Source organism: Macaca thibetana, chromosome 17 (genome assembly GCF_024542745.1).
Source record: "Macaca thibetana thibetana isolate TM-01 chromosome 17, ASM2454274v1, whole genome shotgun sequence".
Lineage (NCBI taxonomy): Eukaryota > Metazoa > Chordata > Mammalia > Primates > Cercopithecidae > Macaca > Macaca thibetana.
In genome coordinates, this window is record NC_065594.1 from 26442774 (window position 1) to 26566843 (window position 124070).

At 40.5% G+C, this 124070-nt stretch overlaps 2 protein-coding genes across 3 annotated transcripts; one reads left to right on the plus strand and one right to left on the minus strand.

The window, feature by feature from the left end:
• Positions 1–13615: 13615 nt before the first annotated feature.
• Positions 13616–83819, minus strand: SUCLA2 (succinate-CoA ligase ADP-forming subunit beta). Of its 2 annotated transcripts, XM_050766327.1 has the most exons (12): positions 83651–83800; positions 77596–77776; positions 69385–69484; positions 69049–69211; positions 53222–53350; positions 46793–46931; positions 33315–33476; positions 33059–33201; positions 28040–28160; positions 27496–27584; positions 21473–21573; positions 13616–13890 (listed from the first exon to the last, which is right to left on the minus strand). In XM_050766327.1, exons 1-11 carry the CDS (start codon positions 83738–83740, stop codon positions 21499–21501), a joined length of 1392 nt encoding a protein of 463 aa, XP_050622284.1. In that variant the 5' UTR covers positions 83741–83800; the 3' UTR covers positions 13616–13890; positions 21473–21498. The 2 variants fall into 2 exon arrangements, with proteins under 2 accessions (XP_050622284.1, XP_050622282.1); XM_050766325.1 differs by lacking the exon at positions 13616–13890 and having other exon boundaries at positions 20794–21573; positions 83651–83819.
• A 15756-nt stretch (positions 83820–99575) lies between these two features.
• NUDT15 (nudix hydrolase 15) lies at positions 99576–109472 on the plus strand. Its single transcript, XM_050766383.1, has 3 exons — positions 99576–99908; positions 102369–102565; positions 108018–109472. Exons 1-3 carry the CDS (start codon positions 99751–99753, stop codon positions 108155–108157), a joined length of 495 nt encoding a protein of 164 aa, XP_050622340.1. The 5' UTR covers positions 99576–99750; the 3' UTR covers positions 108158–109472.
• The last annotated feature ends 14598 nt before the right edge of the window (positions 109473–124070 follow it).

A 124070-nucleotide genomic window follows, 5' to 3' on the forward strand; every position in this document is an offset into this window, starting at 1 on the left:
ACCCACAGCCAACATAATACTGAATGCGGAAAAGTTGAAAGCATTGCTCCTGAGAACTGGAACAAGACAAGGATACCTACTTTCATCACTTCTATTAAACATAATACTGGAAGTCCTAGTCACAGCAATCAGATAAAAGAAAGAAAGAAAGGGCATTCAAATTAGAAAAGAGGAAGTCAAACTGTCACTCTTCACCAACATGATTGTATACCTAGAAAACTCTAAAGACTCATCCAAAAACCTCCTAGAACTGGGCTGGGCACAGTGGCTCACGCCTGTAATCCTAGCACTTTGGAAGGCCAAGGCAGGCAGATCGCTGGAGATCAGGAGTTCGAGACCAGCCTGGCCAACACAGCAAAACCCTGTGTCTACTAAAAATTCAAAAATTAGCCGGGTGCAGTGGCACATGCCTGCAATCCAGGCTAATCGGAAGGCTGAGGGAGGAGAATCGCTGGAACCCACGAGATGGGGGCTGCAGTGAGCTGGGATCATACCACTGTATTCCAGCCTGGGCAACAGAGGAAGACTCCATCTAAAAAAAAAACAAAATCTCCTAGAACTGATAAATGAGTTCAGTATACAAAATTAATATACAAATCAGTAGCACTGCTATACACCAACAGCAACCAAGCTGACAATCAAATTGAGAACTCAACCCCTTTTACTATAGCTGCAAAGAAAAATAAAATAGTTAGAAATATACCTAACCAAGGAGGTAAAAGACCTCTACAAGGAAAACTACAAAAACACTGCTGAAAGAAATTATAAATGACAAAAACAAATGGAAACACATCCCATGCTCATGGATGGGTAGAATCCACACTGTGAAAATGACCACACTGCCAAAAGCAGTCTACAAATTCAATACAGTTCCCATCAAAATATCACTGTTATTCTTCACAGAACTAGAAAAAATAATCCTAAAATTCATATGGAACCAAAAAAAAAAACAAAACAAAACAAACAAAAAAAAAACCTGCGTAGCCAAAGCAAGACTAAGCAAAAAGAACAAATCTGGAGGCAGGCATCACATTACCCAACTTCAAACTAGACTATAAGGCTATAGTCACCAAAAGAGCATGGTACTGGTATTTTAAAAAGGCACATAGACCAACAGAACAGAATAGAGAACCCAGAAATAAAGCCAAATAGTTACAGACAACTCATCTTTGACAAAGCAAACAAAAACATATTCAACAAATGGTGCTGGCATAATTCACCAGCCACATATAGAATAAAACTGGATCCCCATCTCTCACCTTATACAAAAATCAACTCAAGATAGAACAAAGGCTTAAATGTAAGACCTGAAACCCTAAAAATTCTAGAAGATAACACTGGAAAAATCCTTCTAGATATTGGCGTAGGCAAAGACTTCATGACCAAGAACCCAAAAGCAAATGCAACAAAAACAAGGATAAATAAGTGGGACTTAATTAAACTAAAAAGCTTCTGCACAACAAAAGAAATAATCAGCAGACTAAACAGACAACTCACGGAGTGGGAGAAAATATTCACAAAGTATGCATCCAACAAAGGACTACACTGGCCAACATGGCGAAACCCGGTCTCTACTAAAAATACAGAAAAAAAAAAAAAATTAGCCAGGCATAGTGGCGCATGCCTGTAATCTCAGCTACTGGGCACGCTGAAGCAGGAGAATCACCTGAACTCAGGAGGCGGAGGTTGCAGTGAGCCAAGATCGCACCACTGCACTCCAGCCTGGGTGACAGAGTGAGACTCAAAAAAACAAAGAATCATATCCAGAATCAACAAGGAACTCAAATCAGCAAGAAAAAAGAACAGTTCCATCAAAAACTGGGCTAAGGACATGAGCAGACAGTTCTCAACAGAGGATATACAAATGACCAACAAACATTATGAAAAAATGCTCAACATCACTAATTATCAGGGAAATGCAAATCAAAACCTCAAGGTGATACCACCTTACTCCTGCAAGAAAGGCCTTAATCAAAAAATCCAAAATTAATAGATGGTGGTGTGGACGTTGTGAAAGGGGAACATTTTTACATTGTTGGTTGGTATGTAAACTAGTACAACCACTGTGGAAAACAGTTTGGAGATTCCTTAAAGAACTAAAAGGAGATCTACCATTTGAGCCAGCAGTCCCACTCCCAGGTGCCTACCCAAAGGAAAAGAAGTCATTATACGAAAAAGATACTTGCACACGCATGTTTTACACGCACAATTTTCATCAAACCAGCCCAAATGCCCATCAATCAATGAGTGGATAAAGAAAATGTGGTATAAATATACCATGGAACACTACTCAGCCATAAACGAATGAAATAATGGCATTCGCAGCAACCTGGATGGAGCTGGAGACCGTTATTCTAAGTGAAGGAACTCAGGAATGGGAACCCAAACATCGTATGTTCTGACTCATATGTGGGAGCTAAGCTATGAGGACACAAAGACCTAAGAATGATACAATGAACTTTGGAGACTCAGCGGAAAGGTTGGGAGGGGAGTGAGGGATAAAGGACTGCATGTTGGGTACAGTGTACACTGCTTGGGTGATGGGTGCACCAAAACCTCAGAAATCACCACTAAACAACTTATCCATGTAACCAAACACCACCTGTTCCCCTCCACAAAAAAAATAAATATTTAAAAATCAAAATTAAAAAAAAAAAATTAAGACAGATGGGGAAAACCAAAACAGTAAAAAATAAAATAGTAGTAAATTGTAAACCATTGAAAAACAGGAATTCATGAGTCCAAGCAAGAGATGGCTCCTGCTTGTAGGATTAGGTTGGTGCAAAAGTAATTGCGGTTTTTGCTATTGAAAGTAATGGCAAAAACCGCAATTACTTTTGCACCAACCTAATAGAATGCTGAGGGGTGACTATTCAACGCACAACAAATTGGAAAAAATCATCATCTGGGGGCTATCACTGTGACGTCTGGATAAAGCAAGAAACATCAATGGATGCTAAAACCAAGGGGGAATTTTTAATGAAGAGCACAATATTTGGCTGATCTTAAAAGTGTCTCCCTACAGAATGCATATTAATTACAAGGAAAAAAGAAGAGTGGTAATTGTAATGTGTAATTGTAAGTGTAAATGTATTACAGTGGAGAAATGGAGGAAAACTTTGACAAAGTAATTGAAATGATCACCAGTGAGGGCCAGATGGACACCATGCACTTGTCAATACACTAAGAGCACAAAATCAATGATGCAGTGTTCTTTCAAGCCAAGAATGCAGAATCCGCATCTAATCATAAGAAAAAGCTCGATCAATATAAAATAAAAAACACTAACTTTTGTTAAAGACTGTGGAAATGTTTCAGGTTAAAAAAAGGCTGAGACACGACAACTACATGCAATACCTAACCCTCGACTGAATCCTGCACTGGAGGGAGAAATGCTATAAAAGACATTATGAGATCAACTGACAAAATTGGAATATAGATGGTAAGGAATCAATTCTATCAATGCACATGTATCACACCGACAACAGTACTAATGGTATATAAATGAATATTCTATTTTTTAGCAGTTTATAAATAGTTTGTTCTATTCACATTATGCAGAATTTCAGTATCATCCACAATGTGAGTACAGTAACTGAAACACAAAGGAAAAAGCAAGGCAGTGGGGTCAGGGTAAGGTTCAACATGTGGCCTGACAAAGCCCGAGTCCTCTCCTTCAGTACACATTTCGCACAGGCAAATAATATCAGTTCATTGTTCGAAGGAGAGTAGCCTATGCAGGATTCGTTTATTGTTCAGGTGTCTTTTCCAAAGTATGATAGAACAGGAGTAAGTTCAATAATGAATATCTGCAATCCAAACCAATTTAGCTATAATCAAGGATATCTTTCTTATCTATTACCACAAACATCCCTGTTGCCTCCATCTGTCTTAAAAGTTTTTCAAAAGTAAAGACACAATTTATTATACCTTATTAAATTCCTCAAACGCAAACAAAAAAATGTGTGTACCACTCAGCATACAAAAGTTACACATTAAATGTGCAGATAGATGATAGATATCTTTCTTAATTGGCTCAGTCATGAAATTTACATTATTTACATTTGGCCATCCTTACTTTTAACATGTCTAGAATTCTTCATTTAAATGTAGATGACTATACTTTAAAAAAAAAAAAAATTACTTCCATACAGTACATGCTTCCTTCATGAAATGTTAACCTCAGTTCTCAATATTGTAAACTTGGATAAACCCACAGTTTGTTGGACAGCTAACATACAAACATCACAAATTTTACTAAAAATTTGGGCCAACTCCTTGTACATTTGCCCCCTGAAATGAAAAATACACTAGAATTGAGGCAGTATATTGCCATAACTGACCTTAAGGGTAAGGAGATTCTCCTATATTTATAGACTAAGACTGGAGACATGACTGGTAATCTCTAATACAAGTGCTTTTAAAGAGAATCTAATTTTAAGCTTTGAGGTAGCATAGGACAAGCCCTATAAAATTCATTTTTCTTTTCTCAAAATAATGGAAGAACCTTTTGAAACCTAATATCTCATCAATATTACCACATTATAGAGCTAATGCAATCCTGATAGCTTGGTCAAAAGGACAAAATACAATAAAAAAATTAAGGTGTTATATGAAGGAGAGAAGACAATGAAGATAATTTAAGGCCTTGAAGTGAATTAATCAGTTTAATTTAAAGCTGAAGAATAAACCATCCACCTGAAATGCAAGCAGTATGCTTTTTCAGCTTCTGTTCTATGGACAGAACAAAAGAATATTCTTATCCTTAAGAAATACTCAAAGCATTTAGGGGGAAAGAGCCATGATATATGTAGCTTACTCTCAATTGGTTCAAAGAACATCATGAAGAAAGGAAGAGAAAGAGCAAAAGATTAAGCAAATGGAGTGAAATGTTAAGAATAGGCAAATTTAGGTAAAGTGTACAGGACTATTCCTTGTACTATTTTTATTTTAGCAACTTCTAGTAAGTATGGAATTATTTCAAAATAAAAGTTTAAGTCTTTTAATGCTAATATTCCAGGTCAGATAAAACAAAAGATTCAACTTATGAAATACTAACCAATAATTCCTTTGTGCTGTCAAATTGAAGACATACCATTTGTTGGGCCACTTGTGGTTTTCATAGGTCATTTCCCATCTATTTGGCAGCTAGTGGGTTTATTTGCCACCACTACATATAGAAAATCTAAAGTACCTTTGAAAGACAAGGCTGAAGCTCGGAAGAAATGATTAAGACTCCAAGTCCCACAACAAGTCGTTACAAAACAAATTTAAATTCACCTTACAGGTGTGAAGTGTAGAAGTAAGTGTCCTTTCTCTATCATTCAAGAATAACTACTCATAAAGATCCTTTGAGCCCTGGGCCCTACTGGCTGCCTGGAAGCTCAGAAATGAATGGAGGAACACCACTACCTTCATATTTCATCACCTAGGGGCTCCTCCTCCCTGCTTCTATCCTAATGTTCCGTTTCTAGGCTAGTTAGTGTCCCTGGGCACATAGTACCTGCTCACAAGCCAGTGTCTCACTTCTCCACATGTGCTCAGTCCCTCCAGCCTACCTGTCCCAATGTGGTGGATTCCTACTCCTGCTTCAAGATCTGGCTTTGAAAGCCTTCCCTCTCTCCACAGCATCTCTTCTCCCTCAGCACCCTGAGCATGTCGTTGTGAAAGCCACAGTCTAGTAAAAGGGCGGATGTTTTTCCTGTATTTCCCTCGAAGCTCCTTGAAGGGCAGAAATCATGCCTCGGTCATCTTTGCACTCCCCATTTCCTACTAAGTGTCTACTTTGTTTAACCAAATGGAACTGCAAGTTTTTTGCTGTAGCCACCAAAAGTCCTTTTGTTGAAAGAAGAATATAAATAAAACTGAAATATGAAATAGAGTGAGTTACAGAGGTAAGTAGTAGCTCTGCGTCTCAGGGAAAGAAATGATCCCTCCTGCAAACGCCCTTTTGCTGGATCTTAGGTATCACCATAGAAAATAAGGAAAGAACCTTTAACCCATAAAGAACTATTTAGTTTAAGTTGAGGAAAATAAATCTCTGATGCTGTCTTTCAGGGTGATAAGAGATTTCCATATGAGGAAAGGCAGCTAATTCCTGGACACTTAATGATAGCACTATCTTGTCCAAAAATGGCAAAAGCAGTATCCTAGGCAATGCTGACCTAAGGTGATGGCTTATAGTAAAATGAAAGCAAATTGTAAGCACAAATCTTGCTCTGCATAAGTTATTTACTACCCAGACATGTATTCTTTGCTGATTAAAGGTACAGTATCAGTGAACTACTGGAGTTATTTTTAGCCAGAGACAGAAGAGATTTTTTAATCCTTGAAAATTAAGGGGTAAGATGTTCCTTACCCTATGCCGCCTCATGTCTCATTCCTTCTCACAAGGTCTGGTATTCTTTCTACTCCCATGCAACATTAACAGCTTTTCTGGAATATGATTATAACAGCACTATCTTAGTCCATATATGTCGCTATAAAGGAATACCTGAGGCTGGGTGATTTATAAAGAAAAGAGGTTTATTTGGCTCATGGTCCTGCAGGCTGTACAAGAAGCATGGAGCCAGCATCTGCTTCTGGTGAGGGCCTCAGGCTGCTTCCACTCATGCTGGAAGGTGAATAGGGGCCGTATGTGCAGAAAGCACATGGCAAGAATGAAACCGAAAGAGAGAAGCGAGGTGCCAGACATTTTTTAACAACCAACTCTCAGGCTCTCACAGGAACTAATAGAGTGAGAACTCACTCATTACTTCAAGGATAGTACCAAGGCATTCATGAGAGATTCCTCCAAGACCCAAATACTTCCCACTAGGCCCCACCTCCAACTCTGGAGATCAAATTTCAACTTGAGGTTTAGAGGGTCAGATATCCAAGCTATAGCAGCACCATCCCATGATACATTTGGTATCTATGTCCTTAACCAAAGCTCCCTCCGACTTTGCTGTCGTTTACTAAGCTGTAAATTATACTTTGTGTGGGATTTTCTCACTGCCCCCTAACATGGAGCATAGAATCTATTGCTGGAGCAATTTCCTCTGAATACTTTTCAGTTTGGTGGCTTAACAGATATGCTTACTGCACCTCCTCTGCAGACCCAGAGGTTCTTGGAGTCTGGCCACTGCTTGTGCCAATGACAAAGAATGCTTTAGCTCTGAAGTCAGAGCTCAGACCATGAGAGTAAAGCCTATGTATTAGCAGAAGAGAAAAGAAAAAAGAAAAACAAAGAATACAGAGGACAAGCAGGGAAATGAAGGGAAGCGGGGAAGAGGAATAAGTCAAACGAATCCCAGGAGTGGTAAGGCACAGCGGGCGCCACTAGGAACTGCCCTCTGATCTAGTTCTCCTAACAGGCAGAAAAGGATCCTTTGTAGATTGAGTTCACTATTCTTCCAGCAACCACTATCAGATGACAGAAACTCTAAAGCCTAACATCACTTCCACTTTACGACCAGCAAGGTATGAAGGAGGTGGGTAGTAATAGATTACGAAGAACATGAGGCTGGGCATTGTGGCTTACACCTGTAATCCCAGCACTTTGGGACGCTGAGACAGGAGGATGACTTGAACTCAGGAGTTCTAGAGCAGACTGGGCAATAAAGCAAGATCCCGTCTCTACATAAAAAAAAAAGAAGAAGAAGAAACGAAAAACATAAAATTTGAAGGCAGAAGGCCTGGTTCAGGTCATAGGCTATGAGACACAGGGTAACCACTTCTTAACCTTTTCATCTCAGCATTCTTATCTGTTAAATGGGGATAATAACACCTGCCACACAGGATTGTTGTGAGCATCAAATGACTGCACATGAAAGGGTAAGTTCCTATTTCAACCGTGGATGAAGAGATGGTTAACATCCCTGCACTTCACAGATTCTGAGAACTAAAGGACAAATAAACCCAACAAGCAAAATTCAAGGTGCAATTGCTTTATTAGATTATATCCAAATACTCATGTATCTACACATATTTCTCTATATCAACTAATAAAATGGGGAGGCTTAAAAGAAACACAAGTATTTTTTTCAAATATTTGAAGGGTTCCCAGAAAGGATTAGCTATTTCCAAACTGGTTCAAAGATAGAACCTTAGTCAGACTATCAGGTAAAAGCTACAGGGAAAGGATTTGGGATCAATATAATAAAGAGCTTTCCAATATTTCAAACTGTTTGAAAATGAGACAACTCCCCATAAGGAAATGAGCTCCCTGACAGTGAAGATGTTTACATTGAAAGGAATGACCGACTGTCAGGATATGTTAGATGTTGGGTGAGGTGCAAGTTGCATGAGGGCAGGGGGTGTGTGTCTGTTTTGTTCACTGCTATCACCCTGTGCCTAGTAGAGTGCCTAGCATGTGGAAGGTACCCAGATATGAGAAATAAATGAGCAAGCTGGGCATGGTGGTGCATGCCTGTAGTCCCAGCTACTTCAGAGGCTGAGACAGGGGCATTGCTTGAGTCCAGAGGTTTGAGTCTAGCCTGGGCAACATAGGGAGACCCTGAGAAAGGAAGGAAGGAAAGATGGAAGGAAGGAAGGAAGGAAGGAAGGAAGGAAGGAAGGAAGGAAGGAAGGAAGGAAGGAAGGAAGGGAAGGGAGGGAGGGAGGGAGGGAGGGAGGGAAAGAAAGAGCATATTCTGTGATCACTTTGAATCTAAGACTCTAATTTTATGATAGATGTTCAACAGTTCTTAGTTCTGCTGAGCCTGTGTCACCTCAGCGGCTCAGCTGGGCATCTCAAAGGCCAAATCATTTAAAGATTTTCTCCGAGTCAAATTCACAAACACAAGGGTTGATTCTACATTTGCAGACAAACAGGTACCAGAAAGCCCTACTTCACTGTTACACACGAAGAGTGTGGAATGAACAGCAGGTGAAATAGCCAAACCTACACAAATCAACCAACAAAATCAAATGGGAGTTGAGGAAAGGGGTAGGTGTTACTCAGGTATAGTGCCAAGTGGATCTGCGGACAAGAATGTTCTCGTATGGATCTCTATATCCGTAATACCGAGCACAGTGCCTGGCACAGAATAGATGCTCAAAAACCGTTTGCTGAATTCAATTGAACTGAAATTTATGTCTGACAATTATTAAACTATTTGCCTTTTCATTTCATATTAGGTTCACAATTCACTGTTATATATTTATTCACACACTGACTTGGATTTAATTGCTTGTATCTCCCCCACTACATTACAAACACCATAAGGGACCATGTATCCTATTGATCATTGTATACCATGTAGCCCTGGTACATTGTGTGGCACATAGGAGGTGTGCACTTAATATTTGTTGAATGAAGTGAATAAATACTGGAAGTGGATCTCTAAAATAACTGTGTACTTGAAAGAATTCTAGAATCATAGAATCTTTCTAATCCTTTTAGTTATTATTTATTATCAAGTCTGCCCATTTAGACTGAACCATTTAAGAAATGAAGCAATTTAATCTAGATAAAATAATGGTAATGCAATAGTAATATCAGAATATTTCTTCTAAATTGATGGTCAAAAATACTAATGAGAGTCCCCAGAAAGACTCTGTGCTTCAAGTTTTTTAGGGAAACATTTTACTGGCCAACATTCCCAGTTTCAAACAGACTTCACAGTCAATCCAGAGGCTGCAGATAACTAAGTTAATCCTCTTCTTTGGGCTATATAATTGGGTTTGTCTTTTCTTTGGCACTTCTACTGAAGGGCATACTAAGCAGAGAAAAGAAATCCAGTCAAACCATAAGCATGAATTTTGGCAACTTTTATAACTGCCAAGCCTAGTGAACAGTTAGTATTTGGTGACTCCAGTGTTGTCTTTCTGGACCTCTTCCCACCCAGTCATGGAGATATCCCTCCACCCAGAGCTGCTCCATTCATACCTAAGGCTCAAATGTCTGTAAAGACAGTGTTTGTTACCAGTCTGCAATAAGATAACATACATCAGAACATAAATGAAAGCACTGAAGCTTCCTCCATTGGAAAAGTCTTGCTACCTTGCTACCAAGATAAAAATATATTTCAGACAAACTAAATAGTGCACTTCATGACATAATTGACTTAAATCCTGGCAAAAGATCCTTACCTGGTTGCAAATCAGGAACAAATAGCTTCAGAGACTGGCTCTTTGAGTAGCACTGTGCTAACCAATAAAATGATATCTGCTCCTGGGTATCAGCATTTTAAAGGACAATAAGAAGCTTCAAACCGAAGGAATCATTCCCTAAGCACAGGTTCTCACAAACATAGGGATATTATGTCTCGAACAGGTGGACACGGTATTTGGGGTTTAGAAGGGAACCACTGAAATGAGGCATCCTGCCATAACCAGATCTAGTACATAATACGTGCATCAAACAGTATCAATTCCTTTTCTCCTGCATCCTGACCCAATCCAATTTTTTTTCCAAAGGAACACATGCATTAGAATCACCTAAGAAATTTATTAGACATGCCTGCTGCCAGGCCAGCTGAATTACAATAGCTGGGTATGGGCCTAGGAATCTGTATGCTTAGCAGGCATCCAAAAGATTTATGTACACTGAAATCTGGGAACCACTGGATTAGATAAGCTGAGGCTACAGAAAAGATCTTTGCAACTGCAAAGGAAACAAAAATAAAAGTACAAAGTGAGCACCAAATAGGAACTTTTGTCCCTGCCACAGGTATTTCAGAAAGCACATGAATACAGCACAGCCAATCAACTGATGCAAGCACCTCCTACACCATAAATAGGCTTTGCCCTATAGCGTTTGCCATTTGCTGTTTAAGCAAAAAATTGTTTAACTGCCATTAACCTCATAGGATTATTGATGCTGGATATCCATTTCTCAGAGATATCAGATATTTGACCAGTTTAAATTAAGAAACACTGGATTCTTTAGCTTGGTTTGGTTTTGTGAATGGAACTTCCTCACCTCAGAAACAGCTTGTAAGTCAATTAGCCTTTTTCTCACTAAGGAAACAATGGATTTTATTCACATGGTATTTCACTCACAAGTCCCCCAAATTACTGGCTTGCCAAACCCTGCTCAAGTAAGAAGGCTGAGTGACAGTAACAGAAGCTAAATCATTTGGCATTTCAGTGACAATGTATAACAGTGTATAAATTTTTAAAATCCCCTTACTGTTGTGCCTTCTCAGCAATGACACATCTACAAAATGGGCAGTAGGCCAAGTACCCTACCACAAAACAAAATCGTTGCCTGTTGTGGTATTAATGCTCAGTGAAGCCACTGGTCTCAGTACACAGTCAAGTACACCAGAACAGGCCTCAAAGGGTAGACCCGAACCGTTAACCCAAAGTATCTGAGACGGGTCTCAGTCAATTTAGAAAGTTTTTTTTTGTTTTTTGGGTTTTTTTTGCCAAGATTAAGGAGGCACCCGTGACACAGCCTCAGGAGGCCCTGATGACATGTGCCCAAGGTGGTTGGGGTACAGCTTGCTTTTATACATTTTAGGGAGACATGAGTCATTAATCAACATGTGTGAGATGTACATTGGTTCAGTCTGGTAAGGCGGGACAACTCAACGTGGGGGCTTCCAGGTTAGAAGTAGATAAAAGACATAAGGGTGCATTCTTTTGAGTCCTAGTCAGCCTTCCACTCAATACACAACTTAGTCTGGCTCAGTGAATCTGCATTTTTACATAAACAATAGGGCAAAGGAAGCAATCAGATATGCATTTGTCTCAGGTGAGTCTCACAGGGATGACTTTGAGTTCTGTCTGTCCTTTGTCCACAGAGAATTTCCTTGTGGACAAGGATCTGTGGCAAATTGTGAGGGAGGCATGTAGCTATGTTATTTACGAATAAAATGGGAGGCAGGTTTGCCTGACATAGCTCCCAGTTTGACTTTTCCCTTGGCTTAGTGATTTATTTTCCTTTCACATAACCACAGACGAGAATGCCATGGAGAGGGGCCATAATAGGCACTGAATGTCAGGAAAGCTGGCAGGGGAGTCAGATATGGCTCCAAGTCTGTTCAGTGGTCTCCACAAGGCTTCCACAAAGACCAAAGGTTTCACACTGACTTATGATACCCAACACAAGAGAACCAACAGTGTGGGCAAATTAAGTCTATGGTTTTTTATGAGTTAGCCCATAATGAAAAGTCTCTCACAGACTGAAAAAATGGTCCATATCAATCAAATCACAATATTTAAGAAAGCCATAACCAATTTGTTTAAGACTGCTCCTTCAGCTGCCCCTCTTCAGCATCCCTCGCAGAGAAAGAAAAAGCATTAGTCAAAAAGATTCAGATGAACACTGCCCCCCTTCAAGAGAGTCATGGCACACCAGACACAAAGCAGTGAATCACCTGTCATTTGTTTCCAGTTCTTCCTTATCAGCTCACACACTGTCATACATCTGGAATCAAATAGTATAGCTTTTTTTTTTTCCTTAGTAGAATCAGAGTCATTCAATTGAAAGTTCAATGTTAGGAAAATGGAAAGTTCAAATTTTCTACAAATAAACAGGGATAACTTTGACAGGTGAATGAGTGAAGGAGAAAACAATGCTTTATCTGCAACACTCTCTGTCGTGGTTGCAACAGATCTCTTTCCTACCTCCTACTTTAAGTAAAAATTAAATAGTCTCCCTGTATGTGCCAGTTTCCTATACACACAAGAACATACAGGAAGTTAATATATGATAAAGATGACATTTTAAAATTAGTGGGAAATGGATCAAATAGAGAAAAGTAAATCCCTTAAGGGATAAGCAAATGGTGTTTGGGAAACAGATTAGCCATTTGAGAGGGGAAATTTGCATTCATAACTCAAGTTCAGAGTTTATAACAAAACAATTAAGCCTTTCAAAACATATCATGAAAACTAGAAACCTCAAAGACTATACATTTCATTATATTTAAAATGACATACGACATATATATAAAATACATAATAGGCAAAAATGGTTAATCTCAAATATACAAAAAGTTATTAATACTAGGAAGAATGAACAGTCAATAGAAAAACAGTCAAAGAACACGAAAAGGAAGTCACACGCTGACACACACAAACACACACACACACATACACTTCCACAAATGCCCAGTAAACAGATGAAAGCTCAATCAACATCAAACAGGACATGGTTTTTGCCCATTGGAATTAGCAATACAGTGTTATCAAGTATGGAAATATTATTGTGCATTGTGAATGGAAGAGTAACCAAAAGAGACCTTCCAGAAAGCAGTTCATGCTTTTACACAGCTATTCCACTTACAGGTTTTTACCCTAAGGATAAATTACCCATGTGCTGAAAGACATATGCACCAGAGTGTTAGCCTGTTATATTTATAATGTTAAAGACATATAAACCAAATGTCAATAAATGCAAGACTAGGTTAAATAAACCATGATATATACATTCTCTTGTATGTACAGCTATTAAAAATTATGTAGAACTATATTTGATGCCATGGAAAGATCCTTAGTTGATCGAAGAAATGCAATTATAGAACATTATGTATATGATCCTATTTACGTAAAAGTGTATTCATATCTATGCACATATACTCATATGTAGAGACGACCAGAAGATTGTTTACAAAACTGTTAACATTAGTTATCTCTGGGTTCTGGCATTGCAGGTGATTTTTACTTGTCTGCACTTTTTTGTATCATTCCAGTTTTGAAGGGGTTTATTTTTTCAATGAGTATGTGTCATTTTTACTAAAACAAAGATCTTTTTTCTAGAATGATGCTAGTTTCATCAAACAAGGATATCAAAAACAAAAAGAGGCTTCTCTGCTTTAAGAACAAATCATAGGAATAATCGTAAAGTAGTTGAGGTTCTTCTCCAGTTTCCTTCTTATTACATGCTCAGCTGGTCACTCTGGAATTGTCACTCTCAACTGATGAACTGCAGGGTCTCAACTGGTGGTCAATCAACTCCTATTGAAGACATTAATAGATGTTAGTGTTTCATTGGTGATATGGTTTGACTGTGTTCCCACTCAAATCTCATCTTGAATTATAGTTCCCACAATTTCCATGTGTTGTGAGAGGAACCTGGTGGGAGGTAATTGAATCATGGAGCTGGGTCTTTCCTGTGCTGTTCTCATGATAGTGAATAAGTCTTGTGACAGCTGATGGTTTTTGGTTTTTTGGTTTTGGTTTTTTTTTTTTTTTTTGAGATGCAGTCTCGCTCTGTCACCAGGCTGGAGTGCAGTGGTGCAATCTTGGCTCAGTGCAACCTCCACCTCCGGGGTTCAAGCAATTCTCCTACCTCAGCCTCCAGAGTAGCTGGGATTACAGGCACACACCACCATGCCTGGCTAATTTTTGTAATTTTTTTTTTAGTAGAGACAGAGTTTCGCCATGTTGGCCAGGCTGGTCTTGAGCTCCTGACATCAGGTGATCTGCCCGCGTCGGCCTCCCAAAGTGCTAGGATTACAGCTCGTGAGCCACTGGTTTTATAAGGGGGAGTTTCCCTGCACAAGCTCTCTGCTTGCTGCCATCCATGTAAAACATGACTTGCTCCTTCTTGCCTTCCACCATGATTTTGAGGTCTCCCCAGCCATGTGGAACTGTGAGTCCATTAAAACTCTTTCCTGTATAAATTACCCAGTCTCAGGTATGTCTTTATTAGCAGTGTGAAAATGGACTAATACATTGGCAACAAATGAACCAGGAAGCTTAGGCCACTCCTGGCCGTTTCAATACTTCTCCCAACCTGCTAAACTTAGTGATTTCTGTGTTACTGTATTACCACTGATTAGACTCTAGGACATGCAACAGTCATGACTTCTTTAGTTAATGGCAATTTCACAGATTTACATAGCTGTGAGTACCATAATGTTAACCACAACTATTCAATGTTGAGTCTCTTATCCCTAGATATTTGTTTACAGCCTACTTCCAATTTGTGTTTATAAACTGGATGTGATGGAGTGTTTTTTCAGTCCTACCTACTCAAAATGTTATCTGTGGACTGATGCCAGTCCATAAACAGATCACAAATCTGCAAGCGATAAACAGATATTTAAAAGTATTTAGAAACTTTTATAGCAGTTTGAAAGAGCAATTTTATCCTGTAGAATCAAAAATAAATGAATAAAAGAATTGAGGCTTAGCACTTTGAAAGAGCCATTTTATCCTGTAAAACCAAAAATAAATGAATAAAAGAAATGAGGCTTTTCTATGCTTTTTGAAAATTTCACTCTTCTAGTAATTGTTTTTTATAAAAGAATCAGTCCATTATAGAATTTTAATTTCCAATTTTTAAAAAATGGCCCTTATTTTTAAACTCATCTTTCCTCTAAGAGCTGGCTTATTATAACTTATGCACAGAGGCGTAAATATGGTAGTGTATTAAATTTCCTATCTCTGCCATCACAAATTAGCAGCAATTTCACAGTCTAAAACAACACAAACTTACTATCTCACAGTTCTGCAGGTCAAGCACCTGGATGGGCTTGGCTGGTTTCTCTGCTTAATTTCACAATACCAAAATCAGGGAGTCAGTGAGCTGTGCTCTCGTCAGGAGGCTGTGAGAAGAACCTACCTCAGAATGCATTCAGATGGCTGGCAAAATCCAGCTCCTTACACTTGTAGGACTAAGACGCCCACATCCTTGCTTGCTGTCAGCTAACAGCCACACTCAGCCAAAGGTCTCTCTCCAGTCCTTGCACACAAACCCTACATCTCAGAGGCAGCAATGGGGCATTGAATCATTGCCTCCAGCTGTAGATTATTCTCTGCTTTTAAGGGCTCATGTGATTAGATTGGGCCTGCAGGGAAATCCAGAATAAGCTCCCATATTTGAAGGTCCACAGCTGAATGACATCTGCAAATTTCCTTTACCATGGAAAGTAATGTATACACATGTTTCAGGGATTAGAGCATTAATTAATATCTGTGGAGGTCCAAAAGTCCTCATGTATTTGCTTCTTCACCTGGGAACCTGAAAGCTAAAGCCAAAAGAATGAAGGCTACAATGACAGAATGAGACAGAAGTGATGGGGAGGGCAAATCAAACTCCTACAGGCAGCTGCCTGACTGGGCCCTGGGAAGGTCAGTACTGTCGGTCTCATTTGTCCTCACAGTGGGATTGACTGCTTACTGAGTCAGAGCTTCCTGCTGACTGCACAACCAATGAGAACGCCTGGTGAAGACAGGCAGGTTGGGATGGCATGCATGGGAAGGCTACCTCCCACTAACCATGGAAGGCAGGCAAGACACAGGACAAGGATGTACACACAAGACTGAAAGAAATGAAAAACAGAAGCTGGTACTTGTGAAGAAAAAGATGAAGAAACAAAAAGCTGCCTATAGTCTTAATCCACAGGAGGCAAAGTCATGAATAACTAAGGTCCTTAAATTTCTTCCGAATAGAAGAGGAAGGTTGGAGCTCCTAGAAAAGGAGAACAAAGACTGCCACAGCCTCAATCCAAAATGCACTCCAACAGTGGGTCCAATCCTGGCGTTCAAGAATGCTGGTTATTATTGCTTCTCTTCTACGTCATCACAGATCTCCCTCCTTCATTTCCCAATGTTCTCCGCTTCAGGCTGTCACTTTGAAGACCAACTTTGAAAGCAACAAGATCTTATCCCTTGACTTTCACCTGATTTTAAATCAAACTTTAAATTTAAACAAAAATGTATTTACCAACCTTTTTTTTTCTTTTTTTTTAAGACCATAGTCTTGGTCTGTTTCCCAGTCTGGAGTGCAGTGGCACAATCTTGGCTTACTGCAACCTCCACCTGCTGGGTTCAAGCGATTCTCCTGCCTCAGCCTCCAGAGTAGCTGGGATTACAGGCGCCGCCACCACGCCTGGGGTTGTGTATTTTTAGTAGAGATGGGGTTTCACCATGCTGGCCAGGCTGGTCTTGAACTCCTGACCTCAGGTGATCCACCTGCCTCAGCCTCCCAAAGTGCTGGGTTTACAGGCGTGAGCCACTGCGCCCAGCTTACTTTTTTCCTCATTTTATACTGCAAACCTCTAAATCTTTTACCACTACTTATTAAATTATAGAAATCTAAAAATTGATTTTACCATAGGACTTTCCTCAACCCTTTACATCGACAGGACAAAAGAGCACGACTAACTACAGAACTCTACCCTTGACCACCATCCAACATTTACATCCATCATTTTGCAACTTTTTTTTTTTTTTTTTTTGAGACGGAGTCTCGCTCTGTCGCCCAGGCTGGTGTACAGTGGCGCAATCTCAGCTCACTGCAACCTCCACCTCCCGGATTCATGCCATTCTCCTGCCTCAGCGTCCCGAGTAGCTGGGACTACAGGCGCCTGCCACCACGCCCAGCTAATTTTTTGTATTTTTAGTAGAGACAGGGTTTCACCATGTTAACCAGGATGGTCTCAATCTCCTGACCTCATGATCCGCCCACCTCGGCCTCCCAAAGTGCTGGGATTACAGGCATGAGCCACTGCACCCGGCCTTGCAACTTCTTTAAATAGAATTCTTTGCCAGACAGGAAAACTCACCAAAATATTAACAGCTTCATTGCCCTGCTGGAGTTTTGAGAGTTGGTTTTTTTTTGGTTTTGTTTTTGCCTGCTTATTTTCCCCCTTCATGTGCATCTGCCACCAAGTGCCAGAATCAAGCCGGCTTAGTCTAGGCTTTGTAACTGCAAGGTTAATAGTCAAAACTGGTTGTACTCGGTACAAACCACAGTAGTCTAGGATCTACTCAACTATACCTTAGATGTATGGGTAGCGGGTATATGAAGCGGGTAGGGCCCACAAGGAAGCAAGTTATCAGCCCTGCATAAATACTCAAGGTTGTATGTGTTTTAGGAAACGGAGGTGTGAGGGTGTATAAGCAGCTACCAGCTGGTTGCTTCATGTCTCCATTCTCCACATTCTCCATAATCATTCTTGCCAAGACTAGTTATAGTTTCAATTCCACTGGTTACTTTTTAGTCCTTACCATACTTAACTTCTGAGCTGCAGTAGACACCAATGATCACTTTGTCCTTGAAATATTTCCTCCTTGCCTTACCTAATACTTTGTTGCAGTTTTCCCCTTCAGCCACTTAAGAAACACTTGAAGCCAATGCACTCCTTTTTGCATTCCAAGCATCAGAACGCTTCCAAACTAGCAGATTCCAAGTACCACCTCTGACCTAGCAGCTACTAAACTGAGTTAACTCAACATCCACTGTTTGTTCTTTCAGTCTTCAAGCACGAATTGTGATGCTTTTGAAAAAGGTTAATAAATTCTTTGGTGGTTCTCCCTTCAAAAAGTGGAGCTTAATTTCCCTCCCCTTGTGGGCTGAATTTAGAGACTGATTTCTAATAAATAGCAGAAGTGACAATGAGACTAGAACACAAAAGCACTGTGGCTTGGGGGGCAGGGGGCAGGGAGCAAAGATCCAGCTGCCATGTCACAAGGACACAAGCAGCCCTGTGGATAGGTCCACATGAGAAACTGAGGCCTCGGGCCAAAAGCCATACAAGTTAGCCACCTTGGAAGTAGGTCGTCCAGGCTCAGTGACACCTTTGAATAACTGTAGCACCAGAACCAATCCCAGCTACACTGATCCCAAACCCACAGACATGAGATATAAATGAGATAGGAAATGTTTGAAACTCACTGTTTGTGGTGATGTTATGCAAGAATAGGTAACTAAAACACTAGTATTACCAATAATCTGTATTGTGTCCTCTCTAACAAGCATTGTTTTTAACTCCTAAGTAGACCTCGAATAATACAAATAATACAAATAATGCCAATCTTAGTTAATCACTGACTGGTATTCTTTGGAATGAATCTTTAAAAAGCAAAAACTAAATGACTGGACTTTTAATTATAACTTTATCACATTTTATTTTTTTTAAGATGGAGTTTCGCTCTCTGTTGCCCAGGCTGGAGTGCAGTGGCGTGATCTTGGCGCACTTGAACCTCAGTCTGCCTCCCAGGTTCAAGCGATTCTCCTGTCTCAGCCTCCCGAGTAGCTGGGATTACAGGCGCCCGCCACCATGTCTGGCTAATTTTTGTATTTTTAGTAGAGACAGGGTTACACCATGTTGGCCAGGCTGGTCTCAAACTCCTGACGTCAGGTGATCCACCCACCTTGGCCTCCCAAAGTGCCGGGATTACAGGCATGAGCCACCGCACCCGGCTATAATTTTAAATGGTTTATGGCTCTGATACTCTGGGTCATATATATGTAAACTACCCAATATATATTTGGCTAAAAATACATATTTTATGTTTTCTAAATATAAATTCTCTCACATATTTTTGTTCTCTTCCCTTACTAAACTTCACTGATAAGAAAAGAGCTAAGGAATCTGAGGGACACGAGCATCAAAACTTATTCTAAAGCAGAAAGACTACTTGATGCCAGCCTAGGCAATGTAGCAGGACCCCATCTCTATAAAAAATAAATTAGCTGGGCATGGTGGCATGCACATGTAGTCATAGCTACAAAAGGAGGCTGAGGCAGGAGGATCACTTGAACCCAGGAGATTGAAGCTGCAGTGAGTCATGATTGTGCCACTGCGCTCCAGCCTGGTTGACAGACTGAGGTCCTGTCTCAAAAAAACAAAAAACAAAAGAAGCCCTCACATAGCTAGTAAGTAGTGGATCCAGATTCAAAGCAGTCTACTTTCAAAGTCTGTGCTCATAATCACTACGTTATGCTGCCTCTCATAGTATATACATCTGATCACACTTTAAGAACATCACAATAGGTAGAAGTTCTCAAATCCATCAGTATGGTTAAATAGTCTACTGCTTGGTCAATATTTCCTTCCACGGCATTAGTTAACTAGCAAGTTTTATGCAGTGAGCAAAAGGTCAATATGTATACACACACACACACATACACATATATGGACAGAAAGAACAATGTGACTACAATCTGTCTAAAAATATCCACCTGTTACCATATAAAACTTCATACACACTTTGGGAGGCCAAAGCGGGCGGATCCCGAGGTCAGGAGATCAAGATCATCCTGGCTAACAAGATGAAACCCCGTCTCCACTAAAAACACAAAAAATTAGCTGGGCGTGGTGGCAGGCGCCTGTAGTCCCAGCTACTTGAGAGGTTGAGGCAAGAGAATGATGTGAACCCAGGAGGCGGGGCTTGCAGTGAGCCGAAATCGCGCCAGGGCACTCCAGCCTGGGCAAAAGAATGAGACTCCGTCTCAAAAAACAAACACAAAAACATCATACAAATTTAGACATGCCCAGGACCAAAATACAAACTCAGCTTCTCTCTTCCCCAGTAAAATAGTTAAGAAAAGGCTTTGAAGTTAGGCATCTTGGATTCAATTCTCCCCCGTTTCCTTTAGAGGATATACTAGATGGCATATACATAAATAGCAGACTTCCAGTGAACTATCTATCTATAAGTAGCTCTATAATATGTATGGCTGGCTGGGTGCAGTGGTTCATACATGTAATCTCAACATTTTGGGAGGCAAAGGCAGGAGGATTACTTGAGCCCCGGAGTAAGAGACCAGCCTAAGCAACATAGTGATATCCTGTCTCTACCCCCAAAAAACAAAAAACAAACAACAACAACAAAACATGGCAAGTGCCTGTAGTCCCTGCTACTTAGGAGGCTCAGGTGAGAGGATCCCTTGAGCCTAGGAGGCAGAGGTTGCAGTGAGCATGATCATATCACTGCACTCCAGTTTGGGCGACAGAGTGAGACCCTGAGTCAAAACAAAACAAAACAAAACAAAACAAAAAACACACCATCATGGCAAGTGTATGATTTACAAATTGGTGCTTAGACCTCTATACTGCAATAATGAACACATCAACTTCTACTGTGTTAACTTCAAAACAAGCAAACAAAAGTCATTAATCCAAATCATATTGGGAGATTTTTATTAACTTAAATTGACATTCTTAATTTTGTCTGCAAGTCCTTGCTAATATGCCTTTATTTGCAACACACCTACAGGTGTTTCATAATATGACAGAATCATGAAGACTTGCAGTTCATCAGTGTTTCCTAATGATTAAAACAATGTTCAAAGAATTACAAAGTTACTTCATCAAAATACTTAGAAGAATATTCTGAGGAGTGTTTGAAAGCTCTGTTTATAAATAGTGACTGATACATTTATGTATTTGGTGCTGAGGATAAACACTTTTTACATAAAACAATTTTAATATACTGCTCTACTAATGAGGCTAGTTATTAAATATACTGTATTTTAACACTAAAGAATAAAGCTTTGTCTTCACATTTATCTTATTTATAGGACTCTTATCAATGAAGAACTTTGTATCCAACAATAATAAACTGGCAAATTGCAAGTTATGTTTTGTAGGAGAAGCAAAAAAGACTGACTGCAACAAAAGAAGATAACTGCATTATACATGCTTCGTACAAACAGTCCATTCTGAATGGTACAATTGAATGCAGACCAAATCCTTTTAAATGTCTGTGTGCCTAGATGGCAATTACAGTCTCCACACACTAAAAAGAAAAAGAACAATAACACAGAACACAGTATTCTTAATGATTATAGCGCATTTAACACCTTCAGTCATCCACTGGGTTTTCAGATCATATTGGCAACTGAAATTTCACATCCACATGCGCTTGCTTCGCTAAGGTCACTATTTCAGAGAGCTTTACAACCTAAAAGAAAAGAATGAAGAAGTTTCACAAAAAGGTTAATTCAGAACTACAGGGCAGTGCAAAATTAATGTACACTCAATCTTTTCCATTTAAAACATCTGGGCTCTTCTGACATCACTATAAATCACATTACATTCTTATAAGCAAATGACACTCTCAAAAGATAATCAAGTCTGACACTCTTCATAGCCCAAACTTCAATTAAATACTTTCTGATTAAGATGTTATACCACCTGATAGGATTATACATATGTATTATATCAGACTATATATGTGTGTATAAAATGTGTGTGTATATACATGTATTCCAAATTTTATCTTAAAGACAGAAACAGTATCTCTGTTGGATACTCCACAACTCAAAGCATATCGAAATAAAAATTTGTTTTGCTCTGTCTAAAAAAAGAAAAAAGGGAAAAAAAATTTTTTGTTTTGAAATACGTATACAATCTTAACTTAAAATATTGGGACAGAAGTTTGGGTCTAGTAGTTAGTACTTTACTTTTTGTCAGTAAGTTGATAATTGCTACCCTGAGTTCCAATTCCCTCTACAATCTGTCTAAAAATATCCACCTGTTACCACACAAATCATACAAATTTAGACAGGTCTAAGACTAAAAAAACAAACCCAGCTTCTCTCTTCCCCAGTAAAATAGTTAAGGCTTTGAAGTTAGATATCTCGGATTCAAATCCCCCCTCTGATGCTTATGACATATAACCTTGAATAAGTTAACTTATCTAGCCTGTTTTTTCATCTGTAAAAATGGAAATTTTATCACCAAACTCGTATTAAAAATGAGATAATCCTTGAAGAAAACAGCTTAACATTGCACGCATACTCAATAAATGGTAGTAACTGCTAATATCATCATCATCTCATCCAATATTATTGTTATGACTTCTATAATCTCCCAGTCAATAAAAACACTGTAGTCACAACTTAAATCAACTGTTCCACTTTTACCTCTCACGACCTATTTGATCAAGGTCCGGCTGGTTCTTCTCCTTCTTTTCCATGTCCTCCAAGCTTTCCTTGATTCAAGCTTTCATTCCAAAAAAGTGCACTTTCAGAGGCAAGTTATAACCTATTTATTACCTTTACCTTTTCTCATATCTAAGTATTGCACTAGATGGACTCCTACTATCTCTCCTTTCTTCCCTTCAATATATCCCACATCTCAAAGTCAAAACAGGCTTTCTGAAATATTTTCTCCTACTATTCCCTTGATTAAAATCTTTAATTTTAACTCAGATTTAAGTTTAAATTCTTCTGTCTCTAAACTGGAGTTAAATTTCATTTACTAGTAAGTACTTTCCCAAAGAAGGACATAAGACTTTTATTACTTTTGTGAAATGACATCACATTAACTCAGCAAATTCAAGAGTCTGGCTAAGTGTGGGGGCTCATGCTTGTAATCCCAGCACTTTGGAAGGCCAAGGTGGGTGGATCATATGAGGTCAGGAGTTCGAGACTAGCCTGGTCAACATGGCAAAACACTCTCTCTCTACTAAAAATACAAGGCCAGGTGCGGTAGCGCATACCTGTAATACCAGCACTTGGGGAGGCCAAGGCAGGTGGATCACAAAGTCAGGAGTTCGAGACCAGCCTGACCAACATGGTGAAACCCGGTCTCTATTAAAAATACAAAATTAGCCAGGTATGGTGGTACATCCTGTAATCCCAGCTACTTGGGAGGGTGAGGCAGGAGAATCGCTTGAACCTGGGAGATGAAGGTTGCAGTGAACCGAGATCGCACCACTGCACTCCAGCCTGGGCAACAAGACCGAAACTCCGTCTCAAAAAAAGAAAAAAAAATTAGCTGGGAATGGTGGCACACGCCTGTAGTCCCAGCTACTCAGGAGGCTGAGACACAAGAACCGCTTGAACCCAGGAGGCAAAGGTTACAGTGAACTGAGATCATGCCACTGTACTCTAGCCTAGGAAACAGAGCAAGACTGTCTCAAAAAAAAAAAAAAAATTCAAGAGTCTACTATTGATTAAGCTATAGAGCCCAAAGAGTGTTTGAGTGTTCAATGAAGTGTCTATAAACATAATGGAAGGGAAGACAATAAAAAACTCTCATCTCAGCCAGGCGCGGTGGCTCACACCTGTAATCCAAGCACTTTAGGAGGCCGAGGCGGGCGGATCACGAGGTCAGGAGATCGAGACCATCCTGGCTAACACGGTGAAACCCTGTCTCTACTAAAAATACAAAAAATTAGCCGGGCATGGTGGTGGGTGCCTGTAGTCCCAGCTACTCGGGAGGCTGAGGCAGGAGAATGGCGTGAACCCGGGAGGCGGAGCTTGCAGTGAGCTGAGATTATGGGAGACACAGCGAGACTCCATCACACACACAAAAAAAAGATAGGGAAAAAAAAATTCTCATCTCTCTGTATCTACTATGAAGTGTTCTCTGATACACATTATTGTTAAGTAAAAGAAACAAAGTATACATTACCATTAAAGTGGGAAAAGGGAGACACACACACAAAGTCTCCCCTTATCCACAATTTCACTTTCTACAGTTTCAGTTACCTGCAGTCAACTATGGTCCAAAAATTTTAAACGAGAAATTCCACAAATATAAAGTCATTAAGTTTTAAACTGTGTGTTGCTCTGAGAAGTGTGATGAAATCTTGCACCACCCTGCTCCGAGCAGAATGTGAACCATCTCTTTGCCCAGCGTATCCACGCTGTATAAACTACTCTTCCATTAGTCATCAACATTATCTGCTCTCGACATCCAACTATCAACATCATGGCTCAATGATCCAGGATGAACCAAAGCAGATGATTCTCCTTCTGCTACACCATTAGGTCAGTAGTAACCTAACACTATGTCACAATGCCTTCATCATTCACCTCACTTCATCTCACCAAGTAAGCATTTTATTATCTCATTATCACCACAAAGGTGAGTAGAGAACAGTAAGATATTCTGAGAGACCACATTCACATTTGTCACAGTATATTGTTATAACTGTTCTACTTTATTATTGTTAATCTGTCACTGTGTCTAATACATAAACTTTATCAAAGGTATGTATGTATAGGAAGAAGCATAGTATAAACAGGGTTTGGTACTGTCTTTCAGGCACCCCCTGGGGGTCTTGCAACACATTCCCTGCAGATAAGGGGGACTACTGTACACATACATAGAGTTATATACATATAATTAGCTTATGTTTTTAAAAAGTGGAAAGATAAACCAAAACTTTCTTAAAAAAAAAAAAAAGACAGGTAAAAAGGTTGCCTGTTGGGGAAGAAGGAAAGAGGGAAACATATAAAAGCTAGATTCCCTGATAATACCTTGTTCTATACTTTCGACTTCAGAATTATGTAAATATAAAATATAAAACAAAAGGGTTTTTTTTTAAAGCAATCCCTTTAAAAACAATGAAACTATATCAAACCAAGGCAAAACACACAGAGAATTATTTCACATGAATTTTAAAATCCAGTAAGTTGTGGGACATACCCAAAAGGACAGAAAGAAATGCAGATATAATTGCTTTCAGTAATCAGACTGTTGGTATTCTTATTATAAAACTGTCATATCTGTACTAAGGGACAAACCAAATGAATAATTATGATAGTATGGCATGAAAGAAGGCATAAACAGATGTCAGATAAGAAAAAAATCTAGCCGGGCACGGTGGCTCAAGCCTGTAATCCCAGCACTTTGGGAGGCCGAGATAGGTGGATCACGAGGTCAGGAGATCAAGACCATCCTGGCTAATATGGTGAAACCCCATCTCTACTAAAAAATACAAAAAAACTAGCCAAGCGAGGTGGCGGGTGCCTGTAGTCCCAGCTACTCGGGAGGCTGAGGCAGGAGAATGGCGTAAACCCAGGAGGCGGAGCTTGCAGTGAGCTGAGATCCAGCCACTGCACTCCAGCCTGGGTGACAGAGCGAGACTCTATTTCAAAAAAAAAAAAAGATAAAAAGCCATACTCCTGGACTTGCATTGAAAATACCAGTATGAAACTCAAATATCATCTCTTTAAAAAATACATGTTTTCTCAGACTTGCCACTTAAAAAGCTCAGAAACAATAATCAACCCAGTATCTATGAATACTCTTAAGGCCCAAATTGTGGTCTCTAAATACCATTTGGCCCATTCAAGTTCTGACTCAAGAAATGTAAAGATGAGCCTGAAACATTTTATCATACCAGATAGAGGGCGTGTCAGAAGGATGCAGTTCAGAAATTAACTTGAAGAGAGGTTCCCAAAGGCCAAAGGTTGGAGAATTTCAATCAATCACAACTTATATGAACTGAACTACATCAAATGTTTAAGTCAGAAGTTCAAAACAGTATGCCAGTGGAACACACACGTGCATGTATGTGTACGCGTGCACACACACACACACACACCCCTGAAAACAAAAAGTAAACAAGATACAAAAACAAAACAAAACAAAACAAAAGCCTAGGTCACCTTTATTGGACATAATAGAACAAACATTATTTTGAAAATTGGTCAATAAAGGCAAACAATCAGGTAATTATCCTACTTTTCCTATGCAAAATAAGTGAAGAATGACAGAATTACAATAGCACCGCTTTGCAACACAAACAAAATATTGGATCTAAGCTATGATGTCAATGGCTAGTAATACCACAAAAAGAAATGTTCTAACATTGTATATGTTTTGATGAAATTAAACAACACCTACTATGAAATATTCTTGTTCCCTGCTCCCCAAAATCAAATATGAATACGGTCAAGCCTATAGACTGAACTCCCGGTTTACAGGAAATACAGATGGCAGAGAACATAGAGAAGGCAGAGCTCACAGTAAATGAATGACACCCTAAAGATGCAACCATTAAAATCCAGACTATGAGAAACTTAACAGGACCATCAACCTGGATTTTTTAACAAATAAACCACAAAAAATGCTTTTCTTTTTAAAAGGGGAAACCAACAGATTAAGAAACTTAGTGACATATTAACCAACTGCAATGCAGAGACTTATTCTGATCCTAACAAAGAACTTAAACAAAAGATATGAGAGACTCAGAAATTTCAAAGACTGTATTATTTTTTATAAAACATAACCATAATACCATTACCCCACCTAAAACAAATACACCATTATCAATACCTGTATCTTTTATAGATGCATGATGAAATATAAGAAATGATACAACGTCTGGGATTTGCTTGAAAATAATCACACTTGACGTAAGAATACAGACAAAACAAGAAACAAGATTGGGCAGGAGCTGACCGTTGTTTAAGATGATCACAGGTATAAGACGTTCTGACAAAGATTCTCTCCTTGACCAAACTCTTTTGTTTTTTCAATATATATTTATCGAACATAGATAGATACACACATACATATACGTGTGTGTGTGTGTGTGTGTGTGTGTGAAGACAGGGTCTCCCTATGTTGCCCAGGCTAGTCTCAAACTCCTGGACTCAAGCAATCCTCCTGTCTCAGCCTCCCAAAGGCTACTCTGAACTCTCTTCTCAACTTGGTCCTAACTTTTGGACTTCTGTATTTGTCCCTGCATAGTCCAATTTTAGCAAGAATCTTGCTTAAGTCAGTTTAGCCAAGGTCCTCCCTTACCCATAATGCATCCTTTTAGTAACTTTTCATCCATTGCCCCCACCCTCTTCCTTGGTTATAAATTCCCACTTTTCCTTGTTGTATTTGGAGTTGGGCCCAATCTTTCTCCCCTACTGCAAAACTCCACTGCAGTAGTCTCTATGCTTATTGCAACAGTCCCTCTGAATAAAGTCTGCCTTAACATCTTTCAGCAAGAGTCATAAATAATCGTTTTCTTTAACCATTCATAACACACATAATATTTAGCTGAAGCACAAATTATTAGCTACATGAATAATTAGCTTTGTTTTAGAATCTGTGTTTATAAATTATCCTTAGATTAACATGGCCCATTTACCATTCTAGCAGCTTCATCCAAGTCATCACAAGCAAGTATTTTAAGTCCGCTTCCTGCTATCAGTGCCTTAGCATCATCGACTCGTGTACCTGTAAATGATTTATGCAAATATAAATGTTTTAAATGCACACACAAAAGCATTTTAAAATGTTTGCCAAAACATGGTACAAGAATGAAACCTCAACAGAGGAGACTTCCATTGTTTAGCATAAATGCTTCTAAACCAAAGAAAATACTGTAAAAACCCAGGTTATCTTATAAAATATTTTGCCTTACAATAATTCTGACTTGCTTAGTAATTCAGGCAAGTCAGACTTCAAGACAAATCACAACAAATAAAATGTGTATCAAATTATACCAAGCAAAAGTGTAAACATTTTTGCCCCAATGTTAACATTTTTTTAAAACTATAGTTTTAAATTTCGTATCGATAATGCTTTCAAAGACACAGCTATTCAAAAACTATGTTTTAATGAACCGAGCTCCATGGAAATGTGAACTTTTAAAGAATTAGGAACAATTGCAAGATACCTTTTACACTCACCTTGTAACCGTACCACAACAGGTATTTTAATTTCCAAATCTTTTAGTGCCGTGACTATACCCTGTGCAATAACATCACAGCGCATGATTCCTCCAAATATGTTGACCAGAATAGCCAGTACCTATGAATAAAGTGTTCTGATAGATTAAAATTTAAAAGAAATTTAAATTCTTTTCCCCCCAAAATACTAGTATATGTGCTTCATGATAAACATTAATTTGATAGAAAGATTTTCAGACCAAACCACCATACCCTCTTCTAGCTCTCTTTATTGAAGTCTGTGTAGTCCACTGCCCACCAGAACTTATTTCCACCTCCTTGGGTAATTTCAATACCCAGTTCACATTTCCTTCTCTACTATATCCCATATGAACAAGACCATCTAATTCCATTTACTTTCTCCTGTTAAACTTGGCCATTCACCAACATGACTACCCCCAGATCATATTATAAGATAGTCTCACGTGCAAGATCTCCAATTTAGTATTCATCACCTATCATTTCCTCATCTATTCCTGTAGGAAAGGGGCGTGTTGTATGGCAAGAGTAACACCATCTTGAAGCAAAACTGCCATAATGACCAATGTTTGACTCCTGCAGAGCAAGGCCTTCTACAGCAAGGTCAAGAAACACTGCGTGTAACATAGATAACCCTTAGAAAGAAAAAATGCCTGTAGCATAAATGACTCCTCATAAAGATGCTTACTCAACTTCCCCAAGGGTCACAAGTTTGACAAGAGGGTCTCAGACATGACCAGCTGTACACGTGTTACCAAGAAAAAAAGCTCACTATATAAAGGATACTTTCTGGAGGGTGAGTGTGGAGATCCACCATCTTGCAGCCACTCACCCTATAGTTTCTGTTTCTAAGTCTCCTATAAATTTTGTTTCTTTCTGAGAACTGGATTTGCCAGCCTCTTTCTTTGGCCTCTCAGATCCCCTGGCCTCTGGGGGTACACGTGCATAGACTTGCTCACTGCAAAACAATCCCCATCAATGTAATCAACTTTTCACACAAGCAAGGCCCTAACAATCACCCAACTTCTCCTGTATGGCCCTCTCTTGGCTACATTTCACATCCAAATCTCAGGACCTGTTTGGGTCAGCATTCTTTCAACATCACAATGATAGTTCTGAATCAGTGTTCTCCTATCATTTCCAAATAATCTCATCTTTTAAAAAAGAGGTTTAGTTCACTCAGCTACACCAAGGTTTCTCAAACAGTGAGATTAAAATGGGTTGTAGATACACCAAAACATTGTTTCCCTCAATTCCTGGGGCAGCTAGGAACGCTCTGGGGCAGCAGGAGCTTCAGGGCCAGTGGACTCTGACTACAAGCAATCTTCTCCATCTACCTCCAAGGCCTCATTGAAATATCTTCTGTGAATGCCATGACATGAAAAGGGTTGAGCTATACTATACATTCTTTACCTTACCACTATTATTAGCAGATCTTCAAGAAATGAAGCTCTGGAATTCATATAGACTAGAACTCATAGTAGCCTTTGGCATCTCCCATCTCTCTCCCTCTCACCTCATTCTGGATAGTTTCCATATTCACCACCGGGCACCATCTAGCACTCCAGCCTTAAAGTTCTTGGATCTTTACCAAGCCACTTTCACCTGTAGTCAATTTAAACAAATTACTACCATAGATAAATCCTGGGCTAGGCCAGAATGAGTGTCTCTAGAATATTAAATGTATAAATCTCATTCTCTGCTCAACCTCCTTCCCCTTTCACTTTAATGCCTTTTACCTCTAGCTCTATCAAACACTATCTTTTCCTCTTAAAAGCCTCTAGTTCCTCAATCAATCTCTAATCTTCAACTCTATCAGCTCTCAATGGATCTGACTTTCTTCACTATAGAGCCTGGAACATATGGCTGAGCAATTCAATGTCACTGCCACCTACATGCTCAATTCTGTCCTACCTATTCTTCTACCATCCTACTTCAAACTATGCCTCTTCGGATGATTCCAGCCATAGTTTATTCAAGGAAAAGTAAAAAAGTAAAAACTGAAAACAAAACTGGAAACACTAGCATAACCTGAAGAGCAATAACATAATGATTCATCAGCAATCCTCAACTTAGTAGTCTGCCTCATATCTCTAACTCTCTTCATAAGCCTCCTCTCCCATGCAAGTGCTCTAACTTTTAGCATACAACCTTCCTTTCTCTAGTAGCACCTCAGGAAAGGAGTAACCACCTTTCCAAAGCTAACTTGGCCAGATAATTATCTCCATCTATTTATTATATTGCATTTCCTCCAGGTCTTCACCCCTCTAGCTACATTCACTCTATTTTCAAATCTCTTCTCTTCTTCCAACTAGAAACAGCTCATCTTCTTGATCTTCTAAACAAGCAAGAAAACATACGCCACAAAACTCTCCTCAGTCCTACTGCCTTTGACTGATAGCACTACATCCCTTCCACACCTTTGTTTAAAAAAAAAAAAAAAAAAAAAAAAATCTTGGAAGAGTAATCTCTCCTGGATGTCTCTATTCCCTCAATTCCTCGTCAAATCATTCCATTACAATCTGGCCTATGCCCCCATGTCTTCTACTATTCTTACTAAGGTTCATACTCACCTCTTTCAGTTCTTACTCTGTCTGAATGGTCCTACAGCATTTGACATTATTTCCCAATGCCTTACTTCTCAAAACTCTTCACCTTGGTCCTTCGATGTAACCACTCTCTCCCGATCTGCTCCTATCTCTGTCATTTGTTCTCTGTTTTTCATTTGGGTTTTCCTTCTCTATTCAACCCTTCAACAAGAATGGAGGGGCCAGGTTCCGTTCTTGGTTTCTCATCTCACTTGCATGGATCACCTCACCAACTCCTAAGACTTTATTCTCCACTATAGGAAGTACAACACAATCTTTTCAACCCACTGTCTAGTAGATATAGTCACCACAATCCAAACTTGACATTCAGAAATACCTATTCTTCGACTTTGCCTCTGACAGCATGAAAGGCATCACCACCCAATGATTCTCCCCAGACCAAAGTCCTAACGTTAACTTAACCAACCCTTCTACGGGGTTCCCAGAAAAGAAGAAAAAAAAAAAGGATTTAATGACCCTATCTCCCCTATCTCAGAAATGCCTCTAAATTAGGTTTCTTTGTTTCTTTTCTTCATTCTTACTGGTATCGCCTTTATCAGGGATCTCTTCCATGACAAGAGAATTCATAATGAATGAATTCTCTTTGAAATTGATCTCTCCTGTCAGTCAGTGTTTCCCTACTCTTCATTTCACTCCCTACTAATCTTCTTTTAAAATTTTCTTTAAAATAAAAAACAAAAAGGCACGGGATAGATATATGCATTTGTGTATGTGCTGGGGTAGGGAGTTAAAATCCAAACTCCTTAACTATAGATAATAGGGATCTTCACAAATGTGGTCACAATTTGCCAACATTATCTCTTATCATTTATCTCAATAATGCCTTATTCTTACACATAAGCATCTTATCACCCCATGAACATAATGGCCCTCTCTGGATTCCATGTCTTTGTATATTTTCTTCCTCTTGCCTTCATTTAATTTTCAAGACAGCTCAAGGTATCATCCACTCAGTGAAGGCCACCCTAATTCTCCCAGTTTTTGCCTGTCTTCTGTTCTTCTGTGGTAGAACAGCACTACTTTTTGTCGATCACCACAGTAAAACTATAAGTAACTTAAGAGAAGGACTCATGTATTCCCAAGTCCAAGCATAGTGACCATCACAAAACATATAGTCACTTCAATGCTATCCACATTGACACCCTGGGTCTGCGTTCTGTTTCCAACTCTGATGCCCATCACGTCAGTCCCCTACAACTCTTCATATACTTTTCTCCATTCTTGCACCTGGGCCCTAAAAGCCATGCTTAGAAAAATAAACAACTAGAATTCTAATTCTAGTTGTAAGTACTCAATTCTAGTAGTAAGTACTCAACAGTTATATAATTAGATTGTCTTTAATACTCTGCTTCTCTGGTTTAAGTCAAAAGAAGCTATAGAAATATAGTTCCAATAAAATGTTTACTTGTGGCTGGGCGCGGTGGCTCAAGCCTGTAATCCCAGCACTTTGGGAGGCCGAGGCGGGTGGATCACGAGGTCAGGAGATCGAGACTATCCTGGCTAACATGGTGAAACCCCGTCTCTACTAAAAATACAAAAAACTAGCCGGGCGTGGTGGCGGGCGCCTGTAGTCTCAGCTACTTGGGAGGCTGAGGCGGGAGAATGGCGTGAACCCGGGAGGCGGAGCTTGCAGTGAGCCAAGATCAGGCCACTGCACTCCAGCCTGGGAGACACAGCGAGACTCCGTCTCAAAAAAAAAAAAAAAATGTTTACTTGTTTTAGTAATTACTAAACAAGGGAAATAATGCACATTTTACATCTCATTTTAGTTTAATCCTCTTTGCAAAATTAATAAATATGGAAAATAAGGCTGTAGGCTCAAAGGGAAAGGCAGTGAAGTAAATTTATATTTTAAACAATTCTACGGTCTAACACTACAAATAAAAATATACATTGTCAGCATCATCATCAATAATAAATATTGATTAATGACCTACATATGTACTAGGCATTATACCAGACACTAGGAGAAGCAAGAATTAGTAAGATATGATCCCTATCAATAAAGAATTCTCGGTCTAAATCCAGTAAGAATAGTTCCACAGAGATTATTATCTTTTTGTAAGCCTTACATTGGCCACACAATAGATACACTCCTTAACAAATATCTAGTGATTAATAATATATATGTCTTTTGAATTATGATACTTCACATCCCTTGTACTTTGATAATCATTAATAAACACGTAGTTCTAAATTATGGCACATCTATAATGACAGATTACACAAACATTAAAATGAGTGTTCAGAAGAATTGCAAAAAAGATATGATAGCAAAAAAAGACTCAAAATACATATAAGACATATATATGAATTCTAAAATATAAAAATATACATTTTTATGTTTTCATATATTTACATGATATAAAAATATATCAAGCCCTGCCCTTACCTTTTTATCTGAAGTGATAAGCTTAAATGCTTCTGTTACTTGATGGACTGTAGCACCACCACCAACATCAAGGAAGTTGGCTGGAGTCCCTCCATGAAGTTTTATTATATCCATTGTGGCCATAGCCAAACCAGCACCATTTACTATATAGGGGAAAATGATTTGTATAAGCAACAAACATAGAGAAAATAAATTAAACTTAGTAAATCCAAATTAAACTTAGTGAATCCAATTCTAACATAAAAACACATGGTACCTAGGCAGCCTATATTTCCATCGAGGCCAATGTAGTTGAGATTTGCCTGAGCAGCGTCTTTGTCCCTTTCATCTTCCTGGGTCCAGTCCTGTAGATCAAAGATTTTCTTTTGGCGATAGGCTGAATTAGAGTCAAAATTGATCTTTGCATCCATACACAATACTTTGAAGGGAAAAAGAGAAAATGACTTCAATTTCAAGACAGATACAATAAAGTATCAAATAATCAAATGGTCTTTCATTTAGGGAAAAGACACATTTTAACTTTGTTACTTAATGAAAGTATTTCAATTTATGTTCACCATGAATTCAAACTGTTCTTTAAAAAAGAGTATTTGGGAATTAAAACTGCCCCATCAAAGTTATTGGGTCTACATCCATACTATGCACTACATAAAGAAAAAGGAAACCTCAAAAATATTTTAAATTATTTAAAAATTATCAAAAATTAACTATCCTTGTTCCTAGCTAACCCCATCACTTGGGCCCCATATCCCATCCCCTCTCTTCTACTCAAAAATATTGTTCCAGCAATTCTGTCTCCCCTACATTATAAACCTGCCTCCCCCTTACCTTTCTATTGGCTAAATCTTGCCAACTTGCTAAAACTGTTTATTTCCTCACCTTAACAAAGAGGGAAAAAAATCTTTTAACTCCTATCTCCTCCTTACTCTCCACTACACAGCAACTCCTTGAAGATCTGTCTAATTAAAAGAGGAGTCTCAGAACAACGGTTTCTGGGGAAAAAAAGAAACAGAGGGGTAAGCAAACTATGGCCAAATTTGGCCTGTGCCTGTTTTTATTTTTATTTCTTTTTGAGACAGAGTCTCGCTCTTACACCCAGACTAGAGTGCAGTGGTGGCATGATCTCATCTCACTTCAACCTCCACCTCCCAGGTTCAAGCGATTCTCATGCCTCAGCCTTCAGAGCAGCTGGGAATACAGGTATGCACCACAATACCCAGCTAATTTTTGTAGTTTTAGTAGAGATAGGGTTTGCCATGTTTTTGCCAGGCTGGTCTCGAACTCCTGACCTCAAGTAATTCACCTGCCTCAGCCTCTCAAAATGCCAGGATTAAAAGTGTGAGCAAACGAGTCCAACCTGTGCCTGTTTTTCAAATGGCCTGTAAGATAAGAATGGGTTTTACACTTTTAAAGGATTATGAAGACAAAAGGGGAAAAGAAAGAATGAGAAGAACAAGAAGAAAAACAGCAGCACCAAAAACTATATGTGATCCATAAAGCCTAAATAAAATACTTATTAACTGCCAACCCCTGTGCTTAAACTCCTTGTATCAAATTTTTTTCCTGCCATTATCTCTTATGCCCACTCTAATCAGGCTTTTACTTCCAGCACTCTACCAAAATGGCTCTCAACAAAGGTCACCTCTCTGACTTCACCTTTTAGTACTCTACCCCTTCCTTACTCCAATCTAACCATAACATTCTCCTTGCAGTTCCTGAAAAGATACAGGGTTGAAAGAAACAGGCAATTTCAGCTGCTGCCCAACACAGGAGACAAAGTTTGGAGCCCAGCTAAGTTAAGTACCATTAATATCAAAAGTCAATATTCTTTCAGAGGAAGACAACAGAATTCAGTCTTTACACCTTATCTCCCAAAATGTACAGTATACGAGTCAAACTTACTAGATCCGTAATGAAACGGGGAAATGTGACCACTATTAAAGAGAAAAAGCAGTCAACTGAAACCAAACCCACAGTAACCCAGATTTAGAATAATCAGGAGACTACTATAAACTTTTTAAAACATGTTTAAGGATTTAAGAGAAAATATGGTCATAATAAATGAACACACAGGTAATATGAGCAGATAATAAAACAAGGGAACAAATGGAAAATAGAACTAAAAAGTATATCTGAAATAAAAAATTCACTGGATGAACTTAACAGCAGACTGGTGATGGGTCAGTGAACCTGAAGACAAACAGAAATGATCCAGCTGCAGAAGAAAAAAAAAAGAAAAAAGAAACTGCACCTCAGTGACCTCTTGGACGATATCAGTAAGTCTAACATGAAACTGGAAGAAAAGGAGAATGGGACAGGAAAAAAGTGATGAAAGAAAAATATATCAAGCCAAGATTCTATATTCAGTGAAAATATACTTCAAAACAAGGACAGAATAAAGACATTTGCAGAATAATGGCAACAATATTCATCACTAGCAGACCTGCGCTAAGAGAAATGCTAAAGAAAGTTCTTCAGGCTCAAGGCATATAACGTGGAAATCTGAATCTAAAGTGGTAAATTTCAAGAAGGGTCAGTTTTGTCCCAAAGGGGACATCACGAAATGTCTGGGGGCATTTTTGTTTGTCAAAATGGGGGATGCTACTGGCATCTGAATGCTATTGGATAAACATTGTTAAACGTCCAACCAAGCACAGGACAGCCTCCCATAACAACAAAAAAATCAACCTACCCTAAAATGTCAATAATGCCAATGTTGGTAAATCTTGATCTATGGGTAGGAAAGAACAACAAAAATACATGAACAAATTGAAACCAACCCAATAGTCCCACAGACTGTCCTTTTGGATAAACAGTGAAATTGACCTTTCTGGTCTTAAAGCTTGAAGCTTATACTTGTTTTATCTGAGTTCCTTCCTCAGGAAGGGACCTTCAGGGCTCTGGAAAAAAAATGTATCAAAGAACTTCAGTCCCATATACTTGGCCTGATTACCCACACACAGTGCAACAAGAATCATTGCCCATAGATTCTTCCAAATTGTCTTTGCTGGAACATCTCACAAGGTCATTTTAGTCAAAGTCCTAGGAAAATAGCCAGTTCCTCCAGCTGTGTGCCCTATTACAAAAGAAAACGTTTTTTTTTTTTTTTTTTTTTTGAGACGGAGTCTCGCTCTGTCACCCGGGCTGGAGTGCAGTGGCCGGATCTCAGCTCACTACAAGCTCCGCCTCCCGGGTTCACGCCATTCTCCGGCCTCAGCCTCCCGAGTAGCTGGGACTACAGGCGCCCGCCAACTCACCCAGCTAGTTTTTTGTATTTTTTAGTAGAGACGGGGTTTCACTGTGTTAGCCAGGATGGTCTCGATCTCCTGACCTCGTGATCCGCCCGTCTCGGCCTCCCAAAGTGCTGGGATTACAGGCTTGAGCCACCGCGCCCGGCCAGAAAACAGGTTTTTATTAAATGTATGCAAACACACACATTTCCATGAATTAAGAATATTCACAAATAGTTTCCAAATTCTGGAGAAATTAGGCAGAGAGAGAAATATGCCTCAAATTCTACTTACAAAAGTATCCTCTACTCAGTACACTTAAAGGATATATCAAGGCTATATATAGCTCAAAAGGAACATATTCTCCAGACTTTGAAAAACAAAAAACAAACAAGAATCAGCAATATTTCAAACAACAAAAGCCATAAAAATTATTTTAGTCTTCCATTATTTCAGTCCATGCAATCAACTCCTGCTGTACTTCATATTGGGTTAGCAATCTTTATAAACACATTAGCTCTTTAATTAGTGTCCTGGAAGGTCTCTCTAATCCAGGGGCACAAACTCCCAAAGTTTTTAGAAACCTGCATTAAAGAGTCCTTTTCATGAACTCCTCCAAAGAAGCAAGCCCTGGACCGTAGGTGATTATAAATCACTTTTTGAGGAGAATCAGAGTAATATATCAACTGTCATGTCAAAAGCCATAAGACAGTCATGAAGACACAGTTGATAAGGTAATTAGGTTACTTGTGTGGCATACAACAATTTAACATAATCATAATTACAACTGACAACATATATTAAGGCACATCAGAATTTCAGGAATGTCATACAATCCTGGAATACATATTAACAACATATCTATATAAATATAACCCTAAGACAGTTAAATACCACCTCACATATGAGAATGCTTCCTGTATAATTCTAACGTAACAAGCTTAATAAGCCTAATATAGCTCTCCTGGATGTCAGGGAACCTAATATCCAAAAAAAAATAGTTTGAGGTCAAAAAGACTGAATTTAGATCTTGAAATTTTGCTTATAGAAAGTTTGGCAAATATCAAAGTTTTAAGACACTTGTTATCACTGTAAAATGTCATTCATTTAGCCAAAGTTATACAAAACATTTACTCTTTGATAGAGAGGGACTCATTTTCCTAAACAATAAGATGTAATAAAGATAGCATGCCAACTAAACCTGTCTGGCCCTTCCCCCTCCATTTTCTCCCTGCAGCTTAATCAGAAGGTAAACAAAATCTTTCATCTCTTAATATTACACAAACATTTTGTTCAAAAGCAAAAACCAAAATTTTCCTTTATCTGATATGTTATTAATGTTAAAGTTAATTTTAATAGAACTGTATAAACCTAATTTTAATCAGCTTGTATATGAAGATCATGTATTAAGGTAAGGAAGGCTATAAAGCCAAGATAGTAATTTTGTATGTGAAAGGATCTTGTATGGTAAATTGCTGTCCTGGAGTAAAATGTTATTTAAAGAAAAAAGAAAGAAGAAGGGGGAGGCGAAGGGGGGAGGAGAAAAATCTGGGACTGATGGGAAAGTCCAAGAGGAGGAGGAAGAGGAAAAAAATCTGGGACTGATTGGAAAGCTCAGGTATGTCATGGATGGTCTGTGTAAGTCATATGTAGCTTTTCTGGTTTTCCAGTGTGTCTATCTTCATGCACATAAAGAGAAAACGGAACACAGAAAAGGTTTAGATAATAGATTCTTTAAAACCTGAGAACTAGAGAAATTTGGCTAATTAACATTTCATAGTTAAAGCTCTTAGTCTTGATGAAGGTAAAATTAGAAATACTGTAAAGAAATGCATCGGCAATTTAACAATTCTTAATAGTTAAGTATGAAGCCAGATTTAGCAAAGACCCAAATTTCACATACATACATACTTGCATTGCTTCACACTATGTTAGTTGTTTTGCATGGATAGTGCTGGCACTGAATTATTTACTGGTCATGTGCCTAGAATGAATTTCTTGATTGCACAGGATGTATGGTGATATTGGTGGACTTAAGATTACTGAATTGTATACCAGGAATAAAATATTCATCATGTGGTTTTTTGGGAGGCTATGGGAACACTGTAGCCTCCAGGGTAGACTGAGTAGGGGACAGATTGAAGGCTGGGTTTCCTGTTTGTTTTTGCTTCTAATTTTCATTTGTTTGCTGTTGTTCTTCTGTGGGTTTTGCTTGTATATGTATATATATAGAAAACCATAAACTTTTTCATTTCCTAATGGAAAGCTTTTATTTCCTTCTACAATTTGCCTTATTTATCTAAAGTTCCTAAGCTACTTTGGTCAAGCCTTTAAAAATTGATAGAGAACACCAGCCATTTAAACTATGGTGGGTTTTGCTTACCTCTAACGATCTAGAGAACTACAAGAGCTTTAAGGTTTCTGGCACACACACAAAAATAACAATAAAAGACAATTTCTGAACAGTACATTATATATTCTGTTATTTGGAAAAAGGTGAGAATAAAAATGTTTAAGTGTTCATATCCAAAATAGACTGAAGCCTATTTTGCATGTAGATTGGTAGAAGCTTATTTTGCAGGTAGATCCTGCTGTGATTTGTCTTTGGTGGAAGTGGCAGACCAGAGAGAGAAACATGTATCAGAAGAAACTCTCTATTAGATGAACCTTTGATTCCTTGGTGGCTACATGGTCACCTATGGTATGGAGAAGAAACTATGAGATGAACCTTTGATTCCTGGGTGACTACATGGTCACCTATGGTATGGAGCTGCCTATGACACCCCTCCTCAGCATGAAGCGCCAGAAAGATCAATGACCGGATTCCTCATGATTGAGGAATTGATAAATAGAAAGGGAAGACTGAAACTGACCCAACAGTCTCCCATAGACTATTCTTTTGGATAAACACAGAAATTGACCTTTCTGGTCTTAAAGCTTAAGACTTATGAGTTCTTTCCTCAGGAAGGGACCTTGGGACCTCTCAAACCAAACGTATCGAAGAACTGAAACTCACCAGATCACCACATGCAGACAATGAGACTCTGACCCCTCATTCATTATTACTGCTTCCTTGCCCCTCCCTAGGTTTTGTTTCTTACACATTGTTACCTTTCTTCCCTGCTATATAAACCCCTGGTTTTAGTCCCTCAGGGAGACAGATTTGAGAATGAGATCCCATCTCCTCAGCTGCAGCACCCAACTAAACCCTTCTTCTTTGGCAATACCTCTCAGTGATTGGCTTTCTGTGTGGGAAGCAGCAGGACCTAGACCAAAGCCCTGGTGTTTTGGTAACAAAATGAATAAATATATTGAAGCTAATAAAAGCCATTTATATAAATGTTGAATAAGAAAATTATAAATATAGAAAGTGGTAAAACTAGAATGAACCTTGAAGAACTCAAGTGGAATTAGAGTTATCAGTATACATTTGGAGATTTTTTTTAAATGGCAAAAACTGCAATTTTTGCACCAACCTAAATACTAAGAAACTGACCCCTTTGATAATGAGTATTCCTCACAATGAACACTACATTCCTTGCAGTTGTTCAGTTTGAAATATTTTCTCATTTCCATTATTATTTCTTCATTAATTCATAAAGTATTTTCTTTAAATTAAAAAATAAGCTGGGTGTAATGGCTCACACCTTTAATCTCAGCACTTCAGGAGGCTGAGGTGGGAGGATGGCTTGAGCACACGAGTTGGAGACGAGCCTAAGCAACAGACTGAGGGCCCATCTCTACAAAATTTTTTTTTTTTTTTTTTTTTTTTTTTTTGAGACGGAGTCGTGCTCTGTCGCCCAGGCTGGGGTGTAGTGGCCGGATCTCAGCTCACTGCAAGCTCCGCCTCTCGGGTTCCCGCCATTCTCCTGCCTCAGCCTCCCGAGTAGCTGGGACTACAGGCGCCCGCCACCACGCCCGGCTAGTTTTTTGTATTTTTTAGTAGAGACGGGGTTTCACCGTGTTAGCCAGGATGGTCTCAATCTCCTGACCTCGCGATCCGCCTGTCTCGGCCTCCCAAAGTGCTGGGATTACAGGCTTGAGCCACCGCGCCCGGCCTTACAAAAAAATTTTTTTAAAAAATACAGATAGAAGGCCAGGCGCGGTGGCTCACGCCTGTAATCCCAGCACTTTGGGAGGCTGAAGTGGGCAGATCACCTGATGTCAGGAGTTCAAGACCAGCCTGGCTAACATGGAGAAAACTCCATCTCTACTAAAAATACAAAAAAAGTAGCCAGGCATGGTAGCATGTGCCTGTAATCCCAGCTACTCGGGGGGCTGAGACAGGAGAATCTCTTGAACCGGGGGGATGGAGGTGAGCTGAGATCACACCACTGCACTCCAGCCTGGGCAACAGAACGAGACTTGGTCCCAAAACAAGCAAGCAAGCAAACAAACAAAAAAAAAACCAGACATAAACATAGGTGTGTTTTTATGTATGTGTACAAACATACACATACACATACACACACATACTTCTTGGCTGTGTTTGCTGAAAAGGCCTAGAAGCAATGACACAATATTAGCAATATGCATTAAGTAGTATGTCTATCTTGGTACCTATTAATAAATATCGTTTTCCACAAAAAGAAGCCAAGGTCCTTTGGAGAAACAGTGGATTGCCAAACTGTGACAAGGAAAACAGAAGACAATCCTGGAATATATTGTTGCACAAAATTTAAAGCCTTGCTCAAATAATAATATGGGCATATTAAAAGGACAAAGGGAGGACTTACAGTCACACAAACCTTGCAAATGTTTGTAGCAGCTTGTTGGTAACAGCAAACTACTAGAAATAACCCAAATATCCTTCAAAGTGTAAATAGTTGAATGAAATCAGGTACTATCTATACAGTGGAATGCTACTCAGCAATAAAAAAGAAACTATTGGTAGATGCAACAACCTGGATAGACCTCAAAGGCATTATGTATAGTAAAAAGGTCAACTTTAAAAGGTTATATATTATATGATTGCATGTATATAACATTCTCAAAATTAAAAAAAAAACAAAACTAGAGAGGATGGAGAATAGACTAGTGATTTCCAGGGCACAGGGACAGGGTAGGAAAGAATTGGTAGAGGTTGTGAATACAAAGAGGTCTCCTGTATTGATGGAACAGTCTGTATCTTGATTGTGGTGGTGGCTACCCAAATCTATGTAAGGAATAAATTATACATACACACACAAATGACTGCAGGTTTAAAACGTTTAAAAAAAATGGTGAAAACTAAATAAAATATTTAGTCTAGCTAACAGTAATGAGCCAATGTCAACTAACTATGTGGGTGTATACAGCTAAATAAGATGTCATCAATGGGTGAAGGGCATGCAAGACCGTATTATTTTAACAACTTCCTGAAAGTGTATTTGTTTCAATATTGTAAGTTAAATTATAATTTTATTTATAATTTTTCATTTATTTAAAAAAAAAAAAAGAGGCCACAGGAGCAAGCCTGAAAGTGGCCTGTACTGGCCAAATCTGGGACAGTCCGTCCAACAAAATAATGATTAAAATGGGTAACTCATTGATTAACGAATGGATAAGCCCATCCTAATACAAACGAATGGGGCAGAAGAGAAAGCTCTTCTTTTAATACAAAGTCAACTATTAAATATAGAAGTAATGATGTAGTTAGAAAATCATCAGTAGATGCCAAAACTAATGGGTAAAAGTTTGACAAGTAGTATAACATTTTCCCACAAATTTCATAGTAATTACAATGGGAAAAAATAATGATTCTATAATGAAAAAACCTTCTGGACACTACCTTAAACAAGTAAGCCAAGTTAACATTATCAATACTGGAACAAACCAACATAATGTACCTTCTGACAACGTGCACTATGAAGGAAAAAAACACCATGAGGGAACATCAAACAGAGAAACACAAACTGAAGGGCGTTCTACGAAATAAATGACCCCTTCTTTAAAAAAGAAAAAAAAAAAAAAAAGAACAACAAAAACATAAGGTCAAGAAACAAATCAAACTTCAAGATCTGTTCCAGGTCAAATGGACGTGACAACTCAATTCAATGTGTGATCCTGGTCCTAGGGGAAAATAGTATAAAGGACATTCCTAGGACACCTGGCTACATTTGAATATGTATTTTGAATTAGATAATATTTTCTCAGTGTTAAATTTCTTGGTTTTCATAAATGTAGTCAGGTTATATAAGAAAATGTTCTTGGGTCACGCCTGTAATCCCAGCACTTTGGGAGGCCAAGGCGGGCAGATCATGAGGTCAGGAGATCAAGACCATCCTGGCTAACATGGTGAAACCCCGTCTCTACTAAAAACACAGAAAATTAGCCGTGTTGGCGGGCGCCTGTAGTCCCAGCTACTCGGGAGGCTGAGGCAGAAGAAAGGTGAGAACCCAGGAGGCAGAGCTTGCAGTCAGCCAAGATTGCGCCACTGCACTCCAGCCTGGGCGACAGAGCGAGACTGTCTCAAAAAAAAAAAAAAAAAAAAGTTCTTGTTTTTAGACACTAGAAGAACAATGTCTCCAACTTACCCTTAATGGTTCCAAATATATTTTTATACACACAAATGCAAGTTTACGCAGACAGAAAGACAACAGAAAGAGAATAAAATAGAGTGAAATGTAAACAACTGGCAATGTTGAGGAAAGTGTATTTAGGAGTTCCCTATACTGTTTATTTTTGTATCAAAAATAAATTTAAAAGTAAGGGGAAAAAAGCCTACATGGTACCATATTCACAGTAAGGAATGATTTAGTTCAGCAAAATATCACCCATTAAATTAAATTAATGCTGTTGAATAGGAAAAAAATTGGCAATTCTTATGCTTTTGCTTTCCATATAAACTGGATAAGGATCCACTCTTGAATGGTTCTTGGACAGTTTTTAGTTAATCTTTAGATAACTACATTTAAGTTATACAGGCTGGTGCAAAAGTAATCACTTTTTTTTTTAAAAAAAATGGCAAAAACTGCAATTTTTGCACCAACCTAAATACTAAGAAACTGACCCCTTTGATAATGAGTACTCCACACAATGAACAATACATTCCTTGCAGTTGCTCAGTTTGAAATATTTTCTCATTTCCATTATTGTTTCTTCATTAATTCATAAAGTATTTTCTTTAAATTTAAAAAAAAATAAGCTGGGTGTGATGGCTCACACCTTTAATCCCAGCACTTTAGGAGGCTGAGGTGGGAGGATGGCTTTGAGCACACAAGCTGGAGACGAGCCTAGGCAACAGACTGAGGGCTCATCTCTACAAAAATATTTTTTAAAAATTAGCCAGGCATGGTGGCACGCACCTATAGTCCCAGCTACTCAAGAGGCTGAAAAGGGAGGATTGCATGAGCCCAGAAGACTGCAGTGAGCTGTGACTGTGTCACTGTACTCCGGTCTGGGCAACAGAGCAAGACTGTCTCAAAAAATTAAAAAATACAATATTTTATATTAATTTCCAATGTTATTGCTTTGTGTTTAAAGATCATTATCTGTGTTATGAATTCTTGGATATCTGCTAATACTTTTTAATTTGTGACTCAGTATTAAGGTTTTTTAAATCAGTATTTGGATTTTTAAAAAGTGTTTTTCTAAATACTGGGTAGCCCATTAAATTTTAAAAAGGAGGGGAGGGGCATGAGGAACACCTAGTGAAGGCAGTAGTCCTTGCTAGGCCTCTGGAGGACACTCCAGAAGATCAAGGTAGGTTTACTGAGGAAGCAGTTGAGGGCGATTCTCCAATGGAAAAATACTCAGGGTAAAATCCCTAGGAAAGAGATTTCTTAGGCAGAAGGTCTGTAACAGGCAGTAGAAGCAGCCACTGACAATACATGCTCACAAGTAAGTATGGGTAGAATATCAGTAGAGCCCATTCTCAGTTCACACTGAGGTGCCTATTTCATGGTACTCAACAGGGGAGATGACACATTGGTAGTTTTCCTCTCTAGAAATAACAAATGCATAGTACCAAAATCAATTTTTGCTTGGAGATTTCTCCTGAGTTTCAGTCCACAGGAAAATAATCAGGATGACTGGTATTCTGGTGAGACTAGTATCTGTCTACTCTTCTTCACTCAGATACCACTGAATTTCTGCCACAATCTTTGATAAAACTAAGGCCAAGGTTCTGGGAACATAGTAATACTTTGGATAATTGTTCCCAGTGAATGGCTAAGGTTTTGGGGTGCTATTATTTCCCCAAATTTGGTAACTGAGGAGTCAAAGCTGTGATAAACTTGTATATATTAATATGTTATATATCTTTAAATGTGAAACACATAAGAGACTTAAAATTCAAACAATAATAACTTCTGAGACCATGAAGAAACTCAACCCATTCCCATGAGAAACTGTCAAAATTGCCATGGTTGAAAGAATCCCACTCCACCTAGAATCCATAATTCCTCTAGATAATAGTCAATCAAACAACAAATTAGAGAGAACATCAATTTCCTTGAACTTCTACCTCAAATAAGAGAATTTGATGTAGGACTTCAGTTATGAAGGTCCTTTGGATCTTATCACATTTGGACTTTAAATTCCAAGTGTGTCTTCATGCAGTTTACTATTAGAGTTTTTTAGAATATCTTAATGCCATAATTTAATCTGACTGCAGAACTTTAGCTTTACTTGAAAGCTTAAAAAAAGAAAATAAAGTTCTCACTGCAGAACCTTTACTTTAGCTTTACTAAAAATAGAATAAGATACTCTAAAAAACTAAAAGTAAAGCTAAAGTAAAATATTAATTGATTAAACATTTAAAAGTAAAAAAGAAACAATTTAAAAAATAGAACATATCTGACTAAACTGACCCAAAAGAAAAAACAGAACACATTGAGGATATTTACTGATCTTAAGATGGAGAAGGCTGGGCGTGGTGGCTCACGCCTGTAATCCCAGCACTTTGGGAGGCCAAGGTGGGCGGATCATGAAGTCAGGAGATCGACACCATGGTGAAACCCTGTCTCTACTAAAAAAAATACAAAAAATTAGCCGGGCGTGGCAGCGGGCGTCTGTAGTCCCAGCTACTCGGGCGGCTGAGGCAGGAGAATGGTGTGAACCCGGGAGGCGGAATTTGCAGTGAGCCGAGATCGCGCCACTGTACTCCAGCCTAGGCGACACAGCAAGACTCCATCTCCAAAAAAAAAAAAAAAGTGTAAAAGATGGAGAAAAAAAAAAATCTCAGTATAAAAGTAATGGAACTTGGCTGGGCGCGGGGGCTCATGCCCGCAATTCCAGCACTTTGGGAGGCCGGGGCAGGCAGATCACCTAAGGTCAGGAGGTCAAGACCAGCCTGGCCAACATGGTGAAACCTCACCTCTACTAAAAACACAAAAAAAATTATCTAGGTGTGGTGGTGCATGTCTGTAGTCCAAGCTACTTGGGAGACTGAGGCAGAAGAATTACTTGAACCCAAGAGGCAGAGATGGCAGTGAATCCAGATCACGCCATTGCACTCTAGTGTGGGCAACAAAGCAAAGACTCAGTCTCAAAAAAAAAAAAGTAATGAGATTTGAGTACATGCAAAAACAAAAATATTTCCCCAAAAATCAAATAACATTAAACAATAAAGTACAATCTCAGAAAAAGATTCAGACCAAATGTCAGACAAAAGATTGACATCCTTAATATATAAAGACCCCATATACATAAAGAGTTCCCCAGGATATGTTACTAAGTGAATAAAGAAAGATGCAAAATGTATATAGTATGCAATCTATATATCCAGATAGCTAATTCCATAAAATTACAGCTCAATCACCACCACACTGGATACACTAACCCAGCACTGCCCAATAAAACCTTCTGCAATGATGGAAATGTTCTATATGTGTGCTCTCTTAATATGGTAACCACATTTGGCTATTGAGTATTTGAACCATGACTAGTGCAACTAAGTAAATGAATTTTTAAATCTTATGTAACTTTAATTAATTTTAATAACTACATGGGGCTGATTGTCACTGTATTGGACAGTGCAGTTCCGACCCCTTTGTGCATGTCTCTATAAGGTGTTTTATTTTTTTTGTTTTGTTTTAATGAGTTTAATATTTGTTCATATTCGGCCGGGCGCGGTGGCTCAAGCCTGTAATCCCAGCACTTTGGGAGGCCGAGACAGGCGGATCACGAGGTCAGGAGATCGAAACCATCCTGGCTAACACGGTGAAACCCCGTCTCTATTAAGAAATACAAAAAACTAGCCGGGCGAGGTGGCGGGCGCCTGTAGTCCCAGCTACTCGGGAGGCTGAGGCCGGAGAATGGCGTGAACCCGGGAGGCGGAGCTTGCAGTGAGCTGAGATCCGGCCACTGCACTCCAGCCTGGGCGACAGAGCGAGACTCCGTCTCAAAAAAAAAAAAAAAAAAAAAAAATTTGTTCATATTCGTTCTATTTGTTATTTTTTTAAAAAGCTTCTACATAGGTAGAAGTTTAATTTCTTTAACTTCTATGAGTTTAACTTCCTTAGGGAAGCATATAACAGAGAAATAAATGAATAATCATATTAGACAAAAGAAGATACTTTACCAGCTCCATCTGAATCTTCCACCATTGGATTTATTTCTATCATGGTTGCATCATATTTCAGAAAAAGGCTGTAAAGCTTGACCATGTTTTCTGCTGCTGATTCCACAATATTAGGTGGAAATCCCATCTTCTGTGCAAGCTGAAATCAATATTTCTTTTTATTATAGGTGGTTTGCATATGTCTAATCAACATTATTGTAAATAAAAAGCCTTGTAGTTTGTCACTTAAACGATAAATGAGTCATTTATAGTCAAACATTAATTACTGAAATAGCAGCTACCATTACTAAATGGTTAAACAAAACTTTTTACTCAAAATCTTCAAAGAGTAGATATTATGCCCATTTTATAGATGAGAAAGAGATTCAGAGAGATCAAGTAACTTGCCATTGGCCTAGATTCCAGTTCCAGGGTTTATTCCATAATGTCCATACTGCCTAAGCTTTATGGCCAACCTAAGCTGAAAGAAGAGGCTTATATCTTATTAAAACTACATATAAAATGTGGGCCAGGCACAGTGGCTCACGCCTGTAATCCCTGCACTTTGGAAGGCCGAGGGGGCCGGATCGCTTGAGGCCAGGAGTTAGGGACCAGCCTGGCCACCACAGTGAAACCCTGACTCTACTAAAAATATAGAATGTGGCAACCCCAATGGTCCAAATAAAAGCCAAAATATTAGAAGACCCTATTTTACCTTTTGTGTAATTTATAAAGAGTGTCTATCAAGCAATAAGAATGCATGTCATTCAGTCAAATGAGTGTTACCCCATTCATTCAAAAATGTACCGAGCACCTAATAAATTCCAGGCACTGTGCTAGGCCCAAAAGATAAAGATATTTAACTTTATAATATAATAAAGGAGTTTACAGTCTTGAGGGATTCCCAATTAGAGATACCCATAGAGCTTTTAAACAATACAATATCAAGGTCCCAACTCAGAAGTTCTGGTTGACAAGTTTTACACTGGATCAAGCATCTATCATTTTTCAAGTTTCACAAGCAATTCTGAACCACTGGTACAGAGGGTACATGTCTATATGTTTATTCTAACAGTGCTGCCACTGCTCAGGAACACTATAGAGAATTCTTTCCTATTTTTCATTTGCTATCTAAGGTTGTAACACATTCTTTTGATTTTCAAGAACAAAAAATTCTTAAATTCTTTGAAGATGAAGAAGATATTTACAAAGAGCCAAATGCCAATAAATAAATGATCAAGCTAAACAATGTAATCTGGGCGCAGTGGCTCATGTCTGTAATACCAGCACTTTGGGAGGACAAATGGATCACTTGAGGCCAGGAGTTTGAGACCAGCCTGGGCAACATGGTGAAACACTGTCTCTACTACAAATACAAAAATTAGCCAGGTGTGGTGGTGCATGCCTATAATCCCAGCTACTTGAGAAGCTGAGACACAAAAATTGCTTTGAACTCAAGAGGTGGAGGTTGCAGTGAGCCGAGATCACACCACTGCACTCCTGCCTAGGTGACAGAGTGAGACTCTGTCTCCAAAAAACAAACAAAAAGCACTAAGGAATGTAATCTTTTGTTATGACCTATTTCAAATAAAGAATAATATGAAAGTACCATTTTATTATGAAAGTTTTTCACTATGTCATAACTCACCTAAAAAACCAAAAACTAAAACCAAATGTTTAGGCTTAAACATTTGAAAACTACAAATTCTGATCAATTCATTATGACAGCAATTTGCTAATGCTAGGCACTATTTCCACTCATCACCATCAGGAAAAATGCTATATAATCTTAGATTATTTCTTCATGTATTCTTGTAAATCAAGTATTTTCTTCCTCATCTAAATTTCACTCTCATCATCTTCACATAACTACCTAATAAATCAAATCTGTGCCTTTTAAACATTTATATCATTCATCTGCCAAAATTATTTGCTTTACTCTCCATCAGAAACATTTCTCTATCTCCTTTAAACCTTTGTGCCGGTCAAAATTCTTGCACTTGGCTGGGCACAGTGGCTCACGCCTATAATCCCAGCACTTTGGGAGGCCGAGGTGGGCAGATCATGAGGTTAGGAGTTCGAAACCTGCCTGGCCAACATGGTGAAACCCCATCTCTACTAAAAATACAAAAATTAGCTGGGAATGGTGGCGGGTGCTTATAATCTCAGCTACTTGAGAGCTGAGGCAGGGAAATCGCTTGAACCCGGGAGGCAGAGGTTTCAGTGAGCCGAGATCATGCCACTGCACTCCAGTCTGGGTGACAGAGCAAGACTCCGACTCAAAAAAAAAAAAAAAAAAAAAAATTATTGCACTTGCTGTACTTCAATACCATAAACTTATTCTTTTTTTTTTTTTTTTTTTTTTGAGACGGAGTTTCACTCTTTTTGCCCAGGCTGGAGTGCAATGGTGTGATCTCAGCTCACCGCACCCTCCACCTCCCGGGTTCAAGCAATTCTCCTGCCTCAGCCTCCCGAGTAGCTGGGATTACAGGCATATGCCATCATGCCTGGCTAATTCTGGTTTTTTTTTTTTTTTTAGACAAAGTCTTGCTATGTCGCCCAGGCTGGAGTGCAGTGGCCAGATCTCAACTCACTGTAAGCTCCACCTCCCGGGTTCACGCCATTCTCCTACCTCAGCCTCCCCAATAGCTGGGACTACAGGCGCCCGCCACCTCGCCCGGCTAGTTTTTTGTATTTTTTTTTTTTTTTTTAGTAGAGACGGGGTTTCACCGCGTTAGCCAGGATAGTCTCGATCTCCTGACCTCGTGATCCGCCCGCCTCGGCCTCCCAAAGTGCTGGGATTACAGGTTTGAGCCACCGCGCCCGGCCGCTAATTTTGTATTTTTAGTAGAGACGGGGTTTCTCCATGTTGGTCAGGCTGGTCTTGAACTCCTGACCTCAGGTGATCCACCCACCTCGGCCTCCCAAAGTGCTGGGATTACAGGCGTGAGTCACCACGCCCAGCCATAAACTTATTCTGACATAGTTTCTCATGAAGAAATGTTTAAGGAGAATGGTGTGAACCCGGGAGGCGGAGCTTGCAGTGAGCCAGGATCGCGCCACTGCACTCCAGCCTGGGCAATAGAGCGACACTCCATCTCAAAAAAAAAAAAAAAGAAAATAAAAATAAAAATAAAAATGTTTAACTTCAAAGTTCAATATTCGAACTTTTCTTTTAAGATGAGTCACTAGGCCAGGTACAGCGGCTCACACCTGTAATCCTAGCACTTTGGGAGGCCCAGGCAGGCAGAACACTTGAGATCAGGAGTTCTGGAACCATCTGCCAATATGGTGAAACCCTGTCTCTACTAAAAATACCAAAAAAAAGTTAGCTGGGCATGGTGGTGCATGCCTGTAATCCTAGCTACTTGGGAGGCTGAGGTGGGAGGATTGCTTGAACCTGAGAGGTGGAGGTTGCAGTGAGCCGAGATCGTGCCACTGCACGCTCCACCCTGGGTGACAGAGCGAGACTCTCCATCTCAAAAACAAACAAACGAAAAGATGAGTCACTTATTTTTATATCCAAAACAAACAATTTAATTCAATAGCAGCATTACAAATACTACCAAGCAACTCTCACAGGCCATAATATTAAACTCAATGGGGACTTTTTTGTGTGAGGGGAAGAATGGAGGGGAAGGAGCACACAAGGACAATAGAGAAGACCAGTAAAACTGTAGGCAAAATTTTATTGTGAACATATACAAACTGAAAGAAGGACCACAGCATTCAATGAATTCTTAAAATCATTCATAAACCACAGCTCTATCATGGAGATATATAAGACAGTGTCCCATCCATTCTATACTTACAGAAAATAAAGGGGACACAGGAATATTTTAAATGTTCAACCACTTAAACCATGGAGATATAAAATCCAGACTACAAAAAATAATGAATGATAATCACCTCAGTTTCTTCAACAACTAAACTGGAAGAAAAAAGATGAAGACGGCAAAAAAGAGAAACCTGCAAGTTTTTGAAGACCTGTGAGACAAATCAGTCAGTAAATATGAAGGGGCCCGGCGCAGTGACTCACGCCTGTAATCCTAGCACTTTGGCAGGCCGATGAGGGCGGATCACCTGATGTCAGGAGTTCAAGACCAGCATGGCCAACATGGCAAAACCCCATCTCTACTTTTAAAAAAGTACAAAAATTAGCCAGGCATGGTGACGTGCACCTGTAGTCCCAGCTACTCAGTAGGCTGAGGCAGGAGAATAGCTTGAACCCAGGAGGGAGAGGTTGTGGATCACGAGGTCAGGAGATCGAGACTACCCTGGCTAAGGTGGTGAAACCCCGTCTCTACTAAAAAAAAAAAAAATACAAAAAACTAGCCCAGGCCGGGCGCGGTGGCTCAAGCCTGTAATCCCAGCACTTTGGGAGGCCGAGGCAGGTGGATCACGAGGTCAGGAGATCGAGACTATCCTGGCTAACATGGTGAAACCCCGTCTCTACTAAAAATACAAAAAAAAACTAGCCGGGCGTGGTGGCGGGCGCCTGTAGTCTCAGCTACTTGGGAGGCTGAGGCGGGAGAATGGCGTGAACCTGGGAGGCGGAGCTTGCAGTGAGCGAAGATCATGCCACTGCACTCCAGCCTGGGAGACACAGCGAGACTCCGTCTCAAAAAAAAAAAAAAAAAAAAAAAAAACACTAGCCGGGCGAGGTGGCGGGCGCCTGTAGTCCCAGATATTCGGGAGGCTGAGGTAGGAGAATGGCGCGAACCCGGGAGGCGGAGCTTGCAGTGAGTTGAGATCCGGCCACTGCACTCCAGCCTGGGCGACAGAGCAAGACTTCTCTCAAAAAAAAAAAAACACCAAATTAGCCAGGCATGGTGGCACATTTTGTTGGAGGCGGAGGTTGCGGTGAGCTGAGATCACACCATTGCACTCCAGCCTGGGCAAAAAGAGTGAAACTCCGTCTCAAAAAAAAAAAAAAAAAAAAAAAAGTTTATGGTATTGAAGTACAGCAAGTGCAATAATTTTTTTTTTTTTTTTTTTTGAGTCGGAGTCTTGCTCTGTCACCCAGACTGGAGTGCAGTGGCATGATCTCGGCTCACTGAAACCTCTGCCTCCCGGGTTCAAGCGATTTCCCTGCCTCAGCTCTCAAGTAGCTGAGATTATAAGCACCCGCCACCATTCCCAGCTAATTTTTGTATTTTTAGTAGAGATGGGGTTTCACCATGTTGGCCAGGCAGGTTTCGAACTCCTAACCTCATGATCTGCCCACCTCGGCCTCCCAAAGTGCTGGGATTATAGGCGTGAGCCACTGTGCCCAGCCAAGTGCAAGAATTTGACCGGCACAAAGGTTTAAAGGAGATAGAGAAATGTTTCTGATGGAGAGTAAAGCAAATAATTTTGGCAGATGAATGATATAAATGTTTAAAAGGCACAGATTTGATTTATTAGGTAGTTATGTGAAGATGATGAGAGTGAAATTTAGATGAGGAAGAAAATACTTGGTTTACAAGAATACATGAAGAAATAATCTAAGATTATATAGCATTTTTCCTGATGGTGATGAGTGGAAACAGTGCCTAGCATTATTATATTATAAGATCGTACCACTGCACTCCAGCCTAAGTGACAGAGCAAGACTCCATCTCAAAGAAAATAAATAAAATAACAATGAAGGACCTTATTTGGATCCTGAGTCAAACAAATTGTAGATGAAAAATTGCTTTGAAACAACTAGAGAAATGTGAATGACTAAGTAAGCGATGATACTAAGAAATCATTGTTGGCTGGGCGTGGTGGCTCACGCCTGTAATCCCAGCACTTTGGGAGGCCGAGGTGGGTGGGTCACCTGGAGTCAGGAGTTCAAGATCAGCCTGACCAACAAGGTGAAACCCTGTCTCTACTAAAAATACAAAAATCAGCCAGGTGTGGTAGCTGGCGCCTGTAATGCCAGCTACTTGGGAGGCTGAGACAGAAGAATTGCTTGATCCCAGGAGGCAGAGGCTGTGGTGAGCCAAGATGGTGCCACTATATTCCAGCCTGAGCAACGGAGCTAGACTCCGTCTAAAAAACAAAAAAAAAGAAAAAAAAAAAGAAATTATTGTTAATTTTACTAGACAGGGTAATGGTATAGTGACTTTTTTTTTTTTTTTTGAGACAGAGTCTCACTCTGTCACCCAGGCTGGAGTGCAGCGCCACAATCTGGGCTCACTGCAACCTCCGCTTCCTGGGTTCAAGCGATTCTTCTGCCTCAGCCTCCCGAGTAGCTGGGACTACAGGCATGCACCACCATGCCTGGCTAATTTTTTTTTTTATTTTTAGTAGAGATGGGGGTTTCACTATATTGGCCAGGCTGGTCTCAAACTCCTGACCTTATGATCCACCTGACACTCAAAATATTTAAATAAGTTTTGACAATACTTCAGTTGTATAGTTATCTTTAAATATCATAATTCTCTAATGATAAGGTAGAAATTTTTCAGGAATACAACATACCTGGAGAGCTTGTTCCTTTTTGATGCCTTCTTCAATATCAATAGGTTCTGTAATTATTGCTTCAGGAGTCTCAGCAGCAACATCTTCAATGTTGACACCACCCTGTGAACTTCCTATTAATACAGGACCCTGGCAAGGGTAGGAAACAACCAAAACTAGATTTATTTTAGACTCATCAATGAAACTTTAAAACCTACCCATGCATAATATCAGATGTAAGCATCTATTACTCTCTACCCATATTTTAAAATTTTCTTAAGAATTTATCCTCACATCTCCAGCATAGTGCCCTCTTATAAATATTCAATTAAAGCAATGAAAAAAAAGTAAAAAAAAAAAAAAAGAAGAAAATAATGGCTTGCCTGCAAGAAAAATAGATTTAAAATATACACAAAAACTTACACCACAATAGCAACAACTTGGAACCAACTCAAATGCCCATCAATGATACACTGGATAAAGAAAATATGGCACATATACCATGGGATACTATGCAGCCATTAAAAAAGAATGTGTTCATGTCCTTTGCAGTGACATGGATAAAGCTGAAAACTGTTATTCTGAACAAACTAACACAAGAACAGAAAACCAAACACCACATGTTCTCACTCATAAGTGGGAACTGAACAATGAGAACACATGGACACAGGGAGGGGAACATCACACACCGGGGCCTGTGGGGGTTTGGGGGCAAGGAGAGGGATAACATTAGGAGAAATACCTAATGTAGATGACAGGTTGATGGGTGCAGCAAATCACCATGGCACATGTACACCTATGTAACAAATCTGCACTTTATGTACATGTATCCCAGAACTTAAACTAAAAAGAAAAAAAAGAAAAAAACAAATTTACACCAAATATGTAAACATATACATGTGAAATATAACCTATGCATTTTTCATAAAAACTGAGGGGACATTAAAAGTATTGCCTAAAGCATCAACACTAGAAAATCCTGAAAACAGGTATTTGAAAGAAAAAGCCTAAGAAAACGTAAAGTCTAAGCTCTAATCCTACTGCAAGACAACGAAAAAGAAAGCTGGTAGCTGGGCGCTTTGGCTCTCACCTGTAATCCCAGCACTTTGGGAGGCTGAGGCGGGTGGATCACAAGGTCAGGAGATGGAGACTATCCTGGCTAACATGGTGAAATCCCATCTCTACTAAAAACACAAAAAACTAGCCGGGCGTAGTGGCAGGCGCCTGTAGTCCCAGCTACTGGCGAGGCTGAGGCAGAATGGCCTGAACCCAGGAGGTGGAGATTGCAGTGAGCCAAGATGGCGCCAATGCACTCCAACCTGGGCAACAGAGTCAGACTCCATCTCAAAAAAAAAAAGAAAGAAAGAAAGAAAGAAAGAAAGCTGGCCAGACCCAGTGGCTCACACCTGTAATCACAGCACTTTGGGAGGCCAAGGCAGGAGGACTGCTTGAGCTCAGGAGTGAAGAGCAGCCTGGGCAACATAGTAAGACTCCATTTCTACAAAAAATACAAAGAAATTAGCCAGGCATGCTGGCATGCCCCTTTAGTCCCAGCTACACAGCAGGCTGAAATGGGAGGATGACTTGAGACTGAGAGATCAAGGCTGCAGTGAGCTGTGATCACACCATGGCACTCCAGCATGGGGAAAGAGCAAGACCCTGTCTCAAAAAAAAAGTAAAATAAAATAAATAAAAGAGAAAGCTAACTAGTTTGAAAGAATAGCTCTGGGTATTATCATGAACAAGATGAGAAGGTAAGGTATCAATACCAATAATTATTAACCTTTAAGTTCTTGAATATCAATCAAGAAAAAATCATAAATTATCTAATATATCTACTAATTTATGCATTAAACTAGAAATAATGTTAACATGAAAAAAATAGAGAAACAATAAAACTGTATTTAAAGATTATTTACTGACATAGGAAAATACTGTAGTGTGTTATGTAGTGTATGTTTACATGTAGTGTTATGTATGAAAAAATGACACAAAACCCTAGGAAACGACCCTAGGTCATTTTCTCAATTGTATTATTTTTTTAACATAAAATGCGTTTCAATGTGCTCCATATTGACAGAAACAAAAGAAGAGTGGGGAATAAAACATTAAAAGACTTTTGTTATTTTAAATGCAACTCTTTTCCAAAAAAATTGTTTTAACAATGAACACATTACTTTTATACCCAGAAAAAAAAAAAAAACAGGCATGACAATTTTTTTTTTTAATCAAAAGACTAATTTCACTTTTCTTTGATATGGAATGTTGTTCTGTCACCCAGTCTGGAGTGAAATGGTGCGATCTCAGCTCACTGCAACCGCTGCCCCCCAGGTTCAAGGGGTTCTCCTGTCTCAGCCTTCCAAGTAGCTGGGAATACAGGCATGCGCCACCATGCCCAGTTATTTTTTGTATTTTTAGTAGAGACAGGGTTTCACCATCTTGGCCAAGTTGGTCTTGAACTCCTGACTTCATGTGATTCACCCGCCTCAGCCTCCCAAAGTGCTGGGATTATAGGCGTGAGCCACCACGTGAGCCTAATTCCACTTTTCTATCCTAGCACTTAGTGTTTTAGTAACATACTCATTTAAGGTATAAATTAGGCCGGGCGCAGTGGCTCAAGCCTGTAATCCCAGCACTTTGGAAGGCCGAGACGGACGGATCACGAGGTCAGGAGATCGAGACCATCCTGGCTAACACGGTGAAACCCCGTCTCTACTAAAAAATACAAAAAACTAGCCGGGCGAGGTGGCGGGCGCCTGTAGTCCCAGCTACTTGGGAGGCTGAGGCAGGAGAATGGCGTAAACCCGGGAGGCGGAGCTTGCAGTGAGCTGAGATCCGGCCACTGCACTCCAGCCCGGGCGACAGAGCGAGACTCTGTCTCAAAAAAAAAAAAAAAAAGGTATAAATTAAAGGAATAGTATTGCATTCGTTACTGTTTAGAGAACAAAACAGTCCTTCAAATAGTTTAAATACTGCAGTAACAAAAATTAAAAAGAAGAATCTATCACTTTTTTAAGAGTGTTAAACTTCTATTTAGGAAAAAATTATTTTGTATCGTGTGATTCGATTTCTATAAACATTTGTAACAAGGAATTTGGCTGACTTTTGTCCCCAGGGTCTTGGGAGTAACTTCTAAACCCTCCAACCACATCTGATAGTTGATGCTAACAAGGAGACTTATGGTGGGCTCCTAGACAGTTTACACTAAGGAGATGACTCAGGTGGGCAATGGCCACGCCAGAAAGATCGATGTGATTAGAGGTTTAGGGTTTTCAGCCAAATTATATCAACCCACTCTGCAGAGAAGAAATGGGCTAAGTCAACTGCATAGACAATGATTCAATCAATGATACCCAGGCTGGGTGTGGCGGCTCACATCTGTAATCCTAGCACTTCGGGAAGCCAAGGCAGGAGGATTGCTTGAGTCCAGGAGCTCGAGACCAGCCTGGGCATCATAGTGAGAACCTGTCTCTACAAAAATTTAAAATTAAAAAAAATTTTTTTTGTTTAATGCCTACACCATGGACCCCCAATGAAAACTCTGGACACCAAGGCCAGCAAGATGACAAAATAGAAAGCCCAAGACCATGCTCCCTGACAAAAACACTGACTTTAGCAACAATATATGATCCAAAAAGCTTTTATGACAATGACAGAAACCAATTAGGAAGTCACAGTACCCCAGGTAAGCTCAAAGCCAAGAACATCTGTATTGAAATTCAACATCAGCATCCTTCCCCCTACCACTCCAAACTAATAGTTTGGGATTAAAAGGCTTCTCCATTTGGAGAGAAAGAGAAGAGTAGAACACATGTTCAACATTCCAGCTGCTTGGAGGGCTGTCCAAGGGACTGTTTCCTGTCTCAACTGACATGGGTGCTGTTGGGGAACCAGCATACTCTGGATGCCTGTGGGGCATCGAGAACAAAGGCGAGTGCACAGGCTCATGGCAGCACCAGAAAATGTGTAACATCCCAGAGAGAAGTTGACACAGCTTACCACAACTAGAAAACACACTCAGCTCCTGATTTTTTTACAGGTTGAGTATTCCTCATCTGAAATGCTTAGGACCAGAAGATTTTGGATTTCTTTGAATATCAAAATATTAGCATTATACTTACCATTTGAGCATCCCAAATCTAAAAATCTGAAATCCAGAATGCTCCAATGAGCATTTCTTTTAAGTGTCATGTCAGTGCTGAAAAAGCTTAGGATTTTATAGCATTTTGGATTTCAGAATTTCAGATTTGGGATGCTCAAGCTATATTTATACCACAAGATACTAGAAAAAGAACAGCTAGGCCAGGCACAGTGGCTCACACCTGTAATCCCACCACTTTGGGAGGCCGAGGCAGGCGGATCACGAGGTCAGGAGATTGAGACCATCCTGACTAATACGGTGAAACTCCGTCTCTACTAAAAATGCAAAAAATTAGCCAGGCGTGGCAGCGGGCACCTGTAGTCCCAGCTACTCGGGAGGCTGAGGCGGGAGAATGGCGTGAACCCGGGAGGCGGAGCTTACAGTGAGCTGATATTGCACCACTGCACTCCAGCCTGGGCAACTGAGCGAGTCTCCGTCTCAAAAAAAAAAAAAAAAAGAAAAAGAACAGCTAAACCCAAAGTTGGCAGAAGGAAGAAAATCATAAAGATTAGAGCAGAAATAAAAGAAACAGGGAATAGAAAAAAAAAATCAACAAAACTGCAAATTGGCTCATTGAAAAAGTGGATAAAATTGACAATCCTTTAACTATAAAAAAAAAAAAAGACTGAAAAAACAAAAATCAGAAGTGAAAGGAGACATTACAACTGTAACAGAAATAGAAAAGAGCCTAAGAGACTGTTATGAAAAACTATATATCAACAAATTGAATAAACTAGAAGAAATGGATAACTTCCTAGAAACAGTCTTCAAAATCATAAAGAAATAAAACTACGAACAGACCTATAAGTAGTAATGATACTCAATCAGTAATCAAAAACGTCTAAGCAACAGGAAGCCCAGGACCAAAGGGCTTCACTGGAAAATTCTATCAAACATTTAAAGAACTGAACCAATCTTTCCCAAACTCTTTAAAAAATTGAAAAGGACAGAAAATTTCCATACTCACTCTATGAAGCCAGCATTACCATGATACCAAAATCACAGAAAGGTACTAAAAGAAAACTACAGGATAATACCTCTGATTAATAATGATAAAAAAAAAAATACCCTCAACAAAATACTAGCAAACTGAATTCAACAACACATTAAATGGACTTTACATCATGATCAAGTAAGACTTACTCCTAGAATGCAAGGATGGTTCAACATACAGAAATTCAGTATAATACATCCTATTAACAGAATGAAGGACAAAAACCACAATAATCTCAATTGACACATAAAAGGCATTTAACAAGCTTGAATACCCTTTCATGATAAAAACAAACAAAAAAAGACTGAAGGAAACAACTGCAATATAATAAAGGCCATATAAGAAAACTCATAGCCAACATCATACACAATAATGAGAAACTGAACATCAATGTGCAAAAATCACAAGCATTCCTATACACAAATAGACAACCAAATCATGAGTGAACTCCCATTCACAACTGCTACAAAGACAATACAATACCTAGAAATACAACTTACAAGAGATGTGAAGGACCTCTTCAAAGAGAACTACAAACCACTACTAAAGGAAATAAGAGAGGACACAAACAAATGGAAAACATTCCATGCTCATGGATCGGAAGAATCAATATCATGAAAATGGCCATACTGCCCAAAGTATTTTATGGTCAGTGCTATCCCCATCAAGCTACCATTGACTTTCTTCACAGAATAGGAAAAAAACTACTTTAAATTTCATATGGAACCCAAAAAGAGCCCACATAGACAAAATAATCCTAAGCAAAAAGAACAAAGCTGGAGGCATCACGCTACCTGACTTCAAACTATACTACAAGGCTACAGTAACCAAAACAGCATGGTACTGGTACCAAAACAGATATACAGAACAACGGAACAGAACAGAGGTCTCAGAAATAATGCCACACATCTACAACTATATGATCTTTGACAAATCTGGCAAAAACAAGCAATAAGAAAGGATTCCCTATTTAATAAATGGTGTTGGGAAAACTGATTAGCCATATGCAGAAAGCTGAAACTGGATCCCTTCCTTACACCTCATACAAAAATTAACAAGATTGATTAAAGGCTTAAACATAAGACCTAAAACCATAAAAATCCTAGAAGAAAACCTAGGCAATACCATTCAAGACATAGGCATGGGCATGAATAAACACCAAAGCATGAATAAAACACCAAACTTCATGAATAAAACACCAAAGCAATGGCAACAAAAGCCAAAATTGACAAATGGGATCTAATTAAATTAAAGAGCTTCTGGACAGCAAAAGAAACTATCATCAGAGTGAACAGGCAACATACACAATGGGAAAAAATTTTTGCAATCTATACATCTGATAATATCCAGAATCTACAAGGAACTTAAACAAATTTACAAGAAAAAAACAAACCCCATCAAAAAGTGGGAGAAGGATATGAACAGACACTTCTCAAAAGAAGACATTTATGCAGCCAACAAACATGAAAAAAAGCTCATCATCAATGTTCATTAGAGAAATGCGAATCAAAACCACAGTGAGATACCATCTCATGACAGTTAGAACGGTGATCATTAAAAAGTCAGGAAACAGGCCGGGCACGGTGCCGCATGCCTATAATCCCAGCACTTTGGGAGGCCGAAGTGGGCGGATCATGAAGTCAGGAGATCGAGACCATCCTGGTTAACACGGTGAAACCCTGTCTCTACTAAAAATACAGGAATTTAGCCAGTAGTGGAGGGTGCCTGTATTTCCAGCTACTCAGGAGTCTGAGGCAGGAGAATGGCATGAACCCGGGAGGTGAAGGCTACAGTGAGCTGAGATCATGCCACTGCACTCCAGCCTGGGTGACAGAGCGAGCTCCGTGTCAAAAAATAAAAAATAAAATAAAAATAAAAAGACACAAACAAATGGAAAGACATCTTGTGATCACAGACTGGAAGGCTTAATATTGTTAAAATGTGCATACTACCATAAGCAATCTACAGATTCAACGTAATCTCTATCAAAATCTCAATGGCATTTTTTTATAAAAATAGAAAAATATGGCCGGACACGGTAGCTGACGCCTGTAATCCCAGCACTTTGGGAGGCTGAGGTGGGCAGATCACGAGGTCAGGAGATTGAGACCATCCTGGCTAACATGGTGAAACCCTGTCTCTACTAAATATACAAAAAAAAAAAAAATTAGCCGGGTAAGGTGGCGGACACCTGTAGTCCCAGCTACTCGGGAGGCTGAGGCAGAATGGTGTGAACCCGGGAGGCAGAGCTTGCAGTGAGCTGAGATCACGCCACTGCACTCCAGCCTGGGCAACAGAGCCAGACTCTATCTTAAAAAAAAAAAAAAAAAAAAAGGCAAGAAAAATACACTAAAATGCATATATAACCTCAAAGGACCCAGAACAGTCAAAACAATCTTGAGAAAAAAAAAGAAAATGGAGATCTCACACTTCTTTTAAAATATATTATAAGGTTACAGTTATCAAAACAGCATGATAATGCATAAAAAACAGACATATAGATTAATGGAACAGAAAAGAGAACCCAGAAGTATTCCCTCAGGTATATGATTACATGATCTTCAACAATGGTGTGAAAGCTACACAAGAGGGCAAAAAGAACAGTCTCTTCAACAAACAGTGCTGGAAAAATTGGAAATCCACACGCAAATGAATGAAATTAGACCCTTACCATATACTATATGCTAAAATTTACTCAAAATAGATTAAAGACCTAAACATAAAACTTGAAACTATAAAACTCATAGAAGAAAACAGAGAGAAAACAGTTTATGACATTGGATTTAGCAAAGATTTCTTAAATATGATACCAAAGGCACAGGCAGAAAAAAAGCAAAAATTGACAAATGGAACTACATCAAACTTAAAAACTTCACAGCAAAGGAAATAATCAACAAAGTAAAAAGGCAATCTATATAATGAAAGAAAATATTTGCAATCCATATACATGGTTAACAGCTGAAATCCAGAATATGTAAGATCTTCTACAACTCAATAACCAAAAAATAAAAAATAAAAAACCCAAACAAAAAAATTTAAAGATGGGCAAAGGACTTAAATAGACATTTCTCCAAAGCAGATCTACAAATGGCCTGTAAGAACATGAAAAGATACTCAATATCACTAATCACTGCGGAAATGCAAATAAAAACCACAGTGAAATATAACCTCACACCCTTTAGGATGGCTACCACCAAAAAACAGGAAATGAATGTTGGCGAGGATGCAGAAAAATTGGAAGCTTTGTCTGCTGTTAGTTGGAATATAAAATGGTACGGCTCAGCCAGGTGTGAAGGCTCATGCCTATATTCCCAGCACTTTGGGAGGCCAAGGCAGGCAGAACACCTGAGGTCAGGAGTTCAAGACCAGCCTGGCCAACATGGTGAAACCCTGTCTCTACTAAAAATTAGCCGGGCATGGTGGTGCATGCCTGTAGTCCCAGCTACTCAGGAGGCTGAGGGAGGAGAATCACTTGAACCTGGGAGGCGGAAGTTGTGGTGAGCCAAGATCACACCACTGCACTCCAGTCTGGGAGACATAGCAAGACTTGCCTCAAAAAAATAAATTAAATAAATAAAATGGTACAGCTGTTATGGAAAACACTATAGAAGCTTCTCAAAAAATTAAAAATAGAATTACCATATGATCCAGTAATCTCACTTATAAGTATATATCCAAAAGAAAACAGGATCTCAAAAAAATACTTGAACATCCTTGTTCACTGTAGCATTACTGACAATAGCCAATAGATGAAAGCAATCTTAATGTCCATCAAAAGATGAATGGATAAAGAAAATGCAGTATATATATAAAATGGAATAGTACTCAGCCATAAATAAGGAAACCTTGTCATACACTATATCCTGAATAAACCTTGAGAACATTATGCTGAGATAAAACCAGTCACAAAAAGACAACTACTTCAGATATCTAAAATACTCAAACTTTTACAAACACAAAACAGAATGGTGATTACCAGGGGCTGGAGGGAAGGCAGACAGGGAAAAGGGAATTGTTCAATGAATAGTTTTAATTTTGCAAGACAAAAAAGTTCTGGAAAAATTAAAGAAAAAAAAAGATTTGGAGATCTCTTCTGGAGATGTTGCACAAAACATGTTTTACTCTGTTCCTTTTACCAAAAGAGAAATTAACATTCTCCTTCCTTCCTCTCTCTCTCTCTCTTTTCCCTCCCCTTCCCCTCCCCTTCCCTTTCTTTCCTTTACTTCTTAGTATGCACTATTATACTGCATACTCAAAATGGGTATGGTAAATTTTTTGTTATATTTTTGACAATCAAAAAAAAAAAAAAACTCTGAACATCAAAAGCTTGGGGAGCTTTGGGTTGGCAATATTCTGCATACTGTCACACATTAAGATGCTAGCAAGACAAAACATTCCTGAGAATAGTGGAAACTTCATGTTTGGGAACTCTCCCAGACCTTGTCCTATGTGTCTTTTCATTTGGCTGGTTATGATTTGTATATCCTTTGGCTATACTAAAACTGTAATCCTAAGTTTAACATTTTCCTGAGCTCTGTGAGTTGTTCTAGGGAATTAACCCTCAAATTTGTAGCTAACTAGTCAGAAATGAGGGTAAGCGGGAGACCACTAAAATTGAGGCTGGTGTCTAAAGTAAGGGCAATCACGCGCAGGACTATGCCCTTAACCTCTGAAGTTTGGCTAAACTCTGAGCACTCGGTATTAGAACTCCTTTCAATATAAAAAAAAAATTAAATAAAAGAATTCACTGAGCCTTCTGAGGCTAAAGAAGACAACATTAGCAAGTCTAAGTAAAGAGAAATGTTTGAAATTACGGTCTAATTTTCAGTCCCTCTATAAATTTCAAATGAAAGGGTATTCTTCGTTTTCTCGCTAGCAAGGCAGTTCATAATTATAAGCTTTTACAAAGATCTAAAGAGCAGGAAAAAATTCTGATTGAAGAAGAGTCAGTTCAGTATTAGTCATGCCACTGAAATAGAATATAGACAAATTAAGTCTATAGATAACCATAAAATATAATTTTATTCAACAGGAGAGGTACAGACCAACAAAATATAATTTTATTCAACAGGAGAGGTACAGACCAGAGTCTCACTCTGCCGGTCAGGCTGGAGTGCAGTGGCTATCGGTTCACTGCAAGCTCCGCCTACCGGGTTCACGTCATTCTCCTGCCTCCGCCTCCCAAGTAGCTGGGTCTACAGGCGCCTGCCGCCACGCCCAGCTAATTTTTTGTATTTTTAGTAGAGACAGGGTTTCACCCTGTTAGCCAGGATGGTCTCAATCTCCTGACCTTGTGATCCGCCCGCCTTGGCCTCCCAAAGTGCTGGGAATACAGGCGAGTGCCACCGCGCCCGGCCTCTTTTCCTCATTTTAGTTTTACTTTCTCTTTTTATATCAACTGGTAAAAGAAATGAAAAGCCATAGAGAAGGCAACACTAGTTGAGGAGAAAAGTTAACATTACATTCTCAGTAAGTAAAAATAAAGTCTTCAACAATTGGTTATAAGTTAGAAAAAAAACTAAAAAAAAAAAAAAAAAAACAAAAGGAAATAATAATACACAGAAGAAAGTGGAGTCTCTATTTGTCTTAATTCTACAACCAGTTAGAAAGGAGCCAACTTGCATGGGTAAACAGGTTAAACAATGTAGTTCCACATTTGGTCATCACTGCAGAATAAATAGCTAGTTCACGTTCAAACGACTTGGCTTCACTTTTAAATCTTAGTAATAAACTTTCAAAACAATTTCATTTCAAGCAAGTAGCTGAAATTTCAAATATGTTAATAATGCTAATTCTCACTTGCTTAACCTAAATTCTTTTCTTGTTGGTATTTTTAAAAATTTGCCTTAAAATAAGCTTAAATGTAGGCCGGGCGCGGTGGCTCAAGCCTGTAATCCCAGCACTTTGGGAGGCCGAGGCGGGTGGATCACGAGGTCAGGAGATCGAGACTATCCTGGCTAACATGGTGAAACCCCGTCTCTACTAAAAATACAAAAAACTAGCCGGGCGTGGTGGCGGGCGCCTGTAAGCTACTTGGGAGGCTAGGCGGCAGAAATGGCGTGAACCCGGGAGGCGGAGCTTGCAGTGAGCCGAGATCACGCCACTGCACTCCAGCCTGGGAGACACAGCGAGACTCCGTCTCAAAAAAAAAATAAATAAATAAATAAAATAAGCTTAAATGTAAAAGGCTTAAATGACAAAGCAGCCATATGTAAAGATCTGTAGCCGGGCGTCGTGGCAGGCGCCTGTAATCCCAGCTACTCGGGAGGCTGAGGCAGGGGAATCACTTGAACCTGGGAGGCAGAGGTTGCAGTGAGCCAATATGGCGCCACTGCACTCCAGCCTGGGGGACAGAGCAAAAAAAATAAAAATAAAAATAAAAAATAAAGATGTGTATTTAAAAAAAAAACATACAAAATAAAACTAGAATTCTTAAGCACATTTTATAACTATTTCAGGTAAAGTCAAAAATTGACACAGGAAAATGTCCCACTCATTTGCAGCAGACTGCAGTTGTTTTACCAGAAAAATAAAGTAGTAAATGTGATTTATTAAATAGACTTGACTCAGCCCAAAGTACCCAAAAGGCACTAGGCAAATGTTAAGAAATCTAACTTAACAAAGGTATCACACAGAGAGTAGGTACTTTAATTGATTTTCTGGCATGCCAACCCCATGGAAGATACCCCCTGGAATCAGGATGTGAAAGGTACTAAAGACCAATAGAACATATGACACATCTCCTAAAAACAAGTCAGTCATAAAAGTAAGTTTTCTGTTTTTAGTTTTGCTTTGCTTATTCTTTTTTTTTTTTCTTCTTCAACTTTTAAGTTCAGGGGTACACGTGCAGGATGTGTAGGTTTGTTACAAGGTAAACATGTGCCATGGTGGTGTGCTGTACAGATCATCCCATTACCCAGGTATTAAGCCCAACATCCACTAGCTATTCTTTCTGATGCTCTCCCTCCCCCCACCCATCAGGCCCCAGTGTGTGTTGATCCCCACCTTGTGTCCATGTGTTCTCATCATTCAGTTTCCACTTATAAGTGAAAACACAGGTGTTTGGTTTTTTGCTCCTGCATTAGTTTGCTGAGGATAATGACTTCCAACTCCATCCCTATCCCTGCAAAGGACATAATCTCATTCCTGTTTTACGGCTGCAGAGTATTCCATGGTGTATATGTACCATATTTTCTGTATCCAATCTATCATTGATGGATGTTTAGGTTGACTCCATGTCTTTGCTATTGTGAATAGTGCTGCAGTGAACATACTGATGCATGTATCTTTGTAATAGAATGATACATATTCTTTTGGGCATATACCCAGTAGTGGGATTGCTGGGTCAAACAGTATTTCTGCCTCTAGGTCTTTGAGGAATTGCCACACTGTCGTCCACAATGGTTGAACTAACTTACACTCCTGTCAACACTGTAAAGACAGACATTCCTTTTTCTGCAAAACCTCACCAGCATCTGTTGTTTTTTGACTTTTTAATAACAGCCACCTGAGTGGCATGAGATGGTGTCTCATTGTGGTTTTGATTTGCTTTTCTCTAATGATCAGTGATAAGCTTTTTAATCACATGTATGTTGGCCATATGTGGCCCTTTTTTTTGAAACAGAGTCTTGCTCTGTCACCCAGACTGGAGTGCAGTGGCACAATCTCAGCTCACTGCAACCTCCACCTCCCAGGTTCAAGCCATTCTCCTGCCTCAGCCTCCCGAGTAGCTGGGATTACAGGCACCCACCACCATGCCCAACTGATTTTTTTATTTTCAGTAGAGACAGGGTTTCACCATGTTGGCCATGCTGGTCTCGAACTCCTGACCTCAGGTAATTCATCCATCTCCGCCTCCCAAAGTAATGGGATTACAGGCATGAGCCACCACACCCAGCCTGTGTCTTTTTCTCAGAAGTATCTGTTCATGTGCTTTGCCCCCTTTTTATTGGGGCTGCTTTTTTCCTGAAAATTTAAGTTTCTTATAAACTTTGGATATTAAACCTTTGTCGGAAGGATAGATTGCAAAAATTTACTCCCATTCTGCAGGTTGTCTGTTCGCTATGATGACAGTATCCTTTGCCGTGCAGAAGCTCTTTAGCTTAATTAGATCTCATTTGTCAATTATTGCTTTTGTTGCAATTGCTTTTGGCGTTTTTATCATGAAGTCTTTGCCCGTGCCTATGTCCTGAATGGTATTACCTAGATTTCCGTCTAGAGTTTTTACAGTTGAGTTTTACATTTAAGTCTTTAATCCATCTTGAGTTAACTTTTGTATTTGGTGTAAGGAAGGGGTTCAGTTTCAATTTTCTGCATGGCTAGCCTGTTCTCCCAGCACTATTTATTAAATAGGAAGTCTGTTCCCCATTTTAACAAAAGCAATTTCTAATGACTAGTTAATTCCCATGCATGGGACATTAACTCAATCACAAGTGCTCTTTGTAGTTTAAATAGCTGACTAATTTTTGTTGTTCAACAGAAATCTGTCCACAGGGATTCCCCAAAAAATGGCTATACCCCAAAAAGTAACACCAACCAACTCTACATTGGTCTAATGTGGTAATATCAAAGAATGTTATAATGTCTTCGGTCAGTTTTACTAGTACTATAGATTTTTAACCTGAATTATTATAACCATGTATTATTAACCATGTATTAAAATAAAAACATTTTATCCTCAACAAGACTTAAATAGTTGTCAGAAAATTCAAGTTCTTAAGATGAACTCAAATTTGATCCTTTTCCCAAATGCCTTAACATATCTTTAAGGATACATATTCATTATGCTACCTTTACTACAATAAAGATGAATTACTGGCCGGGCGCGGTGGCTCAAGCCTGTAATCCCAGCACTTTGGGAGGCCGAGAGGGGCGGATCACGAGGTCAGGAGATCGAGACCATCCTGGCTAACACGGTGAAACCCCGTCTCTACTAAAAAATACAAAAAACTAGCCGGGCGCGGTGGCGGGCGCCTGTAGTCCCAGCTACTCCGGAGGCTGAGGCAGGAGAATGGCGTGAACCCGGGAGGCGGAGCTTGCAGTGAGCTGAGATCCGGCCACTGCACTCCAGCCTGGGCGGCAGAGCGAGACTCCGTCTCACAAAAAAAAAAAAAAAAAAAAAAAAAAAAAAAAAGATGAATTACTATGGATAGAGAACTCCTATCTCAATTAATCCAGGTATTTATACCTTGTTTCTGGCTACTATAACAAAAAGTAAAAACATAACTAACAAAATGACAGATGCTGATATATAATGTCAACGAAAAGAAAAATAAAATGTAGTGAAAATAAGTCAATGTGTAAAAATATGATTTATGTAAATTTTGGGTAATATATGAGGTTACTGTCATGGGATTTTTAAAATAACTTACAAACTAAATTCTACCACATAGAATATCACTTGAGAATAAAACAGTGCTTCTTAATTTTATATTCTGAGTGGATTTTTACTACCATCTAGTGTTATTATCTTAAGATTTTATATACCTTATAAAAATTAAAAGTTGCAAAAGACGTATCACTCAAACATTAATAGAAGATTTAATTGCAAGTAAGAAAAATCACAATATAGAAAGCTGTTATTTTTTAAAAAGCTATTCTACATAAGAAAATTATTTTCATGACCCTTAAAATTTTTATTACTCTAAATTCTACACAATTAATGTTCTACATCAAATCCTTACTGGAGCTTTCAAATATATACTCAGTTGCTTCAAAAAAACAAGCTAGTTCTGGCTGGGCACAGTGGCTCACTCCTGTAATCCCAGCACTTTGGGAGGCCGAGGCAGGCGGATCACAAGGTCAGGAAATCGAGACCATCCTGGCTAACACAGTGAAACCCCGTCTCTACTAAAGATACAAAAAATTAGCCGGGTGTGGTGGCAGGCACTTGGAGTCCCAGCTACTCGAAAGGCTGAGGCAGGAGAATGGTGTGAACCCAGGAGGTGGAGCTTGCAGTAAGCCGAGATGGCACCACTGCAAGTCAGCCTGGGTGAGAGTGCGAGACTCCCTCTCAAAAAAAAAAAAAGCTAGTTAACACACAGATTCAGCTTGTAAAACCTAACTAATACCCTCAAAAAACAGATAATTCTAGTATAAAATGATTATCAATGCTCTCTCCAAACACCAGGTCCATAAAGGGATTTTCTCTTCACCAGAAGCTTCAACATTTTAGGTTCCAATAAAGAGAGGAGAGCTGTGCTAATGTAATACTCCTTAAAATCATATTGTTTGCTACTTTATGTCATCCCTCAAATTACCAAATATTGAATCATATAGTGAAACAAATCCCCCAAACTACTAAAAAAAAAAAAAAAAAAAAAGTTGAGAAAACAGAAGATGATGCAATGGATACACACTCTTCTAGTGGGTTCAGCGACTTTCTCTTTCATTAGAATATTTTAGTATGCTAGATATTATTTTCTCAATCTGGAGATGATCCAGAGATGATTTAAGCTGCTGTTAGTGAATTAACAATTTGAGAATCCCATGAAGTTTATTACAACAGAATTTTTCCTATGATTTTAAAATCATGATATTATATATCAAATTTTATGGCATAACAAAGCTGTTTTTTAAATGACATATCATGCTCACGACACACAGATTACAGTTTGTACTTTTAAAATCTTTCCCACATAAATAAAAACAATCAACTTTTGAAATTGAATGTCATAAATTTATCATCTATGTATCATGTCTGCAATTACTCACTTGAAATGACCTTTCCATTGTTATTGCAAAGTAGTATTCTCTCCTGGGATATTTCCGCTCACAGACCAATACTTGATTGCATATTCTGCCCTTTTCTCCCGTTTGCTTGGTAAACAGTTTTTTCCCAATCATTTGTGAAGAAACAGCTTTTGCTTCTTCTGGACTAAAAGAAGAAAAATAACTCAAATTTTTCTTTCCTCCAGTTGAGAAAAAGCAAATCCACATAATAGCCAAAATTTTATCTAATATTTAAATTTCAGTATTTTTATCAATTCAATAAGCAATCTTTAATCAATCTTTAACAAGGATGATTTATCCTTAAAAAATAGGACTTACGAGAAAACTATCTTCACTCCTCCTTTGAGGCCACTTTCAAACGTTCCTTTTCCTCTACCACCAGCTAAGACCTGCGCCTTTATCACAACATCTTTTGAACCTAGAAGAAAAACACTCCTATTAAATGTGAAGCATGGAGCAGCATGCCAGACATAGTATTTTGTTATTTAACATACATATTGACAGGTGGTATTAAATCAAGTCTAATTTATTCACAATGTCCAAAAATGAGGCATTTTGTTTATGTAGATTTTCTTTTTTTTTTGAGACGGAGTCTCACTCTATCGCCCAGGCTGGAGTGCAGTGGTGGGATCTCGGCTCACTGCAAGTTCCGCCTCCCAGGTTCATGCCATTCTCATGCCTCAGCCTCCCGAGTAGCTGGGACTACAGGCGCCCGCCACCACACCCAGCTAATTTTTTGTACTTTTAGTAGAGACGGGGTTTCACTGTGTTACCCAGGATGGTCTCGATCTCCTGACCCTGTGATCCGCCCGTCTCGGCCTCCGAAAGTGCTGGGATTACAGGCGTGAGCCACCGCGCCCGGCCTATGTAGACTTTCTAGATTAGAACACTAAAATAATCACTGTCTAAAAGATCCACAATTTTCAAAATTAGTCACTTACATTAAACCATTTCTTAAAGTAAACCGAAAATAATTTAACCATTCCTTGACACTTTGGAAAATGTCATCTAGAACTTTGGAAAGTATTAAAAGTATAAAATTGAATTTCATGTCTTCCTAACACTTCCCTCCCTCTCTAATCACATGTAAACTTGCTGTCCTGAGAATATTTGAGTTGCATATGCTATAGCAGAAATATGTCATGACTTGGGGGATATTACCATTACCAGTATTGACACTGATTTATACTGTCCCACTAAGCGAAAGTTCTATTAAAATACATTATTGAGCAGTACTGCATGAGTAGTACTATCAGGAGTTATTAAAGTATCTGTATCAAAAGATTTCAGAATGCTATGCTTGCAAAGCTTATGCATATTTTTAAATAAATGGACTGAATTTTTCTTCTTCAACAGGTAGACTGATTACTATTTATCCCTTTTCCTCTCCTTTCTAATTTGCTGTGGAACACCAGCAAACTAGCTGTTTAGCCTAGATAGTACTCATCATTCATGATCAAGAGTAAATGGGCCAGGAGCAGTGGCTCACTCCTATAATTCCAGCACTCTTGAGAGGCTGAAGCGGGCGGATCACATGAGGCCAGGAGTTCAAGATCAGACCAGCCAACATGGCGAAATCTCATCTCTATTAAAAATACAAAAATTAGCCGGGCATGGTGGTGCACATCTGTAATCCCAGCTACCTGGGAGGCTGAGGCACAAGAATCGCTTGAACCCGGGAAGCAGAGGTTGCAATGGGCCAGGATTGCGCCATTGCACTCCCTCCTGGAGGACAGAGCAAGACTGTCTCAAAAGAGTAAACGCTCTGGGTGATGGGTATCCTAAATGCCCTGACTTGATCATTACACACTCTATGCATGTAACAAAATATCACATGTACCCCAAAAATATTATGTATCAGTTAAAAAATAAGAGTAATACCTCTTACAAAGGCATCCTCTGTCTACCAGACAGGCAGAATTTCAGAGCCTCCTCATTTTGCCTCTCATAGCATTTTGCCCATACTGGCAGTGTGGTACCAACGATACATTATGGCAAAAAAATTAACCTTTGAGATCAGGGCTAAAGGTCTCATTGTATTCATTTTATCCCAAGCACAAGGCAGTCTCTGGGATATAACAACTATTCCATAGACATGGATTTGAACAGACTGAAGTAGGGTCCTCTACAACTAGGATGTCACTCCACGACGCACTTATCAAGCAGAATGAACCAACCAAGTAAATGAGGTAGGAAATGGAGTTTGAAACCAAACAAAAATAACCTAAAGTTTACACATTAACAATTATTTTAAAAGACCATTTAGAAAATTACTGATGTAAGCCTTCATCAGAAATGCGTGCTATTTAAACCAGATCATGACCCTGTGCATAGTCAGTCAAGAGAGTGTTTTAAAAACTTGTCTTTCACAAACCCCACTTCCATTCAGCCAGGAAATCATACTGGTTTTATCTTCAAATTAATCCAGAATCTTCACCATTCCTCATCACCTGCAATTTAGACTCTGATCCCAACCACCACTATCTCTTACCTATATGACCTTTGTCCCCCACAGAATATTCTCAAGGCAGCAGCCAAAGCAGGCACACCATTCCTTTACTTAAAACCTTGCACTGAATGCCAATCTCACTCAGAGTATATATATGAGAAAGTCCTTACAATGGCCTAGAAGACCCTATAATACCCTCTACACCCTATAATACTCTCTACCCTTTTTATCTCTTAGGCCCTCCCTGTTGCTCACTCAGTTCCAACTGCGCTATAGTTCCTCACTATTCCTGGGCATGTTCCTGCCTTCAGGACTTGGCTCTAATGCACCCTCTGCCTAGAATACTCTTCACTAGGTGTCCATTTGGGAAAGAAAAGCCACCGATCCTTCAAGTTTCTCTTTAAATCTCATGTTGCCCATGAAGCTTACCCTACTAACCTGCCCACCTGTGACCAATCCCCCTTACCTACTCCACTTCTTTCCGCCACAGAATTCATCACCTTCGTACATAAGTAATTTTCTTACATATATCATTTGTTGTTTTGCTTCCCCACTAGAAAAGAGGACCAGGAGGGCAGAATCTTTATTTTATTCATAGATGTTAATAAGCGTCTGGGAGAGTTCCTAGCACATAATATTTTGCTGAATGTTGAAAAAAAGGAACATTTAGGCCGGGCGCGGTGGCTCAAGCCTGTAATCCCAGCACTTTGGGAGGCCGAGACACGAGGTCAGGAGATCGAGACTTGGCTAACACCGTGAAACCCCGTCTCTACTAAAAATACAAAAAACTAGGATTTTAGTCCCAGCTACTCCGCTGAGGCTGGCGTAAACCCGGGAGGCGGAGCTTGCAGTGACGAAAACTCCAGCCCGGGCTACAGAGCAAGACTCCGTCTCAAAAAAAAAAAAAAAAAAAAAAAAAAAAAAAAAAGGAACATTTAAAAATATGAACAGAATTCTTATAAATCTGGATTTTTCAATGCTCTTACGAAAACTCAGAACTGGAAAAACTGGATGTACAGTACTACAACTAGAGCTGATTAGAAAAAGTACCTTGTTTAGATAAGACAGACTCTTTTCAATGAGCCTGTCTCTACCATTAACAAGGTATCACAACTAGTATTAGGTAATGAATAGAAACAACTTAGAAATTTCCTTGAAACAAACAATTACGTTCTTATGGAGAATACTACAGGTAGTCTCTGAACTGTGGCAAATTAGAGAGTTTATATCCAAATGGAAAGGAGCAGCCACTATTTATTCCACCTGTTTCTGTTTACCTGTCAAGTCCTGGTTTTCCAGCACTTTAAGTATTTGTTTATATCCAAAGAAATACTTGTTTATATCCAAAGAAGATAACTACAATGCAAACAATGCAAATGTAATGTAAAAAACATAGTTAACACTGTACTTTACTGAGCTAAATTCAATCATTCCTATTCATTAAACTGGGAACTTAACACACTAACTTAACACACTGACCTATTAAGTAAGAGTAATGAAGCTCTATTTTTTCAAAAACATTTTGCAAGACAGAATGTTCTTCTCTTCCCCACAAAGTGTCAATTTCCTTTCTTTAGGAATATAAAGTCTTTAAGGGCAAAAGATGATTCTTCAAAAGTTCCTTTAAAAAAAAAAAAAAAAAAGCCCTTCACAACAAAAGCAAAAAAAAAAAAAAAATTCATAAAATACAGTCTCATCAACTATCAAGAAGGGCAGAAGGATAAGAAGAGAAGTCTGAGGACAACTGGTTGAAACAAACATTTTATTCAATTCCATTAATTCACTCAACAGGTTCATCTACATACCAGACACTGTGCTACTACTGTAGATACAACAGTGAGTGAGACCTCTCCTGCCCTCATACAGCCTGCAGTCTTACTACATTTGGCACTTTGTTCTAGTCAGACAAGATATTTTTTGGATCCCAAGACTGTCTCTCTAAAACACAATCACTATCCCACCTACCTTTAGTCACTCACAAACATTTTAAGCATTCCTGGTATACAGGCATCTAACTAATAAATATTTAGAAGAAGAAAAAAAGAAGGTAAAGTCCTATTATATGCCATTAGAAATCTCCCTCCAGACTGACATTCATTAATCAGCATCCTTTACATGTATCTATTCAACCAGATAGGGATTCTGTCTTAAATATACTAGAAGCCAAACTATCTTTCTATAGTCAATGGGGAAATTCTAAAAATTCTGCCAAATCCGTGCCCAGGCGCAGTGGCTCATGTCTGTAGTCCCAGCACTTTGGGAAGCCAAGAGTGGGTGGGCTGCTTGAGCCTAGGAGTTTGAGACCAGCCTGGGCAATATGGTGAAACCCCATCTCAAGAAAAAATACAACACTTAGCCAGGCATGGTAGAGCACACCTATAGTCCCAGCCACTCAGCAGGCTGAGACGGGAGAAGTCGCTTGAGCCCAGGAGGTCGAAGCTGCAATGAGCCATGATCGCACCACTGCACTCCAGCCTGGGTGACAGAACAAGACACCATCTCAGAAACAAAACAACAACAGAAATTCTGCCAAATCCTTACTAAAATCATATTTTCTTGAATTATGAACTGTTAGAGATAATTTGCTCTCAAAACTGACCCCAAATTATATCTACTACATTTATCTGTGCTAACAACCATCCCTTTGATAATCTATTACAGAAAGTTCATGATCTTCAAGCTCACCAACCTTCATTTTGGGGACTCATATAGTCTTTTAAAATATTAGAATTAGATTTCTTTCTAACCATTCCTCCATTCCTAACCTCAATTATTCACAACAGGTAAAACTTACCTCCAGGATAATGTCTCTCAACTTTTTTCACATCATCACACAAACAGAAAATGATGGACATGGTAGGAAATACTGGGTAAAGAGGCTCAGTGGCCCCAAACCCCATGCTAACTCAACTTCTCCTGCCACCACAGGACTGGGGAGAGACAATAGTTTGGCACACCTGTAAAGCATTTATACTCTATTATATCACTTGTTGAGCAAAGCGCTGAGTTAAGAGTTTTTATGAAATGAGAATTAGCATTTTGTGAATTTCGCAGAAACTTAAAAAGCAAAAATCACCCTGAAGTATTGGGAATCAGTACTGGGAATTGCTATCTAGATGAACAAAACCAGGTGTACTTCTAAGGTCCCTCATTCTACACCTTGTGCAACTAGATCCCATAATCGTTATCTTTTGTTATCAATGACTCAGTAAAAACACAAAATTGTCCTCCATGTTTTCGCCAAAGTTTCTAAATTTATCTTTTACGAAGTAGCATTTCTGCTCCTCTAGATTTAAATTTCCTTGTTAATTATTAGTCTCACTCCCACACTATAATCATCATTTGCAATATTATTTGACAAAAAACACTTTCTAAATGAACAAGGTATCTGTTCCAACGGGCTCAAAATCAGAGCTGCCTACCTGCTTCTTACTACTTGTGAGTTCTAGTCCCAGAGAACTTGCCAGAAATACTCATAGTTACAGTTTATCCTGTGCATATTATTTCTTTCTTCTGTACCTAAAAATCATTAAAAGTTTTTATAAGGCATAATCAAAACAGATTGGCATCTGAATAAATCCTATTCATTTTATGAAAAAGTTTCTATGCAAATTATTTTTTCTGACAAAACAATGGAATTTGACTAAATGAGAAAATATATGGAAAACTAGTTAAAGAAACCAATTATAACAATCAAAAAATAGACAGGCACAGTGGCATGTGCCTGTAGTTCCAGCTACTTAGAGGCCTAGGTGGGAGGATCACTTGAGCCCAGAAGTTTGAGACTACCCTGGGCAATATAGTGACCCTATCTCTAAAAAAAGTGTTTTTTCGGCCGGGCGCGGTGGCTCAAGCCTGTAATCCCAGCACTTTGGGAGGCCGAGACGGGCGGATCACGAGGTCAGGAGATCGAGACCATCCTGGCTAACACGGTGAAACCCCGTCTCTATTAAGAAATACAAAAAAAACTAGCCGGGCGAGGTGGCGGGCGCCTGTAGTCCCAGCTACTTGGGAGGCTGAGGCCGGAGAATGGCGTGAACCCAGGAGGCGGAGCTTGCAGTGAGCTGAGATCCGGCCACTGCACTCCAGCCTGGGTGACAGAGCAAGACTCCGTCTCAAAAAAAAAAAAAAAAAAAAAAAAAGTGTTTTTTCTGGAATTTTGAAATCTGGAAACAAGGGGAAAACCGTTTTTACTGACGTAATTATATATAAATCAGGTCCTATTAACATTATGCAGAAGTTCCAACTATAGGTCACCATTAATTAACAAAAATTTCACCACAATTAGTATGAACTTATACAAAGCTTTTGCTTAATAAAAAGTTTGCTTGTAATCTGATTTAAAATAATTTTTTCTGATTAACAACAATAATAACTAGCAAACTATAAATGAAAAATCATGCTTCCAAGTCAAGGAAATCACGGTCATCTCATTCAAAAACACAGCTTATTTGACAGTTTTCTTAACTTGTATGTATCTTTAATTTTGAAAGAAAAATCCAGTCTAGAGACAAATAAGTACTACCCAAGATGAATACTTTTAAAATTTCAAACACTTTGAAAATGTTCCTTATATTTCTTAAAAAACATAAAAGCAAAGTATTCAACAAATCATATTAAAGTCATATTAATTAAATGTACATAGAAGAGAGATGACTTATGCTAATCTACATAAAATTGGTGGGATTTAAAATACTGCTAAAAAGAAAATGCAGGCTGGGCGCGGTGGCTCAAGCCTGTAATCCCAGCACTTTGGGAGGCCGAGGCGGGCGGATCACAAGGTCAGGAGATCGAGACCACAGTGAAACCCCGTCTCTACTAAAAATACAAAAAATTAGCCAGGCGCGGTGGCGGGCGCCTGTAGTCCCAGCTACTCAGGAGGCTGAGGCAGGAGAATGGCGGGAACCCGGGAGGCGGAGCTTGCAGTGAGCCGAGATCGCGCCACTGCACTCCAGCCTGGGCAACAGCGTGAGACTCCGTCTCAAAAAAAAAAAAAAAAAAAAAAAAAAAGAAAATGCAGTGCATAGCTAGTACATCAGCTCATGTTTTCATGTTAAATCTTTAAAAATGTAAGCTTATTTTCTGAAATCAAAATTTTTTTAAGAAATTGAAATTAACAAAAGCTATTAAGGCTTCTGTTATCAATAAAGGAATCTGCTAATAAACATGGGCAACTATTAAATTCATTTAATATTTATTAATTTAGTATTTATTGATTACCTAAGTGTAAGGCATTCTTCTAAGATTTTGGGATGTATCAGTGAACAAATAAGAAAAAGAAACTCGGGCTGGGCATGGTGGCTCATACCTGTAATCCCAGCACTTTGGGAGGCCGAGGTGGGCGGATCACGAGGTCAGGAGTTTGAGACCAGCCTGGGCAACATAGTGAAACCCTATCTCTACTAAAAATATAAAACAATTAGCCGGGTATGGTGGTGGGTGCCTGTAATACCAGGTACTTGGGAGGCTGAGGCAGGAAAATCCCTTGAACCTGGGAAACGGAGGTTGCAGTGAGCCAGGATTGCACTATTGCACTCCAACCTGGGTGATAAGAATGAAACTCCATCTCAAAAAAAAACGAAAGAAAAGAAAAAGAAACTCTGTTCTCATGGAGTTTACATTCTAGCACTCTACTTTTTGTTCCCCTTTGGTTCCATATTTTTCATGACAGAAAATGGAAGGGGAAGCACTGGACCTCTCCTTATAAGCACATTAACAGCTAAGATTTTCCTTCACCATTTCCCCAAAGAATCATCACAACTGCCATCCTTTAAGCTCCAGAGTAGTTAGAGTAGTAGTAGTAGAATTCCATTCCCCATAATTATATTCCAACTAAAAACAGGACTTCAGCTTCCTAATGCCAATGTAAGGGACTCCCACGTCACTGGCACTATGGGAGCGCATAATAATAACAATAATTATTTTAGAATTTCAATAATCATAAAGTTCCACCTTCTATTTTAAGCAAAGAAAATGTACTTAAAAAAAAAAGTTAAAAGTTGTTATCAAACCAAAACTAAACTTGAAATCTTCTCAGAGCTCTCATGTCAAGGTGGCAAAAGTTTTTCTTAATTTAGTACCTAATTTTTTGGCAACTGCATAAGCTTCATCTGGTGACTTTGCCACACATCCTTTGGGAATGGAGACACCAGCTTCTTGTAATAATTCCATACTCATGTATTCATGTAGTGAGAGATTCCTTTGCTGTTGCTGCTGTACTTGGAGTCCATGGTTATTAAACAATCCAGAACTTCCCAGAACCTAGAAAGATTGGGGACATATTTATATATGACAGTGATTTGGCAGTTAAGTCTTGTTAACTACTTGGTTCTTCATAACTATAACAGAAATGTTTTATCAAAATACAATATTCAGAGTACCTGAATTACAGCATAAAACTAAAAGCTAGCCTATCAACTAAATATCACTATTACCACTGTCGTTTTAATTATTTCCTTATCATCTCTCTTCTTTATTTTAGATTTCAGCTTTACTACCATATCTCCAATGATCTACAGGGCAGTTCTACCTCAATGCCATATTCAGCAGATCTAAAACCAATCTCATCTTTTCCACCAAACCAAAACCCCTTCCCAATTTTCTTCTCTCTACCAATTCCTCCAGCACCTAACAAATCACCTGACACTAGATATGTAAAAATAAAATAATTTGGTACCATTACTCTTTCATACACTCGATACTCAAAACCATGGCTTCATCTGTAGTGGATATTGCAGTATGCTGCCCATATCCCCCCGGCACTCCCCATTCAGGACCAAGGCATTCATAGCCCCAGCTGCCGCTGCTGGGAGTGCTGGTTGCTGATAGCTCTCAGCCAAGTCCTCTCACTGGAGACTACTTGCCCAAAGTCACACCTCCTTCCCACTGGCAGCCTGTACCCTATGACTGGTCAATGGAATCACGCATTTAAGTGTTATCCACACATTTCCATAATCTCAATACAGAATGAGGTATACTGAAACACGGTTCATATGAAACACACAATGTCATAAGAATTAAATTTAAAGAGGTCAAATAAACAATCTGTTTCTTAAAGTAGGTTCATGAGCTTTTGCCTCAAAACGAACTGGGTTGTCTGTAAACTGCTGATTCCTGAGATCCATTCTCAGCTGCAAAATTAGAATCTCTGGACTGGGCCCAAGGAAATCTGCATTCATAACAAGTCACTCAGTTGATTCTTAAGAACCCTACAGTTATGAAAACTACTAGTCTTACAAATCAATCATATATAATAGCAATTTATTTCTGATTCATTTAGCAAGCTAAAATCCTTGGTAACATTTGACTTAGGTAGCTCAATTCCTTGATTTAGTGTCACTTCAATATTAAAAGCCAGCAACCAAGCTGGGCACAGTAGCTTGCACATATAATCCCAGCTACTCCTGAGACTGAGGCAGGAGGATGGCTTCAGCTCAGGAGTTTGAGACTGCAGTGAGCTGTGATTTCACCATTGTCCTCCAGCTTGGTCAACAGAGCAAGACCCTGTCTAAAAAAATGAATAAATAAGTTAAAAAAAAAAAAAAAAGAAAGAAAGAAAGAAAAGAGAAAAGAAAAAAGAAAAAAGCCAGCAACCTCTCAAACTACTGTTTAGCATGCCTCTACCTTCTGACTCAGAAATCCCATTCCTGGGTATAGATCAATAGAAATTAGTCCTTGGCCGGGTGCAGTGGTTCACGCCTGTAATCTCAGGACTTTGGGAGGCCAAGGCGGGCGGATCATGAGGTCAGGAGATGGAAACCATCCTGGCTAACACAGTGAAACCCCGTCTCTACTAAAAATACAAAAAGATTATGGCCGGGCGCGGTGGCTCAAGCCTGTAATCCCAGCACTTTGGGAGGCCGAGACAGGCGGATCACGAGGTCAGGAGATCGAGACCATCCTGGCTGACACGGTGAAACCCCGTCTCTACTTTAAAAAATACAAAAAACTAGCCGGGCGAGGTGGCGGCGCCTGTAGTCCCAGCTACTCGGGAGGCTGAGGCAGGAGAATGGCGTGAACCCGGGAGGCGGAGCTTGCAGTGAGCTGAGATCCGGCCACTGCACTCCAGCCTGGGCGGCAGAGCGAGACTCCGTCTCAAAAAAAAAAAAAAGATTAGCCAGGCGTGCTGGCGGGCGCCTGTAGTCCCAGCTACACGGGAGGCTGAGGCAGGAGAATGGCGTGAGGCAGAGCTTGCAGTGAGCCGAAATTGTGCCACTGCACTCCAGTCTGGGTGACAGTGACAGAGCGAAACTCCATCTCAAAAAAAAAAAAAAAGAAAAGAAATTAGTCCTTACATCTATCAAAAGGCACATATAAAAATGTCCAGAGCAGGCTTATTTATAACAGACAGAAAACAGAAATTAGCTGATTGCCCATCAACAAGAGAATGGATAAACTATGGTATATGTACATAATAGTATACTACAGAAAAATAAAAAGAAAAAAAGTGCTATGGCTCACATATCAATGGATTAATCTCACAAACATAATGTAGAGGGAAAGAAGCCAGAAACAAGAATATATACTTACATGATTTATTTTTACAGAGTTCAAAACCAGTCAAAATTAGCCTATGATGACAGAAGTCAGAATTAGTTGCTACCTTCTGTCAGGGAGTATTGATAAGAGAGAAGACATGAGAGCCTTCTGAGGGCTGGAAACATTGTATATCTTGATGTGGATGATGGTTACACAGGTGAATACATACATAAAAATTAATCTAGCTATCTACTTAGCTGTACATCTTACTGTACATAAATTATACCTCAAAATAATAATAAAAATAAGTGCGTAGGGGAGTAACCAGCATAAGCCTGGCAAAAATAGTCATACACTCAAATTTTTTTTTTTTCCGAGACCGAGTCTCACTCTGTCGCCTAAGCTGGAGCGCAGTGGTGCAATCTTGGCTCACTGCAACCTCCATGTCCTGGGTTCAAGCGATTCTCCTGTCTCACCCTCCCGAGTAGCTGGGACCCCAGGCGCGTGCCACCACACCCGGCTGATTTTTTTTCTTTTTTTTTTTTTTTTTTTTTTTGAGACGGAGTCTCGCTGTGTCGCCCAGGCTGGAGTGCAGTGGCCGCATCTCAGCTCACTGCAAACTCCGCCTCCCGGGTCTACGCCATTCTCCTGCCTCAGCCTCCCGAGTAGCTGGGACTACAGGCGCCCGCCACCTCACCCGGCTAGTTTTTTGTATTTTTTAGTAGAGACGGGGTTTCACCGTATTAGCCAGACTGGTCTCGATCTCCTGACCTTGTGATCCGCCCGTCTCGGCCTCCCAAAGTGCTGGGATTACAGGCTTGAGCCATCGCGCCCGGCTGATTTTTTTTCATTTTTAGTAGAGATGGGGTTTCACCATGGTAGCCAGGATGGTCTCGATCTCCTGACCTCGTGATCCACCCGCCTCAGCCTCCCAAGTGCTGGGATTACAGGTGTCAGCCACTACGCCCAGCACACTCAAATATTTTTTTGATGACTGTGTATTAGACAGTGGACTACAGACACTAAAAGAATAAAGACACCAGGGTCCCAGCCACAGAGTTCACAGGCATGTAAATAAACAACTGCAATACATAGGTCACTAGCATGTAAATCACTAGGTGGCACCTAATTGGTTAGTTGGATCAGAGAAAATGTCATAAGGTCTGATTCCAAGTTTAAATTTTTAAAAATCTAATGTCTATAAAGAACACTTTGGGGACGACTAGAAAAATCCGAATCTAAACTATATATATTAATGTTACAGCAATATTGAATTCCTAAGTATGATCATTATATTGTGGTTATTTGGAAGAATGTCCTTATTCTCAAAGACATATGCTGAAACACGTATAATTTTCAACGAAGATACACTAGGCTAAAGATATCAAGAAATTGGAGGAGGGTCAGAGAACTTAAAAAAACGTTGAAAACAGGCCGGGCGCGGTGGCTCAAGCTTGTAATCCCAGCACTTTGGGAGGCCGAGGCGGGCGGATCACAAGGTCAGGAGATCGAGACCATCCTGACTAACACGGTGAAACCCCGTCTCTACTAAAAAATACAAAAAATTAGCCGGGCGAGGTGGCAGGCGCCTGTAGTCCCAGCTACTCGGGAGGCTGAGGCAGGACAATGGCATGGACCCGGGAGGCGGAGCTTGCAGTGAGCTGAGATCCAGCCACTGCACTCCAGCCTGGGCGACAGAGCGAGACTCTACCTCAAAAAAAAAAAAAAAAGTAGCTGTGGGCGGTGGTGGACGCCTGTAGTCCCAGCTACTCGGGAGGTTGAGGCAGGAGAATGGCGTGAACCCGGGAGGCAGAGCTTGCAGTGAGCCGAGATTGAGCCACTGCACTCCAGCCTGGGCGACAGAGCAAGGCTCCGTCTCAAGGAAAAAAAAAAAAATGTTGAAAACAAATTGCTAAATTAAATGTGTGACCTTGAACAAGTTTCCTAAGACTCTGTACTTCTATGTCCTCATCTACAAAAGCAAAGGGTTAGACTAAGGTCCTTCCAAACTCTAGAGCTGCATTTCTTAACAGCAGGGTAGAAGAGAGCAACTGGAATAATGAAAATAGTACTAGATATTTCCATATGGAGAAATGAAGCCTTTTAAATGAACTTCCAAAAAGATAAAGATTTTGATTAGAATGAAAACGTATGTGTCACCAAATTCCCCATTTTCTGAAAACTAAATGGCACTCTTGTAAGACTCACAAGAAGGAAGTTCAAGGCCAAAAAGTCACTCCTTCTTTTGGGAAGCAAACTCACAGAACTCACTACCCCTAGGCTGAAAGTATGAACAACTTTTTGTTTATTTGTCTGAGGCAGAGTCTAGCTCTGTCGACCAGGTTGGAGTGCAGTGGCGCGATCTCGGCTCACTGCAAGCTCCACCTCTCGGGTTCAAGCCATTCTCCGGCCTCAGCCTCCCGAGTAGCTGGGACCTCAGGCGCCCACCACCACGCCTGGCTAATTTTTTTGTATTTTTAGTAGAGACGGGGTTTCACCGTGTTAGCCAGGATGTTCTCGATCTCCTGACCTCGTGATCCGCCAACCTCGGCCTCCCAAAGTGCTGGGATTACAGGTGTAAGCCACCGCGCCCGGCGGAACTTTAACAAAAATGAAGGAAAAAAAAGGTAGCGGCAGGAGGGCCCCAAATCAATGCATACTATGACATGTATTAAGAGTTACTTCAGAAAAAAAAAACTAAAACTCTGGAATTGACTTAGGACACCAATAATGCCCTTCCACAAGTTTTTGTTGTAAAAGTTGGAAGAAAGATGTTTGTTTTCAAAGTTGTCGAGCCGACTCAAGTACACGGGCTTTAGAACCAGACAGCTCTGGGATTAAATCTCAGCTCTGATTTTACCTCCTATATGACCTAGTCCAAATTACTTGTTCTCTTAACCATAGTATGTTCAACAATGATGCAGGTATTGAATGACTTCCTCACAGTTGCTGAAAAACCTGAGAGACTACATATAAAGCGCTTAGCACATTACCTGGCACACATCAAATATTCAAAACAAAGTTAGTAATTACTATGCTATAGCCTATCCAGAAATAAGGCTATACAAAAGAAGATTATTTTCTTACCTCTCCAACTGGTTAGGTAGAAAACATAATCTTATTACTGCTATTAACAAGTAGAACAGCATACAACTACTGGGAGGAGAGGGGAGACTTCCCTACTTTGCCCCAGAGAAGGCAAGTCAGCAAACACCGCTGGTCCTCTGACATTCCCACCTATGACAGCTCCCAAGAAACACAAAAGTACATTTGAAGGGCATTCCCCCCTGTCCAAAGAGGGGCCGCTCAAGTCTCAGCCCACCGCGCCAGACGCGGGAATGGCAGCAGACTGTCCTGACCCTCTCACCTCCACTCAGAGCCCACCTGCTCCCGCCCACCCCTCAGAAACTGCAGGAGCAGCCACGGCCGGGCCGTCCGGGCTCCTCGCGGACTAAGGGCTGGGGCCGCGCGGCGCAAACTTGGGCTCGCTCGTAGTCTTGGCGAGCAGCACTCCCGGGCAAGTAGCCCGAGGGCCTTGCAGGGCACCCAAAAAATGTCACTGCCGGCGAAGTGACCCCAAGTCGGGCCACGAGACCCCTCACACCTCACCCTTTCTCCTGCCGACCCTCGAGATGAGAGTGGGCTGCAAGGCATTACCTGAGCAGCGGCCCCCAGGGCTGTCCGAGGCCTGTGGTTCCGAAGGGTAGCGACGGCCAACATCCGGCCGTAGAACACGGAGGCCGCCATTTCTGAGTCGGACCCCGTCCCCTCGGCGCTCCGCGCAGGCGCACAGGCGCTAGGCGGCCCAAGGCGCAGCCTCTCTGCAGGGCTCACCAACGCCCCGCCTCGCCCCACCCGTTGCGGGCGGGGCCTCGGGTTAACACTGCAGCTGCTAGACCAGCTCCCTGGCCGGCGCAGAGCAAACTTTGAACTTTGGAACTGGGCACTGCAGCCCCAATATCTGCCCTGCAGTCAGAAAGCAACCTGAACACTTCCAGGTGAATTGCAATGGAAAGGTGACCAGCGCTGCCACTTGTGTGAACTTAACTTCTCTGAGCCTCAGTTGCCTCATCTGTAAAATGGGTTTCATTCAAGAAATGGTTACCCAGTGTCTGCTTCGTGCTAAACAGCGTTGAGTCCTTGGGCTACAGCAATGAATAAAACCACTTGTGATGCTCAAGAAGAAGATGGTCGGTGTCACCGCCGTCCCTATGAAGAGACCACCAAACAGGCTTTGTGTGAGCAACAAGGCTGTTTATTTCACCTGGGTGCAGGCGGGCTGAGTCTGAAAAGAGAGTCAGCGAAGGGAGATAGGGGTGGGGCTGTTTTATAGGATTTGGGTGGGTAGTGGAAAATTATAGTCAAACGGTGTTTTTCTCTTCCGGGCAGGGGCGGGGGTCACAAGGTGCTCAGTGGGGGAGGTTCTGAGCCAGGAGAAGGAATTTCACAAGGTTAATCGCTCGGTTAAGGTGGGGCAGTAACAAGTCACAATGGTGGGATGTCATCAGTTAAGGCAGGAACAGGCCAATTTCACTTCTTTTGTGATTCTTCACTTGCTTCAGGCCTTCTGGATGTACACGTGCAGGCTTGGGCTCAGAGGCCTGACAGTCGGCCACTAGTTACCAAAGCTGGCAGCAGGCTGGAGTCACCTGGGAAGCTATTGATTGATTGATTGACTGATTGACAGGGTCTTGGTCTGTCACCCAGGATGTAGTGCAGTGAGGTGATAACGGCTCAATGCAGCCTCAACCTCCCATGCTCAAGGGATCCTCCCACCTCAGCCTGTCAAGTAGTTTGGGACCACAGGTGTGTGCCACTAGGCTTGGTTGATTTTTTTATTTTTATTTTTTTAGGGACAGAATCTCTCCATGTTGCCCAGGCTGGTCTCCAACTCGTGGGTTCAAGCGATCCTCCTGCCTCAGCCTCCCAAAGTGCTGGGATGACAGGTGTGGGCGACCACACCCAACCAAGGATCTAGTTTTTGAAAAGATGAATAAATTTAACAAACCTCCAGCAAGACTGCAAAGAAAAAAAAAAAAGAGAAGACATAAATTACCAACGTGAGGAACGTACCAGGGAATATAATTACCCTTCAGACACCAAAAAGGAATGCCATAAATAATACCACACAACATAAATTTGACAACTTTGACAAAATGAGCAAATTCCTCAGAAGGCACAAATTACTACAAATAACCTAATATGAAAAGTATAATTTAAATAGTCCTCTAACTAGAGAGAATTGTAATTGTAATTTTTAAACTCAAAAAAAAAAAAAAATACCCGAGATCTCCAGGCACAAAAACTTTCACTAATGAATTCTATCAAATGTTTACACAAGAATTAACACCAATTCCATACAACCTCTTCCAGAAGATAGAAGAGGAAGGAACAGTTCCCGATGTATTGTATGAAGTTAGAATTACCCCAGTACCAAAACCAGGAAAAGACCTTACAAAAAGAGAAAAAATCCAACATTTCTCATGAATATTGTTGGAAAAATCCATAGCAAAATATTAGCAAATTTAATTCAGAAATATATAAAAAGAATTGTACAATATGACCAAGTGGGATTTATTCCAGAGATGTAAGTTTGTTTTAATATTTGAAAATATGTGTAATGCATTATATTAACAGAATAAGTTAGAAAAATCACATCATAATTGTCAGGCCTCTGAGCCCAAGCTAAACCATCATATCCCCAGCAACCTGCACATATATATCTAGATGGCCTGAAGCAACTGAAGAGCCACAGAAGTGAAAATAGCTTAACTGATGACATTCCACCATTGTGATTTGTTTCTACCCCACCCTAACTGATCAACGTTCTGTATAATCTCCCCCACCCTTAAGAAGTTTCTTTGTAATTCTCCCCACCCTTGAGAATGTACTTTGTGAGATCCACCCCCTGCCCCCAAAACAGTGTTGTTAACTCCACCACCTATCCCAAAACCTGAAAGAACTCATGATAATCCCATCACCCTTGCTGACTCCTTTTTCGGACTCAACCTGCCTGCACCCAGGTGAAATAAACAGCCATGCTGCTCACACAAAGCCTGTTTGGTGATCTCTTCACACGGACACGTGAAACAATAATTTCAATCAAAACAAAAAAAGTTGCTGGGCACAGTGGTTCATGCCTGTAATCCCAACACTTTGGGAAGCTGAGGTGCGAGGACTGCTTGAGCCTAGATGTTCAAGACCAAACTGGTTGGGCCACTTAGCAAGACCTCATTTCTATAAATAATTTAGCCAGTCATGGTGGTGCACACCTGTGGTCCCAACTACTCCAGAGACTGAGATCGGGGGGCTCACTTGAGCCCAGGAGGTCAAGGCTACAGTGAGCAGTGATCGTGCCACTGCACTCCAGCCTGGGTAACATAATGAGACCCCATTACAAAAAAAAAAAAGGCAGGAGGGGATTCTCCTCTTCTGCCCCAGGCTTGTCATGCTTCCCATTTGAGTCCTCCTCTGAAATGAGGTCATCCCAAAGAGTCTCCTATACCAAAGCAAATTTGGTAACATAGTATGATCAGGTAGCCATAAAGAGAGGGACCTCTTCAGCACTCTTTGTTGCTCTATTTGGACTCTTCCCATCTCTGGTCTGCCTAATCCAGGAACACCATACTGAGTCTACATGGATGCCAGGACTTTTCAACCTCCCACATCTGGGTTCTTTTTTTAGAGATGGTCTTGCTCTGTCACCCAGGCTGGAGTGCAGTGCCACCATCATAGCTCACTGTAGTCTCGAACTCCTGGGCTCAAGTGATCTTCCCACTCAGCATCCCCTAGTAGCTAGTACTACAGGTGTGAGCCACTGCACCCAGCTATATCAGGAACATCTTAAGTAGGCTGGGAGCAGTGGCTCACGCCTGTAATCCTAACACTTTGGGAGGCCAAGGCAGGCAGATCACCTGAGGTCAAGAGTTTGAGACCAGCCTGGCCAACATGGTGAAACTCCGTCTCCACAAAAATTACAAAAATTAGCCAGGCAGGGTGGCAGGTGCCTGTAATCCTAGCTACTCAGGAGGCTGAGGCAGGAGAATCACTTGAACCTGGGAGGCAGAGGTTGCAGTGAGCTGAGATCGCGCCAATGCACTCCAGTCTGGGTGACAGAGTGAGACCCTGTCTCAAAAAAAAAGTTAAAGGGGCACAAGGAGAAAAAGATGATTGAAAAGACAGCCCTTTAAACCAGAACAGAGTGAACATGATTTAATGGGACCAAGCTGAACCACAATGAACATTTGATTCATTTTACACAGACCCATATCCCAACTAGTGACAAAGAGATTTGGGAGAAAATCAGACTCCATATTAAAAAAAAAAAAGAAAAGAAAAGAAAGAAAGAAACTCGTTTTCTTTGCACATCTGAGTTGCAGTGTGAATTAAATTTGTGATTCAGTTACAATACATACCATCTAATACTACACAAAACCATAAGGTGGGTTCCTGAGTTTTATACATGAAGCTTCAAATATCAAACATTTCCCCAGAGGAAAGAGGGAAAAGAAACTGGATGAGTTTAAACAAGAGGCTCAGGTCTGAGAGTAGAATCAAGCACATCCAGGCCGGACCCGGTGGCTCACGCCTGTAATCCCAGCACTCTGGGAGGCCGAGGCGGGCAGATCACGAGGTCAGGAGATCGAGACCATCCTGGCTAACACAGTGAAACCCTATCTCTACTAAAAATACAAAAAAAATTAGCCGGGCGTGGTGGCGGGCACCTGTAGTCCCAGCTATTCGGGAGGCTGAGGCAGGAGAATGGCGTGAACCCCAGGCGGAGGTTGCAGTGAGCCGATATTGCACCACTGCACTCCAGCCTGGGCGACAGAGCGAGACTCCGTCTCAAAATAAAATAAAATAAAGCACATCCTGTCAGCACAGGGCTGCCCAGGGCAGGGTGGGGTGAAAGAATGGCTCCAGCTACAGTGAACTCTCTTTTCCAAATCAATCTCCTGAGAAAGAGTTACAGGTGAAGGAAAGAGGAATCGGACAGCATGACCTTAACTGCTTTATTTCATCTTATAACCTAACTGTATTTGTTACACGTTATTCAGGAAAATTAAGGAGAGCCTGCTTCCTACTTCATTGCTAGGAATATTCTCAGCCTTAGTTCAAATTATCTTCTGGTAAAAAGCTGAATCAATAATAACAGATACATAAAAGGGGTATGAAAATAGAACAGAGAGGCTGCCATTAACTTAAGAATGTACTGGAGCAGAACAAAATAGCCAGTTGGAGGGGCATTCCAGCATCCCCTAGACTGAGGCTATTTCTTTTTTCTTTTTTTCTTTTTCTTTTTTTTTTTTTTTTTTTTTTTTGAGAACGGAGTCTCGCTGGGTCACCCAGGCTGGAGTGCAGTGGCGCGATCTCAGCTCACTGCAAGCTCCGCCACCCGGGTTCACGCCATTCTCCTGCCTCAGCCTCCCGAGTAGCTGGGACTACAGGCGCCGGCCACCATGCCTGGCTAATTTTTTTTTTTTTTTTTTTTTTTTTTTTTTTTTGAGACAAAGTCTGGCTCTCTCACCCAGGCTGTAGTGCAGTGGCCAGATCTCGGCTCACTGCAACCTCCGCCTCCTGGGTTCACACCATTGTCCTGCCTCAGCCTCTCGAGTAGCTGGGACTACAGGCGCCCGCCACCACGCCCGGCTAATTTTTTTTATTTTTAGTAGAGACGGGGTTTCACCATGTTAGCCAGGATGGTCTTGATCTCCTGACCTTGTGATCTGCCAGCCTCAGCCTCCCAAAGTGCTGGGATTACAGGCATGAGCCACCGCACCCGGCCTATAACTTTTTGTATTTTTAGTAGAAACGGGGTTTCACCATGTTATCCAGGATGGTCTTGATCTTCTGACCTTGTGATCCGCCTGCCTCAGCCTCCCAAAGTGCTGGGATTACAGGTGTGAGCCACCCGCCCCGCCGACTGAGGCTATTTCTATGTAAACGGAGGGAGGAAAATGTTGCTCTCCTGGCAGAGTGCTGGAATTGGGCAGGAGAGGGGCCTCTTTGCCTAGATCAACTTTCCTTCAGCTGGGAATCTGGATAAATGTAGAAAGTGTAGCAATAAGGAGCTCCGGCAGGTTCTCATGCTGCAGTAACTTCTGGTAGATCCTGTTCAACGGGTTGAGAATCCTGCAGAAGGGAATTCAATATGAGGATTCTCTAATTAGAGTAATATTTATGTGGGTTGACACTTCTTTGATATGATTCATAAACATCAGCTTGGTGCTTTTTTTCATGACCATTTGTACTTACTTGAATCATGCCACTTTTCTCCACACAGCATGAAGTTTTCAGGAAAAAAAAAGTTTTCTTGTTTAACTATTTAAAACGACAGATGCTCCTCGACTTACAATGGGGTTACATCTAAATAGAACCATTGTAAGTTGAAAGCAAAATCTTCGACTTGACTATATTTTCAACTTACAATGAGTTTATTTGGAAATAACCCATCATAAGTCAAGGAGCCTATTGAATGTTATTGCTTTTGCACCACTGTAAAATAGAAAAATCATTACATCAAACCATTTAATCTAGGGACATCTGTATTTTGTTACACTGGTATAAGGGAGAGCAGCTTTTACTCAAGTACTCATTTATAGTGTGTGTATGTGTTAGTCACTGTGTGGGTACTAGAGATACTGACATCAAAGCCATCCTCCTTGACCTTAATGCTTCTCTGGGCTGGTGCACCTTTCTTGTCATTCCTTTATGGGAGGATATACTTAGGTTATTCCAACTCTTCAAAGCTTAGTAAAGATGAGGCTGTAACATATAACCAGGTTTTGTTGAAGGTTTTGGGATAATGAAATGGAACTACTATGCAATAAAAGAAAACCTTAAACTGGCTAGCGAATGTGACTTCTGAATGTCTTAGGCTCTCCTCTTCACCTTCCCACGTCCTGTTAGCCCCAGACTTCCTACTATGTTCTAGGAGTGGCCTACTTACCTCAACAGGAATACTTGGGACCATGAATATCACCACCCCAGAGCCAGGCTCTCCAAGTCCTCCAAGGCCCAGTGAGAGGAGGAACCTGCTAAGGCTAGCCTCTGCAGATATACAATCTTCATAGGCTCTGCTCCACCCGAAAGGATGACCCCTTATTATATTAAGTGGAACAGTTCAGCCCAGCATTGCTTTGACACTTTCTACTGCTGAATTGTATCTTTTTTCTTTCTGCAAATCCACATTACATTTTTCTTTTTTCCAAAAAGTTTGATTTTAGTTTTAATATACAGATAGTAAAATTCATCTTTTTTAGTGTGCAGTTCTATGAGTTTTAGCAAATACATAATCATATTACCACCGTGATAATCAAGATACAGAATCATTCCATCACCCCCACAAAATCCCCCATGTCTTTTTGTCATCAACCCCTCTCCATATCCTCAGCCCCAGGCAAACACTGACCTGTTTTCTATGTCCAGAGTTTTGCCTATTCCAAAATGTCATATAAATGAAATCATATAGCCATTTATATCTGATTCCTTTCATGTAGCATAATGCAGTTGAGATTCATCAATGTTGTTGAGTGTATCAGATATTTGCTCCGTTATATTGCTGAGTGGTTTCCCATTGTATGAATTTACCACAGTTTGTTTATCCATTCACGAGTTGAAGAACATTAAAGCCACTATAACTGTTACGTACAGGTCTTGGTATGAACATAAGTTTTCATTTCTTGTGAGTAAATATCTTGGAGTAAGGTTACTGGGTTTTATGATAAAATGCAAATTGTTTTCCAAAGCAGTTGTGCAATTTTGCATTCTCACAATGTATGAGAGTTCTAACAGCTCTGTATCCTCACCTGCATTTGGTATTGCCAGTTTTCATGGGGATTTTTTTTCTTATTCATTCTGATAGATGTGCACAGGTACCTCAGGTTGGTTTAAGCTTTTATTTTCCTAATAACTCATGATGCTTAGCATCTTTTCATGTGCCTATTTGCCATCATAACTGATACGGTTTGGCTGTGTCCGCACCCAAATCTCATCTTGAATCGTAGCTCCCATAATCCCCACATTTTGTGGGAGGACCCCAGTGACAGATAATTGAATCATAAAGGCAGTTTCCCCCATACTGTTCTCATGGTAGTGAGTAAGTCTCATGAGATCTGATGGTTTTATAAGGGGTTTCCCTTTTTACTTGGCTCTCATTCTCTCTTGCCTGCTGCCATGTAAGATCTGACTTTCACCTTCCACTATGATCGTGAGGCCTCCCCAGCCACATGGAACTGTGAGTCCATTAAATCTATTTATCTTTATAAATTATCCACTCTTGTGTATGTCTTTATCAGCAGTGTGAAAATGGACTAATACAGTATCTCTTTTTGGTGAAATATCTGTTCAATTCTTTTGTCCATATATTTATCGGGTTGTTTGCTTTATTATTGAGAGCTGAGGATTCTTTGCATTTTCTAGATCCAAGTCCTTCATAAGATATGTGCTTTGCAAACATTTTCTCCCAGTCCACAGCTTGCCTTTTTGTTTTCTTAACTAGTGTCTTAGTGAACTGAGGCTACTATAACAAAATGCCATAGACTGAGTGGCTTAAACAAGAGACATTTATTTCTCACAGTTCTGGAGGCTGGGAAGTCCAAGAAGATCAAGGTGACAGTAGGTTTGCTTGCTGGTCAGGGCCTTCTTCCAGGCTTGCAGATGGCTGCCTTCTCACTGTCTTCTCACAGAGCAAAGAGAGATTGTCTTAGTCTGTTTTGTGCCACTATAAGGAATGGTTTCTGTTTGGTAATTTATAAAGAACAGAGCTTTATTCCTGACAGTTATGGAGGCTGGAAAGTCAAAGTCGAGAGACTGTGTCTAATGAGGGCTTTCTTGCTGTATCATCCCATGGTGGAAGAGCAGAGGGTTAAAAGAACACATATGCACACACGTGTGCATGAGAGAGAGAGAGAAGGGAAAAGCTGGAAGGGCCAACTCGTCTTTTTTTTTTTTTTTTTTTGAGACGGAGTCTCACGCTGTTGCCCAGGCTGGAGTGCAGTGGCGCGATCTCGGCTCACTGCAAGCTCCGCCTCCCGGGTTCCCGCCATTCTCCTGCCTCAGCCTCCTGAGTAGCTGGGACTACAGGCGCCCGCCACCGCGCCTGGCTAATTTTTTGTATTTTTAGTAGAGACGGGGTTTCACTGTGGTCTCGATCTCCTGACCTTGTGATCCTCCTGCCTCGGCCTCCCGGCCAACTCGTCTTTTTATCAGGAACCCACTCCCACAATAACTAACCTCCTCTCAAGATATTAACATTAATGCATTCATGAGGGCTCTGCCATAATCACCTCTTAAAGATCTTACCTCTCAACACTGTTGCATTGTGGATTGAGTTTTTAACACATGAACTTTGGGGTACACATTCAAACCATAGCAGAGATAGAGTGACAACCAAAACGAGTGATTGAAGCATAAGTCTCAGATCATCCAGGTTTATTAAGCCAGCTTAAAGGGTGTGCCTGGGAAAAACATAAGTCACAGAAGCATCTGTGGCTATTTTTTCCAAAAAAGTTCTCAGGAGGTTTAGTATTTATACATTTTCCTTAAAAAACAGGAGGCAGCAGTGAGATAAATGATTACATACTTACGAGACTTTAGAGCCCAGTAAATCTACATTTTACATATGATAACGTGAACATTTGAAGAAAAAGGGAATAGAGGAAGCTGCCATCTAGGGGAGAGGTAAAGGAAACATTAATCTCATTTTATCCTAGGGACCGGTGAAGGAACTATTAATCGCATCTTGTTTTTGTTCTGCACCTGGGAAGATAAACTAGCAGTCTTTTGAAAGGGCTAGTTTCTGTTTGGCTTTTAGGGAAGAAAACCTAATGACTTTTTTTTTTTCTGACACACTTTCACTCTGTCACCCAGGCTGGAGTGCAGTGGTGCAATCTCGGTTCACCACAATGATCGGGTGATTGGACCCAACACCAGGTCGTAGGGGAGACGAAGTCCAGCAGAGTCAAAGGAATGAGAAAAGACAGTTTGAGAGAGAAAATGGGTCCAGGGCATGTATGGAGACTGTGAATGTCCTGAGCTCTGGGAGCCCACACTATTTATTGGTGATCAAACAAAGAAACAGGTGGTGAGGATGTGGGGATTGAAAGGTAGTGATCCATCAAGCAAATGAGCTATAGCTGTGACGGTTTAGCATGTTCTTTGCAGCATATGGAACATGTTCTACTACTTGAGATAATGAGAGTGCTAGAAGCAAGGAGCCAGCAAGTCTAGACACATTCCAGAGGCCAGGAGGTGTTTTACGCCCTGAGCCCTGGGTTCCGTACAAACCACGAGGGGTTTTATGCCCTGGGCTTAGATTATGGTGCGGCAGGGCAACCTTCCACCCTTCAGCACAGAGCTTATTGTTCCAAAGGCCACGAGGGGTTTGAGACCCCGGACCCAGACATGTTCCAAGACTCTTTTACATTATGTCAGACATGCAAGCGCTGCCTCAGCTTCTCTCCCAACACTCAGCTTTTCTCCCAGCACACAACCTCCACCTCCTGGGTTCAAGTGATTCTCATCCCTCAGCCTCCCAAGTAGCTGAAACTACAGGCACCGGCCACCACACCCGGCTAATTTTTGTATTACTAGTAGAGACAGGGTTTTGCCATGTTGGCTAGGCTGGTCTCGAACTCCTGACTTCAGGTGATCTACCTGCCTCAGCCTCCCAAAGTGCTGGGATTACAGGTGTGAGCCACAGAGCCCGGCTGAAAACCTAATGACTATTAACAACGGAGGGGGTATAATGAGGTGTGTCCAATCTCCTATCCTATCATAGATGTAAATTCAGCATCCAAGGTTTCTCTGGCATTCCCTTGGCCAAGTGGGGGGTGCAAGGGGTCCATTCAGTCAGTTGGAAGCTTAGAATTCTGTTTTCATTTAGCAAGAGCAAGCAAGCTCTGTGGTCTCTTCTTACAAGGCCACTAATCCTATCATGAAAACCCTAGCCTCATGATCTCATTTAAGCTGATTACCTCCCAAAGACCCCATTTTCAAATACCATCATGTTAGGGATTAGGGCTTCAACATGTCAATTTTGTGGGAACAACATGTCAATTTTGTGGGAACAACATGTCAATTTTGTGGGAACGCAGTTGAGTCCATAGCAGTGTCTCTCAAAGAGAGAAAGGTTTTAATTTTGGTGAAACTCAGATTTTTCTTTTTTTTTTTTAGACGGAGTCTGGCTCTGTCACCCAGGCTGCAGTGCAGTGGCTCGATCTTGGCTCACTGCAAGCTCTGCCTCCTGGGTTCAGGCCATTCTCATGACTCAGCCTCCCAAGTACCTGGGAATACAGGCGCCCGGCATCACGCCCAGCTAATTTTTCTATTTTTAGTAGAGACGGGGTTTCACCATGTTAGCCAGGATGGTCTCGATCTCTGGGCCTTGGGATCCGCCCGCCTTGGCCTCCCAAAGTGCTAGGATTACAGGTGTGAGCCACCAGGCCTGGCCCAGATTATCATTTTTTAAGGGTCATTCTTTTGGTGTCATAGCTATGAAATCTACACCTAATTAGAGATCACAAATATTTTTACCTATATTTTCTTGTAGAAATTGTATACTTTAGATGTTTTCATTTAGGTCTACAATCCACTTTGAGCTAATTTTTATATATGGTGCCAATTATAAGTTGAGGCTTTTTGTTTACATTTATATGTCAAATTGTTCCAGCACCATTTGTTAAAAAGACTATCTTTATTGAATTGTATTTGCACATTTTCAAATTATATATATATATACATATATATATATGGATCTATTTCTAGTCCCTCTATTTTGTCTCATTGATCTATGTGTCTATGTTTTTACCAATACCATACTCTCTTGATTACTGTGGCTTGATCCTAAGTCTTGAAATCAAGTGGTGTGAACCCTCTAAATGTTTCCTTTTTAAAAACTGTTTTTATTATTCTAGTTATTTGTGTTTTCATACCAATTTTAGAATCAACCTATCAATTTCTACTGGAAAGGGAAGCCTTCTGTTATTCTGATTGGGACTGCATTCAATCTATGTAAGTTAATTTGTAAAGAATCGACATTTTAACAATACTGGGTCTTCTGATCCGTGTTTATCATACTTCTCTTCTTTTACTTAAGTATTTCATTTTCTTCAGTAATGTTCTGTCAATGAAAAGAGTCAGACTCTGGCAAACTATGCATCTGACAAAGGACTAGTATCCAGAATCTACAAGGAATGCAAACAAATCAGCAAGAAAAAAACAATCCCATCAAAAAGTGGGCAAAGGACATGAATAAACATTTCTCAAAAGAAAATATACGAACAGCCAATAAACACAAAAAAATGTTCAACATCACTAATCATCAGAGAAATGCAAATTAAAACCTCAATGAGATACCACCATACTCCTGTAAGAATGGCCATTATAAAAAAGTAAAAAAACAATAGATGTTGGCCTGGATGTGAGGAAAAGGGAACACTTTTACACTGCTACTGGAAATGTAAACTAGTACAACCACTATGGAAAATAGTATAGAGATTCCTTAAGGAACTGAAAGTAGAACTACCATTCAATCCAGCAATCCCACTAATAAATATCTACCCAAAGGAAAATAAGTCATTACATAAAAAACACACATGCACATATAGCAGCACAATAAGACACAGAACCAACCTTAGTGCCCATCAGCCAACGAATCCATAAAGAAAATGTGGTATACGTACACCATAAAATACTACTCAGCCATAAAAAGGAACAAGATAATGTTTTCTGCAGTAACTTGTATGGAGCTGGAGACCATTATTCTAACTGAAGTAACTCAGGAATGGAAAAGCAAACATTGTATGTTCTCACCTACAAGTGGGAGCTAAACTATGAGGATGCAAAGGCATAAGAGTGATACAATGGGCTTTGGGGACTCAGAGGGGAAAGTTGGGAGAGGGGTGAGGAATAAAAGACTACATACAGTGTACACTACTCAGGTGATGGGTGCACTAAAATCTCAGAAATCACAGCTAAAGAATGAATCCATGTAACCAAAAACCACCTATACCCCAAAAACTTGAAATAAAAAAAGAAGTCAAACTCTGTAAAATAGTTGAAGGGATTTATTCTGAGCCAAATATGAGTGACCATGGCCTGTGACACAGCCTTTGGGAGACCCTGAGAACATATGCTCAAGGTGGTTGGGGAGCAGCTTGGTTTCATACATTTTAGGGAGACATGAGACTTCAAATACACTTAAGATACAGATTGAATCACTGGTTTGGTCCAGAAAGGCAAGACAACTTGAAGTGGGGCAGGGGTTCCAGGTTACAGGTAGATTTAAATTTTTCTGATTGGCAATTGGTTGAAAGAGTTATTATCAATAGAAAGGAATGTCTGGGTTAAGATAAGACATTGTGGAGACCAAAATTTTATCATGAAGCTGAAGCCTCCAGGTAGCAGGCTTCGAAAAGACTAGATTATAAATGTTTCTTATCAGACTTAAGGTCTGTGTTAATGTTAAATGCTGGTTGGCTTTTCCTGAATTCCAAAAGAAAGGGGGGCATAATGAGACATATCCGACCCCTGCTTCCATCATGGCTTGAACCAGTTTTTCAGGTTAACTTTGGAGTTCTCTGGCCAAGAGGACGAAGTCCATTCAGATGGTTGGGGGTGAAGGTGTTTAGAATCTTATTTTTGGTTCACAGTTTTTTGTTTTTGGAACGAAGTTTCACTCTTGTTACCCAGGCTGTAATGCAATGGCATGATCTCAGTTCACTGCAACCTCTGCGTCCTGGGTTCAAGCAATTCTCCTGCCTCAGCCTCCTGAGTAGCTGGGATTATAGGTGCCCGCCACCACGCCCAGCTAATTTTTGTATATTTAGTAGAGACGGGGTTTCACCATGTTGACCAGGCTGGTCTTGAACTTCTGACCTCAGGGGATCTACCTGAGGTCTCCAAAAGTGCTGGGATTACAGGTGTGAGCCACCACGCCCGGCCATTGGTTCAGTTTTATAGTTTTCAGTGTAGAAGTGTTCCACATCTTGGGCCGGGCGCGGTGGCGCAAGCCTGTAATCCCAGTACTTTGGGAGGCCGAAACGGGCGGATCACGAGGTCAGGAGATCGAGACCATCCTGGCTAACACAATGAAACCCCGTCTCCACTAAAAATACAAAAAAATTAGCCGGGCGTGGTGGCGGCGCCTGTAGTCCCAGCTACTCGGGAGGCTGAGGCAGGAGAATGGCGGGAACCCGGGAGGCGGAGCTTGCAGTGAGCCGAGATCTGGCCACTGCACTCCAGCCTGGGCGACAGAGCGAGACTCCGCCTCAAAAAAAAAAAAAAAAAAAAAAAAAAGAGTGTTCCACATCTTTTGCTAACTATATTTCTAAGTATGTTTTTTATGGTGTTATAAATGGTCTTGTTTTAACAATTTACTTTTCGATGGTTCATTGCTAATATATAGAAATATAATCAATTGTGTATATTGACCTTGAATCCTATGACCTTGCTAAACTTGCTTATTTGTTCTAATGGCTTTTTAATTAATTCCTCAGGATTGTTTTTTTAAAAAAAGACGGTTACTTATTCCTTTCCAATTTAACTACCTTTTATTGATTTTAAAATTTTATTAATTGTGCTAACTAGAATCTCCAGCAACATGATAACTAAACGTGCTCAGAGTGGATACCCTAGCTTCTCCCAAATCTTAAGTCTTTCACCGAGACTAAGGCTAGGCTAGTGCTATGGCTGCCATAACGAAGTGTCAAAGATTGTGTGGCTTAAATAACAGAACCTAATTTTCTCACAATTCTGGAGGCTAGAATTCTAAGATGAAGGTGTCAGCAGAGTTGGTTTCTTCTGAGGCTGCTCTCCTTGGCTTCTCCCTGTGTCATCACGCAGTCTTCCCATAGAACATAGTCTGGGTTCTAATCTCTACTTCTTGCGAGGACACATTAGAATAGGGCCTACCCTAATGGCTTCATTTTAACTTGATCCTGTCTCCAAATGCTAAGGTACTGGAGGATAGGACTTCAACATAGGAATTTTGAGGGGACACAATTCAGCTCAAAACAGTGATTAAACACGATGTTAGCTGTAGGTCTTTGTAGATGCCGTATATCATGTTGTTAAAGTTTCATTTTATTTCTAGTTTGCTCAGAGGTTTTGTGGGTTTTTAAAATAAAAAATGAGTATCGGATTTTGTTAATTTTTTTTTTTTTTTTGAGACGGAGTTTCGCTCTTGTTGCCTAGGCTGGAGTGCAGTGCCGCGATCTCCGCTCACTGCAACCTCTGCCTCCCGGGTTCAAGCAATTCTCTGCCTCAGTCTCCCGAGTAGCTGGAATTACAGGCGCCCACCACCATGCCAGGCTAATTTTTTTTTTTTTGTAGAGACAGGGTTTCACCATCTTGGCCAGCCTGGTCTTGACCTCCTGACCTTGTGATCCACCCGCCTCAGCCTCCCAAAGTGCTGGGATTACAGGTGTGAGCCACCGTGCCAGGCCTGGATTTTGTTAAATTTTTTCTGCATCTGTTGAGATGGTTATATGTATTTCCTTTCTCCCTCTGTTAATATGCTAAATTACATTGGCTTTTCAAATATTAAGCCAACCTAGTATTTCTGGGATTAATCCCATTGTTTAATATATTATCCTTTTTATAGCCTACCATTTTTTATTTGAGAAGATATTATAGAGTACCCTTATAATGAATGTGAATGTTGACAGTAAGGAGAGATGCTGTAAAAAGCTTATCCATTTACTATAACATGGAGAGTAAGCATATTACTTAGAAATACGTAGGCAAATTTCAGAAATACAGTTCAAAGAGTTAAAAGTGATTGATTCTGGAAGTAGGAGTAGAGGGTCAGGTTGTTCTCGCTGCGGTTTTTGCATCAGTTTACTTCTTAAAATCATAGCTATAGGTCAGGAGCAGTGGTTCACACCTGTTATCCCAGCACTTTGGGAGGCCCAAGTGAGAGGACTGCTTGACGACAAGAGTTGGAGATCAACCTCGGCAAAAGAGCAACAGCCCACCTCTACAAAAAAAAAAAAAAAATTAGCTAGCTTGGTGAAAATTTAAAAAATAAAAAAAAAAAAAAATTACCAGTATGTGCACATTACTTTGGTAGAAGTAAAAATAATGAGAGAGAGAGAGAGAAAATCCTCCCAGTGACTAGTCATTTGTTTTTATGATTCAGCTGGTTTGTGTTTTGCAAGGTACGTGGTGTGCAGACATCTGAAAACGTCTGTTTTCCACTGTTTGTAACTAACTCGTCCTACCATGATTTATCAATTAGCCTTTATTTCCTCCCATGGCTTATGAATATACTTTAAGCATAGTTGTTTATAATGGCATGTTTCTAAACGACCTATCCTTGTCCTGGTACCACGCTGATTTGGGATATAGTGCAAACGGGTGCACCATGGTGGGCGAGGTCATTCAAAGGAAAAGAGGAGAATGTGCAGTGGTGCCGAGGTTTGCAAGAGCAGGCGGCTTGTACATGCCAATACATGGTTTGGATGAATCTGGGAGTGGACAGGCTGATGGGTGATGAATACTCAAAGCACAACACTATGCAACTTTAGTTAGAGCGAAACTCTTAAAGCACGCTGCCCTTTGGCAGGAAACACGACATTCCGCAAGCTGACAGCCCTCCGCAACGCATTACGCACAACGGACAGCTGGAGACGCCGAGGCGCTCTCGCTTTGATTTCGGCGCCTGCGCCCGCGCGGGGAGAGATTGGCTGAGGCCGCGGGACTGGGCGGTGAGCGCGTCACTTCCTGCCGCTGCCAGGCGCGTCCTCCCACGCGCTATGACCCACCGTGCAGAGCCGCGGGGGCGGCGGCCCGGAGTCGGAGTAGGAGTCGTGGTGACCAGCTGCAAACATCCGCGTTGCGTCCTCCTGGGGAAGAGGAAAGGCTCGGTTGGAGCCGGCAGTTTCCAACTCCCTGGAGGTCATTTGGAGTTCGGGTGAGCAGCCGCGGACGCGAGGAAAGCGCAGCATGCGCGGAGGGACGAGCTCACACGGTGCTTCCTTCGTGCGCCGTGCGTGAGAACGTCCGCGCTGACGCTGCGTCGTTTCTCGTGCGTTCCCTCGGTTCCTCCCCTCGACCTCTGGGCGACGTAGGGTCTCGCCCAGGATGGGGCGCTGTGCCGGGTCAGGCGAGGTCTTTGCTTGGCTAGCTGGGTCCTTCCGGCTGCGCGCCCGCTAGGTGGTGGTTGGAATTTTGTCTGTGAGGTGTGTTTCTCACAGCTTACACACAAAAGGAGGAAAGCAGGTGTGTGTAAACCTCCAGCAGCCCGATGTTGTCAGCTAAGACATTGCACCGTTTCCGTGTGATTGATTGATTGATTGATTGGAGAGACTGTCTCGCTCTGTAGCCCAGGCGGGAGTGCAGTGGCGTTATCTCTAGTCACTGCAACCTCCGCTACCCAGGTTCAAGCGATTTTCGTGTCTCAGCCTCATGAGTAGCTGGGATTACAGGCGCCCGCTACCACACCGTACTAATTTTTGTGTTTTTAGTAGAGACGGGGTTTCGCCATTTTGGCCAGGCTGGTCTCGAACTCCTGACCTCAGGTGATCCACCGGCCTCAGCCTCCCAAAGTGCTGGGATTACAGGCGTGAGCCACCGCGTCCGGCCGGTTTCCATGTGATTTAGACCAACACAGATCAATTTAATACCTACTGACCACGTAACCAAGCCCATTTGTTTGGCTAGAGTGCAACCAAAAAATAATCATGAATGAGTATTGGATTTTGTCATTTTTTTCCTGCATCTGTTGGGATGATTATATGTAAAATTTTAGTTGCACTCTAACCAAGCAAATGGGCTAATGAAACGCTTTGAGCCTCAGTTTCTTCATCTTTAAAATGGGAGTGTTGGACTAAATCCCCTTGAAGCTGCCTTCTGCCTTGGCACTTCCGCGATTCATTATAACTATCAAAGGAGTTGGACAGCTAAGGAGACTCAGTTCTATACAAGAGTGAAGAGAGCCCGGATAGTTTATCACCTTGACTATACTATAATGGGTGTGCGCATATGTCCAGACTCATCAAATTGTATATATATTTAACATGTGCATTTTTATGTACAAAAGTGTATACGAAACACTTTTGTAAAAAAAAATAATGTTTTTCAAGTTTAAAAAAAAGCCTGGGATGGTGCTAAAAAGTGGATTCTGAAGTGAGAATAATGCTAATCAAGAACAGATAAACAGCATCTAAAGCATCAGACCCAGCACTTGTTTTTCCTTCAGTATAAATTTTCTTTTTTTTTTTTTTTTTTTTTTTTTTTTTTTTTTTTTTTTGAGACGGAGTCTTGCTCTGTTGCCCAGGCTGGAGCGCAGTGGCCGGATCTCGGCTCACTGCAAGCTCCGCCTCCCGGGTTTACGCCATTCTCCTGCCTCAGCCTCCCGAGTAGCTGGGACTACAGGCGCCCGCCACCTCGCCCGGCTAGTTTTTTGTATTTTTTAGTAGAGACGGGGTTTCACTGTGTTAGCCAGGATGGTCTCGGTCTCCTGACCTCGTGATCCGCCCGTCTCGGCCTCCCAAAGTGCTGGGATTACAGGCTTGAGCCACCGCGCCCGGCCCCTTCAGTATAAATTTTCAAATGTACGTCAAAGTGGAGAAAATAGTGAATCCTTTTGTACCCATCACAGAGCATTTTCTTTTTTCATCTTGACTGCCCTTCCCTCCACCGCCCAAAACACACACACACACCCCTGAATTGGACATTTTTAAGATCACGGAGGAAAATGCTACACACACTGGGTATGAGATGATACTTAAAGAATTATTTTGTTAGGTATGAAAATGTTTGTCGTTATGTTTTTTTAAAAAGTCTATTCAAGGTACATACTGAACTGTTTAGGGATGGTATAATAGGATGTCTGAGATTACCTGTAAAATAGTTTTTTTAAAAAAAGCCCCCAAAACACACACACACACACACACACACAAAATTAACATTTAGCCATCTCAGCACTAATTTACAGCTGGAGTGCAATGGCACCATCATGGCTCACTGCAGCCTTGACTTCCCACGCTCAAACTACCCTCTTGCCTCAGCCTCTTGAGTAGTTGGGACCACAGACCATAGGCACGCACCACCATGCCTGGCTATTTTTTTTTTTTTCTTTTGAGAGATGAGGTCGCACTATGTTGGCCTCGGCTGGTCTCAAACTCCTGAACTCAAGCTATCCACTTGCCTCGGCCTCCCAAAAGATTACAGACATGAGCCACATGCCGGCTGATTTGTTGTTTTAAAGCAGGAACCAATTACAGTTCTTTTTGCTTTACACTAGAAATTTCTAGCCAAGAATTTCATGGCGAAATATATATACACACACGTATATACATTTATATATATACATATATACACATATATGTATATATAAAAAATATAATTAATTTTTTTTTCTGTTTTCCAGTGAGACCTGGGAAGAATGTGCTCAAAGGGAAACCTGGGAAGAAGCAGCTCTTCACCTGAAAAATGTTCGCTTTGCCTCAGTTGTGAATTCTTTCATTGAGAAGGAGAAATACCATTATGTTACTATATTAATGAAAGGAGAAGTGGATGTGACTCATGATTCAGAACCAAAGAATGTAGAACCTGAAAAAAATGAAAGTAAGAGAATTATATATAATCCTACATTTTTCTTTGAGGAGAGCATGTGGTCTGGAGGAATATTACAGTGTGTTGCCATATGAAGAGAATGCCATTGTCTGAATGCTTGTGTTCCCCCAGAATTCTGTGTAGAAATCCTAACTCCCATGACAATGGTTTTAGGAGGTGGGGCCCTTGGGAGGTGATTAGATCATAAGATAATGAATGGAATTTGTGCCCTTGTAAAAGAGACCCCTGACCCCTTCCATGATGTAAAGATACAGAGAGAAGATGGTTGTCTATGAAACCTGGAAGTGGGCCCTCCCCAGACATGGAATCTGCCAGTGTCTTGATCTTGGACTTCCCAGTCTCTAGAACTGTTGAGAAATAAATTTCTGTTGCTCATAAGCCATGTAGTTTAAAATATTCTGTTATAGCAGTCTGAATAGCCTAAGATATGTGAATGTAGAGATGTAATATAGAGATACAGATAGGTAAATATATTTGGACCATGAGGAACCAGACTGCCTGTGTTTCGGTGCTGGTTCTTAGAGCTTTGTGACCTTGGGCAAATTATTTCGTGCCGGGGCCTCTTTTCTCATCTGTGATAATAGTAAGTACCTTAGATGGGTTCTTGTAAGGATTTACATATGAAGAACCTCGTGAACATAGTAAGTTTTATTGTTAGTGTTTAATTTTGTTTCAGGCAGTAATTTTTTTTTTTTTTTTTTTTTGAGACGGAGTCTTGCTCTGTCACCCAGGCTGGAGTGCAGTGGCTGGATCTCAGCTCACTACAAGCTCCTCCTCTCGGGTTCATGCCATTCTCCTGCCTCAGCCTCCCGAGTAGCTGGGACTACAGGCGCCCGCCACTTCGCCCGGCTAGTTTTTTGTATTTTTTAGTAGAGACGGGGTTTCACCGTGTTAGCCAGGATGGTCTCGATCTCCTGACCTCATGATCCGCCCGTCTCGGCCTCCCAAAGTGCTGGGATTACAGGCTTGAGCCACCGCGCCCGGCCTCAGGCAGTAATTTTAAGGAAAATATTTTATCTGTTTTCCTCAGTTTTCTCACCTGTGCGGGAGAGTTAATACCATCCATTTACTGTAAATAATTACACTGATAAAACAGTTATTGTTTCAGAGCAGTTGGGTTCTCCTTGCCTGCTGCCCAGAAAAAGCCAGCACCCTGAGACAGTAGGAGTTGTAGCAGAGAAAGAGTTTAATAATCACAGGGCAGCTGCCTGAGGAGGACAGGAGATAATTCTTAAATCCTACCCATAGAGAATTAAGAGGCTAGGGTTTTTCAAGGATGGTTTGGCAAGCAAGGGGCTAGGGAATGAGAAATGCTGATTTGTTGGGTTGGGGATAAGACCATAGGGATGTCAGCTGTCTACTTGTGCTAAGTCAGTTCCTCGATGGGGGCTTCACAGGACCACTTGAGTCGGTTTCTTTGTGTGGCTTACTGATTTGGGTGGTACCAGTTGGTCCATTAGAATGCAAAGCCTGAAAAAGATCTCAAACACTAGTCTTAGGTTTTACAATAGCAATGCCATCTGTAGGGGTAATTGGGAGTTATAAATCTTTTGACCACTGGCTACATGCTTCCTGAGCAGTAAGGCAAGTTATAAAATGATGCCTGGTTAGAGTTTAACTATGCCTACATCTTAATAGAGTTCTGGCCCTTACCATAATTCTAACCTTGTGACCTTTTATTAGTTTTACAAAAGCAGCTTTGGTCCCTCAACAAGGAGGGGGTTAGTTTTGGGAAGGGACTATTATCATCCTTGCTTTAAAGTTAAACTGTAAACTAAATTCCTCCCATAGTTAGGTTGGCCTGTGTGTAGAAATGAGCAGACAATTTGTGAGGTTAGAAGCAAGTTGGAGTCAGCTTTGTTAGATTTCTGTCACTGTTATAATTTCGCAAAGGTGGTTTCATTATCTGTTACCCTCTATGTTGAATTGAGTGCACTGAAAGTTTCTTTATTTACTATGTGCTAAGCATTGTTCTAAGGATTTTCCATCTACTGTCTCTCCTCAACTTCTCATAAAACAGAGAAAAGGAACTAAAGAGAAAAATATCAAACTTTTTCAGCATATTCCTTGCCATATGAAACTTTATCCAAGTGGTCTCATATATTGAAGCTCCCCTCTAAACATTTAATTTCTTGTCTAATAGGGAAGAATCTTTTTATTCAAAAGATAACTTATTGAGTGGTGTGCCAGACACTGTTCTAGGCACTGAAGAAACAATGTTGCGTAGAACAAAGTCCCTGCCCTCTTGGTACTTTACATTTTAGGGAGCGGGGAAAACGACAGATTACAGATACTTTATGATAGTAGCAATAAGGACTAAAAAGAGCAATAAAGCTGTGTAAGAAAGGGATATATGAGTGCTGTATCAGGGTGGTCGGGAAGGGTCTCTGACAAAGGGACGTATATACATATACTGGGCAACATAGTGAGACCCTGTCTCTACAAAACTAAAAATGTTAGCCAGAGTGGTGGCACATGCCTGTAATCCCAGCTACTCGGGAGGCTGAGATGGAAGGATCATGTGAGCCTGGGAGATCAAGGCTGCGGTGAGCTCTGATATCACCACTGCTCTCCAGCCTGAGCAGCAACAGAGTGAGACCCTGTCTCAGAGAGAAGAAAAGAAGAAATGGACTAAACATTTTCTTATTTTTCTTTTCTCTGTGGGCAAATAAAGCTGAGACTAGAAGAGACAAATATGATGAAATAGTTAAGTTTTTTTTTTTTTTTTTTATATTCAGTATCCTTCACAGGAAGCAGATATAGAAAACCTTCATTTTTAGAGAAGGTGCTATAGAGAAAACACCAAGGTCACTGACTGTCCCACCAGCTTTATTTGACCATTCTTACTCACCAAGCCACCTCTGGGTGCTTCCTCATTCTTCAGTCCTCTTTTTGCCCTGTCTGGCCTCTGTAGGGATTTGAGTTGGGGAATCCTGATGCAAGTTGTAATTCTGAATCTCGCTTCTCTGAGCTGTGGGCCTGTGTTTCCAGTTGCTTTCTAAATATCTTCCCCTAATGTTCAGAAGGCATCTCAAATTCAACTCAACTTCAAATTATGCTCTTTTTTTTTTTTTACTGAACTTTGAATCTATAAAGAACAGTTCTTTTGGCTTATACATTTTGGACTCTTCCCTGCCAAACACAGTGTCTAGCTCATAATCAGTATTCAAAATATGTTGAAGGAAGGAAGGACCCAGTGAATGAATATACAAGCCAACCTCTTTCTGTGAAGTTTTCATTTAGTACTAGACTGTCCTACTTTTGAATAACTTCTAGAAGATTACTATTCTACTTTAAGTACTAAATCATGAGTTTTTATAACCATGTAGCTATATGTATTGTTTTATTCCTCTTGGGATATAGTAGCTAGTAGTAGTTTTACATGCATTGTGATTTTTAAAATTCATTTATATAACTTTTTTATTTGTCCACTTTCATTTTGTTAACTCCCTAACATGAACCTTGCTAGTAATCTCAAATAAAGCAGTATGATTTAGAAGGTCCAAGATTACTAGCATCAAATCAGATTTGATCAAAAACATTTATTCCTCTATATCTGTTAGTAAAAATACAGCAGAAATTATGTTCACTTTATTCCCAGTTGCAGCCTGATAACCAGCTCTACTGATAACCAGTTGCAGCCTAGCCAAGGTGCAAGTGCTTGGTGGGTCTTTGCTTTCTTTTTTTTTTTTTTTTTTTTTGAGACGGAGTCTCGCTGTGTCTCCCAGGCTGGAGTGCAGTGGCGTGATCTCGGCTCACTGCAAGCTCCGCCTCCCGGGTTCACGCCATTCTCCCGCCTCAGCCTCCCAAGTAGCTGAGACTACAGGCGCCCGCCACCACGCCCGGCTAGTTTTTTGTATTTTTAGTAGAGACGGGGTTTCACCATGTTAGCCAGGATAGTCTCGATCTCCTGACCTCGTGATCCACCCGCCTCGGCCTCCCAAAGTGCTGGGATTACAGGCTTGAGCCACCGCGCCCGGCCTGCTTTCTTTCTAGTATAAAGATACAGTCTCTCTGTCCCGTGCTACTCAAGCCTTGGATCTGGGTAGCCTGCTTCAGTTTACTATTTAATGGCATCTTTCCTCCAACCATCTAATTATAGTTTGGAGGCTCATCCAGACACTTCATTTTCTAGGGGATGGGTTAATCTCTTCATGGACAGCTTTTTGGAGACCCGGTTAACTGAGCATCTTGCACCGCATTGTTGGGTACTCAATCTGTCTCTCTCTCTCTCTCTTTCTCTCTCTTCTCTCCTCTCTTCTCTCTCTCTCTCTCTCTCTCTCTCTCTCTCATCATCTCTTCCTGTACTTGTTCCAGTTTCATGGATTTTTGGCCCCTGCATTCCCAAAGTGAAAATACATGCCTGTATACCTGTATTTTATGAGCAGAGAGATACTTAGTGCTTACACTTAGTAAAAACAGGTGATCATAAAGAACATAGAGTGTATATCTTTTTTTTTTTTTTTTTTTTTTTTGAGACGGAGTCTCGCTCTGTAGCCCAGGCTGGAGTGCAGTGGCCGGATCTCAGCTCACTGCAAGCTCCGCCTCCTGGGTTTACGCCATTCTCCGGCCTCAGCCTCCCGAGTAGCTGGGACTACAGGCACCCGCCACCTCGCCCGGCTAGTTTTTTGTATTTCTTAGTAGAGACGGGGTTTCACCGTGTTAGCCAGGATGGTCTCGATCTCCTGACCTCGTGATCCGCCCGTCTCGGCCTCCCAAAGTGCTGGGATTACAGGCTTGAGCCACTGCGCCCGGTCGAGTGTATATCTTAATATAATATGTAGGTATTTGCCTATCATAAGCATCTGTGATTCTGTGTTATTTACATTTAAATCATGAAAGAAAACACCATTCTCTAGAATCTTTTTCTAGAATTTCATGTACTTTATAACTGATAGACACTGTTAAATCTTTCTTGTTTGAATGGATTTTTAAAAAATTATCTTCTGTATTTGTTTATCTAAAATATACCAAGGTACAATATTTGATTTTCCTCTGCACAGCTTTCATACTTTTTTAAGAGATAGAGGATATCTTAGAAACTTTGTAATCTACTTTATTTTATAGGTGAAGGAAATGGTTTATTTTAATGTAGTATAACCTATAGTATATAAAGTTATTTGCATTTTTTACAAAAATATTTAAATAAACATTGACTAATACTAAGTCTGGGTTTACCCTGGCATAGCCTTTGTAAACTGGGCTTCACATTCAAATAACACAGTGTTTTAAATGACCACCCTTCTCTTCATAAGATCTTCATTCTGCATGCAAATTATATTTGTCTAGCCAAGCAAATACAAAGCATTACTATTAGAGTTTATTAGTAGCAAGTTATTTTTAAATTCAGTTAATTTTTTCTAAATATAGGTTAGCTTACCCAAATGAATACCCTTTGTTTTCTGTGAGCTAAATAAATCGATGTAGCGTTTTTCTTTTCTAGGTTGGGAGTGGGTTCCTTGGGAAGAATTTCCTCCTCTGGACCAGCTTTTCTGGGGACTGCGTTGTTTAAAAGAACAAGGCTATGATCCATTTAAAGAAGATCTGAACCATCTGGTGGGATACAAAGGAAATCATCTCTAGGTAGCCAAGAAGATTTCTTGATTTTCTTTAAAAACACAGGAATAAGGTCTGGTTAGGGAATGAAAAATGTCTACATTGCAGAACAACTCCGTTTTATCTAAAAAAGATCTTGTGATCGCCAATTTATTTGCAATCTCTTAATGTATCCACCACCCTTTCAGCCAGTACTTGAGAAAATTTTTCTGAAATATGTCATTGAATTGTATTCCAGACACAGAATATATGCTATATACTGATATTATGGGTAATCTGCTTTCCATATTTACCTATGATATTTACTGTACAGTTTGTCATTACTAGCTTGCATGGAGTAGGATGCAGTCGAATTTGCCTTAGTGTTTCTGTTCAAATAGAGACCTGAATTCAAATATTGTAGTTTAGGTTCAAACACAGTATGCCTGTTGCAAAATTTACCAAATTTGTTGATTACCTCTTTTATTAAAGACATGTTGAGGAGAGGGTAATAAGTATATTGTGGCAATCTTTGCAACTTACAGGGAATAGGACAGGTCATTAGGGTGTATTTCCCAGGTTTCCAGTTGAGAACCTAAACCAAGAGAAGTGAGACAAACCATCTAATGTCTGTATCCTCCTATTAACAGGCTGTGTGATGTTGAGTTTCTCACTTACTCTCTCTGAGGTCCAGGGTCCTTATATGTAAAATGAAGAGATTCGTCTAGAGCAGTGGTTCTTAAAGTGTGGTCGGGGGGGCCTCAAGAGCCTTTCAAGGGTATTCTAGGTCAAAGCTGTTTTTATAACACTTACCATTTCATCATTTATAGTTTTTCCTTTTTTTTTATTTGAGAAGGAGTCTTGCTCTGTTGCAGTGGCACGATCTCAGCTCATTGCAGCCTCCGCCTCCTGGGTTCAAGCAATTCTCCTACCTCAGCTTCCTGAGTAGCTGGGATTACAGGCATCCACTACCACACCTGGCTAATTTTTGTATTTTTAGTGGAGACGATGCTTCACCATGTTGGCCAGGCTGGTCTGGAACTCTGGAGCTCAAGTGATCTGCCCACCTCAGCCTCCCAAAATGCTTACAGGTGTAAGCCACCACGCCCGGCCATCATTTATCTTTTTCACTCATTTTTTCATGAGTGTGCAGAGGAGTTTTTGAGAGGCTATCTGGTGTGATATTATAATAGGCTGAATGCAAAAGCAGATATGAGAATCCAGCTTTCGTCTGTCATCAGACATTGAAGAAATTTGGAGAAATGTAAAGCAGCAGTACTCTTGTCACTAATGATTTTTGTTGTTGGTTAGAAAAATGGTTATTTTTAGTGGGTTTTAATATGTGAAAAAAATAAAAATAACTGTCAAAAATGTTATTTATGTGTTTATACATAATGGGATTTTGTTACTTGTAAATGGTTAATAAAAATTTGAAGAAATTTCTCAGTTTTCATTTCTATATGATAAATATTTCTAGATAAAACCATACAAAAACAAAATCATTTTGTGGTCTTTGGTAATTTTTTTTTTTTTTTTTTTTTGAGACGGAGTCTGGCTCTGTCACCCAGGCTGGAGTGCAGTGGCGCGATCTCGGCTCACTGCAAGTTCCGCCTCCCAGGTTCACACCATTCTCCTGCCTCAGCCTCCTGAGTAGCTGGGACTACAGGCACCCGCCACCACACCTGGCTAATTTTTCTATTTTTAGTAGAGATGGAGTTTCACCGTGTGAGCCAGGATGATCTCGGTCTCCTGACCTTGTGATCCACCCACTTGGCCTCCCAAAGTGCTGGGATTACAGGCTTGAGCCACCACGCCTGGCCAATTGTTTACTTTTTCAAAATTACGTAGGTACATTGTATAATTTGTCATGTATAAATCCCATTTTCTATTAATTGTATCTTTACCTATTTTTGTTTTTGTGTTTTTCCGACTGTCAGCCAGGCTGGAGTGCAGTAGTGCAATCTCGGCTCACTGCAACCTCCAGCTCCCAGCCTCAAGGGATCCTCTTGCCTCGGCCTCCTGAGTACTTGGGATTACAGGTATGCACCACCACACCTGGCTAATTTTTGTATTTTTAGTAGAGACGGTTTCACCATGTTGCCCAGGTTGGTCTCGAACTCCTGACCTCAAGTGATCCACCCACCTTGGCCTCCCAAAGTGCTGGGATTACAGGCATGAACCACCGCTCCCTGTCCATATTTTTGATGTTAGACGCCTGATGTTGGAATGTTTGAAGAGCTCAAATGTAATAAGTGTGTATGTATGCCTTGTTCTTTGGATATATAAATTAATTTCACACTAATTTTTCTTTTTTTTTTTTTTTTGAGACGGAGTCTCGCTCTGTCACCCAGGCTGGAGTGCAGTGGCCGGATCTCAGCTCACTGCAAGCTCCGCCTCCCGGGTTCACGCCATTCTCCTGCCTCAGCCTCCGGAGTAGCTGGGACTACAGGCGCCCGCCACCTCGCCCGGCTAGTTTTTTTGTATTTTTTAGTAGAGACGGGGTTTCACCGGGTTAGCCAGGATGGTCTCGATCTCCTGACCTCGTGATCCGCCCGTCTCGGCCTCCCAAAGTGCTGGGATTACAGGCGTGAGCCACCGCGCCCGGCCACACTAATTTTTCAGCTCCTATTTGATTATTCCACGTCCTTCTGTTGCTTGCTTCCTCATTTTACTTAATTTTACTCCTTCAGTTGACTGAATCCCTGTCCCTGGCTTCTCCTAAGTGATAGACATGTGGGGCTTGATAAGAAAGCAGGCAAGCTTATGGATTAAACCCATTCATAGGTTTATCTCTACTAAAATTCATTGGTAATTCATTAAGGTATCTCTTTATGTTAGTACTTATCCATGCAGATGTTTTATAGCTTCAAACACTCATCACAAGGTCTGGCACAGTGGCTCACACCTGTAAACCCAGCACTTGGTGAGGCTGAGGTGAGAGGATTGCTTGAGTTCAAGAGCTCAAGACCAGCCTGGGCAACAGGGAGACCCTGTCTTTACTATCCTGGCTAACATGGTGAAACCCCGTCTCTACTAAAAATACAAAAAAAAAAAAAACTAGCCGGGCGTGGTGGCGGGCGCCTGTAGTCCCAGCTACTTGGGAGGCTGAGGCGGGAGAATGACGTGAACCTGGGAGGCGGAGCTTGCAGTGAGCCGAGATCACGCCACTGCACTCCAGCCTGGGAGACACAGCGAGACTCCGTCTCAAAAAAATAAAAAAATAAAAATAAATAAATAAATAAAAATTAGCCAGGCATGGTGGCGTGTGCCTGTGGTCCCAGCTACTTGGGAGGCAATGACAAACTCACTGAAAGCTTGTGAGGTTTTTTTGTTTTTTGTTTTTTAACTCACCCAACTTGACATGAAATGTATTTCAATGGAAAGAAAAAACTAACCAGGAGTCTTATTCATAGGAAAAGGTAAAAAGGTGTTGGGAGCAAGCCTCCCAAAATCTGGCCATAAACTGGCCCCGAGACTGGCCATAAACCAAATCTTTGCAGCGCTATAACATGTTCATAATGGGCCTAATGCCCAAGTTGGAAGGTTGTGGATTTATGGGAATGAGGGCAAGGAACACCTGGTCCACCCAGGGTGGAAAACCACTTAAAGGCATGTCTTTCTGTTATATACCTAAGCAGCCAGAGTGGTAACTACTAATACTAAATGCCTCATATATACTAGCTGAATGAAAAAAATACCTTTTAGTATTTCTTTTTCTTAACTTTTTCTTTTTCTGGGTCAGATGAAAACAAGTAGTACTGAGGATCCTCAGAATAGGAAATGCAAATACTGCATTCCAATTATTGGCAGGGACATGAAGAATATCTGTTTCTATAGGTGTAAGGAGAAGTTAGAGTCCAAAATAAAACAGAAGTGACACTCTGGCTAAAGATGCACACAAAGTCCACAACTGGTTAAGTTGAAATCCAAATGCCAATTTACTAACGCGAGGAAAAATGAGGGCAACTTACTATGTTGTAGGGGAAAATATTAAGTAACATGCATGTGAAATGTACCTTATAACAGGTTTTGTATTTTTCAAGGGATATAATTATGTGTGCATGCATATTTGAGAATTTTATTAGGTTGTGTTTTATTAGTGGAAATAAATCAGTGGAATTAGATAAACCTGACTCATACAATAAGATGTTTCAGTCAACAAGATCCTTGGGATGCAGAGAAAGTGACTATTTAGGTAAGATATTCTTGCAACCCCAAGAGAGGTAAACCAGACCACAGGTGGAAGTCCGGCAAGTAGGAGCCATGAACTGCCTCAAGGGAGTGGGGAGCAGCTTTAAAACAGTATGAGGAAGGGCTCAACTTGTCCACAAAATGTTTTAGGTCTACCAGTTTGAGAACTGTAGGACACACACCTGCATTTTGTTCCTCCCTCTGTTGTTGCCACTGGTGAAAATAAACCAAGTGCTCTCGACTACACATGCTTCACCCGTCTTTCTTATCAGCAGTGCTACATAGAAGGAATCCAGGGCCAGGAGAGTTTTCATTTTCTTAATGGCTTTTGCATACACTGGGTTTACAAATACTTATGGCAGTTCACTAACTTAATCAATGTCCCTGCTCATGCCACCACCAAACAGTTGAATTCAAATGGAAGGAGAAAGAATAGGTGGTCAACAGGTTCAGTAATGAAAGATGCCATGTTGGGCAAGGACTATAGTAAGGGACTAAAGGACTGGGGAATGGAGTGAGGAGTTTAGAATCAGGGAAATAGTAGATAAGCAGGTCAGAAAAGGGGAGTGCTGTGAGGTCCCAAGATGCCACCATCCCACCCCAGTTACCATGCATGGATTTTTCTCCATGAGCCATCCCAGGTGAACTGTTTGGGGGTCTAGCTGACTGACCCAAAGGGCTAGAAATGGCCAGAAGCAATAGTTGCAAGAACCAATGGTTAGATCTGTGGTAGAAACACCAGCTCAGTAGCTAGTTCTATCCCCTGAGAGTTTGTTTTATGTAGGATCTAACAAAACAGGCAAGCAATATAACCAAGAAGTATTTATTAAACAATCTTCTGTGCTAAATAAAGAAGGCTCTTGCCAGGCGCGGTGGCTCACACCTGTAATCCCAGCACTTTGGGAGGCCGAGGTGGGTGGATCACTTGAGGTCAGGAGTTCGGAACCAGTCTGGCCAACATGGTGAAACTCCATCTCTACCAAAAAAATACAAAAATTAGTTGGGCATGGTGGCACACATCTGTAGTGGCAGTTATTCAAGAGGCTGAGGTGGGAGGATCACTTGAGCTCAGGAGGTCGAGGCTGCAGTGAGCCAAGATCACGCCACTGCACTCTAGCCTGGGTGACAGAGTGAGACCCTATCTCAACAAACAAACAAACAAATAAATAAATAAGGCTCTTTTGATATCTTTAATGCCTAGTGTAGTCCCTGGCGTATTAGTAGGGCTCCATAAATACTCGAATCTATTTGAAAGATTCGAATGGATTATAGAAACAAGATGATAGAAAATTAAATGGCAGCATTTTTTTTTTTTAACTTTTAAATTCAGGTATAGCATGCACATAGGCTTTCCATGAACTTTTTACAAAATGAACACACCTATACAACCACCACCGAGATCAAGAACTGTTTTACCATCACCCCAAAAGTATCCCCTCATGAAGATAACCACTATTACCACCATCTCATAGATTAGTTTGTTTTTAATTTGGTCTAAGTGGAATCATACATTATATATTTTTGTGTCTGGTATCTTTCAGTCAACATTGTTTTTGAGATATTTATCTGTGTATGGCTGTAATTCACAGTATTCCATTGTTTATACCAAAATTTACCTAATGTTGATGTTCACTTGCGTTGTTTCTAATTCAGGGCTATTACAAATAAAGCTGCCATAATGTGCACATGTGTTTTACATGTGCGTGTGTGCTTATTTCTGTTGGAAAAATATAAACCTAGGAGTGAAAAGGTTGGGTCATGGAGTATGTATGTTTTTGCCAAATAAATTTTCATATGCTTGTTTGACTTATAAGGTGCTGCTTCTGGCTTTAATGGGGATGTATAACACGTGGTATATAAATCCTGTTTAACCTTCCAAAATGCAAAAAAAGAATTTCAAATTCTGAAATACATTTAGACTCAAGGGTTTTGGATGAGGGGTTATGGAGCTATATATATAAATGCACATGAACATGTACATAGCAATTTGATTTCTTAGAGGCACATGTGAAATTCCCATTTCTTTTTTTAAATTCACTCCCCATTAATGCTTCTTAGAAGTAATCTATGTATTCTTAGTTCTACCTGTTTTTTTCGGTTTGGGTTTCTTTGTTGTTATCTTTGTCTATGTTGGCTTATCAATAAAAAGCCTAGGGGAAAGACGTGCTAAGATTCTGGGATAGTGAATGGCAGTGACTAAGAAAGGTCCTTAAAGGCTTCAGGGCTCCAGTGCTCAAATGTGCACAGGGTCTCACACAACGCTTCCCATTCAGATGGTGAGGAACAGGTTATTGAATCACTCTAGTGTCCCACATTCATGTGCTGAAGCCCTAACCCCCAGTACTTCAGAATGTGACTGTATTTGGAGATAGGGCCTTTAAAGAGGCAGTTTAAGTTAAAATTCATCCATTCGGACTGGTGTCCTTAGAAGAAGAGAAAATCTGGACACATGTGACACCAGGGATGCATGAGCAGAGAAAACGCCACAGGAAGATTCAGCAAGCAGGTGGCCATAGGCAAGCCAAAATCACTATATCTTGTTATGGCAGCCCTAGCAAACTAATCCAGATGGCCTAAATCTCACAGCTGTGTTCAAAGTACTGCAACAGAGTCAATAAATATTCACTACAGTGAGGTCCCACACACTCCTTCCACATCTATCATCCTGGAATTGGAATTCTGGCAGCATCAAGGACATCTTTAGAGAGTACCCAAACTTTTCCATTCCCTGGCATTTTAAAACAGGGTATTGGGGGAATACTTTTGATGTGGAGAACAAAGGACTTTTTTTTAACATGAAAAATTTAAAACATACCAGAGGAAATAGAAAATAGGACAATGAACTCCCCCCACACACCTATCACCATTCAACAAGTACCATGATTTCACCATATTTGCTTCCTTGTCTCCATGCCCCCTTTTTTCCTTAGCTGTAGTATCTGTTTTTTTTTATTCATCAACATTTTACTTATTTATTTTTAGATGGAATCTCGCTCTGTGGCCAGGCTGGAGTGCAGTGGAGCGATCTCAGCTCACTGAAACCTGCGCCTCCTGGGTTCAAGCAATTCTCCTGCCTCAGTCTCCCAAGTAGCTGGGACTACAGGCACACACCACCACACCCAGCTAATTTTTGTATTTTTAGTAGAGACAGGATTTCACCATGTTGGCCAGGCTGGTCTCGAACTCCTGACCTCAGGTGATCCACCCGCTTCGGCCACCCAAAGTGCTGGGAATACAGGCATGAGCCACCATGCCCGGCCCATCAACATTTTATTTTATTCACTGCATAATAGACACTACAGGATGACTTAATTTATGTATATTGGTATACATACATAGGTAAAGAAACTGAACTAAACTGAGATAAAATATTTACACTGTCAGAATTCCAAACTATAATACTGACTCTATGCCCTATATTATTTCAAGTTACCAATCTAAAAAAACAATTTTGCACCTGGGAAATTGCAGAAGTTGAAAGACAAATTTTTTAAGTTGTTTCCCTACATTGACGTATTTCAAATTCATATTATACTTTTTCATTGAGATATAATTCACACACCATAAAATTTACCCTTTAAAGTGTACAATTCAGTAGTTTTTAGTACATTTAGAGTTATTCAAGAACCACCATCTAATTTCAGAACATTTTCATTGCACTGAAAAGAAACCCAGCACCTACTAGTCGCTCCCCATTGCTCCCTCCCCCATCCCTTTGGAAACCACTCGTCTACTCTCTGTCTCTGAAGATTTGTCTATTCTGGACATTTCATACAGGTGGAACCACACCATATGTGGCTTTGTGTCTGGCTTCTTTCACTTAGTATCTATTTTCTTCAAGGTTCATTCATGTTGTAGCATGTATCAGTACTTTTTTCCTTTTTATAGCTGAAACATATTCCATTACATGGACATATCACATTTTATTAACCCACTCATTAGTTGAACACTTTGGTTGTTTCTGCTATTGACTATTATGAATAATGCTTCTAAAAATACTTGTGTACAAGTTTTTGCACAGATGTGTTTTCAATTCTCTTGGGTATATAAACTAAGAAGTGGAATTGCTGGGTCATAAAGTTTAACTGTCTTTAGCTTTTTTATATATTTTTTTGAGACAGAGTCTTGCTCTGTTATCCAGGCTGGAGTGCAGTGGCATGATCTTGGCTCGCAGTAACCTCCACCTCCTGGGTTCAAGCAATTCTCGTGCCTTAGCCACCTGAGTAGCTGGGATTACAGACGTGCATCACCACATCTGGCTAATTTTATTTCTGTATTTTTATTAGAGACAAGGTTTTGCCATGTTGGCCAGGCTGGTCTCGAACTCCTGGCCTCAAGTGGTCCACTTGGCTTCTTAAAGTGCTGGAATTACAGGTATGAGCCACCACACCCGCCCTTGTGTTTAGCTTTTGAGGGATTGTCAAAAAATTTGAGGGATTATCAAAGTGGTTGTCACATTTTATACCAGCAATATATGAGAGTTACAATTTCTCCATCTCCCTTCCCCACTTCCGCTGGCAAACACCTTTCTACTTTCTGTCACTATAAGTGAGTTTGGCTACTCTAGGTACCTCATATAAGTGAAATCATACAGTATTTGTCCCTTTGTGACTGGCTTATTTCACTTAGCATCATGTCCTCAAGGTGCATCTATATCACAACAAGTGTCAGAATTTCCTACCATTTTAAGGCTGAATGATATTCCATTGTGTGGACATACCACATGTTTAAAATTGATTCATCTGTCAATGGGTTGCTTCTACCTTTTGGCTATTATAAATGATGCTGTTATAAGCATGAGTGTACAAATATCTGTTCAAGTCCTTGCCTTCAATTCTTTTGGGTATATCAGTGATGTTTTAAGTTTATAATGTAAGTCTTACACTCCTTTTGTTCAATGTATTCTTTAATGTGTTGCTCTTTTTTATGCTATGGCAAATTGAATTATTTTATTGATTTTTTTTCAGATTATTCGTTGCTATTGTATAGAAATGCAACATACAACATATTCGTTGTACGTTGATCTTGTATTCTGCAATCTCACTGATTTTACTTATTGATCCTGATAGTTTTTTAGTGGATTTCTTATGGCTTTCTATATGCAAAATCATGTCATCTGCAATATATCATGTATAATCCTTGAAGTTTTACTGTTAGTTTAGTGGTTAGCTTATGATTAGACAGAGGTTTCCATAAATGCCTCTAACAAGTAAGTCTCCTGGCCTTTGCCAAGTGAGCTCTATGTGCATGTTGAAGCACACTTTCAATGCTTTTGCAGGCAGTTTACAACTCTACCGCGCCTTCACTCCCTGCTTGCACGAAGCCTCAAGGTCAGAGGTGACAGATTAGGGCCATCTTAGGTATTGCCTGGGCATACATACAACACTGAGCATGCATGTCGCCTTCTAGATTTCCAGGAATATGTCAGAGCTTTTCAAAGCCCAATGTGGAGATCTTCTTTCCCAAATTTTCCTTTTTAAGTTTTTAGTCAGCTGTTTGTTTGCTTCAGTTGTTATTGCAGCCTCAGGCAGCTATGATATTAAACTTTTGTCACTGACTGTTTTTGACAAATGCACCCAGAGAAAACACTGTTCACAATGAGAGAGCGCTCAGTCAGGTCAAATAAAGACAAACCTTACTGAGACAGTCAAATGCCTAGGCAGATAAGTAAGGGTCCCCAGAGAATCTTCAACCTGCCCCACAAGTGTTTACATCAGATGCTTTTGTGCAGAGGAGGGGACCTGCCCAGGGCTTGTCTGGGCATGCCCACAGCTGACTGGAGCCTGATATGCATATGGGGGAGAAGTGGGTGGAGCCATAGGGAATTCGCCCCTTACGCAAGGGAGGAGCTGCCTCTCTTCAGCGTGTATGGGGACCTGGGAATCAATCTGTGAGGTGGGGGGCCTGTTACCAGGACTACATTTTGTTTTGCTCAATTTTATTCTTTTTTTCCCTTTCACCCAGTAAAATGCTGCTCTACTCACCCTTCAATGTGTCCACGTGCCTAAATTTTCCTGGTCGTGTGATGAGATTCTGGCTTTATCTGAACTAAGGAGCAAAATTCTGCAACATTTTGGCACCCAGATGTAGATGTAGGACTTGAGGAAGGGTAAGATGCAAACCAATCTTTTTTCCTTTTGCTTCTAAGCCTTTTTGTCCTCTAACTTCTGAAGGTAGAGGAAATTATGCCTCCCTCCCCTCCCAACCACTGTTGCTCCCAGGGGTTGGGAATGTCAGCTTTTTCCTTTTTTCCGGATGGACGGGCAAACTGGCAGCTCCCCTGCTCCTGTCTTAAGTTTCTCTCCCAGTTGGAGGAATCTATTTGCATAGTAAGAGGTTCTTCCTCCAGGTGTCTTTCTAACCCTGCACTTCAAACTTTTTTTCCTTTTCTCTACCCTGTTAGCAGTTAACTTTTAAGTAAGAGTTTTGTTTTTTCTTTCTTTTTAGAAGACATTTTACTAGGCCAGAAATGATAAGGATCACTGTTTATATTCTCTGTAAAGTTTTCATTATGAAAAAGGATTTGTGAGGTTGGTCTTAAGCTGTAGCCAATCTGGTGTGCTTTGCATGCCTTTCTGTAGTCAGTAGCAAACTTTGCTGCAGGCCTCCATCTTGTTTTACATCCTTGGGAGCATGACCTATAACCACGTGGCAATGTTTTGTTTAGCCCCACCATTTTACAATGGCAGCTGGGTTCAATCCTGGCTTAGGGAATCTTTTCTGGTTTGATATCTGCAACCTTTGCTATTTGTTGATTCGCTTCCTCTCATGAACTTGGATTTTCCTTTCTCTGAGCCTCTAGTAAAGTTTGAAAGCAAATAATATGGCCACTTGGTGTGGCTAAAGTCAGATAACAAGGGATAAGGATTTTAGTAAAGAGCACTCAGGTTAATTAAATGTGGATATCTAAGTTATAAGTGTATTTAAAGGGTCTTTATGTTTTTCTTTTCTTGGATCTTGTTTTGCTGGAAAAAGGGTTTTTTCTCAATCGACCGAATTATTTTTCTTCATTTTGCCTTGTCACTCTCAATGGATGCATGAGAAGCCCTAAGATAACTCCTGGGGGCATGGGACTCTTTGGGAAAAACAGAGAAGGCACCACTGACTCCGTTTTGGGAAGAAACCTGTTCTCATGGACCACCAGGAATTAAAAGTGGATAGATCCCTCTCAAAATCTGTTTTTGCCCCACCTATGACTGTTTATTAGGCCTTAGAAGCTGCTTGTTTTTCTAGCGCTGTCTCTTAAAGGGCTCCACCTGGAGGCCAATAATCCAATTAGGAGATTGGCAAATGAAAAATCTTAGGGCTGCTGGGTTTCCTTCCGCCTGCCTGTGTAGTTCTATGTGTTGTGTGTATGTGACATCTATAAAAAAGAGCTCTAATTAACTTAAAGAAGGATAAGCGCTTGAGTCAAATATTTTGTAAAAGGGAGGTTAAAAGGTGTGGTATCTTTCAGTTCACATGACTTTAATCTTTGAGAAATAAAAAGTCTTAAAGATTATTGGTAAAATGCAGATGTCATCCAAATGTAAATAGGTGGACTAAATTATGCAGGTCAGATACTAAGTTTGCTAAAAGTTTTAAGGTAATAAACTGCTTTTGTGGTTTTTGAGAACTGTTTGACTTGCCTGCTTCACAATCGGTAAGGCCTGGGGACATACTGAATTAACCACAACCTTAATTATGCTGGAAGGAGTCAAACCTTGGCTGCACCTAGCACATAATTAAAACAACTTACCACGTTTTACATTAGTTACAAATTGCTAGGAGTTACCATTATAACATGTAATTGAAACTACTGGAAATAGATTTACATGAGACGTGTGCAAGAACAGTAAGGTAAGTCTTTAGAAAAAGATTATAAGGTGTGGAAACATCTTTTTTCTTTTTTCCTCCTGTCCTCTCTTCACTAATAGGCAATTATGTCTCCATACTATGGGACACTCTCCTCAAATGCATCCTCCAAACTGGGAAGAATTAATTTCCCAAACCTTAGACTGTTTGGTTTAGAATTGGGCTTAGGGGACGGGAACCCAGAAGCCTGACATGCTGGCAAAAGGGTAAAAGGTCTTTTACCAGTGGAGCTTTTGGCCTCTTTCTCCCTGTGCAAACTGGTAGAAGGCCTCGGCATTTTTTAGCTGTCCTTACCCACGGCCTTCCTTTGTTTTGATATGTTTTTCCAATAACCCAGTTTGTCTCTTCTAGCCTTTGGGCCATCAAATTCCAAATGGTCATGCAAAGGAGCCTCGGAGGATGGCCCCTTTTGCCAGGGAGCCTTAGGTAGGCCTCTGAGGGAAATTTGACTGCCATTTCCCCAAAACAGCACTTCCTGTCAGCAGGAAGCAGTAAAGCCGGATCTTCATCCTTATCCTTATCCTAACAGCAGTTAGATGTCCTTCTTTGCGGGGTGGAATAAGACAGCTAAATGCCTAGGCAGATAAAAAAGGGGTCCCTTGAGAACGTTCGCCTCGCCCACAAGTGTTTATATCACATGCTTTTGTGAGGGAACCTGTCCAGGGCTTGTCTGGGCATGCCCACAAAGACTGGAGTCGGACATGCGCACTGGGGGCAAGGGGAGTGAAGCCCCCGTGAATTTGTGCCTTACACAAGGGAGGAGCCTGCTCTCTTCAGCTTGTGTGGTGACTGACCTGACAATCGATCTGTGGGGTTGGGGCCTATGAACAGGGCTCCATCTTGCTTTGCTGAGGTTTCTTTTTTCCTTTTTACCCAATAAAATCCTGCTGTACTCACCCTTCAATGTGTCTGCATGCCCAGATTTTCCTGGTGACAAGATTCCAATTTTAGCTGAAGGAGCAAAATTCTGCAATATTGTGAATGGGGTTTCTAGAAAAATGCCACACAGAACTGTCAGGTCAAATAACGACAATTCTCAGCAGATGGTGTTTTGAGGGAGCTTCAGAGCCTTTCTACACCCTCCAGTGGCTGCTGGTTTTCCCTGGGATTGCCGCACTGTTGGTGGTCAAGGCTAACACAAAGTTTGGGAGAAGGAGATGAAATTAGGGTAAGTGGAAACGCTACAAAGCAGGCTGTTCTCACTGATATTCAGGTGGTTTTCTTGAGTAAAACTTCCCACATTGCCTTTGGTTAATTTCCTGAATTCTGGAGTTCATTGTAACATATTCGTTGTTCTCATTGTTCTTAAAGAGTAGCTTTCCATAGATTCTTTCTCTACCATTCCCATTGGTATCTTAAAGACAATCCTTGGCATCACCCCATTTCACCCTTACGGTTCAGCTCAATATGCAGACATAGCTCCAAAGAACTACACTGCCATTGTTTAACTGCTCACAAAATTTCGTTATCATCTAACACTCAGTTTATAATGAAATAACATCGATTGGCTCAGAAATCCCTCTTTATACAATGTAATTTGTTATTCTCTCTTCTTCCTGTGAGCTATTGGGGGTTAATTCTTTGTACTGGCTATACAGTTAGAGGAGATACAGGTAGGGCACCCTGCAAGGGTCTAGCATTAAGTAGATTCTGGCTTTAAACAAGAGGTGTAAAGGGGGCCCTTACAGTTTTCTTTAATATCTTCAAGCCAGTCCTCCAGGGATATAAATTGAAATTTATTCTTTTTTTGAGAGATGGTCTTACTCTGTCACCCATGCTAGAATGCAGTGGCACGATCACAGCTCCCGGGCTCAAGCGATCCTCCCACCTCAGTCTCCCCTAGTAAGCTGGCACTATAGGCGTGTACCACCATGCCTGGCTAATTTTTGCATTTCTTGTAGAGATGGGGTTTCGCCATGTTGCCCAGGCTGGTCCCAAACACCTCGACTCAAGCAATCAGCCCATCTTGGCGTCCGAAAGTGCTGGGATTACAGGTGTGAGCCACTGCACCGAGCTGAGATTCATTCTTGCAATTATTATTTATTGGGGGCCTACAAAGTGCCAGGCACTATGCTGAGAAAGCAGAAACCTACTTAGAACACCCATGCATTTCACATGTCACAAGTATGGCAGAAGTTTAGGAAGATGAGTGAAGAGAGGCCCTTAAACAGTTACAAGTCTTTCTAGCACCAAGATCATTTCAAAAAGCCGACTGATATTCCCAGAGTTAAAAGTTGTACTTATCTCTAGGCACGGTGGCTCACGCTTGTAATCCCAGCACTTTGGGAGGCCGAGGCGGGCAGATCATGAGGTCAGGAGATCGAGACCATCCTGGCTAACACGGTGAAACCCCAGCTCTACTAAAAATACAAAAAATTAGCCAGGTGTGGTGGCGGGCGCCTGTAGTCCCAGCTACTCGGGAGGCTGAGACAGGAGAATGGCGTGAACCCGGGAGGCGGAGCTTGCAGTGAGCCAAGATCGTGCCACTGCATTCCAGCCTGGGTGACAAAGTAAGACTCCATCTCAAAAAAAAAAAAAAAAGTTATACTTATCAGTAGGAAAGAATAAACAGCCTACAGATTTCCTTAAAGGGGACACTGGAGAATCAAATACAAGACAATAACTTCCTATAAACAAATTTAGAAATCTGCCCACAGAAGTGTGCAAATGTTTTTCTTCCTCTACCCTTCGTTTTTAGCCCCAAGGTGTTTCCCTTTACCACCTAAAAATAACTGCTGATGCAGCTGAGGGGCATGGATTTGTCCACTCACAACCTCAGAATACATAATTCTTAGGCAGATCTTACTCTAGCTCCCCAAAGCAACAACTGTACAAAGTTATACCAATATCAAAAACTGGTACTTGTGAGCCCAGCATGGTGGCCTGTAATCCCAGAACTTTGAGAGGCTGAGGCAGGAGGACTGCCTGAGGCCATGAGTTCAAGAACAGCCTGGGCAACACAGTAAGACCTAATCTCTAGGGGAAAAAACAAAAAACAAAAAACAGGCACTTTTGGGCTAGATTTGTCCCACAGTTTATATAATCTAATTTTAAATGCCTGGGCATACACTCTAGTTTTGGCCAAAATTTCTACCACTCCCTGTTAAGTAGTATCTAGCCACTCCTTACATTTGTGTTAGTGGCCTCGTTTCTGAAGATAAATTTGAGTTTATGACCTTTTATAGACAAATCATTTCCAGAGGCAGTTATTCTAAGGGAATCTACTGAGACACACACAAAAAAACTTAAAAAAAAATTTCAGAAATCTATTATATAGACTTATGATATCTGACTTAGTACTTTATATAGTTAAGTCTCAGTCTTTCTGTAAAGCTGATGGAATGTACATTTGTGTAGTTTTCAGGGGAAAAGTTTGGATTATTTCTGATAGGCAGGATAATGATCCCCTTTCCCCAAAGATGTCTATATCCCAATCTATAGAACCTATGAATGTTGTTTTGTTAGATGGCAAGGAAGAATTAAGGTTGCAAACAGGATAAAGGGTGCTAATCATCTGACTTTAAATAAGATTATCCTGGGTTATCCAGTGGGCCCAGAATGATCACAGGATCCTTTAAATATGGGAAAGGTAGGCAGAAGAGCATCACACTAATGCGGAATGAGAAACACTCACCAACCAGGGGCCTGGAGCAGGAGCAAGGGCGGCCTGTAAAACCTGAAAGACTCGGGGAGCAGATTCTCCCCTGTGGCCTCCAGGAAGGAATGCAGCCCTGCCCATACCTTGATTTTAGATGAGATCCACTTTGCATTTGTGAGGTACAAAACTAAGATAAATTTGTGTTGTTTCGAGCCAAGTTTGTGGTAATTTGTTTTGGCAGCAACTGAAAACTAATACAGTATTAAGAATTTGAAAAACATAATCCTTTTGAATTTATCCTAAATATTTGGTAATAAA

Excerpts from the sequence above, each read along its gene's own strand:
- SUCLA2 (XM_050766327.1), bottom strand. The coding sequence starts at position 83,740 with ATGGCGGCCTCCGTGTTCTACGGCCGGATGTTGGCCGTCGCTACCCTT. Across the intron at positions 69,485-77,595 it reads TGCAGTTGCCAAAAAATTAG|GTTCAAAAGATGTTGTGATA; the intron begins GTACTAAATTAA and ends TTTTTCTTCTAG. Across the intron at positions 27,585-28,039 it reads TGTTGTGGTACGGTTACAAG|GTACACGAGTCGATGATGCT; the intron begins GTGAGTGTAAAA and ends AATCATTTACAG.
- NUDT15 (XM_050766383.1), top strand. The coding sequence starts at position 99,751 with ATGACCCACCGTGCAGAGCCGCGGGGGCGGCGGCCCGGAGTCGGAGTA. Across the intron at positions 99,909-102,368 it reads GGAGGTCATTTGGAGTTCGG|TGAGACCTGGGAAGAATGTG; the intron begins GTGAGCAGCCGC and ends TCTGTTTTCCAG. Across the intron at positions 102,566-108,017 it reads AGAACCTGAAAAAAATGAAA|GTTGGGAGTGGGTTCCTTGG; the intron begins GTAAGAGAATTA and ends TTTCTTTTCTAG.